The sequence below is a fragment of the Oenanthe melanoleuca genome, chromosome 28 (assembly GCF_029582105.1).
Source record: "Oenanthe melanoleuca isolate GR-GAL-2019-014 chromosome 28, OMel1.0, whole genome shotgun sequence".
Lineage (NCBI taxonomy): Eukaryota > Metazoa > Chordata > Aves > Passeriformes > Muscicapidae > Oenanthe > Oenanthe melanoleuca.
The window spans coordinates 4,038,385-4,145,939 of NC_079361.1; the positions used below are offsets into that span (position 1 = coordinate 4,038,385).

Below are 107,555 nucleotides of genomic sequence, written 5' to 3' on the forward strand. Positions count from 1 at the left end.
CGCCTCCGTGCCCGAAACTTTCTCCGTGTTTCCGGAGCGCGGCCGCGGGCCCGTCGCTCACCGGGGGGACGCCGCTGTCCCCGGGGCCGCCCGGGGCTCCCTCAGCGCTGCCGGCCGGCCCCGAGCCGTGGCCTGGTGGCCCCGGTGGCCCTGGTGGTGGCCCAGTCCCCTCCCCCACTCCCCTCCCCCGCCTTCCCAAGGCTCTGGCACCAATAATCCGCCTTTGCTGACATGCTCTGGTGGCTGTGCCTATCGGGCAACTCCCAGGATGCACTCCCGCTCCTCCCTGGCACCCCCTCACCCGTGCCCACCCTCCCCTCGGACTTCCCAACCTTTTCTTTTTTTCGCTTTCTTTTTTTTTTTTTCCGTTTTTTTTTTTTTTTTTTATTATCTCCACCCCCCTCTCTTCTCCTCCCCCGTCCCTTCACACACACCCGGCCGCACTTTCATCCCCCCCCCTGAACCCCCCCGGCGCTTTCGCGCTCTCCTCACCCCAATTCCCCGCGTCCCTCACGGGGTTCCCGCTCGCCATGATCGGGTTTTCCCCGCTCCCTTCTCCCCTCACAAACCTCCCACCCCGGATCTCCCCCCCACCTCGCCCCTCCATTGCCCCAAACCCGGAGCCCCCTCAGGGAGAAGGGGGTGTGTGTGTGGGGGTGTCCCCTTGTCCCCGTCCCACCCCGGGGGGGGTTTGTGAGGCGCGGGTGTCACTCACTGTCCGGAGCCCCCTCAGAGCCGCCTCCTCCTCCTCCTCAGCGGGGCCCGGCCCGGACTGGGGCCGTGGGGGGAGGGGAGGCGGCTCCCTCAGGTGGCCACTGACAGGAGGGGGGGGCGGGGGGGGCTGCGCGCGCAGGGGGACCCGCCCCCCCCTCACTCTCCGTCCCCCCCCATCCTCCCGCCCCTCTCCCCCCCCTCCGCCTCCCTGCCCTGCCCTCTCCCCCCTTTCCCCTCCGCTGTGCCCCCCCCTCCCCAAGCGCCCCCCCCAGGGACCCCCCCCGTTGCCAGGCAGATTTGGGACACCCTCGCGCCCGGCCACGCCCCCTGCCCAGGCCTGGGGCGCTGCGTTGGGTGGGTTTTTTTTAATCTTTAAACTAATGATTGACAGCGGCGCCGCCCAATAAAAGGTGGGTTGCCTGCACAGCAGCCAATCAGCGCGAAGACTCAATAGTAGCACCGCCCACGTAGTAAGCTGTGAGGGGAAGGCGCGGTTTGTTTTTTGATTGACGGGTATATTGACCAATCAGCGGCGCGACCCCGTGGTGCGCGCCTCGCCTCTGCCGTGTGGGAGGAAAGAGGCGTGGTTTAAACTTGATTGACGGGTAAAACACCCAATAGGAGACAGCGGGTGCCCACCAGCAGCCAATGAGAGCGCGGCCCGCGAGGAGAGGCGGGGCGTGGGCGGGGCCAGGGCCGGCTCCTCCCGCCGGATCCCCCGGGGCTGGGCCGCGCTGGCTCCTCCCGGGGCCGGCTGAGGTGATGGCGGCCCGGGGAGGGGCCCGGCCCCGCCGCCCTTATCCGCCCGCGCAGGCCGCGCTGGGGCCGCAGATAGGGAGGGAGGGCCGGCGGGAGGAAGCGGGGGGAGGCACCGGGGGCCTGGCGGAGCCGGTTCTGCGGGCGGGGTTGCGGCCGGGCCGGGTGAGGGCCGGAAGTCGCGGCTGAGCCAGACGGGACCGGGGTCAGGGGGAAACGGGCTCAGGAGGGGCCGGGATCGAGAGCAGGGCAGGGCCCGGTGCCGGAGCAGCTCCAGCCGGTACCGGAGCAGTGCCAGGGCCCGGTGCCGGAGCAGTGCCAGGGCCCGGTGCCGGAGCAGTGCCAGGGCCCGGTGCCGGAGCAGCTCCAGCCGGTGCCGGAGCAGTGCCAGGGCCCGGTGCCGGAGCAGCTCCAGCCGGTGCCGGAGCAGCTCCAGCCGGTACCGGGGATGAGGTGCCGGTAGCAGGAGCAGGTCCCGGAGCCGCAGATCCAGGCTATGCCGGGCACGGAGATGGGTCCCGGTCCGGTCCCTCGGCAGCTCCCGGTGCCGGTCCCGGGGCAGGTCCCGGGGCAGGTCCCGGTCCCGGCTCGGTGACTCAGGGCCGATCTGGGTCAGAGCTGCCCGGTCCTGTCCGGCTGCTCCTGCTGGAATCGTTCCCGGTGGCGTCACTGCTGTTGGGATTTAACCCTTGGGACAATTCCTGGTGGGATCTGGGATCATTCCTGCATGGATTTAACCCCTGGGATCATTTCCTTTGGGATTTGGGATCATTCCTGCATGGATTTAACCCCTGGGATCATTCCTGTTGGGATTTGGGATCATTCCTGCATGGATTTAACCCTTGGGATGATCCCTGTTGGGATTTGGGATCATTCCCAGTGGGATTTGGGATCATTTCTGCATGGATTTAATCTTTGGAATTTAATTCCTGTTGGGATTTGGGGTAATTCCTGCATGGATTTAACCCTTAGGATCGTTCCTGTTGGGATTTGGGATCATTCCTGATGGGATTTAACCCTCAGTATCATTCCTGCAGGAATTTAACCCTCAGGATCGTTCCTGTTGGGATTTGGGGTAATTCCTGCATGGATTTAACCCCTGGGATCATTCCCTTTGGGATCTGGGATCATTCCTGCATGGATTTAATCTTTGGGATAATTCCTGATGGGATTTGGGATAATTTCTGCATGGATTTAATCCTTGGGGTCATTCCTGTTGGGATTTGGGATCATTCCTGTTGGGATCTGGGATCATTCCTGCATGGATTTAACCCCTGGGATGATCCCTGTTGGGATTTGGGATCATTCCTGATGGGGTTTAACCCTCAGTATCATTCCTGCAGGAATTTAACCCTCAGGATTGTTCCTGTTGGGATTTGGGATAATTTCTGCATGGATTTAATCCTTGGGGTCATTCCTGTTGGGATCTGGGATCATTCCCAGTGGGATTTGGGATAATTTCTGCATGGATTTAATCCTTGGGATCATTCCTGTTGGGATTTGGGATCATTCCCAGTGAGATTTGGGATTATTCCTGATGGGATTTAACCCTCAGTATCATTCCTGCATGAATTTAATTCCTGTTGGGATTTGGGGTAATTCCTGATGGGATTTAACCCTTGGGATCATTCCCATTGGGATTTGGGATCATTCCTGTTAGGATTTAACTCTGGGATCATTCCCACTGGGATTTGGGATAATTTCTGCAGGAATTTAATCCTCAGAATCATTCCCAGTGGGATTTGGGATCATTCCTGTTAGGATTTAACTCTAGGATCATTCCCAGTGGGATTTGGGATCATTCCCACAGGGATTTAATCCCACAGATTTGGATTTCCTTTTTTCCAAAGTTTTCCGTGTGAATTCATTAATTCAATTTTCTTGGAATTTTAAAGGCAAGCTGCTGGAAAATCTGGGAATAAAAGACACAAGGAAGAATTTTCCATGGAAATGAAACTGAGTCAAATCCATGAAAAAGAATTCTGTCCTGGGAATAAAAAAATCAATTGTATCCCTAAAATCCAGAATTATCCCAGATTTCCAGAGCAGCCATTCCAAGCAGGAAATCCAGGAAAAACTGAAGGAATTCTGGGGTAGAAGAAATAAAATTCCACTTTATTTCAAAATCCTTCTAATATAGAAAATCCAGAGGGGCCTGGGGATAATCCCAGAAATTCCTGGAATTCCAGCAGGGCCCACAAACAGCAGGAAAAAGTTGGGAATTTTTGGGATAATGGGAATTCGTCCTGGATTTCTGCACAATTCCTGCTGGGAATGGGGGGCAGGAATTCCTGGAATTCCTTCTGGGATCAAAACAAGAATTTCTGGGAATGGGGGGCAGGAATTCCTGGAATTCCTTCCAGGATCAAAACAGGAATTCCCAGTTTTTCCTCAGCTGAGTTTTGCTGAGAAAGCAGAAAATTTGGATTTTTAGGGAATTTTTTTGAATTTTTCTGGAATTTTTCAGGGATTTTTGGGGGGGATCTTTGGGGATTTTTTGTGGAAATTTTTGGGATTTTTGGGGGGGGATTTTGAGGGATTTCTTTTTTTAGATCTTGGAATTTTAGGGGGGATTTTTGGTGGATTTTTTGGAAGTTCTTGAGGGACTTTTTTGAAATTTTGGGGGGGATTTTTTGGGAATTTATGGGGGACTTTGGGTTTTTGTCAGGAATTTTGGGGGAAACTTTTGAGGATTTTTTGTGGAAATTTTTTATATTTTTGGAGGGATTTTTTTTTTTAATATTTGGGGAGTTTTTGGAATTTTTGGGGATATTTTGGGGGGAGTTTTTAGGAACTTTGGGGTGATTTTTTCGGGAATTTTGGGTAATAGTTTGAGGGACTTTGGGGAAATTTTGGGAATTTTAGGAGGAAATTTTAGGAATTTTGGGGGATTTGGGGATTTATTTGGAATTTTGTAGGATTTTTTTTTTTATTAATTTTGGGGGATTTTTTGGGAAGTTTTGGGGAATATTTTGAGGAATTTGGGGCAGGATTTTTTGGAATTTTGGGGAATATTTTCAGAAATTTTAGGGGGATTTTTTGGGAATTTCCAATTCCTGTTGTGCCTGAGAGATTCCTGCTGTCAGGAATGGGATCCAGAGGAAAAAAAAATTTATTTTTTACACTATCTACACCAGGGATGGGATTTTTAAGGAGAAATCCTGGATGAAACTTTACAATTCCCTAAATAATTTCTATTTTTAAGGATTTTGTGGTCATTTCTCCAGAGAATTCCATGATTTTAGGAGAAAAATCCTCAAAGAACAACATCTGAGAAAATCTTGGATTTTCTTCCAAAATCCCAAAGAATTTCAGCTCTGCTCCATGATGATAAAAATAAAATAAAATAAAAAAAGAAGGAAAAGCTCCCAAAAAAAGCTATTAAATAATTTAATATACAATGGTAAAAAGCTCTGTACATTGGCCTGGGAATTCCCACTGGGAATTTGGGAATTCCAAGGAGCCCCAACCCCCACCCTGGGAATTCCAAAGGGATTTCATGGATTTTTCTGGCAGATTGAAGGTGGAAAAATGGGAATTTTTTTGGGAATTCTGCTCCTTCCTTGGCTCTTTTCCCACAGGAGAATTCCCTGGAAAAAAATCCCTGGAATTCCCAAAATTCAGCTCCAACCACAGCTCTCCAGAATTGGGATTTTTCCCAATTTTTTCCAGGTTTTTCCCCCAAATTTTCTGGATTTGGTTGCCCTAAAAGTGGCCAAATCCAGGTGGGGGCAACCTGGGATAGTGGAAGTGTCCCTGCCCTGGGATTGGGATCATCCCAAGGCTTCTCCAGCCCAAAATTTGGGAATTTGATCCCAAAATTTGGGAATTTGAACCCAAAATTTCAAGCCAGAGTTGAGTTTGTCCTGAAATTCCAGATTATTCTGGAATAGTTCAGAAAAGTTTGAAGGGAAAATTTTGAATTTCCTGGATGGGATTTGGGAATTTCAACTTTTCCCAAGCCAGGAAAATTCCAAGGAAAAAGATTCCAAGGAATTGTTGGATCCCAAAGGATTCCAGAGTGAAGAAAAAACTGGGAATGTGCTTCCCAAAAATCTCCAAAATTTGGAAAACTCCCCCAGTTCTCCATGGGGATCAACATTCCTGATCAAAATCCTGGGATCCCAAAATTCCTGGGATGGTTCTGTCCCAGTGGGATCCCAAATATCCCCAAAAAAGAAAAAAAAAAAAGAAAAAAAAGAAAAAAAAAAAATTTTTTTTTTTTGGGATTTAGGATTTTTTGGGATTTAGAATTTTTTTTCCCCCAACAGCTCCAAAGGTTTTCCTTAATCCCAAAAAAAAAAAAAAAAAAAAAAAAAATCCAAAAAAAAAAAACTCCCAATCTTCAATCCCCAAAAATTCAAGGGATTTCTAAATCCTTTGGAGTTTTCCAGGAGATTTTGGACCAGGATTTCCATGGGGAAATAAACCTGGAAAATCCAAATTTTTAGGAATGGGACAAAAAAAACCCCAAAACTCTGGAATTAATTCCAGGGGGAAAATTTGGGTGGAAAATTCCTTGCTCCAGAAAAAAAATGGGATTTGAGAAAAAAAATTATGAAAATGAGGAAATTTTAAAGGAATTTTAAAGGAATTCCTTCCCATCCAGGTGGGATTAAAAATTCCCAAAAAACTTTGGAAGTTTCAGGGATTTGGAAATTTGGAATTTTTCTCTCTCCAAGAATTTCAGGGTTTTTTTTTCCCCCTCCCCTTTTCCCAAAAATCTGGAGTAATTCCAACCAGGAAAAAGAATTCAATTCCATCCCAGGCAATGCTGGAATCTTGGAAAAATTTCCAGCTTTTTTTTTTTCTGGGATTCAGCATTCCCAGATTTCTGGGAGAACTCAGGTGAAAAATCCAAAAATATTTTTTAAAAAGGGTTAAAAACAGGGAATTTAACCTGGGAAAAAACTGGGAAAAAAAACTGGGGAAAAAAACTGGGAAAAAAAAACTGGGAAAGGGAATTTTGTGCTGAGGGCAAGGCTGGAATTTCATCCCAAACCTTTGGAATTGGAATTTCATCCCAAAAACTCTGGGATTGGAATTTCATCCTGGAATTTGGGAATCCTTAAGGCACAGGTGCCTTCAGGCTGGAAAAAATTTGGGATCAACAGGAAAAAAATTCCTGATTTTTTCCCAATCCTAAAAAGGTGTGAGGAGAGCTGTGGTTATGGGAGGGATATCCCAGGAAATCCTGGAATTCCTCCTTCCCAAAAAATGGGAATTTCCTCTCAGCTGGGAATCCCAATCCATGATTCCTGATTTCCTGGGAATTCTCAAACCTTGGCATTCCACCTGGATATTCCCACCTGGAAAAGCAGCTCCAGAGGCTCTGGAAATTCCTGGGAAATTCCTGAAAAATTCCTGGGAAATTTCTGGGAAATTCCTGGAAAATTCATTTTTTTTTTCTCACTACCAGAGGGAATTCAGAAGCTTTTCCATGGAGGTTTTTTTGTTTCTTTTCCCAAGTTTTTGGTGTGGTTTTTTTTTCCCCATGTTATTGGTGGATATCCTGGAGTTTTCCTGGAATTTTCTGGGAATTTTCGTGGAGTTTTTCTGGAATTCTCCTGGAATTTTCTGGGAGTTTTCCTGGAATTTTCTGGGAATTCTCCTGGCGTTTTCCTGGAATTCTCCTGGAATTTTCTGGGAATTTTCCTGGAGTTTTCCTGGAATTTTCTGGGAGTTTTCCTGGCGTTTTCCTGGAATTCTCCTGGAATTTTCTGGGAATTTTTGTGGCGTTTTCCCAGAATTCTCCTGGAATTTTCTGGGTATTTTCCTGGAGTTTTCCTGGAATTTTCCTGGAGTTTCCCTGGAATTCACAGCAGACTGGCCAGGCTGGTGGTGGGGCCGTTCTGGGCCTGGAACTGGACTGGGGGGGGTCCATCCGTCCACTGCAAGGGAAAAAACGGGATCAGAATCCCAGGAAAAATTCCCAGAAAATTTTGAAATCTCCCAAATCCACCCCAAATTCCTAAAATCCTTTCAAAATTCACCCCAAATTTTTGAAATCCACCCCAAGTTCCACAAATCCCCCCAACTCAACCAAGGCCACGTTACACAAAGGAACCCAGGGCTCCTTTTTCCCTCTGGAATTCCAGAAATTCCTCATTTTTCCCTCTGGAATTCCGTGATTTCAAATTTTTGCCTCTGGAATTCTGTGATTTCCAATTTTTCCCTCTGGAATTCCATTATTTTCCCCATTTCCCCTCTGGAATTCCATGATTTCCCATTTTCCCCTCTGGAATTCCATGATTTCCCATTTTCCCCTCTAGAATTCCATGATTTCCCATTTCCCCCTCTGGAATTCCACGATTTCCCCCTCTGTCATTCCATTATTTCCCCCTCTGTAATTCCATGATTTCCCCGTCTGTAATTCCATTAATTCCCATTTCCCCCTCTGGAATTCCACGATTTTCCCCTCTGGAATTCCACGATTTCCCCCTCTGGAATTCCACGATTTCCCCCTCTGGAATTCCACGATTTCCCCCTCTGGAATTCCATTATTTCCCCTCTGGAATTCCATTATTTCCCCTCTGGAATTCCATTATTTCCCCTCTGTAATTCCACGATTTCCCCTCTGTAATTCCACGATTTCCCCCTCTGGAATTCCACGATTTCCCCCTCTGGAATTCCACGATTTCCCCCTCTGGAATTCCATTATTTCCCCTCTGTAATTCCATTATTTCCCCTCTGTAATTCCACGATTTCCCCCTCTGGAATTCCACGATTTCCCCCTCTGGAATTCCACGATTTCCCCCTCTGGAATTCCACGATTTCCCCCTCTGGAATTCCACGATTTCCCCCTCTGGAATTCCATTATTCCCCCTCTGGAATTCCACGATTTCCCCCTCTGGAATTCCACGATTTCCCCCTCTGGAATTCCACGATTTCCCCCTCTGGAATTCCACGATTTCCCCCTCTGGAATTCCATGATTTCCCCCTCTGGAATTCCATGATTTCCCCCTCTGGAATTCCATGATTTCCCATTTCCCCTCAGTAATTCCATGATTTCCCCATTTTTCCCTCTAGAATTCCGTGATTTCCCATTTCCCCCTCTGGAATTCCATTATTTCCCATTTCCCCTCTGGAATTCCATGATTCTTCATTTTCCCCTCTGGAATGCCAGGATTTTCCCTCTAGAATTCTGTGATTTCCCATTTCCCCCTCTGGAATTCCAGGAATTCCGTGATTTCTCATTTTTCCCTCTGGAATTCCAGGATTTTCCCATTTTCCCCTGTGGAATTACATTATTTCCTATTTTTCCCTCTAGATTTCCACGATTTCCCATTTCCCCCTCTGGAATTCCATGATTATCCCATTTTTCCCCTCTAGAATTCCATGATTTCCCATTCTCCCCCTCTGGAATTCCATTATCTCCCATTTCCCCCTCTGTAATTCCATTATTTCCCCCTCTGTAATTCCATTATTTCCCCTCTGTAATTCCATTATTTCCCCTCTGTAATTCCACGATTTCCCCCTCTGGAATTCCACGATTTCCCCCTCCGGAATTCCACGATTTCCCCTCTGTAATTCCACGATTTCCCCCTCTGGAATTCCACGATTTCCCCCTCTGGAATTCCACGATTTCCCCCTCTAGAATTCCATGATTTCCCATTTCCCCTCTGTAATTCCATGATTTCCCCATTTTTCCCTCTAGAATTCCGTGATTTCCCATTTCCCCCTCTAGAACTCCATGATTTCCCAGTCCCCCTCTGGAATTCCATGATTTCCTCCTCTGGAATTCCATGATTTCCCATTTCCCCTCTGTAATTCCATGATTTCCCCATTTTTCCCTCTGGAATTCCATGATTTCCCATTTCCCCCTCTGGAATTCCATTATTTCCCATTTCCCCTCTGGAATTCCATGATTTCCCATTTCCCCCTCTGGAATTCCACAATTTTCCATTTCCCCTCTAGAATTCCATGATTTTCCCATTTGCCCTCTGGAATTCCATGCTTTCCCATTTCCCCCTCTAGAATTCCACAATTTCCCATTTCCCCCTCTAGAATTCCACAATTTCCCATTTCCCCCTCTAGAACTCCATGCTTTCCCATTTCCCCCTCTGGAATTCCACGATTCCCCCTCTGGAATTCCATAATTCCCCATTTTCCCCCGGAGTTCCCCCTCTCACCGTGATCAGGTTGTGCTCGGGGAGGCTGCAGGCCTCGATGTGATCCTGCAGCAGCTGCTGCGAGAAGTTCTGGTGCATCTGCGCGGCCTCGTGGGCGTCCATGGCGTTGCCACACGCCTTGTTCAGGTCTGAAACGGCCAAAAAACATCCTGCAATCCCTCCCATTCCCATTCTCAGCTCCCCTCATCCCAAAAAAATCCCCTGGGCTTGGTTTCTGCACCAAATTCCCAAAGATTCCTTAGGATTGCAGGGAATAAAATCCCAAAATCGCCTCAATCCGAGGCAAAATCTGCCCCAAAATCTCCACAGAGATCCTGGACTTTGCTCTGAATTCCTGGTAAAATCCCAGGAATTATTTAGGCTGGGATTTTTTTGGTTTTTCAGTTTCATGTGGTGAAGGTGAAGCAGGAAAAATCCTGGGATTTGTTCCATGCCAACCTCTGAGCTTCTCTCATCCCAAAAAAACATCCCTGGGTTTGGTTTCTGCACCAAATTCCCAAAGATTCCCTGGGATTGCAGGGAATAAAATCCCCAAATTCCCAAAGATTCCTTAGGATTGCAGGGAATAAAATCACCAAGTTCCCAAGGATTCCTTAGGATTGCAAGGAATAAAATCCCCAAATTCCCAAAGATTCCTTAGGATTGCAAGGAATAAAATCCCCAAATTCCCAAAGATTCCCTGGGATTGCAGGCAATGAAATCCCAAAATTGCCTCAATCGGAGGCAAAATCTGCCCCAAAATCTCCACAGAGAGCCTGGACTTTGCTCTGAATTCCTGGTAAAATCCCAGGAATTATTTAGGTTGGGAATTTTTTTGGTTTTTCAGTTTCATGTGGTGAAGGTGAAGCAGGAAAAATCCTGGGATTTGTTCCATTCCAACCTCTGAGCTTCTCTCATCCCAAAAAAATCCCCTGGGTTTGGTTTCTGCACCAGATTCCCAAAGATTCCCTGGGATTGCAGGGAATAAAATCCCCAAATTCCCAAAGATTCCCTGGGATTGCAGGGAATGAAATCCCAAAATCGCCTCAATCGGAGGCAAAATCTGCCCCAAAATCTCCACAGAGATCCTGGACTTTGCTCTGAATTCCTGGTAAAATCCCAGGAATTATTTAGGTTGGGAATTTTTTTGGTTTTTCAGTTTCATGTGGTGAAGGTGAAGCAGGAAAAATCCTGGGATTTGTTCCATGCCAACCTCTGAGCTTCTCTCATCCCAAAAAAAAAATATCCCTGGGTTTGGTTTCTGCACCAAATTCCCAAAGATTCCTTAGGATTGCAAGGAATAAAATCCCCAAATTCCCAAAGATTCCTTAGGATTGCAAGGAATAAAATCCCCAAATTCCCAAAGATTCCTTAGGATTGCAGGGAATAAAATCCCCAAATTCCCAAAGATTCCCTGGGATTGCAGGGAATAAAATCCCCAAATTCCCAAAGATTCCCTGGGATTGCAGGCAATGAAATCCCCAAATTCCCAAAGATTCCCTGGGATTGCAGGGAATAAAATCCCCAAATTCCCAAAGATTCCCTGGGATTGCAGGCAATGAAATCCCAAAATCGCCTCAATCGGAGGCAAAATCTGCCCCCAAATCTCCACAGAGATCCTGGATTTTGCTCTGAATTCCTGGTAAAATCCCAGGAATTATTTAGGTTGGGAATTTTTTTGGTTTTTCAGTTTCATGTGGTGAAGGTGAAGCAGGAAAAATCCTGGGATTTGTTCCATTCCAACCTCTGAGCTCCTCTCATCCCAAAAAAATCCCCTGGGTTTGGTTTCTGCACCAAATTCCCAAAGATTCCTTAGGATTGCAAGGAATAAAATCCCCAAATTCCCAAAGATTCCTTGGGATTGCAGGGAATAAAATCCCCAAATTCCCAAAGATTCCCTGGGATTGCAGGCAATGAAATCCCAAAATCGCCTCAATCGGAGGCAAAATCTGCCCCAAAATCTCCACAGAGATCCTGGATTTTGCTCTGAATTCCTGGTAAAATCCCAGGAATTATTTAGGTTGGGAATTTTTTTGGTTTTTCAGTTTCATGTGGTGAAGGTGAAGCAGGAAAAATCCTGGGATTTGTTCCATTCCAACCTCTGAGCTCCTCTCATCCCAAAAAAAAAATATCCCTGGGTTTGGTTTCTGCACCAAATTTCCAAAGATTCCCTGGGATTGCAGGGAATAAAATCCCCAAATTCCCAAAGATTCCTTAGGATTGCAAGGAATAAAATCCCAAAATCGCCTCAATTTGAGGCAAAATCTGCCCCAAAATCTCCACAGAGATCCCAGATTTTCCCCTGAATTCCTGGTAAAATTCCCACCCCCCACATTTCCCCTCTCATTCCCATTTTCCCAGAACAATTCCAAATTTTCCCTGGATCTACACGTTCCCACCCCCCACACCCTCAGGATAATCTCCACATTTTCCCTGTAATTCCCAATTTTTTTTTTTATAATCCCAGATCCCAATTCCTCCTAGAGCTGCACATCCCCACTCCCACATTTTCCCAGTAATTCCCATTTTTCCAGGACCATTCCAGATCCCTGGAGCTGCACATTCCCACCCCCCACACTCTCAGGGATAATTTCCCTATTTTCCCTGTAATTCCCATTTTTTCCAGGCTGATCCCAGATCCCAAATTCCCCCTGGAGCTGCACATTTCCCACCCCCCACATTTCCCCTCTCATTCCCATTTTTCCAGGACAATCCCTGATCCCTGGAGCTGCCCACTCCCACCCCCCACCCCTTGGGATAATCTCCATATTTTCCCTAAAATTCCCAATTTTTATGGGTAATCCCTGATCCCAATTCCCCCTGGAGCTGCACATTCCCACTCCCACATTCTCCCAGTAATTCCCAATTTTTATGGATAATCCCTGATCCCAATTCCCCCTGGAGCTGCACATCCTCACTCCCCCCATTTTCCCAGTAATTCCCATTTTTCCAGGACAATCCCAGACCCCAAATTCTTCCTGGAGCTGCACATCCCCACTCCCACATTCTCCCAGTAATTCCCAAATTTTTTTGACCATCCCAGACCCCAAATTACCCCGGAGCAGGGCAGAGGACCAGAGCTGCACAGACATGTCTGGGATCTTGCTGGCCAGCTGCATGGCTGGCACCACCATGTTGTTGCTTTCCTAAAAAAATAAAATTGGGAAAAAGAAAAATTAGGATTTTAGGGAATTTTTGATGCCTTTCCAATATGGATGGATGGGGAATTGCAGGTGGGAAATTGGGATTTTGTTGTTCTGTTTGAGACTTGGGGTTGAAGGGATTAAAATTCCAAAATCCCAGTGATTCCCTGGGAGTGAAAGGAACAAAATCCCAAAATTCCCAAGAATTCCTCAGGATTGCAGGGAATAAAATCCCAAAATGCCCAAGGAATCCTTGGTGTGGAAGGGAATAAAATCTCAAAATCCCAAAGGTTCACTGGGATGGAAAGGAAACAGCCCAAGGATTCCCTGGGATTGAAAGGAATAAAATCCTAAAATTCCTAAAAATTCCTTGGGATGGAAGGGAATAACAGTCCCAAGAATTCCTTAAGATTGCAGGGAATAAAATCTCAAAATTCCCAAGAGTTCCTTGGGATGAAAAGGAATGAAATCCCAAAATTCCCAAGGAATTCCCTGGGACTGTAGGGAATGAGATTCCCAAGAAAAAACACTTCAAAAATCCCATTATTCCCACCCTTATCCTGATTTTCTTTGGGATTTTTCCTGAAAATGCCAATCCCAGGATCCCAGGGATTGGGAAGGATTTGGATGATCCAGAGAGAAGAAAATCCAAATTTCTCATGCGACAGCACTAAAAAAACCAACTTAAAATCCCATTATTCCCGTCCTTATCCTGATTTTCTTTGGGATTTTTTTGGGATTTTTTTTCTGGGAATGCCAATTCCAGTATCCCAGGGATTGGGAAGGATTTGGATCATCCAGAGAGAAGAAAATCCAAATTTCTGATGCAACAGCACTAAAAAACCACTTAAAAATCCCATTATTCCTGCCCTTATCCCGATTTTCTTTGGGAATTTTTTTGGATTTTTTTTCTGGGAATGCCAATTCCAGGATCTCAAGAATTGGGAGAGATTTGGATGATCCAGAGAGAAGAAAATCCCAAATTTTGATGCGACAGCACTAAAAAACCACTTTAAAATCCGATTATTTTTGCTCGTATCTCCATTTTCTTTGGGATTTTTTTGGGATTTTTCTTCTGGGAATGCCAATCCCAGGATCCCAGGGATTGGGGGGGATTTGGATCATCCAAAGAGAAGAAAATCTAAATTTCTGATGCGACAGCACTGAAAATACACTAAAAAATCCCAAAATTCCCACCCTTATGCCGATTGTCTTTGGGATTTTTTGGGATATTTTTTCTAGAAATGCCAATTCCAGGATCTCAAGGACTGGGAGGGATTTGGATGATCCAAAGAGAAGAAAATCCCAAATTTTGATGCGACAGCACTAAAAAAACACTTAAAAACCACTTAAAAAATCCGATTATTTCCGCTCGTATCTCAATTTTCTTCGGGGTTTTTTTGGGATTTTTTTTCTGGGAATGCCAATCCCAGGATCCCAGGGATTGGGAGGGATTTGGACCATCCAAAGAGAAAAAAATCACAAATTTTGGTGCGACAGCACTAAAAAAACACTTAAAAATCCCATTATTCCTGCCCTTATGCCGATTTTCTTTGGGACTTTTTTGGGATTTTTTTTCTGGGAATGCCAATTCCAGGATCCCAGGGATTGGGAAGGATTTGGATGATCCAGAGAGAAGAAAATCCAAATTTCTGATGCAACAGCACTGAAAAACCACTTTAAAATCCGATTATTTCCGCTCGTATCTCCATTTTCTTTGGGATTTTTTTGGGATTTTTTTTCTGGGAATGCCAATCCCAGGATCCCAGGGATTGGGAGGGATTTGGACCATCCAAAGAGAAAAAAATCACAAATTTTGATGCGACAGCACTAAAAAAACACTTAAAAACCACTTAAAAAATCCGATTATTTCCGCTCGTATCCCGATTTTCTTCGGGATTTTTTGGGGATTTTTTTTCTGGGAATGCCAATGCCAGGATCCCAGGGATTGGGGGGGATTTGGGAATTACCCTGTGGTTGCCCAGCACGTAGAAGATGTGGCCCAGCAGCACCAGGGAACAGGCGGTCAGCCGGTTCAGGTCCTCGGCGTTCGACATCTTCAGCGTCTCCCGCAAAAAACGCCTGGAAAAAACAAAATAAAATGGGAAAAATTTGGGATTTGAACACGATGGAATGTCCTGGGAGAATTCCTGCCTGGATGAAATGGCAGGAGGTGGGAGAAATGGATTTAAATTAAAATTATTTTTGAGTTTTGTCTGGGAGTTGGGGTGGAGTTGATTTCTCTGGGAAGGTGAAAAGAATGAGAGGGAGGAGATTTCCCAAAGATTCCTTGGGATTGAAGGGAATAAAATCCCAAAATTCCCAAGGATTCCCTGGGGTTGAAGGGAATAAAATCCCAAAATTCCCAAAGATTCCTTGGGATTGAAGGGAATAAAATCCCAAAATTCCCAAGGAATCCAAGGAATGACAGGCCTGAGATTTCCAAGGATTCCTGGGAATAAAATCCCAGTGTTCTCAAGGATTCCTTGGGATTTCTGGGAATAGAATCCCAAAATTCCCAAGGATTCCAGGGAATGATAGGCCTGAGATTCCCAAAGATTTTCCCTGGAATTGAAGGGAATAAAATGTCCAAGAGTCCCAAATTTCCTAAGGAGTCCTTGGGGTTCCAGGGAATAAAATTCCAAGAATCCAAATGATTCCTTGGGATTGCAAGGAATAAAATCCTAAAATTCCCAATAACTCTTTGGGATTGAAGGGAATAACATCCTTAAAATTCCCAAGGATTTTGCAGGGACTAAGACTTCAAAATTTCCAAGGATTTCCAAGGATTGAAGGGAATAAAATCCCAAGGATTCCCTGGGATTGAAGGGAATAAAATCCCAAAATTCCCAAGGATTTCTTGGGATTGAGGGAATAAGATCCTAAAATTCCCAAGGATGATAGAGAATCACATTCCCAATGATTCCTTGGGATTACAGGGAATAAGATCCCAAGATCCCCAAGGATTTCCAAGGACTGCAGGAAATAAAATCCCAAGGATTCCCTGGGATTGAAGGAAAAAAAATCCCAAAATTCAGGGGAAAAGATCTCAAAATTGCAGGGAATAACATTCCCAAAATTCCTTGGGATTACAGGGAATGATTCCCTGGGATTCCCAAGGAAAAAACTCAACCCCCACCCCTCCCCTGCCCTTTTTCCCTGGCAAATCCAGGAGAAATCCACAGGAATTGAGTGAAAACTGAGCCTTGAATTCCCATCCTGATCCCAAAAAAAAAGCTGGATTGAGTTTTCCTGCAGTTTTCCCACTTTTTTTCCTGCTTTTCCAAGGGGTTTGGACTCACTTGGCCTCGTTGTATCTTCCCTGGAAAAAGGAGAAGAGCCCTCGGATGTAAAACGCTGCAGCCCGGAGACAGTGGGAACTATGGAATAAAAAAATAAAAAAATTAAAAAATAAAAACATGGATACATCAAAATCCCACCCAAATTCCAGCAATTCCACCCCAAAATCCAAAATATTTCATTTAAACCCCATCCTGAGTTTTTCCCTTGGAATTAAATTGGATTTTTTCCCTTTTAATTTGTTGAAAATCCTGCTGTAAATTTGTCATTCCCATCCCATAATTTTGGGATTTGTTGGAATTCTCACCTCACTGGGAAGTTGTGGTCGGGATTTATCCTTTCCAATAAACTGTAGAGCTGGAAAATGGGAGAGGAAAAAAGGAATTATCATGGATTAAAATGGATTTTCCAAGGAAAAATCAACACCAAAGCAATGAAATTCCACCTGAACCAACCCAAATTTATCCAAATATTGGGAATTTTAGGCTCGTTTTGATCCCCAAAAATTAAGTTTTATCCCAAATCTCCTCCAATTCCACAAAATTTCCTGGATTATAATAATATTCCCACTGAAAACTTGAAGCTGATGGATCTGATAATGAATTTAATATTGGATTTGATTAATCAGAACCAGAATTTAATTAAAGAATTTACAATTTTTTTAATTTTTTTTTTTTTTTTTTTTTTTTATCCCAAGGGTTTTTCCCAAATTTTGTGTGCAGGGAGCAAAATTTCTGTGGAGAATCTTCCCAAGTTAAATCCCTAAAAGTAAAAATGGGGAATTTTGGGAATAAAACAAGAAAACTCAGGAGCAGATCCCTATTTTTGGTTATTTTTGTGATTTCCTGAAATTCCTGGAAAATTATGGAAAATTATGGAAAATGGATGGAAAATGAAGCCAAGGGATTGAATGAGAGATGAGAAATTTAAACCCCATTCCCACGGGAAGAATTCTGGGAATAATTCTGAATATTTGGAGTTTTCCAGCTGATTTTTTAAAATTCTGAAGTTTCTGAAATTTCTGAAATTCTGAAATGAAGGAGCTGCTGCCAGCAAGGCCCTGATGGCAAAAATTCCCAGGAAAAGCCAAATTTCAGGAATTTTCTCCACAGAAAATTGGAATTTCTCATTCCCCTGGTGAATAAGATGATGGCAGCAAGGCCCTGATGGCAAAAATGCCCAGAAAAAAACAAATTTCAGAAATTTTCTCCACAGAAAAAAAGGATTTTTCACTCCCTTGATGAAGGAGCTGCTGGCAACAAAGCCTGGATGGCAAAAATTCCCACGAAAAGCCAAATTTTAGGAAATTTCTCCACAGAAAAAAGGATTTTTCACTCCCTTGATGAAGGATATGCTATCAGCAAAGCCCTGATGGCAAAAATTCCCAGGAAAAGCAAAATTTCAGGAATTTTCTCCACAGAAAATTGGAATTTTTCATTCCCCTGGTGAATAAGATGATGGCAGCAAGATTGATGACAGAAATACCCAGGAAAAGCCAAATTTCAGGAAATTTCTCCACAGAAAAAAAGGATTTTTCACTCCCTTGATGAAGGATCTGCTGACAAGAAAGTCTGGATGGCAAAAATTCCCAGGAAAAGCCAAATTTCAGGAATTTTCTCCACAGAAAATTGGGATTTCTCACTCCCCTGATGAAGGAGCTGCTGGCAACAAAGTCTGGATGGCAAAAATTCCCAAGAAAAGCCAAATTTCAGGAATTTTCTCCACAGAAAATTGGAATTTCTCATTCCCCTGGTGAATAAGATGATGGCAGCAAGATTGATGACAGAAATACCCAGGAAAAGCCAAATTTCAGGAATTTTCTCCACAGAAAAAAAGAATTTCTCATTCCCCTGATGAAGGAGCTGCTTGCAAGAAAGTCTGGATGGCAAAAATTCCCAGGAAAAGCCAAATTTCAGGAATTTTCTCCACAGAAAATTGGAATTTTTCATTCCCCTGGTGAATAAGATGGTGGCAGCAAGATTGATGACAGAAATACCCAGGAAAAGCCAAATTTCAGGAATTTTTTCCACAGAAAAAAAGAATTTCTCATTCCCCTGATGAAGGAGCTGCTGGCAACAAAGTCTGGATGGCAAAAATACCCAGGAAAAGCAAAATTTCAGGAATTTTTTCCACAGAAAATTGGAATTTCTCATTCCCCTGGTGAATAAGATGATGGCAGCAAGATTGATGACAGAAATACCCAGGAAAAGCCAAATTTCAGGAAATTTCTCCACAGAAAAAAAGGATTTTTCACTCCCTTGATGAAGGATCTGCTGACAAGAAAGTCTGGATGGCAAAAATTCCCAGGAAAAGCCAAATTTCAGGAATTTTCTCCACAGAAAATTGGGATTTCTCACTCCCCTGATGAAGGAGCTGCTGGCAACAAAGTCTGGATGGCAAAAATACCCAAGAAAAGCCAAATTTCAGGAATTTTCTCCACAGAAAATTGGGATTTCTCATTCCCCTGGTGAATAAGATGGTGGCAGCAAGATTGATGACAGAAATACCCAGGAAAAGCCAAATTTCAGGAATTTTCTCCACAGAAAAAAAGGATTTTTCACTCCCTTGATGAAGGATATGCTATCAGCAAAGCCCTGATGGCAAAAATTCCAAGGAAAAGCAAAATTTCAGGAATTTTCTCCACAGAAAATTGGAATTTTTCATTCCCTTGGTGAATAAGATGATGGCAGCAAGACTGATGACAAAAATACCCAAGAAAAGCCAAATTTCAGGAAGTTTTCTCCACAGAAAAAAATGATTTTTCACTCCCTTGATGAAGGATGTGCTATCAGCAAGGCCCTGAGGGCAAAAATGCCCAAGAAATGCAAAATTTCTGGGAATTTCTCCACAGAAAGTTTGGATTTCTCACTCCCCTGATGACTAGGATGGTGGCAGCAAGGCCCTGGTGGCAAAAATACCCAGGAAATACCAAATTCAGGAGTTTTCTCCACAGAAAATTGGGATTTATCACTGCCCTGATGAAGGATCTGGTGCCAACAAGGCTTTTGTGACAAAAATTCCCAGGAAAAGCAGAATTTCAGGAATTTTCTCCACAGAAAATTGGAATTTCTCATTCCCCTGGTGAATAAGCTGATGGCAGCAAGATTGATGACAAAAATACCCAGGAAAAGCCAAATTTCAGGAAATTTCTCCACAGAAAATTGGAATTTCTCATTCCCCTGATGAAGAAGCTGCTGGCAACAAAGCCTGGATGGCAAAAATACCCAAGAAAAGCCAAATTTCAGGAATTTTCTCCACAGAAAATTGGAATTTTTCATTCCCCTGGTGAATAAGATGGTGGCAGCAAGATTGATGACAGAAATACCCAGGAAAAGCCAAATTTCAGGAATCTTCTCCACAGAAAATTGGAATTTCTCATTCCCCTGATGAATAAGATGATGGCAGCAAGGCCCTGATGGCAAAAATGCCCAGAAAAAAACAAATTTCAGGAATTTTTTCCACAGAAAATTGGAATTTCTCATTCCCCTGATGAAGGAGCTGCTGGCAACAAAGCCTGGATGACAGAAATACCCAAGAAAAGCCAAATTTCAGGAAATCTCCCCACAGAAAAAAAGGATTTTTCACTCCCTTGATGAAGGATCTGCTGACAACAAAGTCTGGATGGCAAAAATTCCCAGGAAAAGCCAAATTTCAGGAATTTTCTCCCCAAAAATGAGGATTTGAGGCCCCTGCTCACCTCCTGGTGCCGATTCCCTTCCCGGATGTAGACACTGGCCAGGTTGGTGACAATAAATGCCCACAGCTCCTGGTGGGTTGTGAGCTGGAAAAAAAAAAAAAGAAAATTCCCAAATATTTCAGTCTCAGGATTTGTTCATTCCCACCATAAAAAATATCTTGGTTAAAAAAAGCAGATATTGATATTTTAATGTTATAAATCCCTCCCCGATCCAAGGGAAATCATTAATAAATAATGGAATTAATTGTTAATAAATAATGGAATTAATTATTAATAAATAATGAAATTATTAATAAATAACAGAATTAATTAAGGTGTTCATTCCAAATTTTCATTGTCATTCCCAAGGTTCATTCTCATGTTTCCAGGAGAAAATTTGGGAATAAAATCTCACCCTCAGTGCTGTAGTGAATTGTGCTTCTGCATTGTCCATGCAGTTGACAGAGATGCAGTACAGGCCCTGGAAAAGAAAGGATATTTTTGGGAATGTAGCCCAAAATATTCCCAAATCCATGGAAATATTTGGATTCCAGCAGGAAAAAAGGACCAGTGAGTCTCAGGTGTGGGGAAAATAAAGAATTTTTACAAAATGTCCTTTAAAATAAATTATTAATGGGGAAAACAACTTTATTTAGCTAAAATATCTTCCTTAAAATTATGAAAAACTGAAATCCCCTACAAAAACTCTTTCTATTCCACAATATCCACAAAAAAAAAAAAAAAAACCAAAAAAAAAAATACTATCTGTAGTGGACAGATCCTTGGATTTCCCCTTTTTCCAGCTGATTCCTCCCAAATTCCCACTCCCCTCATCAAGGAGCTGTTGCCAGACAAGAACTTGGTGGCAAAAATACCCAGGAAAAGCCAAATTTCAGGAATTTTCTCCACAGAAAAGTGGAATTTTTCTCTCCAGGAAAGCAAAATTTGCTGGAACAACTTGGGATAGTGGGAAATCCCTCTGTCCACTCACCCAAACCATCCTGGAATTCTTTTTCTAAAAAGTTTCAAGCCAGGGATGAGCACCCCCAGCAGTGGATGATGCAAATCTTGGAATTCCCAGGGAATCTCCTCTCTGGAATTCCCAAATTTTATCCCAAAAACTCACCAGGAGTGTGTGCAGCTGGGCAGCATGGTTGGAAAAGAGCCTGGGAGACTGCTGGCACAGCTGGCAGACCTGGGAAATCTGGGGAGAAAAAGAACAAAATTCACAATTTTTGACACTTTTCCCATTTTATTTATGCTCTAAATCCCATTCCTTGCACCCCTCATGGATTCAGGGATCGGCTCCAGGATTTATAGAAACACAGGAAAAGGGATTTCCTCACATTCCTCCCACATTCCAGCTGGTTTGGAATGGTTTCCTCCACCCCTGGCACAGATCCCTCCTGAAATACTCCAGATTTTCCAGGAAAAATGGGATAAAACCTTCCAAAATCTGGGATTATGGTGAGTTTCAGGAGATAGAAACAGGAGGTTGAATCCCCAGAAGGGATTGGATGATCCAGCCCCAGGATGGATTCTCAGGATTTTTAAATTATTGGAAAAACAAGAAAAAAAAAGTTCAGTTCCCTCTGGAATAACACAAATCAAGCAGGAAAGAGGAGGAAAAGCAGGAATGTTAAAAACTGGGAAAAACCTGAATAAGAAAGAGCTCTGGAATGGATGGAATGGGAAAAATCCACCTGGAATTCCCACCAGGGAGGTGTCAATGGAATCAATTATTGATTATTCCATAAACAATTCCAAAGTGTTCTTAAAGAAATATTTAAGAGGAGCCAATCCCACATTTTCCAAGCCCTGACACCACCAAGCCTGGCTGTATCCATGAATAATCCAGGAGGAATTCCCACCTGAGCCCAAACTGCAATTCCCACCTTTTAAAGGCTGTTTTTACAGAATATTCCCATTTCTTGGGAGCCATTCCCAGCCAGGAAATGCTGGAATTCCCACATTACCTCCTGCAGGGCTGTGGCTTTGTGTCCTGTCACCAGCCTGCACATGATGATGTGTTCCAACAAAATCACTTGGAATGAGGACAGGATGGGGCTGCAGTCCAGCACTGGGAAAGAACAGCAGGAATTCCATCAGGGATTTAAGGAATACTTCAAATCTCATTTAAAAAAAAACAACAAAAAAGTTGATTTTTGTACTCCAAAGCCACCACCCAGCCTTAAAATCAGGGTTTTGATCTTAGTTTTATTCTCAGGCTGATCCAGCAGCTCAACAGGGCTGTGGGATGGGTTGAAGAGGAATAAATAAAGGGATTTTCCTGGAATCCAGCTGAATTCCAAACCCTTTTTTCCTTACTTTTGAGCTTCTCCAGCTGCATGAGGGCTTTGTCTGTGTATTTCTGAGCCTTCTCCAGGTATCCTGCCTGCATGGAATGCATCACTGTCACCTGCAGGGAAGCACAGCGAGGATTATCCAGCTGGGAATTCCCTGGGGATGGAATTCCCAGCCCAGCCTCATCCCCAGAAAGTTCTGGAGGTGTGATTGAGAGCATGGATTGATGGTTTTTAAGCTCCTTCCCACCCCAATCGTTCCATAATTCCCAAAATTTATCTGTGCAGAGAGGGAATTCACAGAATTTCTCAAATCCCAGATTTTTAACATCATTAAGGATTGGAATAATCTTCAAGAAATGGAATAAAATTCTTCAGCAGTTCCAATTCCAGCTCTCTTCATGTTGATAAAATTAAAGCAAAGTGGCTCTGTTATTAGTTATTTTTTTATTAATTAGTTATTCATTAATTAACTCCCATTTCCAGCCTGGAATCTCCTCACACACTGAGCAGCTCCCTCAGCATCACCCCATGCATGCTGATGACAAAACAGCACTGAACAGGTGACAAAAATAAGCTAAAGTGGCTTTTATTTGTAGAAATAACTTCATTTCCATTTGAGTCAGGTACTAACCAATAAATTAATTAGTTATTTCTTGATTAATCCCTATTTCCAGCCTGGAATCTCCTCACACACTGAGCAGCTCCCTCAGCATCACCCTACAGACACTGAGGGAAAAACAGCACAAAGCAGCTGATAAAATCAAGCCAAAGTGGCTCTGATTTGTACAAGTAACTCCATTCCCATTTGAGTCAGGTACTAATTAATCAATCAATTACTTATTTATTAATTAACTCCCATTTCCAGCCTGGAATCTCCTCACACACTGAGCAGCTCCCTCAGCATCACCCCATGCATGCTGATGGCAAAACAGCACTGAACAGGTGACAAAAATAAGCCAAAGTGGCTCAGATTTGTACAAATAACTTCATTTCCATTTGAGTCAGTACTAATTAATAAATTATTTATTTATTGCCATTTCCAGCCTGGAATCTCCTCACACACTGAGCAGCTCCCTCAGCATCACCCCACAGACACTGAGGGAAAAACAGCACAAAGCAGCTGATAAAATGAAGCTGAAGTGGCTCTGATTTGTACAAATAACTCCATTCCCATTTGAGTCAGGTACTAATTAATCAATCAATTACTTATTTATTAATTAACTCCCATTTCCAGCCTGGAATCTCCTCACACACTGAGCAGCTCCCTCAGCATCACCCCATGCATGCTGATGGCAAAACAGCACTGAACAGGTGACAAAAATAAGCCAAAGTGGCTCAGATTTGTACAAATAATTTCATTCCCATTTGAGTCAGTACTAATTAATAAATTATTTATTTATTGCCATTTCCAGCCTGGAATCCCCTCACACACTGAGCAGCTCCCTCAGCATCACCCTACAGACACTGAGGGAAAAACAGCACAAAGCAACTGATAAAATGAAGCGTAAGTGGATCTGATTTGTACAAATAACTCCATTCCCATTTGAGTCAGGCACTAATTAATCAACCAATTATTTATTTATTAATTAACTCCCATTTCCAGCCTGGAATCCCCTCACATACCGAGCAGCTCCCTCAGATGCTGAGGTAAAAACAGCAGCGAGCATCTACAAACCCCATCCCTGTGACTCCAAACCACTCCCACCCCTCACTAATTAACAGCCAGCCCTAATTAGGAGCTCTCACCAGGTAGACCAGCACACACATGTGCTCCTTGGGCAGCCAGTGGAAGAGGTCTGCAGGGTTGCTGGGCAGGATCTCGTCGTCGTGCAGGGTGGAGATGGTTTGGATGCACTGCTGCAGCTGCTTCAGGCACGGCTTCACGCTCTTCACCTGCCCAGCAAAACATTCCCCCTCCTTTTAATATTGTTTTTTTTATTCCATCAGAGTCAGGACTCAAAGCTCCAGATGGTTATTTCTTGTTGAGACTCATTTATTAATTTTTGTCTATGTTACAGTGAGTTCTGCAGCACTTCAAGCTAACAAGCTAAAAATGGTGACATATCTTGATGCCTTAAGTTTTTTTTGTTCTGCTTGGGTGTGCAATTTTTATTTTTATATAAAGGGTTACTAGGATTGTTTCACAGGGTGGTAAGAACAAAACAATTCTATTCTAGCTGGGGACTCAGGACAATTTCTTCAAATTTCAGGCCCTGAGCATAAACAATGTGAAAAGAGGAGGGTGGGCAAGCAAGGAGGATGAAAGTTTATTATTTGAGACTATTAATGGGATAATTGTATGCAAAAGGGCTAAAATCTCTAAATAAGGATGAAACTTCAAGATTTGAGGCTATTAATTACATAGGAATTTGCTTCCATTATAAAAAAAAAAAACCAAAAAAATCCCCTCAGGGCTGATTATTTTAGGAATTATCCCCGTCCCAAATTCCCATTTGGAATGTGGCCAGCATCCAGGTAATGTGGGATTGGTAATTCCCATATTTAGGGGGTTGGGTTGATTTAGGACTGATGACACTCAGCTCTTCACAGTGTGATCAGCAGCAAGAGATGCTCCAAACATTCCCAAAATCTCCCCAAAAAATTCCTGTCATCCCCTCCACCACAAATTGAAAGCAGTAAAGCCCACCTTGGATATACAAATATCATGGACAACATCCCCAAATTAAATTAAATTTCCACACTCTTTGGGATGAAAATTTCCTTCAGTTATAAAAAAAAAATCCCCAAAAATCCCCTCAGAGATGATTATTTTTAGGAATTATCCCCATCCCAAATTCCCATTTGGAATGTGGCACCTACCTGGCCAGCATCCAGGTAATGTGGGATTGGTAATTCCCACATTTAGGGGCTTGGCTCAGAGTTTTGGGTTGATTTAGGATTGATGATACTCAGTGCTTCATTGTATTGATCAGCAGCAAGAGATGCTCCAAATATTCCCAAAATCTCCCCAAAAAACTCCTGTTATCCCCTCCACCACAAATTAAAAGCAATAAAGCCCACCTTGGATATACAAATATCATGGACAACATCCTCAAATTAAATGAAATTTCCACACTCTTTGGGATGAAAATTTCCTTCAGTTATTAAAAAAAATCCCAAAAAAATCCTCTCAGGGATGATTATTTTAGGAATTATCCCCATCCCAAATTCCCATTTGGAATGTGGCACCTACCTGGCCAGCATCCAGGTAATGTGGGATTGGTAATTCCCACATTTAGGGGCTTGGCTCAGAGTTTTGGGTTGATTTAGGACTGATGACACTCAGTGCTTCATTGTATTGATCAGCAGCAAGAGATGCTCCAAACATTCCCAAAATCTCCCCAAAAAACTCCTGTTATCCCCTCCACCACAAATTAAAAGCAATAAAGCCCACCTTGGATATACAAATATCATGGACAACATCCCCAAATTAAATGAAATTTCCACACTCTTTGGGATGAAAATTTCCTTCAGTTATAAAAAAAAAATCCCCTCAGAGATGATTATTTTTAGGAATTATCCCCATCCCAAATTCCCATTTGGAATGTGGCACATACCTGGCCAGCATCCAGGTAATGTGGGATTGGTAATTCCCACATTTAGGGGGTTGGCTCAGAGTTTTGGGTTGATTTAGGATTGATGACACTCAGTGCTTCATTGTATTGATCAGCAGCAAGAGATGCTCCAAACATTCCCAAAATCTCCCCAAAAAACTCCTGTTATCCCCTCCACCACAAATTAAAAGCAATAAAGCCCACCTTGGATATACAAATATCATGGACAACATCCCCAAATTAAATGAAATTTCCACACTCTTTGGGATGAAAATTTCCTTCAGTTATAAAAAAAAATCCCCAAAAATCCCCTCAGAGATGATTATTTTTAGGAATTATCCCCATCCCAAATTCCCATTTGGAATGTGGCACCTACCTGGCCAGCATCCAGGTAATGTGTGACCTGCAGGACCAGGAAGAAGACCCTGAGGGATTCCTTCTGGATGGGATTTCCCTGCCAGTTCTCCACAATCTGCCCACACAGAGTCAGCAGAGGATGAACCTCCTGCAGCTTCCTCTCCATCAGCAGCAGCTGCAATGAACAAGGAAAATCCAGGTTTTTTTCAGGATAAACATTAATTTCTCCCATGGAAAATCTGGTTGGTTCATCCCTGGGGTTGCTCAAAGTATAGTGGAAGGTGTCACTGGTTTTTCCACCCCAAATAATTCCATGGATTCTCCATTTCCAGGAATTCTCCAATTCCATGGATTCTCTAATTCCAGGAATTCTGGAATATTCACTTGATTCCCACAGCCTTTTCACCCCACCAGCTTTTCCATCCCTCATTACAAAACCTCCAGTGAAAATTTGCAATGATTCTTCTATTTTTCCAGAAAAAAATAAAGAATAAAGCAGAATTAATCCGTAAAAATCCTCCTTATACCCTCAAAATAACAAATCCTCTGGAATTTATAAATAAAAAGGAAATAATTTATTTTAAAACTACTTCCAACTTACCATCCCCTTGCTGAGCAGGAAGAGAGCTCTGGAATGAAAGAGAATAAAGTGAAATTCTAAAAGAAATTACTTGATCCACCAAAAAAAGGAAGGGAAAAAAAATCAGGGAAAAAAGAGGATTAAGGGAGGAATTCCCAGGGAATTCAAGGAGGAAATCCCAGGGAATCTGGGGAGGAAATTCCATTAATTCTGGAGAAAATCCCAGGGAATTAAGACAGGAAATCCCAGGGAATGTGGGGAGGAAATCCCAGAGAATTCAGACAGGAAATCCCAGGAATTCTGGCAGAAAATCCCAGGGAATTTGGGGAGGAAATCCCAATGAACTTGGGGATGAAACCCCAGGAATTCCCTCAGGAAATCCCAGGAAATTTGGGGAGGAAATCTCAGGGAATTTGGGGATGAAATCTCAGGAATTCAGGCAGGAAATCCCAGGGAATTTGGGGATGAAATCTCAGGAATTTAGGCAGGAAATCCCAGGGAATTTGGGGATGAAATCTCAGGAATTCAGGCAGGAAATTCCAAGGAATTTGGGGATGAAATCTCAGGAATTCAGGCAGGAAATCCCAGGGAATTTGGGGATGAAATCTCAGGAATTCAGGCAGGAAGTCCCAGGGAATTTGGGGATGAAATCCCAGGAATTGTCACCTGGTGTACTCGGAGCCCACCACGCGGGCGTACTCGGCCCCCACTCCCAGCAGGTCACAGGCTGACACCAAATCCTTTTCCAGGGTGTGCAGTTGCTGAAATAGGGAAAAAAAAAAAGCCATAAAAAGTCAGAACTTGCTCCCTGAATCCCAAGAAAATCCCATTATCCCTGGATTTACAAATTCCTGCTCCTTAAAGGGGTTTTTGATCCGTTTTCCAAATAAATCTTTGGCATTTCCAAGGATTTGTCTGAGCCCAGGAGGACTTTTTTTTCCTTAAAATTCCTAATTAATGAGGAATTAATTAAAAATTGGAGGTAGATCCTGCAAAGGGTGAAAATCCCAGATCCCAACAGTTCCAAAAAATCCATGGATTGTCACACTGGAGCAAGAGTTTTCCCAGCAAGAGGAGCCTCCAAGGTGTGTTCCCAAATTTTCTGCCTTTCCCAAACCCAGATGGGAATTCAGGAAGAGAAAAATGGACTGCAAGGAAATGGGAAATCAGGTAAAAGTGTGAAGCTCCAAGGAGAGGAAAAATTTCTGAGGATGAACTCGTGGAAAAGTAGATATTCCTCAATTGCTGGGAAAGTAAATATTCCTAAACTTCTTTTTCCATAAATACAGCTAAATGTGTCTCTGTTCTTACAAATATTTTTAATTTATAAATATTTTGGAGCACATTCCAGACCAAGAAAAAAAATTTCCTTGGGATTCCTTTCCCTTGCTCCTTTTTCTGGATAGTTTTCCTACTCTTTCTCCCATCCCACATCCCTAATTAAACACAAAACAATCCAATCAACACTTCTGGCTGGAAAACTTCAGGATTTCTCTCCCTGCAAGCCCCAAAATGGATTTTTTTTTACTCCATCTTTGAAATTCCAAGTCCCTAATTCCCAGAGAGTGCTCCTGGCTGATTCCTTAATCCAATCCAGAAGCTCCTAAAACCAATTCCCAACCTGGATTTGCCTTCTCCCTCTTCATTAACAGCAAATTTTTAGGGGATAAAGAGATAAAAAAATATCGATTAACAGCGATTTTTAGGGGATAACAGAATGAAAGCTTCCATGCTGTTTTTAATGGGAAGAGAAGATTTTTCCAGGATTTTTTCCCAAGGAATTGCTGCTGCAAGGACTCACAGCCAGCTGGAAGAGCAGCCTGCAGTGCCAGTAGGGAGTTTGCTGGGAGATCTGGATGGCTTTGCGCAGCAGGGGCTTGGCCGTGTCCACGGAATTCTGCAACACAAACACCCCCAAATCAACACAAATCCTGCATCCTGGAATCCCACAGCCTTGGAATTCCTTGGATGATCTGAGGAGGGTTGGGAGTGAGGGATGAAAGTGTTGGAATAAAATGGGAGAAGTTTGGGGCTGCTCCGTCCCTGGGATGTGCAAGGTAGGGGTGGATGGGGTCGGAGAAATTTGGGATTTTGGGAAGTGTCACTGCACATGGCAGGGTGGGATTGGATGGGATTGAAGGTTTTTCCAATCCAATCCATTCCAGGATATTTGGATTCAAAATCCCAGGGGATGATTTTGGAGGAAAGCTGCACGACTTCTTAACTACACAAAATTTGGGATGATCCAACCAAGGAAGGAGCCAAAAACATGGAAAGGAAAATTGTGGGAAAGAAGTGGAGGGACAGAACACAGGGAATGGCTTCCCAGTTTCCTCTCAGGTGAGATTTTGGGATGGAATTCCTCCCTGGGAAGGTGGGATGGGGATGGGATAAAATTCCCAGAGCTGCTGGGGCTGGAATTCTCCAGGTTGGAATGACCTGGGGTAGGGGGGAGGTGTCTTTCCAATGGAACTGGGTGATCCTTCAGGTCCTTTCCAAGCCAAAATCCTGAGGAAAATCCTGGATTTCCCTCCCTTAAAACCAGCATTTGTTTAACAAGAACTAGAAAATGTCTTTGGCCAAGCAAAATCTGTTCACAGTAGGAAACCCTTGTTGCAATTCCAGCAAAAACTTCCCCAAAAAGGAAGGGGAAAAGTTTCTCACTCCAGAAATCTGATTTTGCAGGGGAATATCCCATTCCAAACCCAAATTCAAAGGGCACAGAGGGGTTTTGGGGGGTTTCTCTCACCTCCTGGCAGTAGAGCTCTGACAGCAAACTGGCTGCCTCGAACTTCACATCTTCAAACTGGGGGATCTGGCACCAGGGTTAAGGAAACAACAAAATCCAGGTGGGAAACAGCAGCAAAACCTCCAAAAACCCTCAGGAAAATTGGGTCAGATGGGATTTAAGGCCATGTCAAACCCAAACTCCATGAAAGCAGTGATGAAGTAGATGAAAACCCCCATTCCATGCCCCCACCCCCAGCCCTTGAAGGTGTTTTGGGGTTTCCTTGGAGTTGTTCTGAGCTCAGAGCCCTTCCTGGATCCCGGGAAAAGGATACTTGCTGGGATATCAGCCACTGCAAGAGAACACAGCGGGTTAGGCTGGCACTAACACCCACAGAACCTCCCTGACACCCTCCCTCTCTGTGCCAGGAGCCTCCCACTGCCCCTTTCCCTGCTCCTCACCCTTTCCAGCTGCCTCAGCCGCCCCTTCCCCTACCCTTCACCTTCTCCTCACCACCCCGACGATTCCTCCATGCACTGGCATCCCCCATTTCCCCTTCCCCAAGCCCATCCTGCCCTCCCTGCCCCGCTCACCGCCTTCTCCAGGTGCCCGCGGGCCTGGTCGCCGTTGCGGGTGTGGTGGTAGAGGACGGAGCCGAGCTGGAGGTGCGTGCGGGCCTCCATGCGGGGCGGGGGCTTGCGGGGCAGCACGGCCTGCAGGCAGTGCACGCACAGCCGCACCTTGGGCGGGCTGGACGTGCGGAAATGCTCGGCCAGGCCCAGCAGCGCCAGGTACCACGACTCGCCCGCGGCCGCGCCGCCGCCCGACGCCGAGCCCGGAGCAGGCCCCGCTGCGCCGCCGCCGCCTCCGGCACCTCCGCCACCGCCTCCGGCCCCACCCGCGGCTCCCGCCGCCTCCCCAGAGCCGCTCCCGCCGCCTCCCGCCGGCTGCGGCGGCTGCTGAGGCGGCGGCGGCTGCTGAGGGGCCGCCGCGCCCGCCGCCACCGCCGCCATCTTGGGGCCGCCGACAACACCGCCGCGAGGCGCGGGGCACGACGGGAGTTGTAGTCCTATCGCCTCAGGCGCGGAGGGGAGATGGGAGTTGTAGTCCGCTCTTTCGCACCGGTAAAATGCAAGGCAAACCGGGGAACGACTGTAGCGGTGGATGCACCAGAGCGGGGTGGCTCGGCCGCCTCCCGAGCGGGGCTCGGTGCTGCAGGAGGAGCGGGAAGAGAGGCGGGATGGCCCCCGTGAAGGACTACATCACCCAGGGGCGCTTGCGGCGGCGCGGCCCCGGCGCGGCGCGCCCGGCGCGGGGCAGGCTGGGACGGGGGCTCCAAAATGGACAACCACAGGGATGCGCCAGGTACGGCCCGGCCAGGGCGGCTCCTGCCGGTCCCGGCTCTGCCCCGGCCCTCCCGGGGCTCTGCTCCGTTCCTCCTGCCTCGCTGCCATCCCCCGGCTCGGCCCTACCGCCTCCGGGGCTCCGGGAGCCGGGGGTGGGGGTGTGCCAGCAGAGTCGGGGGCTGGGGGAGGCCCCCACCGTTAAAATCCCCCGTTTATTCCCGCAGCGGAGCCGAGCCGGGAGTTCGGGATGGATCCCCGCCTTCCTTCCCGGCTCCCTTTCCCGCAGAAAAGCCGGGTTACTGGTTCGGGACGCTTCCTCTGTTTAATTTCCCCCCTTTTCCCATAGGAAAGCTGAGCCTTGGGTCCGGGGTGGTCTCCCCGTTATTCTTCCTCTTCTTTTCCCACAGGGAAGCGGAACCGGTAGTTCTAGGAGGCTCCACTGTTGATTTTTCCTTTCCTTTTCCCACAGGAAACTCGACTGTTCATTCCCTCTCTCTTTTCCCATAGGAAAGCTGAGCTGATGGTTCTTGGAGACCCCACTTGGTTTTTTTTTGTCTTCTTCTTTCTATAAGGAGGTTGACTTTGGGGTGATCCCACAGTTATTTCTTCCCTTCTCCCACAGGAGGAGCGAGCCTTGATTCAGGATGATCCCTGTGTTAATCTCCCTTCTTATCCCGCAGGAAATATGAGCTGTGATGTGGGATGGTTTCCCCACTGATTTTCCTTCTTTTCCAACAGGGAAGCTGAATTCGGGAAGGTCCCTACTCTAATCCCACCTTTTTCCCTCAGGGAATGTGAGCCTTGATTTGGGATGATTCCTATTAAATCCCACCCTTTTCCCTCAGGGGGTGAGCCTCTGGATTCAGTCTGATCCCTTTTTATTCCTGCTATTTTCCCTCAGGGAATGAACCCCTGGATTCCAGACGATCCCTGTTAATTCCCGCCTTTTTCCCTCATGAAATGTGCCCCTGATTCCAGACAATTCCCGTGCTACTTCCCACCCTTTTCCCTCAGGGAATGAGCCCCTGGATTCCTGACAATTCCCATGCTAATTCCCGCCTTTTTTCATCAGGGAATGAGCCCCTGGATTTGGAATGATCCCAGTTAATTCCCACCTTTTCCCCTCATGGAATGTGCCCTTGTTTCCAGACAATTCCCCTGCTAAAATTCGCCTTTTTTCTTCAGGGAATGCGCCCCTTGATTTGGGACAATCCCTGTTCATTCCCGCTTTTTTTCCTCAGGGAATGTGCACGTGGATTCCAGATGCTCCCAGTTAATTCCCGCCTTTTTCCTTTGGGGCGTGCACTCCTTGATTTGGGCTAATCCTCTTGTTAACCCCATCCTTTTCCCTCAGGGAATGAGCCCCTGGATTCAGGCTGATCCCTGTTAATTCCCACCTTTTTCCCTCAGAGAACAAGCCCCTGGATTCCAGCTCATTTCTGTCAGTTCCCGCTTTTTTCCCTCAGGGAATGAGCCCCTGGATTCCTGACAATTCCTATGCTAATTCTCGCCTTTTTTCATCAGGGAATGAGCCCCTGGATTTGGAATGATCCCAGTTAATTCCCACCTTTTTCCCTCATGGAATGTGCCCTTGTTTCCAGACAATTCCTGTGCTAAATCCCGCCCTTTTCCCTCAGGGAATGCGCCCCTTTATTTGGGGTGATCCCTGTTCATTCCCGCTTTTTCCCTCAGGGAATGCTTGCATGGTTTCCAGATGCTCCCAGTTAATTCCCACCTTTTTCCTCAGGGAAGGCGACCCTCGTTTTGGTCTGATCCACTTGTTAACTCCTTCCTTTTCCCTCAGGGAATAAGCCCCTGGATTTGGGATGATCCCTGTTAATTCCCACTTTTTTCCTCAGAGAATGAGCCCCTGGATTCCGGCTCATTTCTGTCAGTTCCCACTTTTTTCCCTCAGGGAATGCGCCCCTGGATTCCAGATGATCCCAGTTAATTCCCACCTTTTTCTCCTCAGGGAATGAGCCCCTCAATTGAGGATGATCCCTGTTTATTCCCACCTTTTGATTTGGGATGATCTGGTGTTAAATCCTGCCCTTTTCCTCAAGGAATGTGCCCCAGATTCCTGGCGATTCCCATGCTAATTCCTGCCTTTTTCTCTCCGGGAATGCATCCGTTGATTTGGGATGACCCTCTTGTTAACCCCATCCTTTTATCTCAGAGAATGAGCCCCTGGATTCCCACTCATTTCTGTCAATTCCTGCTTTTTCCCTCATGGAATCCGCCCTTGGATTCCAGATGATCCCTGTTAATTCCCGCCTTTTTTTCCTCAGGGGATGAGCCCCTGGATTCGGGCTGATCTCTGTTGGTTTCTGCCTTTTTCCATCAGGGGATGCACCCTTGGATTTTGAATGTTCCCTGTTAATTCCCACCTTTTTCCCTCAGGGAATGCGCCCCTGGATTCCAGATTGATCCCAGTTAATTCCCGCCTTTTTTCCTCAGGGCATGAGCCCCTTGATTTGGGATGATCCGGTGTTAAATCCTGCCCTTTTGCCTCAGGGAATCCACTCCTGATTCCGGACATTTCCCATGCTAATTCCCGCCTTTTTCCCTCAGGGAGGGCGACCCTTGATTTGGGCTGATCCCCATGTTAACCCCATCCTTTTCTCTCAGAGAATGAGGCCCTGGATTTGGGATGATCCCTGTTAGTTCCCACCCTTTTCCCTGAGGGGACGAACCCATGCTAATTCCTGCCTTTTTCCCTCAGGGAATGCATCTCTTGATTTGGGATGATCCCTGTTAATTCCTGCCTTTTTCCCTCAGGGAATGCATCCCTTGATTTGGGATGATCCCTGTTAATTCCCGCCTTTTTCCCTCAGGGAATGCGCCCTCCAATCCTGACAATTCCCGTCCTAATTCCCTCCTTTTCGGTGAGGAAATCAGCCCCAGATTCCTGGCAATTCCCATGCTAATTCCCACCTTTTTCCCTCAGGGAAGGCGAGCCGGTGGTTCGGAGTGTCCCAATCCAAATCGGCCAAGACGAGCGTGAACATCCTGCAGCAGGAGGAGCTGATCGCGCAGAAAAAACGGGAAATCGAGGCTCGGCTGGAGCAGCAGGCGCGGCAGAACTCCCTCAGCATCCCGCAGCTCCCGCTGCTCGGAGAGTACGAGGGAATCCCGGGATTCTGGCTGCCAGCAGATGGGCTGGGAAGTGGAGCTGGGGGGGGGAAATTGCAGTTTTGGTGGTGCAGAGGGAGGAGAATCCCGATTTTGGTGGGGCAGAGGGAGGAAAATCCCAGTTTTGGTGGAGCACAGGAAAGGAAATCCCGATTTTAGTGGAGCGGAAGGAGGAAAATCTCAGTTTTGGTGGAGCAGAAGGAGGAAAATCTCAGTTTTGGTGGAGCAGAAGGAGGAAAATCTCAGTTTTGGTGGAGCAGAGGGAGAAAAATCACAGTTTTGGTGGAGCAGAGGGAGGAGAATCCCGATTTTGGTGGGGCAGAGGGAGGAAAATCCCAATTTTGGTGGGGCAGAGGGAGGAAAATCCCAATTTTGGTGGAGCAGAGGGAGGAAAATCCCGGTTTTGGTGGAGCAGAGGAAGGAAAATCCCGATTTTGGTGGGACAGAGCAAGGAAAATCCTGATTTTGATAGAGAAGAAGAAGAAAATCCTGATTTTGGTGGAGCAGAAGGAGGAAGATCCCAGTTTTGGTGGAGCACAGTGAGGAAAATCCCGATTTTGGTGGAGCAGAGGAAGGAAAATCCTGATTTTGATGGAGCATAGGGAGGAAAATCCCAATTTTGGTGGAGCAGAGCGAGGAAAATCCTGATTGTGATGGAGGAGAAGAAGAAAATCCCGATTTTGGTGGAGCAGAGGAAGGAAAATCCCGATTTTGGTGGAGCAGAGGGAGGAGAATCCCGATTTTGGTGGGGCAGAGGGATGAAAATCACAGTTTTGGTGGAGAGAGGGAGGGAAATTCCAATTTTGGTGGAGCAGAGGGAGGAAAATTCTGATTTTGGTGGAGCAGAGGGAGGAAAATTCTGATTTTGGTGGAGTAGAGGGAGGAAAATTCTGATTTTGGTCGAGTAGAGGGAGGAAAATCACAGTTTTGGTGGAGCAGAGGGAGGAAAATCACAGTTTTGGTGGAGAGAGGGAGGAAAATCTCAGTTTTGGTGGAGCACAGGAAAGGAAATCCCAATTTTGGTGGAGCAGAGGGAGGAAAATCCCAATTTTGGTGGAGCAGAGGGAGGAAAATCCCGGTTTTGGTGGAGCAGAGGAAGGAAAATCCCGATTTTGGTGGGACAGAGCAAGGAAAATCCTGATTTTGATAGAGAAGAAGAAGAAAATCCTGATTTTGGTGGAGCAGAAGGAGGAAGATCCCAGTTTTGGTGGAGCACAGTGAGGAAAATCCCGATTTTGGTGGAGCAGAGGGAGCAAAATGCCAATTTTAATGGAGCAGAAGGAAAATTACAGTGTTGGTAAAGCAGAAGGAGAAAAATCCCAATTTTAATGAAGCAAGGAAGGAAAACCCCAGTTTTGGTGAATTAGGAATCAAAAATCTCAATTTTAATGGAGCAGGGAAGGAAAATCCCAGTTTTAATGAAGCAGGAAGGAGAATTGGGGGTTCTTTTGGGAATTCAGTGGTAGGTGAGGAAAATGACCAATTCCAGGAGTTTTTCCTGTGCCAAATCCCACATGGGAAGGGCTGGGAAGCTCCCAAATTCCAGCTGCTGTTTTCCTGTCCCCACTCAGTGATGATGGCTCCGAGAACGAGGCCTCTGTGTCCAACAAGTTTGTGAATGATGGAAGTTTCCTGCAGCAATTCCTGAAGCTCCAGAGGGAAAAATCCAATGCTGGTAGGTCCTTCCTTTCCCAATATAAATCTGGGATACCCAGGAACTCTGTTTCCTTCGTTCTTCACTCAGAAACTGCCTCAAATCCCTCAGACAACTCAGGGAATGCCCCATCTCCAAACCTTGGAAACAAGCAGCTAGGGCATGCCTGGAGCATTTCCCACATCAAACTTGGGATTGCCAAGAATAATTTCTTCTTAATTTTCTCCACAGAAACTGCCCCAAATCCCTCAGACAACTCAGGGAATGCCCCAGCTCCAAACCTTGGGAAGAAGAAGCCAGGCTAGGCCCAGAGCCTTTCCCACACCAAACTTGGGATTGCCAAGAATAATTTCTCTTCATTTTTCTCCACAGAAACTGCCCCAAATGCCCCCAACAATTCCAGGAATGCCCCATCCCAAGGCCAGGATTCCCAAAAATATTTTCCCTTTATTTTCTCCACAGAAACTGCCCCAAATCCCTCAGACAACTCAGGGAATGCCCCAGCTCCAAACCTTGGGAAGAAGCTGCCGGGGACAGGCCTGGAGCCTCTCTCAACCCAAACCCAAGATTTCCAAGAATAATTTATCTTCATTTTTCTCCACAGAAACTGCCCCAAATACCCAGGAATGCCCCATCCCAAATTCAGAATTCCCAGGAACTCTTTTTTTCTTCCCTCATTCTCCCCTAAGAAACTGCCTCAAATCCCCCCCAACAATTCCAGGAATGCCCCAGCTCCAAACCTTGGAAGAAGCAGCTGGAGCAGGTCCAGAGCCTCTCCCACCCAAAACCCAAGATTTTAAGAATAATTTCTCTTCATTTTCTCCTCAGAAACTGCCCCAAATCCCTCAGACAACTCAGGGAATGCCCCAGCTCCAAACCTTGGGAAGAAGAAGCCAGGCCAGGCCCAGAGCCATTCCCACACCAAACTTGGGATTGCCAAGAATAATTTCCCTTCATATTCTTCACAGAAACTGCCCCAAATGTCCCCAACAACTCCAGGAATGCCCCATCCCAAGGCCAGGATTCCCAAAAATCTTTTCCCTTTATTTTCTCCACAGAAATTGCCCCAAATCCCTCATATAATTCTGGGAATGCCCCAGCTCCAAACCTTGTGAAGAAGCTGCCGGGGACAGGCCTGGAGCCTCTCTCAACCCAAACCCAAGATTTTAAGAATAATTTCTCTTCATTTTCTCCTCAGAAACTGCCCTAAATCCCTCAGACAACTCAGGGAATGCCCCAGCTCCAAACCTTGAGAAGAAGAAGCCAGGCCAGGCCCAGAGCCTTTCCCACACCAAACTTGGGATTGCCAAGAATAATTTCTCTTCATTTTCCTCCACAGAAACTGCCCCAAATCCCTCCAGCAATTCTGGGAACACCCCAGCCCCAAACCCCGGGAAGAAGCTGCTGGGGAAGCGGCCGGGCCAGGCCCTGAGCCGGATGCTGCAGGCCCGGAGCCTCTCCCATCCCAAACCCAGCCCTGTCCTCAGCCGCCTCAGCGTCTTCCAGGCCCCTGATGAGGATGAGGAGGAGGATTACGAGCAGTGGTTGGAAATCAAAGGTCAGTGGCAGCTCCTGCTCTGGAGTTGGAGCTGGGAATGCACATCCTGGGGTAGGGGATCAGTGGGGGCAGGATTCCCTCAGGAGCAGTTGGGAATGGAATTGGGGTACAGGTCCTGGGATTGGGGTTCAGGTCCTGGGACAGGGTCAGTTTGGGATGGGATTCCCTCAGGCCTAGTAAGGAATGGGATTGGGGTTCAGGTCCTGGGATTGGGGTTCAGTGTGGGCAGGATTCCCTCAGGCCCAGTAGGGAATGGGCTTGGGGTTCAGGTCCTGGGACAGGGTCAGTTTGGGATGGGATTCCCTCAGGCCTAGTAAGGAATGGGATTGGGGTTCAGTGGGGGCAGGATTCCCTCAGGCCCAGTAGGGAATGGGGTGAGGTTCAGGTCCTGGGGCAGGGTCAGTTTGGGAAAGGATTCCCTTAGGCCTAGTAAGGAATGGGATTGGGGTTCAGTAGGGGCAGGATTCCCTCAGGACCAGTAGGCAATGGGATTGGGGTTCAGGTCATGGGATCAGGGGTCAGTTTGGGAAAGGATTCCCTCAGGCCTAGTAAGGAATGGGATTGGGGTTCAGTGGGGGCAGGATTCCCTCAGGCCTAGTAAGGAATGGGATTGGGGTTCAGGTCATGGGATGGGTCAGTTTGGGATAGAATTCCCTCAGGCCCAGTGGGAAGTTGGGTGGATTTATCCTGGGATAGGAATCAGTTTGAGATAGGATTCCCTCAGGCTCAGCAGGGAATGGGATTAGGGTCAAGGCCCTTGGATAAAAGATCAATAGGAGCAGGATTCCCTCAGGACCAGTGGGGAATGGGGTGGGATTCAGGTCCTGGGATAGAGGGTCAGATCCTGGAATAGGTGATCAGTGGGGCAGGATTCCCTCAGGCTCAGTAGAGAGTGGGATTGTGGTTCAGGTCCTGGGACAGGGGTCAGTTTGGGATAGGATTTTCTCAGTCCCAGTAGGAAGTTGGGTGGATTTATCCTTGGACAAAGATCAGTTTGGGGTAGGGGATCAGCTGGGCATAGGATTCCCTCAAGCCTAGTAGGAAATGGAACATAGGTTCAGATCCTGGAATAGGGGATCAGTGAGGGCAGGATTCCCTCAGACCCAGCAAGGAATGGGATCAAGGTTCAGATCCTGGGACAGGGGTTCAGGGAAATTCCAGGGAAACCTTGGAGCTGCTTCCAGAGCCTAGGGGCTCCAGGAGAGCTGGAGAGGGAATTTGGGATTAGGGGTGGAGGGACAGGGCACAAGGAATGGCTTCAAGCTGAAGAAAGGTGGATTTAAGTGAGATTTTGGGAAGGAATTCCTGGCCAGGAGGATGAGGAGGAGCTGGGCTGAAATTCCCATTGTAGCTCTGGCCACTGGAAATGTTTAAGGAGAGAAGGGAGAAGGGAAATTCCAGGAAAACCTTGGAGCTGCTTCCAGAGCCTGAAGGGCTTCCAGGAGAGGGATTTTGGGTAAGGGCTGGAATTCCAGGACAGGGAATGGATTTAAACTAGAAAAGGGGAATTTGGATGGGATTTTGAGAACGAATTCCTGGCTGGGAGGGTGAGAAGAGGCTGTGCTGGAATTCCCACAGCAGCTGTGCCCACCCCTGGATCCCTGGAAGTGTCCAAGCAAAAGTCAGGACAGCAGAAAATGTAGCAATGGGATGATCTTTAACCCCACCCCAAATTCAGGTTTCCCCTGTAGGAACCCTATGGGGGGAAAAAAAGCTCAGAACCCACCCCATGAAAAAATCAAAAATGATGATATGAACACCTTTCTACAACTGCCTGCCCCATTTCATCCTTTCTCTTCCCATATTCCCATGTGTCTGCTCCGTGCTTTTCGGCAGTAATTCCCTGTTTCCCGTTTGTGGGGGAAGTTGAACCCCAAGTACTGACAGCCTCCTTAAAGTTTTGCCCCCAGAGGACGTGGAGACGCGGCAGGTGGTGGAAAAGCTGGCCAGGTTCGTGGCTGAGGGCGGCCCCGAGCTCGAGAAGGTCGCCATGGAGGACTACAAGGATAATCCTGCTTTTGGGTGAGTTAGGGGTGGGTTTGTTCCCCAGGAAAGGGCAGCAGCGGGGTTTGGGGGTGTTGATTGTGAAAATTGGGGTTGTTGTTGTTGTTCTCTGAGGAGAAAAAGTTTGGGTTTGAGGCGGGGGAAAATTTGGATTTGAGGGGGAAACGTTTGGGTTTGAGGAGGGGAAAGTTTGGGGTCGTTGTTCTTTCCTGAGGGATGAAAAGTTTGGGTTTGAGGGGAGGGAAATTTGGATTTGAGGGGGAAACGTTTGGGTTTGAGGAGGGGAAAGTTTGGGGTCACTGTTCTTTCCTGAGGAATGAAAAGTTTGGGTTTGAGGGGAGGGAAATTTGGATTTGAGGGGGAAACGTTTGGGTTTGAGAAGGAAAAGTTTGGGTTCATTGTTCCTTCTGTGAGGGGGAAACGTTTGGGTTTGAGGGGGAAAAGTTTGGGGTCATTGTTTTTCCCAGAGGAGGAAAAGTTTGGGTTCATTGTTTTTTCCCAGAAGAGGAGAAGTTTGGGTTCATTGTTCCTCCTGTGAGGGGGAAACATTTGGGTTTGAGGAGGGGAAAGTTTGGGGTCATTGTTCTTTCCTGAGGGATGAAAAGTTTAGGTTTGAGGTGGGGGAAATTTGGATTTGAAGGGGGAAAAGTTTGGGTTCATTGTTTTTCCCAGAGGAGGAAAAGTTTGGGTTCATTGTTCCTCCTGTGAGGGGGAAGAGTTTGGGTTTGAGGGGTGGGGAAAGTTTGGGCTCGTTGTTCTTCCTCTGAGGGGGAAAATTTGGAATTTGAGAAGGGGAAAATTTGGGTTCATTGTTTTTTCCCTGAGAGGAAAAAGTTTGGATTTGAGGTGGGAGAAATTTGGATTTGAGGGATGGAAAAAGTTTGGATTCATTGTTCTTTCCTGAGGGATGAAAAGTTTGGGTTTGAGGAGGGGAAAGTTTGGGTTCATGTTTTTTTTCCTGAGGAGGAAAAGTTTGGATTCATTGTTCTTCCTCTGAGGAGGAAAATTTGGAATTTGAGAAGGGGAAAAATTGGGTCCATTGTTCTTCCTAGGAGGGGGAATATCTGGATTTGAGGAAGGAAAAGTTTGGATTTGAGGTGGGGGAAATTTGGATTTGAGGGGAAAAGTTTGGATTCATTGTTTGTGCTCCCTTGTGAGGATGGAAAAATTTGGATTTGAGAGGTGGAAAAAGTTTGGGTTCCTTGTTTTTCCCACAGGAGGAGAAGTTTGGGTTCATTGTTCCTCCTGTGAGGGGAAAAATTTGGAATTTGAGGAGGGGAAAATTTGGGTTCATTGTTCTTTTCCTGAGGATGGAAAAGTTTGGGTTTGAGGGGGAAAAATTTGGGTTCATTGTGAGAAGCAAAATCTGGAATTTGAGGTGGGGGGAAGTTTGGATTTGAGGAAGGGGAAAAGTTTGGAATTGAGGGGTGAAAAGTTTTTTAATCCCAACACTGGTGGGCACAGGATTCCTCCTTAATTTCCCTTCAAGCAACAAAAATTTGGGTGCAAATCCTTGGATTGAAATTCCAAATATTAATTCCATATTTTAGGTGCATTCTGAGTAATTTCTCCACTTTTCCATGTGAGAGTTGGAGCAGTTCCTACTCCAGAATATCAATATTTGGATAATTATTCCTCCTTTTTTCCCTTTTTTTCCAGGTTTTTGCATGATAAGAACAGCAGAGAATTCCTTTACTACAGGAAGAAAGTGGCAGAAATAAGGAAAGAAAATCAAAATTCCCAGGCAGCCTCTTCCCAAAAAGGTAATTCCCACTAAAATCTGGGAAATTTGAGATTTAATTGGGGTGGAAATTTTGTCTGCCTGAAAAGAAAATTCCTGACTGGAAAGAGAATCAAATCCTTGGAGTTTTCCAAAGGATTTCCTCTTGTAATTCAGGGGCAAATTCCTTCAATGTGGATAATTCCAGGAGGTTTAATTCTATGGAAAAGTGTCTGAGACAGGGGAAAAAAATGCAAAATTTTTAATTATGGATACTTCCAGGTTCTGTAATCCTATGGAAAAATGCCTGAGACAGGGGAAAAAATACAAAATTCTTAATTGTGGATAATTCCAGGTGCAGTAATCCTATGGAAAAATGCTTGGCACATGGAAAAAAATCCAGAATTTTTAATAATGGATAATTCCAGGTGGTTTAATCCTATGGAAATTGCCTGGGACAGGAAAAAAAAAATACAAAATTTGTAATTATGGTAATTCCAGGTTGTTTAAGTCTATGGAAAAATGCTTGGCACAGGGGAAAAATCCAAAGTTTTTAATTAGGGATAATTCCAGGTGCTGTAATCCTATGGAAAAGTGCCTGAGACAGGGAAAAAAAATCTAAAATTCTTAATTGTGGATAATTCCAGGTGCTGTAATCCTATGGAAAAGTGCCTGGCATGTTGAAAATTTGGGATTTGGGGACCCAAAGCTGTTTTATCTCTCATCTCTTCAATCCCTGATTCCCAAACTTGGGTTTAAAAAAAACTGAAGTTTTTATGCTATTTAATTGTTTTTGTACAATTTCTCCCCCTTTAAACCCAACTTTAGACCTCACTGGGGTCCTTAGGCTGGGTTAAGCCCCATCCCAACTCCCCAAACTCAGATTTAAACTGAAGTTTTTGTGTTATTTAACTGTTTTTATACCAATTCTCCCCCTTTAAACCCAACTTTAGTCCTCACTGGGGTCCTTAGGCCCCATCCCTGCTCCCCAAACTCAGGTTTAACCTGATTATTTATGTTATTTAACTCTTTTTAAACCAATAAAACCCTTAAAACCTGACTTTAGTCCTCACTGTGGTCTTTAGGCTGGGTTAAGCCCCATCCCTACACCCCAAACTGAAGTTTTTATGTTATTTAACTGTTTTTGTGCTAATTCTTCCCCTTTAAACCCAACTTTAGTCCTCACTGGTGTCCTTAGGCCTCATCCCTGCTCCCAAACTTGGGTCTAAACTAGAGTTTTTTTGCTATTAAAATGTTTTTATACCAACACTCCCCCTTTAAACCCGACTTTAGTCCTCACTGGTGTCCTTAGACTGGGTTAGGCCCCATCCCTACTCCCCAAACTCAAGTTTAACCTGAAATTTTTATGTTATTTAACAGTTTTTGTGCCAATTCTCCTCCTTTAAACCCAACTTTAGACTTCACTGGGGTCATTAGGCCCCATCCTTGCTCCCAAACTCGGGTCTAAACTAAAGTTTTTATGCTATTAAAATGTTTTTATACCAACACTCCCCCTTTAAACCCGACTTTAGTCCTCACTGGTGTCCTTAGACTGGGTTAGGCCCCATCCCTACACCCCAAACCTGGGTTTAACATGCTGCTTTGATTCTATTTAACTATTTTTGTACCACTTCTCCCCCTTTAAACCCGACTTTAGTCCTCACTGGTGTCCTTAGACTGGGTTAGTCCCCATCCCTACTCCCCAAACTCAAATTTAACCTGAAGTTTTTATGTTATTTAACTGTTTTTGTACCACTTCTCCTCCTTTAACCCCAGCTTTAGGCCTCACTGGTGTCCTTAGGCCGGGTTAGGCTGGGCTGGGGTGAGCTGGGCCCAGGACTAATCCCTGCCTAAAGTTTCCCCCCCAGCCGACCCGGAGACGCGGCACTCGGCCGAGACGCTGGCGCAGTTCGTGGCTGCTGGGGGGCCCGAGGTGGAGGCCATCGCCCTGCAGAACAACAGGGAGAACCCTGCCTTCAGGTACTGGGAATTCCTGGATCTGGGACTGGGTTTACTGGGAATTCACAGGGGAATTCCAGGGAAATTCACAGGGAATCTCCAGGGAATGCTCAGGGAAATCGCAGGGTATTTGCAGGGAATTCGCGGAGTATTTCCAGGGAAATTTCCAGGGGAATCTCCAGGGAATTCACAGGAAACTCCAGGAAATCTCCAGGGGAATCTCCAGGGAATTCACAGGAATCTGCAGGAAATTTCCAGGGAAATCTCCAGGGAATTCACAGGAATCTGCAGGAAATTTCCAGGGAAATCTCCAGGGGAATCTCCAGGGAATTCACGGGAATCTCCAGGAAATTTCCAGGGCAATCTCCAGAAAATTCGCAGAGTATTTGCAGGGAATTCACAGGGATTTCCAGGGAATTTCCAGGGAAATTCACAAGGAATCTCCAGGAAATTTGCAGGGTATTCACAGGGATTTCCAGGAAATTTCCAGGGGAATTTCCAGGAATTTTCCAGGGAAATTCACAGGGATTTCCAGGAAATTTCCAGGGCAATCTCCAGGAAAATTCTAGGGAAATTTCCAGGGAAATTCACAGGGGAATTCGCAGGGAATTTCCAGGAAATTTCCAGGGGAATCTCCAGAGAATTCACAGGAATCTGCAGGAAATTTCCAGGGAAATCTCCAGGGAATTCACAGGAATCTCCAGGAAATTTCCAGGGCAATCTCCAGAAAATTCGCAGAGTATTTGCAGGGAATTCGCAGGGAATTTCCAGGGAATTTCCAGGGAAATTCACAAGGAATCTCCAGGAAATTTGCAGGGTATTCACAGGGATTTCCAGGAAATTTCCAGGAATTTTCCAGGGAAATTCACAGGAATTTCCAGGACATCTCCAGGGAAATCTCCAGGGAATCTCCAGGAAATTTCCAGGGCAATCTACTGGAAATTCACTGGGGTATTCGCAGGGTATTTGCAGGGAATTCACAGGGATCTCCAGGGGAATTTCCAGAGGAATTTCCAGGGGAATTTCCAGGAATTTTCCAGGGAAATTCACAGGAATCTCTAGGAAATCTCCAGGGTAATCTCCAGGGAATTTCCAGGGACTTCACAAGGAATCTCCAGGGAATTTGCAGGGAATCTCTAGGAAATTCGCTGGGAAAGTCATGGGAATTCTGAGGTTGAGGTTTTGGAGTGGTGAGGATTGAGGGGCTCAGATTTGGGGTGCAGAGGTGGTTGAGTTGGGAGCTTTGCCCTACAGAGCAGCAGGGACATCCAGGTCCAGGGAATTCCTGAGGTTTTGGGGTTTATTTCCAGGGAATTCACAGGGACAGTCATGGGAATTCTGGGTTTATTGGGAAATGGTGCCAAGAGTTGAGGGGCTCAAGTTTGGGGTGCAGAGGAATCAGCACATTCCTGATTTTTGGAGCTGTTTTTCCTTCATGGAATTGTGTTTGTGTGGCACCAAAACCATTCCCTGATCCCAGTGGAGGCTGCACTGACTGCAGGGACACACGGGATGGTGCTGGAGAGCTGGGAATGCCCTGGGAACGGTCTAAATATTCCAGGAAGGGAAAAAGCCTCGCTGGGTCCCAGCCCTGCAGAGCTGGGAATGTTCTGGGAATTGCAGGAAGGAAAATTCCTGAGGAAACTGCTGGATCCCAGTTCTGAGTGGAGCTGGGAATACTCTGGGCATTCCAGGCTGGAATTCCTGGCTGAGGATCCCAGCTCTGAGTAGGATTGCAGAGCTGGAAATGCTCTGGGAATTACAGAAAGGAAAATTCCTGAGGAAACTGTGCTGGATCCCAGCCCTGGAGAGCTGGGAGTTCTCTGGGAATATTCTGGGGATTCCAGACAGGAATTCCACAGCTGGATCCCAGCTCTGAGTGGAGCTGGGAACGTTCTGGGAATTGCAGGAAGGAAAATTCCTGAGGAAACTGTGCTGGATCCCAGCTCTGGAGAGCTGGGAGTGCTCTGGGAATACTCTGGGGATTCCAGACAGGAATTCCACAGCTGGATCCCAGCTCTGAATGGAGCTAGAAAGCTGGGAATTTTCTGGGAATTTCAGAAAGGAAAATTCCCTAGGAAACTGTGCTGGATCCCAGCCCTGGAGAGCTGGGAATGTTCTGGGAATTGCAGGAAGGAAAATTCCTGAGGAAACTGTGCTGGATCCCAGCCCTGGAGAGCTGGGAATTGCAGGCAGGGAATTGTCTTCTGGGAATTGCAGGCAGGGAATTGTTCTGGGAATTACAGGCAGGAATTCCACAACAGAATCCCAGCTCTGAGTGGAGCTGGAAAGCCAGGAATGCTCTGGGAATTTTACAGGAAGAAAAATTCCCTAGGAAACTGTGCTGGATCACAGGAGTGCTCTGGGAATGCTCTGGGGATTCCAGGCAGGAATTCCACAGCTGGATCCCAGCTCTGAGTGGAGCTGGGAATGCTCTGGGAATGCTCTGAGCATTCCAGGGGGGAATTCCATGCTGTGGATCCCAGCTCTGAGTGGAGCTGGAGATCTGGGAATGCTCTGGGAATGCTCTGAGCATTCCAGGCCGGAATTCCACAGCTGGATCCCAGCTGTGAGTGGAGCTGGAGATCTGGGAATGCTCTGGGAGTGCTCTGTGCATTCCAGGCCGGAATTCCGGGCTGAGGGTCGCGTTGTTCGCAGGTTCCTGTACGAGCCCCACAGCAAAGGGCACCGCTATTACCGCCAGAAACTCGAGGAGTTCCGCCGGGCGCGGGGCGCCGCCCCTTTTCCCGGGAATCCCCCTTTTCCCGGGAATCCCGCTTTTCCCGGGAATCCTCCTTTTCCCGGCAATTCTTTTCCCGGAGAATCCGGCCTCAAGAGGAAAAGCAGTCCCGAGGCCTCTCCTTCCCCCCTGTGCTTCCCCCCTCTCCCCGTCCCCTCCCCTCTCCCTCTCCCCGTTCCCCTCCCGCCTCCTCCGGCCATTCCCGTTCCCTCTCCCGTTATTCCCGCTGCTCTTCCCATCCCCTCGGCCTCTCCCTCCCCTTCCTCATCCTCCACCTCCCCTCTGGATCAACCAGCCGCGATCCCCAATCCCACCCCGATCCCAAACCCAAACCCTGCCACGGCCCCGAGCCCCTCGCTGACCCCAAACCCCGCCCCGACCCCAAACCCCGCCCCGGGCAGCACCAAAAAGAAGAGGAAGAGTCGCTGGGGGCCGGAGGAGGAGAAGGTGGAGCTGCCCCTGCCACAGCTGGTGCAACAGCTGGATTCTCCCTCTCCCCTCTCAGGTGAGTGGGGTAGAGTTTTCCTGGGAATTTTGGGTGGGTTTGGATTTCCTGAGTTGGGCATGGATCCATTTTCTTTAGGAATCTCTGCTGTCAATCCCAGGGTTTTTTTACCTTTTGGTGTTATTTTCCCTTGATGGTTTATTTTCCCTTCTCATATTTTTATTTTATATTCCCTTCACTCCACAGGAATTACAAACAGAATTCTTTTTTTTTTTTTTTTTTTTTTTTTCCTTCTTTTCCCACGCTTTTATTTCACTTTAATCCCTCTTTGAACCCAGGATCACCTTTTCCATCCTGGGAATATGTAATTCCAGGTTTTATCTCCTCTAACAGCCACCAGAATTCCAAGGGAGGAGCTTCCTGAAACTGGAATTTCCCTCAGGAACTGCAGCTTTATTCTGCCTCTGGATTTATTTTCCTGGCTTTTTTGGGGGTTAGAACTGCTGTGGAGACTCCTGGGAATTCAGTAATTTCTCCTGGATAATTAATTCCCACTTTTTGGGCTGGTTTGGCTTTACCTTAGCAGAGAATTCCTAAGGAAAAAAATATTTTGTGAGTCCTGGGAGTCTCCACAAAAAATCTGGGATCAAGATTAATTCCCATTTTTTTGGGATGGTTTGGCCTCACCTGAGGAGGGAATTCCTATGGAAAAAAAAAGGATTTTTAAAGCAGATTTTGGGAATTCTCAGAGCTGGCAAGGAAGGACCTGCTTCCTGCTACTTTTCCCACCCCTGTGATTCCCAAATCCCTCCAGATGAATCCTAAAGTTCTGAAATCCCTTAAATTTCCTGGGAATAGCAACACCCCATCCCTGGAATCCCCCACAGGAGTAAGGGAAGGAGGAATGGGATGATCCTTAAGCTGGGATTTGTGAGGTTTTTCTGTGTGGATTTGTGGGTTTTTTCTTGATCTCCCAGATTTTTCCAAAGGTTTTTCCCTTTTTTTTTTCCTGCAGTTCAGGACCTGAAGGGTCTGGGGTACGAGAAGGGCAAACCTGTGGGGTTGGTGGGAGTCACTGAGCTCTCTGAGGCCCAGAAGAAGCAGCTGAAGGAACAGCAGGAGGTGATTCCCAAAAAATCCTCCCATCCAAAATTCCCTCCTGTGGAAATGACAAAGATTTTCCATCATGGAATCCTTGGGAACAGTGGGAATAGCAGGGGGTTTGGGGGATAAGGAGCTTTCCAGCCCTAAAATCCCAGATCCCAAAGGACTTTTCCAGCCATAAAATCCCAAATCCCAAAGGAGCTTTCTAGCCTTAAAATCCCAGATCCCAAAGGACTTTTCCAGCCTTAAAATCCCAGATCCCAAAGGACTTTTCCAGCCTTAAAATCCCAGATCCCAAAGGAGCTTTCTAGCCCTAAAATCCCAAATCCCAAAGGACTTTTCCAGCCCTAAAATCCCAGATCCCAAAGGACTTTTCCAGCCCCAAAATCCCAAATCCCAAAGGAGCTTTCTAGCCTTAAAATCCCAGATCCCAAAGGACTTTTCCAGCCCTAAAATCCCAAATCCCAAAGGACTTTTCCAGCCCTAAAATCCCAGATCCCAAAGGACTTTTCCAGCCTTAAAATCCCAGATCCCAAAGGAGCTTTCTAGCCCTAAAATCCCAAATCCCAAAGGACTTTTCAAGCCCTAAACTCCCAAATCCCAAAGGAGCTTTCTAGCCCTAAAATCCCAAATCTCAAAGGACTTTTCCAGCCTTAAAATCCCAGATCCCGAAGGACTTTTCCAGCCCTAAAATCCATTTTCCCCCATCCTGACCCCCATTTCCCCCATCCTGACCCCCATTTCCCCCATCCTGACCCCCATTTCCCGCATCCTAACCCCCATTTCCCCCATTCTAACCCTGTTTCCCCTATCTTGACCCCCATTTCCCCCATCCCGACCCCCATTTCCCCCATCCCGACCCCCATTTCCCCCATCCCGACCCCCATTTCCCCCATCCCGACCCCCATTTCCCCCATCCCGACCCCCATTTCCCCCATCCCGACCCCCATTTCCCCCATCCCGACCCCCATTTCCCCCATCCTGACCCTCATTTCCCCCATCCCGACCCCCATTTCCCCCATCCCGACCCCCATTTCCCCCATCCCGACCCCCATTTCCCCCATCCCGACCCCCATTTCCCCCATCCTGACCCCCATTTCCCCCATCCTGACCCCCATTTCCCCCATCCCGACCCCCATTTCCCCCATCCCGACCCCCATTTCCCCCATCCTGACCCCATTTCCCCCATCCTGACCCCATTTCCCCCATCCTGACCCCCATTTCCCCCATTCTGACCCCATTTCCCCCATCCTGACCCCCATTTCCCCCATCCTGACCCCCATTTCCCCCATTCTAACCCCCATTTCCCCCATCCTGACCCCATTCTCCCCGTTTCCCCCCAGATGCAGCAGATGTACGACATGATCATGAAGCACAAGCGGGCGATGCAGGAGATGCAGCTGCTGTGGGAGCGCGCGCTGCAGCAGCACCAGCACGGCTACGACAGCGACGAGGAGGTGGACAGCGAGCTGGGCACCTGGGAGCACCGCCTGCGGCGCATGGAGATGGACAAAACCCGGGGTGAGGGGGTTAGGGAATTCCAGAGGGGAAATTCCATCCATATCCCGTGAGCTGGGCACATGGGAGCACCAGGGATCAATTCCAGAGGGGAAATTCCATCCATATCCTGTGAGCTGGGCACCTGGGAGCACCAGGGATCAATTCCAGAGAGGGAATTCCATCCATATCCCGTGAGCTGGGCACCTGGGAGCACCAGGGATCAATTCCAGAGTGGGAATTCCATCCCTGTTCTTTGGGCTTGGTACCTGCACCGCCTGCGGCGCATGGAGATGGACAAAACCTGGGGTGAGGGGGTTTAGGGAATTCCAGAGGGGAAATTCCATCCATATCCTGTGAGCTGGGCACCTGGGAGCACCAGGGATCAATTCCAGAGAGGGAATTCCATCCATATCCCGTGAGCTGGGCACCTGGGAGCACCAGGGATCAATTCCAGAGTGGGAATTCCATCCTTATTTTATGGGCTGGGCACCTGGGAGCACCAGGGATCAATTCCAGAGTGGGAATTCCATCCTTATTTTATGGGCTGGGCACCTGGGAGCACCACCTGCGGCGCATGGAGATGGACAAAACCCGGGGTGAGGGGGGTTAGGGAATTCCAGAGGGGGAATTCCATCCATATCCTGTGAGCTGGGCACCTGGGAGCACCACGGATCAATTCCAGAGGGGGAATTCCATCCATATCCTGTGAGCTGGGCACGTGGGAGCACCAGGGATCAATTCCAGAGGGGGAATTCCATCCATATCCCATGGGCTGGGCACCTGGGAGCACCAGGGATCAATTGCAGAGAGGGAATTCCATCCATATCCCATGGGCTGGGCACCTGGGAGCACTGCCTGTAGTACATGGAGATGGACAAAACCCGGGGTGAGGGGGGTTAGGGAATTCCAGAGGGGAAATTCCATCCATATCCTGTGAGCTGGGCACCTGGGAGCATCAGGGATCAATTCCAGAGTGGGAATTCCATCCTTATTTTATGGGCTGGGCAGCTGGGAGCACCGCCTGCGGCGCATGGAGATGGACAAAACCCGGGGTGGGTTGGGATTAGGGAATTCCAGAGGGGGAATTCTATCACAGAGAGGGAATTGCATCCCTGGGAGCACCGCCTGCGGCGCATGGAGATGGACAAAACCCGGGGTGAGGGGGTTAGGGAATTCCAGAGGGGAAATTCCATCCATATCCCATGGGCTGGGCACATGGGAGCACCAGGGATCAATTCCAGAGGGGGAATTCCATCCATATCCTGTGAGCTGGGCACCTGGGATCACCAGGGATCAATTCCAGAGGGGGAATTCCATCCCTGTTCTTTGGGCTTGGCACCTGCCCCGCCTGCGGCGCATGGAGATGGACAAAACCTGGGGTGGGTTGGGATTAGGGAATTCCAGAGAGGAATTCCATCCTTATTCTATGGGCTTGGCACCTGGGAGCACCAGGGATCAATTGCAGAGAGGGAATTCCATCCATATCCCATGGGCTGGGCACCTGGGAGCACCAGGGATCAATTCCAGAGAGGAATTCCATCCATATCCCATGGGCTGGGCACCTGGGAGCACCAGGGATCAATTCCAGAGAGGGAATTCCATCCATATCCCATGGGCTGGGCACCTGGGAGCACCAGGGATCAATTCCAGAGGGTAAATTCCATCCCTATCCTATGGGCTGGCCATTCCTGGGAATTTTCATGCTCTAGAACTCACCTGGAATCCAAATCCCACTGAAAGCCCAAGGAATTCTCTAAGGTTTTCCAGAGATCTCACTGGGCTTTCCTGGAAGGTTTTATGCTCCAGAAATCCCTGGAATGCTGCACAAATCCCCAGGATTCTCCATGGTTTACTCCATGATTTTCCAAAGTGGAGATCTCACTGGGAATTCCTCAGAGTTTTTATGCTCCAGAATTCCCCTGGAATCCAAATCCCCCTGAAATCCCAAGAGGTTCTCCATGAGTGTTGTTCTCTCCATGGTTCTCTGGAGTGGAGATCTCCCTGGAAATTCCTCAGAATTTTTATGCTCCACAAATCCCAAGGATTCTCCATGAGCGTTTTTTTTCTCCATAGTTTTCCATGAGGATCCCACTGGGAATTCCTGTGAATTTTCATTTTCCACAAATCCCAGAAGGATTCTCCATGACTTTGGTGTTGTTCCTGCTTTTGCAGAGTGGGCAGAGCAGCTGACCCAGATGGGCAGAGGGAAACATTTCATCGGGGATTTCCTCCCACCCGACGAGCTGGAAAAATTCATGGAGACCTTCAAGGCACTCAAGGTGAGGAATTCTGGGATTCTGGGAGTTCCTCCAGGCATTCCTGCAGGGGAAAAAAGGGATTGGATTCCCCACTCTTTGCACAGAAATGGGGAAATATTTGGGGAAAATTCCTTCCCTGTGAGGGAATGGGGTGGAATTCCCAAAGGTTCCGTGGCTGCCCCATCCCTGAAAGTGTCCAAGGAAAATTTGGAGCATCCTGGGATTTTGGGAAGTGTCCCTGCCCATGGGACTGGATGGGTTTTAAGGTCCTTTTCCACTCTGGAATTCCACAATTTGGGATTTTTCTGGAATTACAGACAAACCTCCCACTTGATTCCTCAGTAGGTACCAAGCTGGGAAAAAACAGGAATTTTTCTCCAGCTGATTTTAAGGAAGTGCAAACCCCAAAAACAACTCCAGCACCTTCCCTGGAATTCCTGGAAGATGCCTCATGCCTGTTTTTCAGCACTGGATTGGAGGAAAAAAAAAAAAAAAAAAAAAAAAAAAAGAGAGAGATCTGAGGCTGGATCCAGGAAAAAAACTGGAATTCCAGAGCTGTTGTTGGAGTATCATTCCTTCCTCAGGGCTGGAATCCTGCAGTTCTTTCCCAAAATCCCAATTTGGGGAGGGGTGGAGCAGCTTTTCCCTTTTCTCCTGTGATCCATCAATAAAAAATTCCCATTTTTCCTCTGCAGGAGGGCCGGGAGCCGGATTATTCCGAGTACAAGGAATTCAAGCTGACGGTGGAAAACATCGGATACCAAATGCTGATGAAAATGGGATGGAAGGAAGGAGAGGGACTGGGATCCGAGGGACAGGGAATTAAAAATCCTGTCAGCAAGTGAGTGCTCCTGGGGATTATTCCTTCTTTTTTTTTTTTTCCAGGAATTCCTGCTGAAATCACAGCCCAGCTGAGATTCCTTACCTGAGCATTGAAAACTCAGCCTGGGAAAAAAAATTCCTGATTTTTATGGGGGAATTTTCTCTTGGATTTGTGCTGGTGCAGGAATTGTCTGAGCCCCTAAGTCCTGAATTTCCAATCCCAAATTTCCATAGGGAAGTGCAACTCCAAGGGGAATTCCTGCTCACCTGAGCATGGAAAACTCAGCCTGGGAAAAAATTCCTGATTTTTTCAGGGAATTTTCTCCTGGATTTGTGACTGTAGCTAGTGCAGGAACTGTCTGAGCCCCTAAATCCTGAATTTCCAACCAAAATTTCCATAGGGAAGTGCAGCTCCAAGAATTCCTGTCTGCACCTCGCCTCTCCCAGGATTAAATTGTTAAAATCAGAAATTCTTGGGAATATTCATTCTCCTTGGAGTCATAAAATCATGGAAATCTTTAAAAACCACATCCAGGGGAGGATATTCCAGCTTTGTGAGATCCTACAAGAAATGTTGGGATTTGATCCCACTTTGGGTATTCCAAAGCTTTTTTTTTTAGGTTCTCAGGAATTTGGGAAGGAGATCAGGGAATGTTTTGAAGAGAATTCCCAGATTTTGGAAGGAGATCTGGGAATGTTTCAGGGAGACAATTCCCACAGGAATTCCAGATTTGGGAAGAAGATCAGGAATGTTTCAGAGAGACAATTCCCAGATTTGGGAAGGAGATCTGGGAATGTTTCAGGGGGGGACAATTCCCACAGGAATTCCCAGATTTGGGGAGGAGATCAGGGATGTTTCAGGGGAACAATTCCCAGATTTGGGAAGGAGATCTGGGAATGTTTCAGGGAGGGACAATTCCCTCGGGAATTCCCAGATTTGGGAAGGAGATCAGAAATGTTTCAGGAGGACAATTCCCAAATTTGGGAAGGAGATCTGGGAATGTTTCAGGGGGGGACAATTCCCACTGGAATTCCCAAATTTGGGAAGGAGATCTGGGAATGTTTCAGGGGGGACAATTCCCACTGGAATTCCCAGATTTGGGAAGGAGATCTGGGAATGTTTCAGGGGGACAAATTCCCACAGGAATTCTCAGATTTGGGAAGGAGATCTGGGAATGTTTCAGGGGGACAATTCCCAGATTTGGGAAGGAGATCTGGGAATGTTTCAGGGGGGACAATTCCCAGATTTGGGAAGGAGATCTGGGAATGTTTCAGGGGGGACAATTCCCACAGGAATTCCCAGATTTGGGAAGGAGATCTGGGAATGTTTCAGGGGGGACAATTCCCACAGGAATTCCCAGATTTGGGAAGGAGATCCAGGAACGTTTTGAGGGCAGTTCCCGTGGGAATTCCCAGATTTGGGAAGGAGATCCTGGAATGTTTTGAGGACAGTTCCTGCAGGAATTCCCAGATTTGGGAAGGAGATTCAGGAACGTTTCAGGGGGACAATTCCCAGATTTGGGGAGGAGATCAGAAATGTTTCAGGGGGACCATTCCCAGATTTGGGAAGAAGATCAGGAATGTTTCGGGAGGACAATTCCCAGATGTGGGAAGGAGATCTGGGAATGTTTTGAGGACAGTTCCTGCAGGAATTCCCAGATTTGGGAAGGAGATCCAGGAACGTTTTGAGGGCAGTTCCTGTGGGAATTCCCAGGGCGTCTGAGCCGCCCCGTTCCCGGTTTCCGCAGGGGCACCACGGCCATGGACGGGGCGGGGTTTGGGATCGAGCGCCCGGCGGAGCTGACCAAGGAGGACGACGAGTACGAGGCCTTCCGCAAGCGCATGATGCTGGCGTACCGCTTCCGGCCCAACCCCCTGGTACGGGATTGGGATTGGGGTAACGGGACTGGGGTTGGGGTCAGGGTAATGGGATTGGGGTCAGGGTAACAGGATTGGGATCATGGGGTCAGTGAGTGCGAGCCCTTCCGCAAGCGCATGATGCTGGCGTACCGCTTCCGGCCCAACCCCCTGGTACGGGGTAACGGGATTGGGGTCAGGGTAATGGGATTGGGGTCAGGGTAACGGGATTGGGGTCATGGGGTCAGTGAGTGCGAGCCCTTCCGCAAGCGCATGATGCTGGCGTACCGCTTCCGGCCCAACCCCCTGGTATGGGATTGGGATTGGGATAACGGGAATAGGGTCAGGGTAATGGGATTGGGATTGGGATTGGGATAATGGGAATGGGGTCAGGATAACGGGAATGGGAATGGGATCATGGGGTCAGTGAGTTCAAGGCTTTCCACAAGCATATGATGCTGGCGTACCGCTTCCGGCCCAACCTGCTGGTATGGGATAATGGGATTGGGATCATGGGAGTGGAATGGATGGGATCAATGCTGGTGTACCCATTCCAGCCTAACACACTGGTATGGGATTGAGATAATGGGATAATGGGATTGGGATCATGGGAATGGAATGGATGGGATCAATGCTGGTGTACCCATTCCAGCCTAACACACTGGTATGGGATTGAGATAACAGGATAATGGGATTGGGATAACAGGAATGAGAATGGGATGGGATCAATGCTGGTGTACCCATTCCAGCCTAACACACTGGTATGGGATAACAGGAATGGGAATGGGATGGGATCAGTGCTGGTGTACCCATTCCAGCCTAACACACTGGTATGGGACTGGGATAACAGGATAATGGGATTGGGATAACAGGAATGAGAATGGGATGGGATCAATGCTGGTGTACCCATTCCAGCCCAGCCCACTGGTACGGGATAACGAGAATGGGGTGAGGATCAGGATCATAGGAATGGGGTCAGGATCATGGGAATGGAATCGTGGGATAATGGGAATGGGATTAGGATAATGAGGTTGGGATAATGAGGATGGAATGGGATGGGATCAATGCTGGTGTACCCCTTCCAGCCCAACCCACTGGTACAGGAGTGGGATAACGGGAATGGGATCATGGGATTGGTATTGGGATAACAGGAAAGGGATGGGATAATGGGAATGGGATAATGGGGCTGGAATGGGGTGGGATGAATGCTGGCACGTGGCTTCCAGCCAAATCTGATCTGGGATGGAATTGAGATCATGGGACTGGGGATGGGAATATGGGAATATGGGAATATGGGATGGGATAGGGCCAGGAGTGAGGGAATGGGGCTGGGATGGATCCAATGGGAATGGGAATGAGATGGAGCCAGTGATGAGGGACATATCCCAAGGAATGGGGCAGGGATGGATCCATTGGAATGGGAATATCCCAAACCCAGGCAGGCTCAGGGACAAATCCCTGGAATCTCCAGTGTGCTCTGGGAATGCCAGGAATGTTGGCAGTTGGAAAATTCCTCTTGGATTTTCTCCTCACCCTGAGTCATCCTCCCAGAATTCCCTGGCTGCAGAACTCTCCTTCCCATTTTTTTTTTTTCATTCAAATCCTAATTTTTCTTCCCAATTTTATCCCAATTAAACCCCTGCCATGGGCAGCTTCTCCATGAATCCCATTATTCCTTTGGAATCACCATTTTCCAGGAGGCAAAACCAAGCTTGGATTTCCCCTTTCCAGCCAAAATTTTGGCAAAAAAAAAGTGGAAAAAATTGTCACATTCCAGTGGCTTTCCCAGAGAATCCAGATGCTGATTTTTGGGATGAAATCTCCAATCTTGATGATTTTTCTTTTTTTTTTTTTTTTTTTTCTCCCTACAGAACAACCCACGACGACCTTACTACTGAGGAGACTTTTTCCCACCAGATTTCCTGGGAATTCTTATCCCAAACTTCATTATCCATCTCTTTTTTTCCTGATGTTATCTGGCATTTTTTGGAATCACAGCTCCTCCTTCCCCCATGGAAAAACTTCCCCAGTTTTTTTGTTTTATTTTTTGGGACACACGGGGAGGGTTTGGAGCAGCCCCAAAAATCCTCCCCAAGGGGATTCCAAGGAATTTGGGATTTTTGGGAATGGCAGATCTTGGAGTGTGGGGAGGGTGGGGGATTTTATTCCTTGATTTTATCTTGGAATCCCAAATCCTAGAGATTTTAAGGAATTTTGGGGAAACCAGTGCCTCCAGTTTTGCCTCTGGATCCGTTGGGAATTCCAGGATTTGAGGGATCCAGGGGGGGATTTATTCCCTTCCCAGGGATTTTTGCCAACACCTCCTGTGCTTTGGGATGATGAAGACCCAAAAATTCCAAAGCCACACTTTGGAAAAAATCCAACAAAAAAAAAAAAAAAAAAATTCCAGCACCGTGCTTTGGAAAAAATCCAGTTGGATTTTATTGTCCTAAAAAGGAAAAAAAAACCTCTGGAAATACAAATTTTCTTCACAGAGTTCTGTAAATAAAATCAAGTTTGTTTGTTCCTTAGGTTTAATATTTGGGATTTTTTGGGAAAAGAGGGATTTTTTTTTATTTTTTTTTTTTTAGAGTGGGTGGGTTTGGGTTTTTTTGGGGGATTCTTGTTTGGTTGTTTTTTTTTTTGATACTTGATGTGATTCTCCATTAATTTTTTTAATTACAGAGTCGAGGGTTTGGCTTTTAATTAAAACCATTCCAAAGTGGGGGATGGGGGGTTGATTTATCCAGGAATTTTGGGAAAATTGGGAAATGCTGATAAAAAACCTGGCAGCTCTCCAGGGATTGAGGTCACTCTTAGATCCTGCTTTTCCTGGGAATTCTGAGCCTGAAGCTCCCCAGGATTTAAGGAAGGGGGGGTTTGGAAAATCATTTTTATTCCAGGGGATTCTAGAGTAAAGGATTCCCTTGGTTTTCCCTTTTTTCCCCTCTTTTTTTTCCTTTTTTTTTTTTCTCATTTTTTTTCCTTTTTTTTTCTCATTTTTTTTCCTTTTTTTTTTTCTCCTTTTTTTTCTCCCCTTTTTTTTTCTCCTTTTTTTTCCCCCTTTTTTTTTCTCCTTTTTTTTTTCCCCCTTTTTTTTTCTCCCCTTTTTTTTTCTCCCCTTTTTTTTTCTCCCCTTTTTTTCTCCCCTTTTTTTTTTTCTCCTTTTTTTTCTCCCCTTTTTTTTCCTCCCCTTTTTTTTTCTCCTTTTTTTTTCTCCCCCTTTTTTCCCCCTTCCCCCCCCCCCCCCCATCCTTGATTTCCTGCTCCTCCCAAGTGCAAGATTCCTGGGAAAAGCTGTAAGTTTTCTTATGGAATCATCCCAAAATCCCAATTTTTTTCCCCTTCCCGTCGCCATTTTTTTCACTTCTGTGGGCTGAGTTTATTCCCAAACTTTATTCCCAAATTTTTTCCCGGCTGGAACATTCCTGGGCGTGTCCCGGCTACTCCCGGGCCAATCCCAGGGCAAAATCCAGCCGGGAAAATTCCTCAGGAACGGGAAAAGGCCAAAGGTGCCCGGGGCCGCATTCCCGGGGAATTCGGGATTCCGGGAAAAGGCGCAGCCTGAGGAGCCGCGGGAACTTTTGAATTCCTCTGGAATTTTTTTCAACCCATTCCCAATCCTGGGAATGCTTCAATCCCCCCGAAAATCCGGGATAAAGGCTCGGGAATCCCGAGTTTCCTTCAATCCCCACTAAAATTCGGGATAAAGTTTCGGGAATACCGAGTTTCCTTCAATCCTCACTGAAATCCGGGATAAAATTCGGGAATTCCCAGATTTCCAGTGGGATGCGCGGGCTGCTCCCGATCCCTTCAATCCCCACTAAAATTCGGGATAAATATTCGGGAATTCCGGGTTTCCAGTGGCCGCTCCCGATCCTTTCAATCCTCACTAAAATTCGGGATAAATATTCGGGAATTCCGAGTTTCCAGTGATCATTCCCGATCCCTTCAATCCCCACAAAATTCGGGATAAATATTCGGGAATTCCGAGTTTCCAGTGATCATTCCCGATCCCTTCAATCCCCACAAAATTCGGGATAAATATTCGGGAATTCTTCATTTCCAGTGGCCGCTCCCGATCCCTTCAATCCCCACAAAATTCGGGATAAATATTCGGGAATTCCGGGTTTCCAGTGGCCGCTCCCGATCCTTTCAATCCTCACTAAAATTCGGGATAAATATTCGGGAATTCCGAGTTTCCAGTGATCATTCCCGATCCCCTCAATCCCCACAAAATTCGGGATAAATATTCGGGAATTCCGGGTTTCCAGTGATCATTCCCGATCCCTTCAATCCTCACTGAAATCCGGGATTAAGAGTTCCCGATAAAAATTCGGGAATTCCGGGTTTCCAGCGGGATGCGCGGGGCGCTTGGAGTGGCCGCTCCCGATCCCTCTGTCCGTGTCCCCCTGTCCTTCCTCTATCCCCCGGTCCCTCCGTGTCCGTCTGTCCCCCGGTCCCCGCCAGTGTCCCCCTGTCTGTCCCCGCCAGTGTCCCCTGTCTGTCCCGCCGGAGTCCCCCGTCTGTCCCCGCCCGTATCCCCCCCGTCCCCGCCCCTGTCCCCTGTCTGTCCCGCCGCTCTCCCGGTCTGTCCCTGTCCATGTCCCCTGTCTGTCCCCTCCCGGTGACCCTGCCCGTGTCCCCCTCTGTCCCCGCCGGTATCCCCTGTTCCCGCCCGTATCGCCCCGTCCCCGCCCGTGTCCCCTGTCTGTCCCTGTCAGTGTCCCCTGTCTGTCCCCGCCCGTATCGCCCCGTCCCCGCCCGTGTCCCCGGTCTGTCCCTGTCAGTGTCCCCTCTCTATCCCCGCTCGTGTCTCCTGTCTGTCCCCGCCCGTATCGCCCCGTCCCCGCCCGTGTCTCGGTCTGTCCCCGCCCGTGTCCCCTGTCTGTCCCTGCTCATGTCCCCTTTCTATCCCCGCCGGCGTCCCCGGTCTGTCCCTGTCAGTGTCCTCTGTCTGTCCCCGCCCGTGTCTCAGTCTGTCCCCGCCCGTGTCTCTCTCTGTCCCCGCCCGTGTCCCCTGTCTGTCCCTGCTCATGTCCCCTTTCTATCCCCGCCGGTGTCCCCGGTCTGTCCCTGTCAGTGTCCCCTCTCTGTCCCCGCCCGTATCGCCCCGTCCCCGCCCGTGTCTCAGTCTGTCCCCGCCCGTGTCCCCTGCCTGTCCCGCCGCTGTCCCGGTGTCCCGGGCGCTCTGTGGCTTTAAGGCGCTGCCCGGGGCCGTCCCGGGGCCGAAGTCCGCGGGCCCGGTGCTGGCGGGGATGCAGCTCCGGGAGGGCCCGGCCGCCCTGGCCGCCCCCCTGCTCGCCCTCCCGGTGGCCTTCGGGGTCAGCGGTGTCGCCTCCCTGGAGTGAGTGGGGACCGGGAGGGACCCCCGGGACCGGGGAATGGGGAGTGGGGACTGGGAACGGGGAACGAGGAATGGCAAACGGGGAATGGGGACAGGAAGGGGCTCCCGAGACCGGGAGAGACCCCCGGGAATGGGGAACGTGGACTGGGGAAACGGGGAGAGAGCCCCGGGAATGGAGAATGGGGAGTGGGGACTGGGAAATGGGGAACGGGGAGTAGAGAATGCAGAATGGAGAATGGGGAATGGAGAATGGGGACAGGAAGGGGCTCCCGGGACCGGGAGAGACCCCCGGGAATGGGGAGTGGGGAACGGGGACTGGGAAATGGGGAACGGGGAAAGGGGAATGGGAACAGGAGAGGGGCTTCAGGGACCGGGAGAAGCCCCGGGGAATGGGGAGTGGGGGAACGGGGAGAGACCCCCCACCGGGAACGGTGAATAGGGAAGGGAAAAGAGGAGCGGGGAGTGGGGTCCTGCCCGGGGGAAGGGTTTGGGAGCGGCCCCGCAGCTCCGGGAGTGGGATCGGGCTGGGACGGGAGCGATCCCACCTGGAATCGGTGTCACATCCTCAGGGACCCGCCCGGACCTGGCAGCTGCGTCCCAGCCAGGGGACAGGGCTTGTCCTGGATCCGGGAATCCATCCCGGGACAGGGACTGGGGCTGTCCTGGATCCAGGAATCCATCCCGGGACAGGGACTGGGGCTATCCTGGATCCAGGAATCCATCCTGGGACAGGGGCTGGGGCTATCCCGGATCCAGGAATCCATCCCGGGACAGGGGCTGGGGCTGTCCCGGATCCGGGAATCCATCCCGGGACAGGGGCTGGGGCTGTCCTGGACCAGGGAATCCATCCCGGGACAGGGGCTCGGGCTATCCCGAAACCGGGAATCCATCCCGGGACAGGGGCTGGGGCTGTCCCGATACCGGGAATCCATCCCGGGACAGGGGCTGGGGCTGTCCTGGACCAGGGAATCCATCCCGGGACAGGGGCTGGGGCTGTCCCGAAACCGGGAATCCATCCCGGGACAGGGGCTGGGGCTATCCTGGACCAGGGAATCCATCCCGGGACAGGGGCTGGGGCTATCCCGGATCCGGGAATCCATCCCGGGACAGGGATGTCAATCCAGGTGTTCCCATGGGAAGGCGGCTGCAGGTGGGGTTTTGCCGCTGGATTTAAATCCCCTCTGGAAGTTCAGATCCCACAGAACCTCTCCCAGAGAGCCCAAATCCCGGGAATTCGGGTGATCCCGACCTGGGGAAATCCCGGGAATTCGGGTGATCCCGGCCTGAGGAGAGCCCAAATCCCGGGAATTCGGGTGAGCCCGGCCCATGGGCGGCAATTAGGGTTTTCTGGGAATGCGGGATCGGGGCCGTGCCGGTGCTGGAGCGTCCCCGACCCCACAGCGGCTCCCCCGGCCTGGCCCTGGCAGCGATCCTGGTGCTCATCGGCCTCGTGTCCCTCCTCATCCTCACCGGCGGCGCCGGCCTCGTCCAGGACCCGCTGTTCTGCGGTGAGACCCCGGGCGGGATCTGAGATTTGGGGTTTGGAATCTGGGGATTGGGATCTTGGATCTCTGGTCCGGAGTTTGGAATCTGGGGATTGGGATTTGAAGGGAGCTGTGGGATCCACATGGAGCAGGGATCTGGGATTAGGGATCTTGGATCTGGGATTTGGGGGTTGCGATCTGGGGTTTGAGATCTGGGATTTGGGGGAAGCTGCAGGACCGGCATGGAGCAGGGATTTGGGATTTGGGATTTTGAAGGAGATGTGGTACCTGCACAGAGCAGGGGTTTGGGATTCGGGACTTTGGGGATGTGCAGACCCAGGGATTTGGGATTTGGGATTTTGGGGGACCCTGCACGGAGCAGGGATTTGGGGTTTGGGATTTTGGGGGACCCCGCACGGAGCCCCCCGGCTCCCCGCAGTGTTCGTGGTGTTCTCCTTCGTGTCGGCCGTGGATTTGATCATCGCGCTGGAGGAGGACGGGATCATCTCGGGCTTCATGGAGCTCTACGTGCGGGAGGTGCCAGCCCTGCCCCGCACCCCGGGCCCCCGGTGTCACCCGGTGTGACCCCCCGGTGTCCCCTCCTGCCGTGACCCGGTGTCCCCTCTCCCGGTGTCCCCCTGCTGTCCCCACTCCCTGTGTCCCCTCCCGATGTCCCCATTCCCGGTGTCCTCATCCCCAGTGTCCCTTGTCGGTGTGACCAGCTGTCCCCTCCCAGTGTCCCCACCCCCGATGTCCCCACTCGCGGTGTCCCAACCCCCGGTGTCCCCTCTCGGTGCCCCCATTCCCGGTATCCCCCCGGTGTCCCCACCCTCGGTATCCTCTCCCGGTGTGACCGGCTGTCCTCTCCCGGTGTCCCCATTCCCGGTGTCCCCACTCCCGCTGTACCCCGCGGTATCCCCCCGCTGTCCCCTCCCAGTGTCCCCACCCCCGGTGTCCCCACTCGCGGTGTCCCCACCCCCGGTGTCCCCTCCCAGTGTCCCCACTCCCGGTGTGACCGGCTGTCTCCCCCCCCGGTGTCCCCTCCCTGTGTCCCCACCCCCGCTGTCCCCTCCTCGTGTCCCGTCCAGGTGTCCCCACTCCTGTGTCCCCTTCCGGTGCCCCCATTCCCGGTATTCCCCCAGCGTCCCCCCGGTGTCCTCCCGGTGTCCCTCCGGTGTGACCGGTTGTCCCCACTCCCGGTGTCCTGTCCCTGTGTCCCCACTCCTAGTTTCTCCACTCCCAGTGTCCCCTTCCCGGTGCCCCCCATTCCCGGTATCCTCCCGCTGTCCCCCCCCCGGTGTCCCCTCGCGGTGTCCCCACCCGCGCTGTCCCCCGTGTCCCCACCCGCTGTCCCCACCCCGTGTCCCCTCGCGGTGTCCCCACCCGCGCTGTCCCCCGTGTCCCCACCCGCTGTCCCCACCCCGTGTCCCCTCGCGGTGTCCCCACCCGCGCTGTGCCCCCTCCGCTGTCCCCTCGCGGTGTCCCCACCCGCGCTGTGCCCCCTCCGCTGTCCCCTCGCGGTGTCCCCACCCGCGCTGTCCCCCCTCCGCTGTCCCCTCGCGGTGCCCCCACCCGCGCTGTCCCCCGTGTCCCCTCGCGGTGCCCCCACCCGCGCTGTCCCCCGTGTCCCCACCCGCTGTCCCCACGCGCGCTGTCCCCGTGTCCCCGCAGGGTGACCCCCACCTGCGCACGGCTCACGGGCTCCTCACCTGCTACTGGGACGGCTCCGTGCACTACGGGCTGTGCCTGGGCATGGCCGGCGCCGTGGGGCGCAGGTGGGCGGGGGGACCCCAACTCCTGAGGAGGGGGCGAGGGGGGCGGGGGGATCCCGAATTTCCTGAGGAGGGGGCTCGAAAATCCCGAATTTCCTGAGGAGAGAGCTCAAGGGGTGGAGAATCCAAATTTCCTGAGGAGGGGGTTGGAAAATCCCGAATTTCTTGAGGAGGGGGCTTGGAAATCCCGAATTTCCTGAGGAGGGGGCTTGAAAATCCCGAATTTCCTGAGGAGGGAGCTCAAGGGGTGGAGAATCCAAATTTCCTGAGGAGGGGGCTCGAAAATCCCGAATTTCCTGAGGAGAGGGCTCGAGGGGACGGGGGATCCCGAATTTCCTGAGGAGGGGGCGAGGGGGGCGGGGGATCCCGAATTTCCTGAGGAGGGAGCTCGAGAATCCCGAATTTCCTGAGGAGGGGGTTGGAAAACCCCAAATTTCCTGAGGAGAGAACTCGAGGGGATGGGGGATCCCGAATTTCTTGAGGAGGGGGCTTAGGGGTGGGAGAATCCCGAATTTCCTGAGAAGGGGGCTCGGGGAGTGGAGAATCCGAATTTCCTGAGGAGGGGGTTGGAAAATCCCGAATTTCCTGAGGAGAGGGCTCTCGGTGGGTGAAAAATCCCGAACTTTGAGGAGGGGCTCCCATTGGGTGGCAAATCCCGAATTTTGACGAGGGGACTCCCCGTGGGGATGAAAAATTCCGAATTTTGAGGAGGGGGCTCAGGAGTGATCCCGGGAGAGCTCAGGGGGCTCCTGATGGGCGAAAAATCCCGAATTTTGTGGAGGGGGCTCCCCGTAAGTGGCAAAAAAACCCAAATTTTGAGTCGGGGTCTCCCGGGGTGGGGGGGGTGACAAACCCCAATTTTTGAGGAGGGGTCTCCCGGGATAAGGGGGTGACAAACCCCAAATTTTGAGGAGGGGTCTCCCGGGGTGAGGGGGGTGACAAATCCCAAATATTGAGGAGGGGTCTCCCGGGGTGGGGCTGACAAATCCCAAATTTTGAGGAGGGGTTTCCCGGGATAAGGGGGTGACAAACCCCAAATTTTGAGGAGGGGTCTCCCGGGGTGAGGGGGGTGACAAACCCCAAATATTGAGGAGAGGTCTCCCGGGGTGGGGCTGACAAACCCCAAATTTTGAGGAGGGGTCTCCCGGGGTGGGGGTTGACAAACCCCAAATATTGAGGAGGGGTCTCCCGGGGTGAGGGGGGTGACAAACCCCAAATTTTGAGGAGGGGTCTCCCGGGATGAGGGGGCTGACAAACCCCAAATTTTGAGGAGGGGTCTCCCGGGGTGGGGGTGGGGTGACAAACCCCAAATTTTGAGGAGGGGTCTCCCGGGGTGAGGGGGGTGACAAATCCCAAATTTTGAGGAGAGGTCTCCCGGGATGAGGGGGCTGACAAACCCCAAATATTGAGGAGGGGTCTCCCGGCGTGGGGCTGACAAACCCCAAATTTTGAGGAGAGGTCTCCCGGGATGAGGGGGCTGACAAACCCCAAATATTGAGGAGGGGTCTCCCGGCGTGGGGCTGACAAACCCCAAATTTTGAGGAGGGGTCTCCCGGGATGAAGGGGGTGACAAATCCCAAATATTGAGGAGGGGTCTCCCGGCGTGGGGCTGACAAACCCCAAATTTTGAGGAGGGGTCTCCCGGGATGAGGGGGCTGACAAACCCCAAATATTGAGGAGGGGTCTCCCGGGGTGGGGGGGTGGACAAACCCCAAATTTTGAGGAGGGGTCTCCCGGGGTGGGGGGGTGGACAAACCCCAAATTTTGAGGAGGGGTCTCCGGGATGAAGGGGGTGACAAACCCCAAATTTTGAGTCGGGGTCTCCCGCTGTCCCCGCAGGAAGAATTACCGCGGGCTGGGTCTGTTCTGGCTGGGCTCGCTGCTGATGAGCGCCGTGGTTTTCCTGCTGGGCAATCTGATCGGTACGGAGTGGGGAGGGGGCTGCGACCCCCGAGGAGGAGGAGGGGGAGGAGGGGGAGGAAGGCTCCGTGCCCACCCCGCTCTCTCCCGCAGGGAAATACAGCTCCGAGCTGAGCCCGGCCTTCCTCCTCAACCTGCCCTACCTCCTCCTCCTCACCTGGACCGGCCTCCGGCTCTTCCGGCAGCCGCGGCCGCTGCCGAGCCTCAGCCCCGAGAAGGTGAGGCCGGGAATGGGTTTATTTTATTTATTTTTTTTTCACTCTCTGATCCAACCTCTCCCCAAAAAAATCCCGATTTTCCTGTGGCAGATCGCAGAGGAGCAGCGCAAACCTCTGTACCAGCGGCCGCGGGACCTGCTCCTCATCCTCATCCTCATCCTCACCGCTGCCTTCACCTTCTTCAGGGGGATGGTGAGAGACGGGGGGTCTGGAGGGGTTTGGGGGTGTCCTGGAGGGGCTCGAGGGGGAATTTGGGGGGTCTCGAAGGGTCCTGGAGGGTCTCGGGGGTGTCCTGGGATGGCTCGGGGACTTTTAGAGGGGTCTGGGGGGAGTCCTGGAGGGTCTCGGGGTGTCCTGGAGGGGTTCAGGGGGATCCTGGAGGGGCTCGAGGGGGAATTTGGGGGGTCTCGAAGGGTCCTGGAGGGTCTCAGGGGTGTCCTGGGATGGCTCGGGGGGACTTTTAGAGGGGCTTGGGAGGAGTCCTGGAGGGTCTCGGGGTGTCCTGGAGGGGTTCAGGGGGATCCTGGAGGGGCTCAGGGGTAAATCTGGGGGGTCTCAAAGGGTCCTGGAGGGTCTCGGGGGTGTCCTGGGATGGCTCGGGGACTTTTAGAGGGGTCTGGGGGGAGTCCTGGAGGGTCTCGGGGTGTCCTGGAGGGGTTCAGGGGGATCCTGGAGGGGCTCGAGGGGGAATTTGGAGGGTCTCGAAGGGTCCTGGAGGGTCTCAGGGGTGTCCTGGGATGGCTCGGGGGGACTTTTAGAGGGGCTTGGGAGGAGTCCTGGAGGGTCTCGGGGTGTCCTGGAGGGGTTTGGGGGCGTCCTGTAGGGGCTCGGGAAGTCCTGGAAGGGTTCGGGGTGGTCCTGGACGGGGTTCTGGGGGGGTCCTCGGGTATCTCGGGGGACTCTTGAAGAGGTTTTGGGGGCTCCTGAGTGTTCTCGGGGGGTCCTGGGGTGGGTCCGGATGGTGCTGGAGGGGCTTTGGGGGGATCCTTGAGGGGTTCGGGGTGTCCTGGAGGAGTTCTTGGGGGTCCTGGAGTGGGTCGGGGGACTCTTGGAGGGGTTCGGGGGGAGTCCTGAAGGGTTGGGGGGTCCTGGAGGGGTTCAGTGGGCTCTTGGAGGGGATTTGGGGGGATCTGGGAGGTCTCGGGGGGACTCTGGAAAGTTTTGGGGGTGTCTTGGAGGGGTTCGGGGGATCCTGGAGGGTCTTGGAGAGGCTTTGGGGTATCCTGGAGGGTCTCAGGATGGTCCTGGAGGGTCTCAGGATGGTCCTGGAGGGGCTCGGGTGATCCTGGCGCATCTTGGGGGGTTCCTGGAGGGTCCCGGTAGTCCCAGGCAGGATCCCAGGGGTCCTGGGGGGGATCTCGGTGGTCCCGGGCCGGGTCCCGGGAGTCCCGGGAAGGGACTCTGTGGTCCCAGGGAGGATCTCGGTGGTCCCAGGGAGGGTTCTGGTAGTCCCGGTGAGGGTCCCGGGGGTTCCTGGAGGGTCTCGGGGGTCTCGGGGAGTATCTCGGTTGTCCCGAGGAGGATCTCGGGGGTCCCAGGGAGGGTCCCAGGGGTCCTGGGGGGGATCTCGGTGGTCCCGGGAAAGGTCCCAGTGGTCCCGGAGAGGGTCCCGGGAATCCCGAGGAGGATCTCGGTGGTCCCGAGGAGGATCCCGGGGGTCCCGAGGAGGATCCCGGTGGTCCCAGGGAGGATCCCGGGGGTCCCGGGCAGGGTCCCCTCCCCTCGCCCACCTCTGCCCCCCTCCCCAGGTGGTGCTGGACTGCCCGGCCGACTCCTGCTTTGACTACACCTACCTGCACGAGCCGTACCTGCGCGACCCCGTGGGCTACCCCAAAGTGCAGGTGAGGGGGAGGGGGCCCGGACCCCCCCCCAGGAGCCACCAGGGCCACCAGGGGTGACAATCTGTCCCCTCAGATGCTGATCTACCTGTTCTACCTGCTGCCCTTCCTCCTGCTCGCCATCTACGCGCTGGCCGTGCCCGGCTGCTCCTGGTTGCCCGACTGGAGCTTGGTGGTCGCCGGAGCCGTGGCGCAGGTGGGGAAAAACCCTGGGATTTTTGGGGAAAAAAATCCCAACCGGGAGGCCTCAAAATCCTGGGATTTGGGGGGAAAAATACCGGGATTTGGGGGGAAAAATACCGGGATTTGGGAAAAAAAAAACCTCAAGAAGGCAGCCCCGAAATTCCGGGATTTGGGCAGGAAATCCCAACTGGGTGGCTCCGAAATTCTGGGATTTTTTTTGGGAAAAATCCTCAAGTGGGCAGCCCCGAAATTCCGGGATTTGGGGGGAAAAACCCAACCCGGCAGCCCCGAAATCCCGGGATTTGTGGGGGAAAACTCAACTGAGTGGCTCAGAAATCCTGGGATTGTGGGGTGAACAAATATACCGGGATTTGGGGGGAAAAAATCTCAAGCTGGGGGCAGATCCCGATTTGGGGGGATAAATCCCGGATTTGGGGGGCTAAATCCCAGTTTTGGGGGTTAAATCCCGGTTTAGGAGTGTAAATCCCGATTTTGGAGTGCAAATCCAAATTTTGGGGGGGTAAATCCCGTTTTTGGGGGCAGAGCCGCAGCCGCTCTGCAAGTGGAGCAGCTCGGCTGCAGATAATTGCTTTGGCCTCGGTGGATTTGGACAGAGCCCGGGATTAGTGGGACAGAAATTGCACCTTTTAGGGCCGGAATTCTGCACCTTATAGGGCCGGAATTCTGCACCTTATAGGGCCGGAATTCTGCTCCTTTTAGGACCGGAATTCTGCACCTTATAGGGCCGGAATTCTGCACCTTTTAGGGTCGGAATTCTCCACCTTTCAGGGTCGGAATTCTGCACCTTTAGGACCGGAATTCTGAACATTTTAGGGTCGGAATTCTGCACCTTTTAGGGCCGGAATTCTGCACCTTATAGGGCTGGAATTCTGCACCTTTAAGGACCGGGATTCTGCACCTTTTAGGGTCGGAATTCTGCACCTTTTAGGGTCGGAATTCTGCAAGTTTTAGGACCGGGGTTTTGCACCTTTAGGGTCGGAATTCTGCACATTTTAGGGTCGGAATTCTGCACGTTTTAGGACCGGGGTTTTGCACCTTTTAGGGCCGGGGTTTTGCACCTCTAGGGCCGGAATTCTGCACCTTTTAGGACCGGGGTTTTGCACCTTTTAGGGCCGGAATACTGCATTTTTTAGGGTCGGAATTCTGCACCTTTTAGGACCGGGATTCTGCACCTTTTAGGGTCGGAATTCTGCACCTTTTAGGACCGGAATTCTGCACCTTTCAGGGTCGGAATTCTGCACCTTTCAGGGTCGGAATTCTGCACCTTTTAGGGCCGGAATTCTGCACCTTTTAGGACCGGGGTTTTGCACCTTTTAGGACCAGAATTCTGCACATTTTAGGACCGGGGTTTTGCACCTTTTAGGACCAGAATTCTGCAGCTTTAGGGTCGGAATTCTGCACCTTTTAGGGCCGGGGTTTTGCACCTTTTAGGGCCGGAATTCTGCACATTTTAGGACCGGGGTTTTGCACCTTTTAGGACCAGAATTCTGCAGCTTTAGGGTCGGAATTCTGCACGTTTTAGGACCGGGGTTTTGCACCTTTTAGGACCAGAATTCTGCAGCTTTAGGGTCGGAATTCTGCACCTTTTAGGACCAGAATTCTGCACCTTTTAGGGCCGGAATTCTGCATCTTTTAGGGATGGGTGTTTCGCACCTTTTGGGGCCGCTCCCCTCTCACTCCCCCACCCCTTTTCCCAGGCTCAGTTCGCCCACCTGGGCTCCTCGCTGCACTCCCGCACCCCGTTCCCGTACCAGACCCCGGACGAGGTCCTGTGGAGTTTCCTCCTCTCCAACCTCCTGTACGCGCTGGGCCCGCAGCTGCTGGCGCTGCGCTGCCTGCGCTCCCCGGCCTTTTTCCTTCCCCCCGCCAACCCGCGCCTGGCCCGCGCCAAAAAGCACCAGTGACGTGTCCTGCTGTCCCCCCGGCATCGGTGTCACCACCCCTGGGGCTGCTGTCGCCACCCCTGGGCTGCTCTACTCATCCCGGTTCTCACCTCGGGGCTTTCTGTCCCCGTCCCTGGGTTGCTGTCCCCACCTCAGGGGTGTTGTCCCCATCCATGGGATTTCTGTCCCCAACCCTGGTGCTTCTCTCCCCTCTCTGAGCACTGGATGTCTCCAGAAATGTCCCCAGGGGTTTCCCAAAGGTGACCCCAGAGATGTCCCCATGAGGACAGAGATGTCCCCAGAAAAGTCCCCAGAGGTGTCCCCAAAAGTGACCCCAGGGGTGTCCTCAGAAGTGTCCCAGGGGTGACCCCAAAGGTGTCCCCAGGGATGCTCCGCTCCCCCAAAAGCCGTGGGGACCCCGGGAGTGTCCGCGGGGACATCGCTGCAGTCCCAGCCCTGCCCTCGTGTCGCTGCTGGGGGACGCGGGAGCCGCGGTCCCGCCCGGCGGGTCCCGGTGGGTCCCGGTGGATCCCGGGGGTCCCGGTGGGTCCCGGGGGTCCCGATCCCGTCCCGGGGGGCTCCGGGGTGGGCACAGCCACCAAATAAAGGAGCCGAGGTTCGCTCCGAGCACGAATCCAGCCGCCCTTTCGGGGGGCTGGGGGCGGCTGGGCCGGGGGTCCCTGCGGTGCCGGGGTGGCCGCGGGTGGGCAGGGGGTGGGCGGGAGTAAGATTTTGGGGGGTGGTCACACGGCAAGGAGTGGCACCGGGGTTATTGTGGGGTGGGCACAAGGCGGAAGGGTGGTACCGGGATTTTGGGGTGGCACCCGCCGGGTTGGTGTGAGATTTTGGGGGGTTTTACCGGGGTTTTGGGGTTTCATCCACCGGGCTGGTGTGAGATTTTGGGGGGTTGTACCGGGATTTTGGGGTTTCATCCACCGGGCTGGTGTGAGATTTTGGGGGGTTGTACCGGGATTTTGGGGTTTCATCCACCGGGCTGGTGTGAGATTTTGGGGGGTTGTACCGGGATTTTGGGGTTTCATCCACCGGGCTGGTGTGAGATTTTGGGGGGTTGTACCGGGATTTTGGGGTTTCATCCACTGGGCTGGTGTGAGATTTTGGGGGGTGGTACCGGGGTTTTGGGGTGGCACCCGCCGGGTGGGTGTGAGATTTTGGGGGGTTTTACCGGGATTTTGGGGTTTCATCCACCGGGCTGGTGTGAGATTTTGGGGGGTTGTACCGGGATTTTGGGGTTTCATCCACTGGGCTGGTGTGAGATTTTGGGGGGTGGTACCGGGGTTTTGGGGTGACACACACTGGGTCGGTGTGAGATTTTCGGGAGTGGGCACACGGCAGGAGGGTGGTACCGGGATTTTGGGGTTTCATCGGCCGGGCTGGTGTGACATTTTGGGGGGTGGTACCGGGATTTTGGGGTTTCATCCACCGGCCTGGTGTGAGATTTTGGGGGGTGGTACCGGGATTTTGGGGTGGCACCCGCCGGGTTGGATTGTGAGATTTTGGGGGGTGGTACCGGGGTTTTGGGGTGGGCACAGCCGCCCTTGCGGTGCCCGCGGCGGGGATTTACCGGACGCTGCTCCTCGTGCCCCGCCCGCAGCCCGGCCCGGGGGTCCCGGCAGTACCGGGGGGCTCCGGGGGACACCGGGCGCGCCCGTGACCTTGGCGAGCAGCGGGGCCGGGCCGAGCTCCCGGTGTCGCCCCCTGCGTGGAGCCGCACCGGCGGTACCGGGGGCGGTACCGGGGGCGGTACCGGGGGAGGTACCGGGGGAGGCACCGGCGGCACCATCGCGCTCCCGCGGGCCGGCACCGGGCACACGGTGAGTGCGGGGCTGCGGCCGCCGCTCCTTCGCACGGGACCCCCGGTACCGGGAGGGACGCGGCTGGCGGGGGTCGCTCCCTGCGGGGCGGTGACGGGAACGGGGCTCCCCCCTCGCTGCGCTGTCCCCGCCCGGACACCGGAGTCCCGCAGCCCCGGGGCTGCCGCCGCAGTGTCCCGCACTGCAACACCGCACCGGGCCCGCGGCCGCCGAGCGCCGCCACCGGCACCGGGACCCCGCGGGGCTCCCGCTCCTTCTGCCCCCGCAGCCGACACCGGGATGCCCCGGGGGGGCTTTTCCCCCACCGGGCACCGGGACCCCCGTGCGGGGGGTGTCCCGCTCCTTCTGCCCGCGGACCGGGCACCGGGGCTGCCCCGCTCGCTCTCAGCCCGGGTTTGGCACCGGGACCACCGGGGGGGTTGCCCACCGCCCCCTGCCCCCGGGTTTGGCACCGGGAGGGTCTGACCCGCTCCTCCCGTGCTGAGCGGGTACCGGGACCCCCGGGGGGGGGGTTTGCCCACCTCCCCCTGCCCGCGGATCGGACACCGGGACCCCCGGGAGGGGCTGCCCCGCTTTTTGTGCCCCTCGAGCGGACCCCGAGCCCCCGGACTCGGCACCGGGAGCACCGAGAGGGGCTGTCCCTGCCCCTGTCCCCCCATCCCGCTCCCCAGAGCCAGGCTCGCATTTGGGGCACCCCAAGAGCTCGGGGCTCCCCCCGAGGAGGGGGAGTCTCCTCCACGCGCTGTCCTTGGGGAGGGGGCGAGGCCGAGGGGGGGGTCTCGGGGGTCTCCTCTGCCCGCTCCGTGCCCATCGGTTCAGTTTCCAGAGGTGCCATAAATAACTCCGGAGATCCGAAGCGGCGCTGCTGCCATGAAATATTCATCCCTCCTGGGAGCCAGCGGGGCTGGCCGGGTTCAGAGCCGGGGTTGGGGGTCCCTGTGGGGCCGAGGGGTCCCTGTGGGGCCGGGGGGTCCCTGTGGGGTCAGGGGGGTCCCTGTGGGTCAGGGGAGCGAGCAGTGACCGCCCCAGCCCTGCCCGACCCCATCGGGCTGGGCACCAGCGTCACTCCTGGGGGTTCCCCTCAGCCGTGGGGGGGTTTTTGGGGGTGCTGAGGGCGCTGCTGTCCCACCCCCCTTCAGATGCGTCCCCAAATCCCCCGGGCCGGCGGCCCCGCGGCGCCGCTGCTGCTCGCCACCCTGCTCGCCACCCTGCTCGCCACCGCGCTCGCCGGTGAGGTGCTGCCCAGCGCCCGCGGCAGGAAGAAGGTGGTTCATGTGATGGGTGAGTGGGGTCGGGGTCCAGCGGCGGGTTTGGGGTTGGGGGAGCCGCCTGCAGCCGTTTTGGGGTTTAGTGGCCGTCACAGCACGGGCCAGGGCTCTGATGTTGTCCCCGTGTCCCCCCTGTCCTATGGGAAACGTCCTGGGATTATCCCAAACTCTCCTTTTAGGGTTTGTGAAGTCCTGCAAAAAAAGGGGAATTTCCCCCAAAGTGTGTTCTCACATCTTTATCCTGCCTTGTCCCTAAAAGAGAGGAATTCCCCCCGAAAGTGTCCCCACATCGCCATCCTGCTTTGTTCCTAAAAGAGGGGAATTCCTCCCATATCCCCACCCTGCCTTGTCCCCAAAATAGGAGAATTGTCCCCAAAGTGTGACCCCACATCCCCATCCTCCTTTACCCCCAAAAGGGGGAACTCAACCCAAACATGTTCCCACATTCCCATCCTAATTTGCTCCTAAAAGAGAACTCAACCCAAAGGATGCTCCCACATCCCCATCCTGCTTCGCCCCTAAAAGAAGGAAAATCCTTCTATATCCCCATCATACCTTGCCCCCAAAAGAGGAGAATTCCCTCCAAAAGCGTGACCCCACATCCCCATCCTTCTTTACCCCTAAAAGAGGAGAACTCAACCCAAAGGATGCTCCCATATCCCCATCCTGCCTTGCCCCCAAAATAGGAGAATTGTCCCCAAAGTGTGACCCCACATCCCCATCCTTCTTTACCCCTAAAAGAAGGAAATTCCTTCCATATCCCCATCCTGCCTTGCCCCCCAAAAGAGGAGAATTCCCTCCAAAAGCGTGACCCCACATCCCCATCCTTCTTTACCCCTAAAAGAGGAGAACTCAACCCAAAGGATGCTCCCACATCCCCATCCTGCTTCGCCCCTAAAAGAAGGAAAATCCTTCCATATCCCCATCCTGCCTTGCCCCCAAAAGAGAAGAATTCCCCCCAAGGCGTGACCCCACATCCCCATCCTCCTTCACCCCTAAAAGAGGAGAACTCAACCCAAAGGATGCTCCCACATCCCCATCCTGCCTTGCCCCCAAAATAGGAGAATTGTCCCCAAAGTGTGACCCCACATCCCCATCCTTCTTTACCCCTAAAAGAAGGAAATTCCTTCCATATCCGCATCCTACCTTGCCCCCAAAAGAGGAGAATTCCCCCCAAGGCGTGACCCCACATCCCCATCCTCCTTTACCCCTAAAAGAGGAGAACTCAACCCACAGGATTCTCCCACATCCCGCTTTACCACTTCGGCCTGTGCCATCCCCGGGGCGGTGGCAGTCCCTGACTGTCCCCGTGTCCCCTCAGAGGGTGACAGCGGTGCCGTGGTGGTGCAGACCGCTCCGGGCAAGGTGGTGACCCACCGCGGCGGCACCATCATCCTGCCCTGCCGCTACCACTACGACATCTCCGCGCACGACCCGGCCGAGATCCGCCTCAAGTGGACCAAAGTGACCGAGCCCATGGATTTCGTGGACGTGTTCGTGGCGCTGGGCAAAGCCCGGCGGGCGTTCGGCTCCTACCGGGGCCGCACGGCGCTGCAGGAGGACGGCGCGGGCGACGCCTCCCTCATCATCCGCAACGTCACCCTGCAGGACTACGGGCGCTACGAGTGCGAGGTGACCAACGAGCTCGAGGATGACACCGGAGTGGTCAAACTGGACCTGGAAGGTGGCTCGGGGTGTTCCCCGGGTGGCGTTCCTGGGGTTTTTTCAGGGGGTTTGTGGGGGCGGTTATGGGGTTTTGTTGGTGGGGAGGGTTTATGGTGGTGGCTGGTAGAAGTGGTGGGGTAAGAGAGTTTTGGGCGTGGGAAAGGGGGGAATGGTTTTTTTTAGGGGTTCCGGGGGTGGCAAAGGGGGAAAACGCCTTTTTAGGGGTTTGAGGAAGCGGTTTTGGAAGTTCCAGGTGGTTTTTCCAGCCAGAACTTCCATTTTCCCAAATCCCAGAGCAGAATCTCCTGGAGTTTGGGGTTCCCAAAACCTTGCTCTCCTCACAAAACCAAAGAGATTTTCCAAGAGATTATCCCAACCAGATTTTCCGTTTCCCCAAATCCCAGAGCAGAATCTCCTGGAGTTTGGGGTTCCCAAAACCTGGCACTCCTTACAAAGTGACAGAGATTTTCCAGGCGATTCTCCCAACTAGAACTCCCATTTCCCCAAATCCTAGATCAGAATATCCTGGAGTCTGGGGTTCCCAAAACCTCGGTCTCCTTTCAGAAGGACAGTGAGAGGGATTTTCCAGGCAATTCTCCCAAAGTCCAGAATTCCCATTTCCCCAAATCCCAGAGCAGAATCTCCTGGAGTTTGGGGTTCCCAAAACCTGTATCTCTTTACAAAGAGATTTTCCCAGGAGATTCTCCCAACCAGATTTTCCATTTCCCCAAATCCCAGAGCAGAATCTCCTGGAATTTGGGGCTCCCTTCAATCCCAAACCCCATCTCTCCCAAAATTTCTCGCAGAGGGATGATGAGTGGGATTTCCCAGACGATTTTCCCAACGTGCAGAATTCCTGTTTCCCCAAATCCTAGATTAGAACTTCCTGAACTTTGGGGTTCCCAAAACCTGTCTCTCCTTACAAAGTGACAGAGATTTTCCAGGAGATTCTCCCAACCAGATTTTCCATTTCCCCAAATCCTAGATTAGAACTTCCTGGAGTTTGGGGTTCCCAAAACCTCGCTCTCCTTTCAGAAGGACAATGAGTGGAATTTTCCAGGCGTTTCTCTCTACCAGAATTCCCATTTCCCCAAATCCCTGAGCAGAACCTCCTGGAATTTGGGGTTCCCAAAACCTCTTCTCCTTGAAAAGCCACAGAGATTTTCCAGGCGGTTCTCCCAAAGTCCAGAATTCCCATTTCCCCAAATCCCAGAGCAGAATCTCCTGGAATTTGGGGCTCCCTTCAATCCCAAACCCCATCTCTCCCAAAACTCCTTGCAGGGGGATGACGAGTGGGATTTCCCAGACGATTTTCCCAACGTGCAGAATTCCCGTTTCCCCAAATCCTAGATTATAACTTCCTGGAGTTTGGGGTTCCCAAAACCTCGCTGTCCTTTCAGAAGGACAATGAGTGGAATTTTCCAGGCGTTTCTCTCTACCAGAATTCCCATTTCCCCACATCCCAGAGCAGAATCTCCTGGAGTCTGGGATTCCCAAAACCTGTCTCTCCTTACAAAGAGATTTTCCCAGGAGATTCTCCCAACCAGATTTTCCATTTCCCCAAATCCTAGATTAGAACTTCCTGGAGTTTGGGGTTCCCAAAACCTCGCTCTCCTTACAAAGTGACAGAGATTTTCCAGGAGATTCTCCCAACTAGAATTCCCATTTCCCCAAATCCCAGAGCAGAATCTCCTGGAATTTGGGGCTCCCTTCAATCCCAAACCCCATCTCTCCCAAAACTTGCAGAGGGATGACGAGTGGGATTTCCCAGACGATTCTCCCCTCACACCTCCCACCCTCCAAACCAAAAACCCCCAACTCCTCCATCCCAGGGGTGATTTTCCCGTACCACCCGCGCTTGGGGCGCTACACCCTGAACTTCCACGAGGCTCAGCAGGCGTGCCTGGAGCAGGACGGGATCCTGGCGTCGCACGATCAGCTGCACCAGGCGTGGCTGGAGGGGCTGGACTGGTGCAACGCGGGCTGGCTGCAGGACGGCTCGGTGCAGTACCCGATCTCCCGGCCCCGCGAGCGCTGCGGCCGCAAGGACACGCCCGTGGGAGTCCGGAATTACGGCTTCAGGCACAAGGAGAGCGAGCATTATGATGCCTTCTGCTTCACCTCCAACCTCAACGGTGAGGGGGAGTCCCGGTTTGGAGGGCAGGTGTCTGCCGAGAAAGCCCTCCAGCCCTAAAAATGCGTTTATGGGGTCCTCGGGATTTTCATCCGTCACCTCCAGCCCTCCAAAATGTGTTCATGGGACCCACAGGGTTTTTATCCATCACCTCCAGCCCCCAATAATGTGTTCATGATCTCCACAGGGTATTCATCCATCACCTCCAGCTCCCCAAAATGTGTTCATGAGATCCACAGGATTTTCATCCATCACCTTCATCCCCCTAAAATGTGTTTGAGGTCTCCACAGAGCTTCCCTCCATGACCTCCAGCCCCAAAAAAGTGTTCATGGGGTCCTCAGGGTTTTCATCCATCACCTCCAGCTCCCCAAAATGTGTTCATGGGATCCACAGGGTTTTTATCCATCACCTCCATCCCCCCAAAAATGTGTTCATGATCTCCACAGAGCTTCCCTCCATCACCTCCAGCTCCCCAAAACATGTTCATGAGATCCACAGAATTTTCATCCATCACCTCCAGCCCCAGAATTATATTGGGGGGGCCTCCAGATCATTTGTACCCCTGCACTTCTCCAACCTCCTCAAAACGTTTTTGGGGCTCCGTTTTTATGCATCATCTCTGCCCCAAAAATGCATTCATGGGGTCCTCAGATTTTCATCCATCACCTCCAGCCCCCAAAATGTGTTCATGAGATCCACAGGATTTTCATCCATCACCTTCATCCCCCTAAAATGTGTTTGAGGTCTCCACAGAGCTTCCCTCCATGACCTCCAGCCCCAAAAAAGTGTTCATGGGGTCCTCAGGGTTTTCATCCATCACCTCCAGCTCCCCAAAATGTGTTCATGAGATCCACAGGATTTTCATCCATCACCTCCATTCCCCCAAAATGTGTTTGAGGTCTCCACAGAGCTTCCCTCCATCACCTCCAGTCCCAAAAATGCGTTCATGGGGTCCTCAGGGTTTTCATCCATCACCTCCATCCCCCAAAAAATGTGTTCATGATCTCCATGAGCTTCCCTCCATCACCTCCAGCTCCCCAAAATGTGTTCATGGGGTGCTCAGGGTTTTCATCCATCACCTCCAGCCCCCAATGATGTGTCTGGGGTCTCCACAGGGTTTTCATGCATCACCTCCAGCCCCTCAAAACGAGTCCAGATCCCTCATTCCCACCCCACCGCCTCCCAGACCCAGAGACGCTCCAGCACTCCCCTCACCCCTTTCACCCCCATATTTTTTTTTTCCCCCAGGCAAAGTCTATTTCCTGAAAACCTTCCGCAAGCTGAGCTACCCGGAGGCGGTGCAGGCGTGCAAGAACAACGGGGCCGCGGTGGCCAAGGTGGGGCAGCTGTACGCGGCCTGGAAGATCCAGCTGCTGGACCGCTGCGAGGCGGGCTGGCTGGAGGACGGCAGCATCCGCTACCCCATCGTCAACCCCCGCGCCCGCTGCGGCGGCCGCGAGCCCGGCGTGCGCAACCTCGGCTTCCCCGACAAGAAGTACAAGCTCTTCGGCGTTTATTGCTTTAAAAAAGCCGGAGGAGCCGCGCCCGTGGTGGGTGGGGGGCTCCCCAAGCGCGTGTGAGGGCGGCACCCCCGGGTTTGGTCGGGGGTTGGTTTTTTTTTTTCTCTCTCCTCCTGTGCTGTGCGGGGAGCTGCGGGCGGCTCCTGGCTGCGGAGTGTCGCCGGAGAGGGTTGGTGGCGCTCGGTGGCGCTTGGGGACACCGAGGCAGCGGGAGGGGAAGGGGTTGGTGAGGCCGGGCAGGAGCGGGGTTGGGTCCTGCCGCTACTCGCAGCTCTCGCTTCTCGACGCGGCTGTTTGCATGCGCTAAAAGGGGCCGCAGAGCCCCCGCCCTCCTCATCCTCATCCTCATCCTCATCCTCATCCTCATCCTCATCCTCACCTTCATCCTCAGCCTCATCCCCATCCTCATCTCCTGTTCCTCATCCCCATGCCCACCCTCATCCTCCTCCTCCTCATTTTCTTCCTCATCACCGTCCTCATCCCCGTCCTCTTCCTCATCCTCATCCTCAGTCATCCCAGTTCCATCCCCGCTCCCGGGAGGTGCCCCAGCCCCCCCCCGCCTCCCTCCCCAAAATCCCCTCGTGGCGCTGGGCAAGCTTTGGGGTACCGAGCTTTGGGGGTACCGGGCTTGGCTCCCGCGCGCTTGGCTTGGCCGGGGCCGGAGCGAGGGGGGCCCGGGGGGCGGCGGGCGCTGCGCCCCCCCGGCCGGGCCCCGGCCGCAGGCTTTGGCAGCCCTGGACGTAGATAAGATAAAATAAAATAAAAAAGCTTCGGCCGCTTTGGAGAGCTGAGCGCGGCTCCGCCGTGTCCTTGGGGCGTCTCGGGGGGTTCGGTGCCGATCCGGGCACCCCCGGAACGTCCCGGGTTGGGATTTGTAGGGATCAGATCCAAGGAGCAGCAGCAGCGGAGCCACCCCGGGGTGGGGATTCGAGGGGGCTCGGGACATCGGGGGTCGTAAATCACCTTTAATGACCCCTGAAAATAAATATCTGCTGGGGACAGGGGGACCGTGGGTGACAGAACCTCGCGGGTGGGGGATGGTTTAGGTAGAAATCACCCCAAAAAATCCATCGGTGTCTCCCCGTCTTGAGGGGGACGCCGCGACCACGGGGCTCGGGGCGAGCAGGTGGCGGATGTGGCACGGGGAGCCCTGGGAGGGAATTTGGGATTGCTGGAATTTGGAATTAATGGCAGCGGTGTCAGGCAGGGGACACGTCCCGGGGTCCCCAGGAAAAGGGAGCGGGGGTCGCTCAACTGTTAAAAAATTTTATTAAAATGTCCAGCAGTACAGAAAGGCAGAGTCAGAAATGGGGAGGGGGCGTCAGGAGGGGGTCGGGGAGGGGACACGGCGGTCACGTCGCAGACAGCAGAGATCGGAAAGCGCCGAACACACACACGCACACGCGCCAACTCCAACGGGGACCCGAAACGAACGGAAAGGGGACGAAACCAAACCGAGCACCCCCAAACCAGACAGAGACCCCGCAGCCACCGTGTCCCCCCCACCCCACCCCGTCCCGGCTGCGGGGACGCCCCGGGGGTGCTGGGGCAGGGAAATGGGGGGGGGCTGCTAAAAAAAACGGAGCCGCCCCAGGTGGGATATGGGGGGGGTGCTGCCTGATTCACCCCCGATTTTGGGGACAGGGACAGAGCCCAGCTTTGGGGGGGTCCCTGTGCGGGGCTGGGGGCTCCAGCCCGGGCCGGGGGGGCTGAGCGTGGGACATGCAGGGAGGGCTGGGGACGCACACGCAGCCGCCCCCTCCGGATCCTATTCCCTACGGGGCCGGGCATCCTAAGGAGCTAAAGCCAAAAAGGGGTTAAAAAAGAGGGGCGAGGAGAGGGGGAGGGATGAGAGGCGGGGGCCACAGCCCCGCTTTGTGCTCGCCCGGCTCTAGAAGTAGTGGCCCTCCTCCATCCAGTCCAGCCGGAGGTGCTGGCGGTGTTTTCGCCGCTCCTTGCGCGGTTTGTGGTGCTGGTGCTGGTGGTGCGGGTGGCTGTGCCGGTGCCGCCGGTGCCGCCGCGCTCGGTGAGACCGCCTGGCTAACGGGGGGCAAGGCAGGGCGAGCAACGGGGGTCGCGGGTGCTGAACCCCCCCCGAATCCCACCCTGAGCCCTTCCCAAATTCCCCACTCACGTTTTGTGCAGAGGATTTTGGGGCGGTCCCACTTGCCGGTGCTGTGGCACTTGATGGTGGGGACGTGGCGCTGGGTGAAGCCCTCGTGGCACTGGTAGCGCACGCTGGAGTGGATGTTGTATTTCTCCTTCTTCTTTCCCACCGGGAAAGCGTTCGGGACCTCCGGGGGGGGCCCGCAGAGCACTGGGAGGGGGGGACACAGAGGTGCGTCACCCTCCTGGTACTGGGAGTCACTGGGAGTCACTGGGAGTGACCGGGAGTTACTGGGAGTCACTGGGAGTCACTGGGAGTCACAGGGACGGGACAAGGGACCATCCAGAGCTCCCCCCACTCCATCCCCAGGGGCTTTTTTCGTCCTTCAGGGTGGCAGCGAGGTGTCCCCAGGGTTTAATTGGTTAATTAATGGCCTCGTTGGGGCGTCATTAGCGCGCGGGGAGGGGAGGAGCAGCTGGAGGTTAATGGGACTTCCCGAGGTAAGGAATGGGAATTTAATGGGAGCAAATCAAACAAACCCGAGCGCTGAGGGAAGGATCGATCGGGGGGGTAAAGAGAGGAAAAAATGGAGATTTAGGGAGAACAGCTGGAGTTCGACTGGGAGAGGGGTTGGGAAAGGTTTGCTGGGGATGAGGAGGGGACTGTGGGCTGCGGGGTGGGGACAGGGACACCGGGAAGGGGACAGGGACAGTGGGATGGGGACAGGGACACCGGGAAGAGGACAGGGACAGTGGGATGGGGACACCGACGATTGTGGGATGGGGACACCAGGGACTGAGGAATGAAGACAGGAATGCCAGGGATGCAGGATGAGGACGGGGACACCAGGGACTGCAGAATGGAGACACTGGGGACTCCCGGATGGGGACAGGGATGCGGGATGGAGACAGGGATGCGGGGATGGGGACAGGGATGTCGGGATGGTGACAGGGATGCCGGGATGGGGACAGGGGTGCCGGGATGGTGACAGGAATGCCGGGATGGGGACAGGGATGCGGGGATAGGGATGTGGGGATGGGGACAGGGGTGCCGGGATGAGGACAGGGATGCGGGGATGGGGACAGGGATGCCGGGATGGGGACAGGGATGCGGGGATGGTGACAGGGATGCGGGGATGGTGACAGGAATGCCGGGATGGGGACAGGGATGCCGGGATGGGGACAGGGATGTGGGGATGGGGACAGGAATGTCGGGATGGGGACAGGGATGCCGGGATGGGGACAGGAATGCCGGGATGGTGACAGGGATGTGGGGATGGGGACAGGGATGTGGGGATGGGGACAGGGGTGCCGGGATGGGGACAGGGATGTGGGGATGGGGACAGGGATGCGGGGATGGGGACAGGGATGCGGGGATGGGGACAGGGATGCGGGGGGCTGCGGGATGAGGCCGTGCCGGGCCGGGCCCGCCGGGCGGGCGCTACCTGTGCCTTTCTTGCAGATGTAGGGCAGGTTGTAGTTGCAGGGCACGTCGTTCCACTTGCCGATCTCGTGGGACACGAGCACCACGCAGTCCTCGCCGCCCGCGAAGAAGTTGTCGGGTTGGTTCTCCCGCCAGTTCTCGTATTGCTGCGGGGCCACCAGGGACAGTGACACCCTCCGCGCCCCCTCCCCGCGCCCTGAGCCCCCCCCTCGAGCCCCCCAAACCCTCACCAAGCCGCTGTTGTCGGTCCACTGGAAGTCCTGCTCCACGATGCGGTCATTGAGGCCGATCCACGTGTTCTCGTGGCCGAAACCTGCGGGGACAAGAGGACACCAGGGGACATAAGGGGGCGCAGGGGCTCGCACGGAGGAGGCGAGGAGCACCCGGGGAGGGGGGATCGGGGGCCCCCAGCCCACCGTTGATGAAGGCGTGCTCCTCCTGCGAGTGGATGCTGGTGAGGTGCCCGGCCCGGCGGCGGCAGTCGCGCTCCGCGTCCTCCCAGGAGCGGCGGCGAGCGAAGTAGCGATAGCAGTGGCCCTGGAACTTGTGCCAGTTGTGGTCACAGCCCTCCGTGTCTGCGGGGACACCGCGACAGTGGCGACAGAGCAAAGGGCAGGTCGCTCTCAGCCGCGCCGTGCTGGATTTGTGTCCCCTTGCAGCTCCCCAAAGCCACAGCGGCTGGGCAGTGTCCCCTAGGGGACATTGTGGGGACACTGGGGGGACACTGGGGACTGTCCCCACCTTTCTCGCAGCGGCTGCCGCCGTAGCTGGGCAGGCAGAGGCACACGAAGGAATTGATCTCGTCGATGCAGGTGCCGCCGTTCTGGCACGGGCTGGACAGGCAATCGTCGATGTCTGCGGGGACAGCGGGAGCTGCGGGCGCGGCGACACCTCCCGAGCCGTGGAGGGGACACTGCCACCCCCCGGGCCGGCCCGGTGCCCCCGGGCACGCACCGATCTCGCAGTTCTCGCCGGTGAATCCCGGGGCGCAGCTGCAGCCGCACACGGTGCCGTTGGCGCGGCTCGTCCCGCCGTGCAGGCACGGGTTGTTCTGGCACGGGTCCGGCGGCGCTGCGGGGCGGCAGCGGAGAGCTGAGAGCCGGGCTGGGGGTGCCGTGCGACCCGCGCCAGCCCCGCACCATCCCCGGTGCCATCCCCGGTGCCTTCCATTCATCATCCCCGCACCATCCCCGCACCATCCCCGCACCATCCCCGCACCATCCCCGCACCATCCCCGCACCATCCCAGCGCCCCCCAGACAGGAAATTTGGGTAAAAGGCTCCACCCCACCCAAACCCCCTCCTCAAACCCTCCCGCTCGCCCCGTGGCCACCATCCCCGCTCACCGTGCCCGCTGCCGTTGCCCACCCAGGCCAGCAGCTCGCCCAGCGCCGGCTCCTCCCCACTGCCGCTGTCCGCCTCCAGCACTGGGGACCCCCCCGAGTCCCCCAGCTCTGGCCCCGCGCTCGGGGACCCTGGGGGCTCTGTCCCCGCCGGGTGGGGGGCACTGGGGGGCGACCAGTCCAGGGGCGTGGGGGGCTCTTCCCTCCTGGCCTCCCCGGACGCGTCCTCCTCGCCGGGGGCTGGTGTCGCATCCTCGTGTCTGGGGACAGTTGGGGGCCCGGGGGTGGCGGGGGGCTGCTGGGGATTGGGGGGGGACAGGAGGAGCTGCTCGGCTGCCCCCGGCTCCGGCTCGGAGCTCTGGGTGGGTCGTGGGTCTGGGGGAGCGAAGCCTGTGGACCCCTCCTCAGCCACCGCCGCCTCCTCCGGCCGCTCGGTGCTGGCCCACAGCGCCACCTCGGTGGCCGTGGGGGAAGGGGACGCTGAGGGGACATCCCAGCCCGGGGGGGACGCGGCTGCTCCATTCCCAACACCCCCGGATCCCTCCGGCCGCTCCTGGCTGGGCTCGGCCGCCCCTTGCGGAGCCGCGGGGCTGGAGCGGGGCCCGGGTGGAGCCCCCCCGGTGGGGCCGGGGATGGCGGGGAGTCCCTCGGAGGGACCCTCGGGCTGCAGGAATGTCACCGCCTTCCTCTGCCTCTCCAGCGCGCCCTCCCCCGCGGCCCCGCTGCCATCGCCGAGGGGCTGCGGGGACAGCTCGGGACCCTCGGCCACCAGCGGGGCCGGGGGCAGCGGGGGCAGCGGGGGAGCGGAGCCACCCCCTTCCTGCGAGGGGGTGTCCCCGGAGAAGTCCTCGGTGCCATCCGCGGGTGGCCTCGGGGAGTCCCCGCGGGCGCCGGGAGCGCCACCCGCGGTGATGTCCCCGTGACCCGGAGTGTCGCCGGGAGTGGCGGGGGACGGGGATGGCACGGGGGGGGTCCCTGCGGGGGTCCCCGAATCCTTTGGAGCCGGCGAATGGGACACCGGGGCGGTGGCCCCGAGCTCTGCAAGAGATGGCACCGCCGTGGGGTCACCGGGGGGTGACAGCGCCGGGTCCCCGCGGCCGTGCCTGGTGTCACTTACCGGGGCCGATCTCCTCCTCCAGCGCCTCGGGGGACGCCAGGGGACCCTCGCGGGGGCTCTCGCTGCCGGCTCGGGGGAGGCTCCACAGCTCCACGGCGTTGGCTGCGGCTCCCTTCACCTCCTGCGCCAGCACGGGAGCCTGGGTGACAATCGGCGCTGCCACCGCGGTGTCCCCAGCTGCCACCGCGGGGTCGCGGCTGTGCCGCTGGAGCTGGAAGTAGCGCCCGTTCAGGCCGGGGTAGCTCCTCCTCGGGACGCTGGGGGTGTCCGGGGTGGCGCTGGGGGTGTCCTGGGGGGCGCTGGGGGTCTCCAGGGTGGCGCTGGGGACAGTCCCCAGCCCGGCCGGTGACAAGGACGAGCTGTGCTCCAGGGCTGAGCTCTGGGAATGTGACAGGAGGGTGGCCGGGGGTCCCTGGGGGTCTCCTCGTGCCGGGCTGGCGCTGGGAGGATCCCACCGGGAGCTCTCCGGAGCCTCATCCAGCACGTTGAGAACCTCCTCGTGGTGAGGCCACGCCAGCGAGGTGGCCGCGGTGGGTGGCAGCGATGTCACAGCGCCTGTCCCCAGCTCTGGAGCCGCCGGTGGCAGGGCAGTGCCCGGGAGGTCACCTCGCTGTGCCACCGGGCCACCGCCGGCCGGCCGCAGCTGCTCGTCCTCATCCTCGCCCAGCCCCGCGGGCCCCGGAGGTGGCAGGAGGTCGTAGCTGTCGCGGGGGATGTCGCGGGTGTCCCCCGACGTGCCCAGCTCCTCGCTGTGCTCCACCAGCACGTTGTCGCTGCTCGGCGGGTCGGGCGTGGGTGGCTCCTCCGTGTCGCTGTGTCCCGCGGCTGTGGGGACAGCACGGGTGGCACCCAGGGCACCCGGGGGGGGGCCTCCCGTAGCCCCCCTCGAGCGCCAGCCCCACTCGCGTCCCCCTCCCCGCACCGAGACCCCTCCCAGCGCCGCTCTCCTCATTTATCTCATTAATTCCCCATTAAATATTCATCCGCCGCAATTTTCCCGGCATTGCCCGCTGATCCCCGCGGGAAGGAGGGAGCGGGGGGAGGATCTGGGAGGGGAGCTCGGCGGGACCCCCTCACCTTTGTAGCAATAAGCGTCGAATTTGGAGGCGGCGGGGGGGAAACCGGTGCGGTTTGGGAACTGGTAGAGGGTCCGCACCCCCGAGGCGTCGCCCCCGCATTTCCTGCGGGGCTGGCGGATGGGGTAGCGCACGCTGCCGTCGGCCAGCCAGCCCGGGTCGCACTGGTCCAGCCCCTCTCGCCAGGCCAGGTAGAGCTGGCCCGTGGTGGCCAGCGCTGCCCCGCGGCTCCGGCAGTGCCGGCGGGCGCCCTGCCAGGTGAAGCGGCCCGGAGCCGTGGCGTAGAACACGGTCCCTGCGGGACAGGGGAGGTGTTGGCGGCACGGAGACGCGGAGTGGTGGCGCGGAGTGCAGAGGTGGCTTTTGGGGTGCTCTGGTGGCCGGAGCGCTGTGGCCACGGGCGGTGTTCGTGTGGCGCCCACCCTGCGGCCGGAACGTGGCTGGACAGGAGATGGGGCCAGGGAGGGACACACCTGGGCACCCAGACATGGCACGGCCAGGGAGGGACACACCTGGGCACCCAACCGTGCTCCTGGCCACACCATGGCCACAAAGGGACATCGTGGGCACCCAGCCATGCCATGGCCATGGAGAGACACACCTGGGCACCCATCTGTGCTCGTGACCATGCCATGGCCACAAAAGGACACCCCTGGGCACCCATCTGTGCTCCTGGCCACGCCATGGCCACAAAGGGACATCCCTGGGCACCCAGACATGCCACAGGCAGAGAGGGACATCGTGGGCACCCAGCCATGCCATGGCCACGGAGAGACACCCCTGGGCACTCATCTGTGCTCCTGGCCATGCCGTGGCCACAAAGGGACATCCCTGGGCACCCAGCCACATCGTGACTACGGAGGGACATCTTGGGCACTCAGCCACACCACGGCTGGCAGCCCTGGGCACCCAGACATGTCACAGCCATGGAGGGACATGCCTGGGCACCCAGCCACGCTCCTGGCAATGCCATGGCCACAAAGAGCCACCCCTGGGCACTCATCCGTGCTCCTGGCCATGCCACGGGCACAAAGGGACATCCCTGGGCACTCATCTGTGCTCCGCGCCCATGCCTTAGGGACAAAGGGACATCCCTGGGCACTCATCTGTTCTTCTGGCCACAAAGGGCCACTCGGGGCACCCATCTGTGCTCGGGCCACACCACGACCACAAAGGGACATGCCTGGGCACCCAGCCACACTGTGACCACGGAGGGACATCTCGGGCACCCAGCCACAGACATGGAGGGACATCCCTGGGCACCGAGCCACGCTGCTGGCCACACCGCGACCACGAGGAGCCACCCCTGGGCCCCCTCCCTGCCCGCAGCCCTTGCCTCGCAGCTCCCGGGAGTAGCAGTAGACGTCGTAGAGCTCGGCGGGCTCCCTGCGCCCGTAGCTGCGCACGCCGGGGAGGCTGTTGCGGTCTCCGTAGCAGCCGGGCCGGGACAGGGTGATGGGGTACCTGCCGGGGGGCACGGTGGGTGTCCGGGGGTGTCCGGGGGTGTCCGGGGGTGCCCGGGGTGGCCCGGGGGTTGCCACCCGCCCCGCGCACTCACCGCACGCTCTGGTCGCTCAGCCAGCCCGCGTCGCAGTTGTCGTAGCCGTCCTCGAAGGCGGCCTGGAGGTGCTGCGGGGAGGCGATGACGGCGGAGTTGTCGCGACAGGCGCGGCGAGCGGCGGGGAAGCTCAGGGCGTAGCGCTGGCCCGCGGGCCGGTAGTGGAACACAACGCCTGGGGGGGACGGGAGGGGGAGATGGCACCGCGGGCAGGAGGGCAGGGCTGGGCACGAATGGGGCGCACGGATCACAAATGGGGCGCACGGATCACAAATGGGACGCACAGCTCTCGTGGGGTGCAGGGAATAAACGGGGTACACGGCTCTCATGTGGGGTTCACGGCTTATATGGGGTGCAGAGAACAATTGGGGTGCAGAGAATAAATGGGGTACACAGCTCACATGTGGGGTGCACGGCTCTCGTTTGGGGTTCATGGCTCTCGTGGGGTGCACAGCTCACAAATGGGGAGCACAGCTGTCATGGGGTGCAGGGCTCATGTGGGGCACAGAGAATAAATGGGGTGCAGGGCACAAATGGGGTTCACAGCTCTCATGGGGCACAGAGCTCTCATGGGGTGCAGGGAATTTATGGGGTGCAGGGAATTTATGGGGTGCACAGTTCACAGATGGGGTGCACAGCTCTCATAGGGTGCAGGGAATTTATGGGTCACAGGGAATAAATGGGGCGCACAGCTCTCATGGGGTGCGGGTAATTTATGGGGTGCAGGGAATAAATGGGGTGCGCAGCTCACATTTGAGGCACACAGCTCTCATGGGGTGCAGGGCTCATATGGGGTGCAGAGAATAAATGGGGTGCAGGGCACAAATGGGGTGGGTGCACAGCTCACATTTGGGGAGTACAGTTCTCATGGGATGCAGAGAATAAATGGGGTGCAGGTAATAAATGGGGTGCAGGTAATAAATGGGGTGTACAGCTCGCATTTGGGGCGCACAGCTCTCATGGGGTGCAGGGAATTCATGGAGTGCAGGGAATAAATGGGGTGCGCGGCTCTCATGTGGGGTGCACAGCTCACATTTGGGGCGCACAGCTCACATTTGGGGCGCACGGCTCTCATGGGGTGCAGGGAATTCATGGGGTGTAGGGAATAAATGGGATGCAGGTAATAAATGGGGTGCACAGCTCACATTTGGGGCGCACAGCTCTCATGGGACGCAGGGAATAAATTGGGTGCACAGCTCACATTTGGGGCGCTCAGCTCTCATGGGGTGCAGGGAATTCATGGGGCGCACGGCTCACATTTGGGGCGCACAGCTGTCATGGGGTGCAGGGAATTTATGGGGCGCAGGGAATAAATGGAGTGCAGGGAATAAATGGGGTGCACAGCTCACATTTGGGGCGCACGGCTCTCATGGGTCACAGGGAATAAATGGGGTGCACAGCTCACATTTGGGGCGCACGGCTCTCATGGGGTGCAGGGAATTCATGGGGTGGTAGGGAATAAATGGGGTGCAGGGAATAAATGAAGCGCACAGCTTACAAATGGGACGTACAGCTCTCATGGGTCACAGGGAATAAATGGGGCGCACAGCTCTCATTTGGGGCGCACAGCTCTCATTTGGGGCGCACAGCTCACCTTGAACGCCCAACTCGCCCACTTTACCGCTTCCCCAGCGACCACACTCCGCCCCCAGCGCCCCCCTGGCCGCGCTCCCTCCCTGCCCCGCTCACCCGTCACCTCCAGCGGCAGCAGATCCTGCTCGTCATCGATGCCCGCCACCACCTCGCAGCGATAGAGCCCCGCGTCGCTGGCGCGGGCCGCCCGCAGCTGCAGCGTGGCGTTGGAGCGGTCCCGCGCGTAGCCCGGCAGCGACACTCGCCCCTCGTAGCCTTTCACCACCTTCACCGCCTTGTCCTTGGCCACCAGGATGGGCGAGTCCTCCCTCTGGCCGCCGGCCGAGCGCACCTTGCTCCATTTGACGCGCGGCGGCTCCGGGGGCTCGTTGGGCCCCAGGGATGCCGAGGGGTGCAGGAGGAAGAGGCAGGGCAGCGTCACGGGCTCGCCCAGCCCCACGCGCAGCGCCCGGTGCTGCACCCGCGTGATGTGGATCACCTTCCCCTCGTCCTGCGAGCCTGCGGGGGGAGCGGCTGGGCTGCCACGGGGCTGCTGGCCACGGCCGCGGGTGGGCTGGGGGCATGGCAGGGTGTGGGGGGCTCCGTTCCCCCCAGGAGGAGCAGGAGCCGGGGTGAGGGGTTGGGGTAATTGGAGGCTGCACCTTGACCTTGACACCCCCAACTCGGAGCCGGCCCAGCCCCCCCAGGGATGTCCCCAAGCTGTGGCCGCTGCTGTGCCACTCTGGGTGCCACACGGGCCGGCCCTTGCCCGCAGAGGGGGATCGCTCGCCAAAGATGCCACCGAACCCCGGGGGAAAAGCCACCCCCGTGCTGGGGCAAAGCGCGGCGGGACCGTGGCCACCATCCCTCCTCCTCCTCCTCCTCCTCCTCCCGCACTAATCCCGTCCCAGCCGCAAATCCCCCGCGTCTCGGACCCGCCGTGGACCCCCCAGTGGGGTCAGCGACCAGCTGGGGGCCACTAATCCCCCCCCGCGACCTTCCTCCCCCACCCTCACCTCACCCCGACCCCCCGGCTCACTGGGACACGCTCCGATGCCAAAACCCCCCGTGGCGTGGGGGACAGGGGGGACACGGCTCAGAGCCACGGCAAATCCCCCCGGGGGGGCTCAGCCGGGCCGTGGGGAGGGGTCGCCAGCGGGATTAAGGATTTAAGGTCTCGCCTGCAGCGATCCCAAGGGGGGATGGAGAGAGGGAGGGGGGCACGGTGGCCTGGGGGGGGGTTTCTCCCTCACTAATCCCTGCCCGGGTTTTTATCGCCCGTCACGATTTCTCGCGGCGCTCAGTTCATTATTTATTGCTGTTCGCCCTCTAATTAGCCCCGGGCGGGCAGCACTTACCCAGGACGGCGATGGGGAGGAGGGAGAGCCCGAGCAGGAGGCAGCAGGCGGCATCCCCCATCACATGGAGCATCCTTGACCTGCAGGGACAGCGCGGGCTGCCGGGGGTGGCCGCGGGGCGAGCGGAGCCAGCCCCGCTAGCCCAGGGAGGGCTGGAGGTCACTCCCGGCCCTCCCCCGGTGTGACATTCCCCGGGGATGGCGTGTCCCCCATCTCTCGTGGGTCCAAAGCGCCCGCCCCGCTCGCTCCTGCTCTGCTGCAGGGTCTCTAAAGCGCCCGGGATCAGCGGGGAGCGGGCAGGTCGCACAGCTGGGGTGGGCACAGCCACTGGCTGGCAGCTGCCATTGTCACCCGGCTCCCACTGCAGCCAAAATCTGGCACAGGTGTCACCCAGGGCCTGGCATCGTCACCTGGATCCCACCACAGCCATCACCCATCATGGCACAACCATGGCCTGGTGCCCAAAATCGTCACCCAGAACTGACACAGCCATCACCCAGTGCCCAAAATCATCACCCAGTGCCCAAAATTGTCACCCAGTGCCCACCACCATCACCCAGGGCCCACCATCATAACCCAGTTCCATCAAATGACTCCCAGCACAACCATCACTTGGCACAGGCATCACCCAGTGCCCAAAATCATCACCCAGTGCCCAAAATCATCACCCAGTGCTCACCACAACCATTACCCAGTGCCCAAAATCATCACCCAGAACTGACACAGCCATCACCCAGTGCCCAAAATCATCACCCAGAACTGACACAGCCATCACCCAGTGCCCAAAATTGTCACCCAGTGCCCACCATCATAACCCAGTTCCATCAAATGACTCCCAGCACAACCATCACCTGGCACAGGCATCACCCAGTGCCCAAAATCATCACCCAGTGCTCACCACAACCATCACTCAGTGCCCAAAATTGTCACCCAGTGCCCAAAATCATCACCCAGAACTGACCACAGCCATCACCCAGTGCCCAAAATCGTCACCCAGTGCCCACCATCATCACCCAGTGCCCACCATCACCCAGCCTTGGGTGCCAAACTGGCCGAGCAGAGGCAGCAGGGACCCCCCCAGCACCCCCAAACCCCAAAATGCCACCAGGAGCTTGCACCAAACCCCGACTCCCCCTCCGCGGATCCATCCTGGAATTCGCTGCTCAGGTTTTCCCCTGTCCCGGACAGGGATTTGGGGACCCCACTCGTATTTTTGGGGGACACCAGGAGCCCCAAACCGAGTCTCTGCCTCATCCCCCCGCTCCTGCTGCTCCATTTTCCAGCCCTTGCCGCCTCCTTCTGTCCCTCCTGTGCTTTTATGGGACGAAAATAGAAAGAAAGAGCGAAACGGCGAGAAAAAAAGGAGACCCCCCGTGTTCCGAGCTGGCAAAGGGCCTTTTTAGGGGACGCAAAACCGCTTTTTATCTGATTCCTTCTCAAGAAAAAAGCTTTGGCAGCTCCGCGGGGCGCTCTGTCCCCAAAGCCAGCTGCTGGGAGGGGACAGGGAGGGGACCTGGGAAATTCCCGGGGTCGGGAATGGGCAGCGGGATCTGCCCAAATTCATCCCCCAGGAGCTGGAAAATCCCAAAACAGCCCCGGGGCTGCTCCAAGGAGGCTCCTTCATTCCCGGGGATGCTCCGGGAAGGAAATTCCTCCCGGGCAGCCTCGCCAGCACCAAACTTTTCCCTTTTTTCCCGCTCCAGAGGGAAAAATAGAAATTCTTGGGCACTTTCGGGCTCGGCAGGTTCCGGCTGATCCCACTGAAATGTTAATTTTGATTTTGGGCGTCCAGGAGCTCTGCCAGGGCAAAATAAAAGCGTCGTGATCTTGGTGGGTGCGGGATGGGGACAGTGGGGATGGGGACAGTGGGGACGGGATGGGGACATTTGGGATGGGATGGGGACATTGGGGACGCGATGGGGACATTTGGGATGGGATGGGGACATTGGGGACGCGATGGGGACATTTGGGATGGGATGGGGACAGCGAGGACAGGATGGGGACAGCGAGGACAGGATGGGGACATTGGGGATTGGTTAGGGACAGTGGGGACGGGATGGGGACATTAGGGACAAGATGGGGACAATGGGGATGGGATGGGGACGATGGGGACAATGGGGACAGAGTGGGGACAATGGGGATGGGATGGGGACATTGGGGATCGGATGGGGACAGTGGGTATGGGGACAGTGGGGACGGGATGGGGACCTTGGGTGTGGGATGGGGACAGTGGGGACAGGGTGGGGACATTGAGGATGTAATGGGGACATTGAGGATGTAATGGGGACATTGAGGATGGGGACACTGGGGACAGGATGGGAACACTGGGTGCGGGACGGGGACATCCGGGACACCCAGCACCAGGGGACAGCGATGCCCCGGGCTGTGCTCACACCCCCCAGGCCTTCAGACCATCCTATTGCATTTTTCCACTTTTAAAAGATTTTTTGCCATCTCCACCCATCTTTTTGTCCCCGCTGCAGCTTCCAGGTGGTTTTTCCCATCCAAATGCAAACAAGGAGATTTGGGGGGGGGGGACAGCAGCGATGCGATCCCGCTCCCTGACACCTTCCCCTTCTCCATCCTCCTCCTCCCCGTCCCGCTGAGCGCCCAGCGCAGCATCCGGTGACAACTCAGGGGTCCCACCCGCGGTGCCACCCCGGGCTGGTGGCAGCGAGCCCGCGGGGAGCGGCGTGAGCAGGAGGAGCACAAATCCTCCCGGGAGGAGAAATCCTGCTCGGGGTGTTCACTCAGAGCCGGCTCCTCGCTGAGCAAACAGCCGCGATTTCCTTAAATGTTAAACACAAAAGTTGCTCCTTGGGTTTCTCTTCCCGGGGTTTGAGGGGTTCGGGTTTTGGGGTCACACTGCTGAGCTCTGGCCATCCCTGCCGGATTTGCTTCCGCAGCAGGAAAAGTGGGAAAGGCCGGGCCGGCCGCACCTGGGAAAGCTCAGCTGTCCCCAAACCCCCCCGCGGCAGGGACAGGACACAGCTCTGCTCCTCCGGGGCCACCCGGCTGTCGCCGCTGCCCTTGGCACACGCAGGGGACACGTCCCCAAGGCCCCGCTCCTGTCCCCGCCCCGGTCCGTGCCCCCGGGAAGATGCTGAGCCAGCAAAAAGTTTCTCCCGGGGTCAGGACAAGCGCCAGCCCCACAGGCGGTGTCACCTCGCAGGGTCCCCACGGCCGGGCCGTGTCCCCGGGTCCGAATCGTTCCCCCCTCCTCGCGATCCGTGAATCCACAACCCCGCCGGGATTGAGGCACCCGGAGCAGCGCGGGCATATCGCGACACCGCGGTGTCATCGCGATCGGCTCGGGAGGGATCCCGGATACCAGGCAGGACCGAACCAGGGTTGAGGCACCCGGGGTGGCGCCGGCATATCGCGATCCTGTGGTAGCACCAGGATTGGGTCGGGATGGATCCCGGATCGCCAGGGATGGCTGGTACAGGATCCAGCCGGGGCTGAGGCACCCGGGGCGGCGCGGGCATATCGCGACACCAGAGTGCCACCCAGATCCACCCGGAATGGATCCCGGGTCCCAGGCAGGGTCCAGCCGGGATTGAAGCAGTCTGGGCTGGCGTGGGCACATCGTGACACTGCGGTGGCACCGGGATCGGTTCGGGATGGATCCCGGATCGCCAGGGATGGCTGGGACAGGATCCAGCCGGGGCTGAGGCACTCGGGGTGGCGCGGGCACATCGCGACACTGCGGTGGCACCGGGATGGGCCCGGGATGGATCCCGGGTCCCAGGCAGGATCCAGCCGGGATTCCCAGGGAATGTGGTGTCACCACGCAGCGCCCGGTGGTGACAGCGAGGCCAAGGAGGTGGCACAGGGGTGGCACAGGGATGGTGAGGTGACAGAGGTGGCACAGGGGTGGCACAGCGGTGGTACAGAGCTGGTGAGGTGACAGAGATGGCACAGGGGTGGCGAGGTGACAGAGGTGGCACAGGGTGGCACAGGGGTGGCACAGGGGTGGTGAGGTGACAGAGATGGCACAGGGGTGGCACAGGGGTGGTACAAGGGTGGCACAGGGGTGGCACAGGGGTGGCGATGTGATAGAGGTGACACAGGGGTGACACAGGGTTGCAAAGGGGTGGCGAGGTGACAGAGGTGGCACAGGGGTGGCACAGGGTTGCAAAGGGGTGGCGAGGTGACAGAGGTGGCACAGGGGTGGCACAGGGGTGGCACAGGGGTGGCGATGTGACAGAGGTGGCACAGGGATGGCACAGGGGTGGCGAGGTGACAGAGGTGGCACAGGGGTGGCACAGGGGTGGCGCGGTGACAGAGGTGACAGAGGTGGCACAGGGGTGGCACAGGGATGGCACAGGGGTGGCGAGGTGACAGAGGTGGCCAGGCCACCAGGGCCACCAAGGCCCGCTTTCCACCGCGGGGGTCTCTCCCCGCAGCCAGGGCGGTGTCACCGTGACGTCCCCAAGGCCACGTGGCTCGGGGGACAAGGAGCGTGTCCCTGTCCCCTCGGTGTCCCAGCCCAACCGGGGGAACGGCAGACGAGAGAAATTTAAAATAACTCCGGTGCAAAACTCCCCCCACAACCCCCCCAGCAAAGCCGGGCGAACATTTTCACATCTGTCACTCGCTGTCACCTCATGAATAATTCATCCTGCTCATGAATATGCAAAGCCGGGGCTGGTGATTAGCCCGAGCTGAAACCGAGCTTAATTCCACACAGGCCGCCGGGACCACCCGGCCAGTTTGGGGGTCACCTGTCCCCCCCAGCCTGCCCCGAGCCAGGGATGGGGCTGGGGGGGTGATCCGGGGGTCCGCAAGGAGCAGAGGGGACATTTGGGACAGCGCTGGGGACACGGGATGGGTGGCAGCGCACAGCGGGCACTGCCCACCCACCCGGGCATCCCGGATACACGGGGACACCGGGGGTGCCACCCACGCTTTGGGGGTGCCACCGGCTGTCCCCACGCACACCCCAACCCCCCCGTGACCTCTGCTGTCCCTGCAGTGCCACCAACACACGCGCGACATCCCGCTGCCCACCCCCCCGGCGTGTCCCCCCCCCGCCTCTCCCGCCACCGCTGCCACCTCGGGGGCTGCTCCCGCACCCCCCAACCCCCCACCCCGAGCACCCCCTCCCCACACACAGCACCCACCTCCCTCCCAGGGGGAGCGGGGTGTCCTGGGGGGTGTCCCCGGGCCGGGGGTGTCCCCCGGGGCTGCGCGGCCGCGGCAGGAGCCCGGCGGCGGGGCCGGCTCGGCGTCCCCTCCTCTCTGCCCACAACAAAGGAATTCTGCAAACCTTCGCTGCCGTCACATCTCGCAGCCAACGTGATGCTCCCCGCTCCCCCCAGCCTGCCGGAATAAATTAGCACCTCGGCAAACTGTGATCCCGTCCAATATGGGCCCTTTGCCGGGTGCGATTTTTATTAGGCAGACAGTCTGCAGCCTTTATTTTAGAATTTGCTCCTCCTTTTTTTTTTTTTTTTTTCTTAAATTTAAAAAATATATATATATTTACTCTTTTTTGCCCCGCTTTCTGCCTCTCCCCGGCAATGCCCAAAGCGGGAGCCCCAGAGGCGGCTCAGCATCGCTCCACACGCTGGGAGTGACTCCCGACACCGCGCCCGGTGCCCAACACCGGGGGGAGACCCCCGGGCCGGTGGGCCTGGCACGGATCCGGGCCCCTGGCACCGCTGTCACACCGATTTTGGGGTGACCCTATGCGCACCCTCATCCATCCACCCATCCCGGCTTGTCCACGCTGTGTCCCCAAGCTGGGGACACCCTGGAGATGGCACTGAGTGCCCGGCGCTCTGCCAGCCCCCTGGCAGCCAGGGCCACCCCGGGACAGCGACATTCCCGGCTCCCGACCTGCCAGGGCGCCACCAGTGCCACCAGTAAGGAACCAGTAAGGCTGTGGCACCGCTGGTGACACCCTGGTGGCACCCACTGCTGTCCTGCCACCCCCCGCCACCTCTGCTCGCCCTCTGCCTCGCCGCCGCCTCCCGGGGGGCTCAGGCCACGGTGTCGCGCTGTCCCCACGCGTGTCTGTCCCACTGTCCCCAGCCCCGGTGATCCCCAGCCCCTCTCAGTGTCCCCAGCCCTGTCCTGCTGTCCCCACAACGCCAGTGGCCACGCCCCCATTGTCCGGCTGTCCCAGTGCCCCTGATCCCCGCAGTGTCCCCTCCAGCCCAGCACCGCCATCCCTGACAGCTCCCTGTCCCCTCAGTGTCCCCAGCATGTCCCCCACGCCAGCGCCGCCATCCCTCACCTGGGGGTGTCCCCCCACACCGAGTGTCCCCCTTCCCCACCGCGTCCCCAGCCCGGATCTGTCCCGCTCCGGTGTCACCGTCCCCATCCCCGGTGTCACCGTCCCCATCCCCGCTGTCACCGTCCCCATCCCCGCCACCGGGACCCGCATTCCCCAGCCTGGATCCCTCCCGCTGCTGCCGCCGGTGTCGCTGCCGGTGTCACCGCCCCCATCCCCGTCCCCGCAGCGGTGCCAGTGCCGGTGTCACCGTCCCCATCGCCACCACCGGGCCCCGCATTCCTGCAGCCCCCGCAGCCCCCGCCGCGTCCCCAGCCCGGATCCAGCTCTGTACCGGTACCGGTACCGGTGTCAGTGTCCCTCCATCCCCAGCCCGGATCCAGCCCGGTACCGGTACCGGTGTCAGTGTCCCTCCATCCCCAGCCCGGATCTAGCCCGGTACCGGTACCGGTGTCAGTGTCCCCCGCATTCCCAGCCCGGATCCAGCCCTCTCCCGGTACCGGTACCGGTGTCAGTGTCCCCCGCATTCCCAGCCCGGATCCAGCCCGGTACCGGTACCGGTGTCAGTGTCCCCCGCATTCCCAGCCCGGATCCAGCTCTGTATCGGTACCGGTGTCGGTGTCAGTGTCCCCGCATCCCCAGCCCAGATCCAGCCCGGTACCGGTACCGGTGTCAGTGCCCCTCTATTCTCAACCCGGATCCAGCCCTCTCCCGGTACCGGTACCGGTGTCAGTGTCCCCGCATCCCCAGCCCAGATCCAGCCCGGTACCGGTACCGGTGTCAGTGTTCCCCGCATCCCCAGCCCGGATCCAGCCCGGTACCGGTACCGGTGTCAGTGTCCCCATCCCCCCCATCCCCAGCCCGGATCCAGCTCTCTCCCTCCGTAGTGCTGCCGGTGCCGGTGCCGGTGCCGGTGCCGGTGCCGGTGCCGGTGCCGGTGCCGGTGCCGGTACCGGTGTCGGTGCCGCTGTCCCCATCCCCCCGCCCCCAGCACGGATCCGTCCCGCTCCCGTCGCAGCCGTGCCGGTGTCCCCATCCCCACGGCGGCCCCGCAGCGGGGGCGCTGCCGGTGCCGGTGCCGGTGTTGGTTCCGGTGCCGGTTCCGCACGTACCTGGTCGGTGCTCAGCGCTCGCCGGGACTCATCGCCGCCGGTAGATCCGATCACCCCCGCCGGCACCGGAGGCTTAAGAACGGGGCTCGGAGAGGGGGGCAGCGGGCCGGACCCCCCCCTCCTCCCTTCCCCCGGAGGGGGCCGAGCCGGGCCGGGCCGGGCCAATCGCGGCTGGCGGCGGGCGCGGCCCCCCCCGCGTTCCCCCCCCGCGCCGGTGCCGCCGGTGCCGCCCGCCCGCACCTGCCCGCAGCGGCGGAGAACCCGCGCCCGCTCCGCGCTGCCCGGCGCACGGCGAGGGGCGGCCGCGCATGCGCCGCCCCCCCCAAAATCTCCCCCCCCCCAAAAAAAATCCGGGCCGCCCCCTCCTCATCGATTCTTCCACCCCGCTCAGCGTGGAAGGGGTTGGGGGGGTCTCTATAATGAGGGGGGGCTGCGGAATAGGGGGGGCTGTGATGGGGGTGGGGTCGCTAAGAGGATGTGGGGGGGGTGGCTGTGGTGGAGGCAGGAAGGGAAGGGGAGCAAAGGGATTTTTTTGGGGTGTTTTAAAAAGGGGAGCGTCTCCCCAGCCCCTCCGCACCCCAAAATTCTCTTTAAGCCATACAGGGAACAACCCAAACATCCTCCAGCCCCCCCGCACCCCCGTATGGAGCCGGAATGGGTGCGGGGGGGGGGGCTGGAAGTTGCCGTGAGTGGATAAAGATTTCAAAAAGCCTCAAACCCCCCCAAAAATGGATGAGACTCCCCAAAGAGCTGCGCTACCAGACGCGACCCCCAAAAAGGGGGAAGAAAACCATCACTGAGCTATTACGGGGGTGTCGGGTTTTTTTTTTGGGGGGTGGGGGCCACCTTCCCGCGGGTGCCCGAAGAATGCCAGCCTGTCTCCCACGGCTTGGCACCGAAAAAAAAAAGCGACTCGCCCCCCTCCCCATTTCGCCCATAGGATGGATCCGTGGAAACCCGAGAGCAAAGTTCTCATTTCCGACTCCATTGTGCCCGACTTTTCGTGGCGTTTCCTGCCTTTTGTGAGCCCCCCCTGCTCCGCCACCATCCCGGCGTTGCCGGCGCACAGAGCTCCTCTGTTCCCCTCCTTTATGTGGCTGCAGCTGGCGGGCCCGGCCCCATGGAGGTGGGACACGCTCGGGGGTCCCTTTGCCAAGGGGAATTGGGGAGAGGGTCCCAGGGGATTTGATATTCCGGGTTCTTCCCGCTCGCAGAGGATGCGGACACCCCTCAGATCTCCCGTGGGGTGAACCCGGGCTGGGTTTTGGGGTTTTGGGAAGGAGGGTGCGGCTCCATGAGGTGTGGTCGGTTCTGAAATCCTCACCTGGGTTGTGGCACGGGAATAGCGCACCCCCAGCCCCAGATCCTTCCTCCCGCTCTTCACCTTCCTGAATTTCACCTGGAAACCCGGCATGGATCAGGGATCCATGTGGGAATTCCCAGTGGGAATGTCAGGTCGCCCCAGCACCTCGCAGGTGTCACCCATCCCAAAAAACTCCACCACAGCCGCTCGCAGCCTGACCCCGACCCTCGAAAGGGACCTGGCCTCAAAGATGGGGGAGTGGGGACCTGGGGCCACCCCCGAGGGGACACCGAGCTCCTCAGAGGCACCGGGGAGGTGTCACCGGCCGTTTTTGCGACAGGGGAAGCTGCTGGCAGTGACCGAGCCGAGCTCTCGTCTCAAGTGCAGATGGATGTCGCAGCAGCCACCCGCCAGCGCGGCTCGGGGACCGGGGTGCCACCGACACCTCTCCCCCCTCTCCGGCAGCTGCTCCGTGCTCGGGGACGCGCTGGGGACCAGCTCCTCCAACTGGCACCAGTTTGGCGTCCCAGTGTCCCCGCTGCAGCTGCGAGGTGACTTCAGCGGGTTTCACCGCGCTCGGAGCCCAACATCCTGCCAAGGCCGAGCTCGGGTGGCAGAGCCAGCGCTGGCACCGAGCGGTGTCCCAGTGTCGCCAGGGTGGGGTCCCCCGCGTGGCTGGGGTGACCCCGGGACGTCGTGGGGTGACCCCATCCCTCGGTCCCACTGCCCGGGCCCCAATCCCAGGATCCGCGGCGGGGTCTGCGCAGGGCAGAGCGGACACTGCGCGTCTTTTTGAGCCCGAACGCCGGGATTCTGGTGAAATCCTGCAGCAGTGTTGCCGTGACGACCCTCCCGCAGTTTCCATCCGGAGATGTTTTCCTTTGTTGTGACAGGGACGCGGGGAGCGGCCGCGGAGGGTTGGGGTGCGGTGACAACGCCGAGGGGCTCCCGCTGCGAGGGGCGGGGACGCGACACCGCCCTCGGGGACCTGTGGGGGTCCCCACTGCTGGTTTGTCCCCAAACAAGCACAGGGACAGCGGGACAGGTGACATGAGTTTGGCAGGTCTCAGCCAGGTCTTGCTGCCATCACAACAGAGGGTGACATGGGACAGGTGTGGGGACACCCATGGGGACACACGGGTTGGTTCTGTGGTGGCCCTCGCAGGACGGAGCCAAACTGGGCGGGTGGCGTGGCCGAGCTGCTCGTTTGGGGTGGTGGCACCGTGTCCGGGGAGCTGAGGGACACCGCGGTGTCGCGGAGCCTCGCTGGGCAGAGAGGGGACCCGGAGCACCCCGGTGTCCCCGCCCGGGCGCGGGGTGCTCGGGGGGACCCCATCCCGAGCCCCACGGAGCCGCTTGTTATTCCGCTCAGCTCCGCCGGCGGCTAATGAAGCCCGTTCCAGGAGAGCTGCCACATTCATCAGGATTGCGGCTCATTAACGAGGCCTCTGCCACCGCAGCTGGGGCCAGCGCTCGGGGCACTGGCACGGGGACGGGCGGACGGACGGACGGACGGACAGGAGGATGGGGAGATGCGGCTCTGCCCGTCCTGGCGGAGCTGCCGGGCTGGAGCTGGGCAGGACGGCTCAGGCAGGGATGTAGAAGGACGGAACATCTTTTGTGCTGTCGCTGTCGCCTCGCCGCGGCACGGAGGGCGCAGAAGGGGCTGCAGGGTCCCCTCGGGGACGCGGCCATGCTGGCCTGGCCAGGCCCAACTTCCCCCCGAAGCCACGGGCAGCGTGCATTGATTTTATTTGCGGTTTCCATGGAAACTGCCTCCTTCCCTTCCCCCTTCCGGCAGCCGGACCCGCTCCTTCCCCCTCGGGCAGCGGCCACCCCGCACCTGGGACACGGAGGGGACACGGGAGGGGACACGGGAGGGGACACGGGCTATCCCCGCGGTGGCCACGCCACCAGCGCACCCCTGTGCGTGATTTTGAGCTGGCACGGGACACGGGCGACACAATCAGCAGCAGGGCTGGCAGGACGCCGCGCTGGCTCATTAGCCAGGGTGCTAATTGTCCCGCGCGGGGACACCGAGCTGCATCTCCGGCCAGCAAAGCCAAGCTCATTACCGGCACATGCCATCCTCACACCTGCTCACACCGCTGTGACACGCGTCAGGCACTCACGGTGTGGTGACACCGCTGGGGACACTGCAGCAACCCCGGTGCCCTCACCCCTGGGGACTAAATGCCAGTTTGTGGCTTAAAGGCATCCTTATAATAAATTAATGACAATTATATCATTTACCCATCCCCTTCCAGGGGGATGCACCCACGGCCACCCTGCCCTGCTCCTTCCCAGCGTCGAGATGCCACCACTTTGTCACTTGGCGTGGATGACAAACGACATCTGGCTGCGCCAAACCCTTCCTCGACCCCCGCGGCACCCCCGTCCTGTGCGCTCGGGGGAATTCGGATAAATAATAAAGGCACGGAGAACAGGCAGAGCCCTGTGCGGGTGCGCCCTGAATTCCGCATCCCCCGGCGATCCCCGGGGGCTTTACACGGAAGTGGAAATCAATCGGCACAAGTAATTAATGGTGAAGGGCACAACACCCGCTCTTTCTTCGGAAGCGCCGGCCGGGGATGCTCGGCAGAGCCCACACGGCCGCCGCCCGCCGCACAAAAGGCAGCGAGGGCGATCGCTTCCTGCGCCGCCGGCATCGCGGGCCCCGGGGCGAGCCGGGGGTCTTGGAGCCGTGCCCGAGCTGGCCTTGGCACCAGCCTCGCCATCAGCTCCTGGATGAGATGGAAAAGCCTCCCCGGGGCGCGGCGGAGCGCCGGCCTGGACGGCGGCCGGGAATCACGGCCAGAGCCGGCACGGCACGGCACGGCACGGCACGGCACGGCACGGCACGGCACGGCACGGCAGCGCCGCGTTCCTCGACAGCGAGGAAGGTGCTGAGGCCGACGATCCCTGGGCTGGGGGGGATGCTTCTCGGTTCTGCAGCTCTGGAGGGTCTGGGGTTCACCGGGATCCTTCCGGCTCCCACTGAACAGAGGGGTCGGGGGTCACCGGGATCCCCGGTTCCCAGCACTGGAGGGTCGGGAGTCACCGGAATCCTCCCGGTTCTGCAGCGCTGGAAGGTCGGGGGGGTCACCGGGATCCTCCCTGTTCCCAGTGAGCAGAGTGGTCTGGGGTCACTGGGATCCCCCATTCCCAGCACTGATCGGTCGGGGGTCACTGGGATCCCCGGTTCCCAGCACCGGAGGGTTTGGGGTCACTGGGATCCCCGGTTCCCAGCACTGATCCGTCGGGGAGTCACTGGGATCCCCGGTTCCCAGCACTGGAGGGTTGGGGATCACTGGGATCCCCGTTCCCAGCACCGGAGGGTCTGGGGTCACTGGGATCCCCGGTTCCCAGCACCGGAGGGTTTGGGGTCACTGGGATCCCCGGTTCCCAACACCGGAGGGTCTGGGGTCACTGGGATCCCCGGTTCCCAGCACCGGAGGGTTTGGGGTCACTGGGATCCCCGGTTCCCAACACCGGAGGGTCTGGGGTCACTGGGATCCCCGGTTCCCAGCACCGGAGGGTTTGGGGTCACTGGGATCCCCGTTCCCAGTAAGCAGAGGTGTCGGGGTCACTGGGATCCCCTGTTTCAAGCACTGGAGGGTTGGGGGGGGGGTTACTGGGATCCCCGGCTCCCAGTACTGAAAGGTTGGGGGTTACTGGGATCCCCGGTTCCCAGCACCGGAGGGTCTGGGGTCACTGGGATCCCCGGTTCCCAGCACCGGAGGGTTTGGGGTCACTGGGATCCCCGTTCCCAGTAAGCAGAGGTGTCGGGGTCACTGGGATCCCCTGTTTCAAGCACTGGAGGGTCGGGGGGGTTACTGGGATCCCCGGCTCCCAGTACTGAAAGGCTGGGGGTTACTGGGATCCCCGTTCCCAGCACTGGAGGTTCAGGGGTCACCGGCATGAGGAGGGGGACGCTGCCCGCAGGCGCGCGCGGGAGGTGACGCGCACGGCGGTGGCAGAAGTGGCAGCTCTGTCCCCAGACGCGCAATTAGCCCAGGGGCAAATGAGGCTCCTGCGGTTTTTGACCCAATTTCTCAGGCGAAACTCGACGGGGGAAGGAGGGGAGGGAGGAGGAGGAGGAGGAAAGCAGAGCCGGTCACGCGTGTGCTGCTGTGTCGCGTGTCCCCGCGGGTGTGCGCACAGGCGTGTGACATGTGTGTGACATGTGTGTGCGGGCGGCAGCGCGTCCCCAGCCGGGACCGAGCCCCGGGGCGGGGATGGGGATGGGGACAGGGATGGGGACGAGGAGGGGGCGGTGGCTTCGCAGCTTTCTCCCGGTTTATTTTTGCCGGTGACTGAGCTGAGGCGGCCTCAGCGCGGCCGCCGTGACTCACCCGGCACCGGGAGCTCTGCGGGGCTGCGGTGGGCAGAGGTGTTGGGGTGAGCAGGAATTCAGGGATGAGCAGGGATTCGGGGATGAGCAGGGATTCAGGGATGAGCAGGGATTCGGGGATGAGCAGGGATTCGGGGATGAGCAGGGATTCGGGGATGAGCAGGGATGCTGGGGTGAGCAGGGATGAGCAGGGATTCAGGGATGAGCAGGGATGCTGGGGTGAGAAGGGGTGAGAATGGATGAGCAGGGATTCAGGGATGTCGGGGTGTTAGGATAGTCAGGGAGTCATGGATGTTGGGGTGAGCAGGGATGTTGGGGTGAGCAGGGATTCAGGGATGAGCAGAGATTCAGGGATGTTGGGGTGAGCAGGGATGTTGGGGTGAGCAGGGATTCAGGGATGAGCAGAGATTCAGGGATGTTGGGGTGAGCAGCGGTGCTGGGATGAGCAGGGATTCAGGGATTCAGGGATTCAGGGATGAGCTGGGATTTTGGGATGAGCAGGGATGTTGGGGTGAGAAGGGGTGAGAATGGATGAGCAGGGATTCAGGGATTCAGGGATGAGCTGGGATTTTGGGATGAGCAGGGATGTTGGGGTGAGCAGGGATGAGCAGGGATGTTGGGGTCAGCAGGGATTTTGGGGTGAGCAGGGATGTTGAGGTGAGCAGGGATTCGGGGATGAGCAGGGATTCAGGGATGAGCAGGGATTCGGGGATGATCAGGGATTCAGGGATGATCAGGGATTCAGGGATGCTGAGCCATACAGGGACGTTAGGATAAAGAGCGATGCCGGCATGGAAAAGGACGCAGGGCTGAGCAGGGAGGTGCGGGGATGGAGGGAATCGGGAATGCAGGGATGCAGGGACGAGCTGGGAGGAGCAGCAGTGCCGGGCTGTGGAAGGATCCTGGGATCTGCAGGGATTCGAGGATGCAGAGATGTGTAGGGATGTGTGGGGATCTGCAGAGATTTGCAGGGGATGTGTGGGGATGTGGGGATTCAGGGATTCAGGAATGCAGAGATATGAAGGGCTGCAGGAATGTGCTGGGATTCAGGGATTCAGGAATTCAGGAATTCAGGGATGCAGGGATTCACGGGTGCAGGGATTCAGGGATGTTGGGATGCAGGTATATGCAGGGATGCAGAAATTCAGGAACGCAGGGATATGAAGGGCTACAGGGATGTGCAGGGATGCAAGGATTCAGGGATTCAAGAATGCAGGGATGTGCAGGGCTGCAGGGCTGTGCTGAGATGCAGGGATTCAGAGATGCAGGGATTTAGGGATGCAGGGATTTAGGGATGCAGGGATGCAGGGATACAGGGATTCAACAATTCAGGGATTCAGGAATGCAGGAATGTGCAGGGCTGAGACACAGGGATTCAGAGATGCAGGGATTCAGAGATGCAGGGATACAGGGATTTAGGGATGCAGGGATACAGGGACTCAGGAATTCAGGGATTCAGGAATGCAGGGATGTGCAGGGCTGCAGGGACTCAGGAATTCAGGAATTCAGAGTTTTAGGGCTGCAGGGATATGCAGGGATACACAGAGATGCAGGGACATGCAGGGTTTCAGGGATGCAGGATTTCAAGGATTCATGAATGCGGGAATCCCTCTCCCCTCTCCCTCTCCCTCTCCCTCTCCCTCTCCCTCTCCCTCTCCCTCTCCCTCTCCCTCTCCCTCTCCCTCTCCCTCTCTCCCGCAGTGTCACCTGCAGACCTGCCCAGGAAAGGTCCCCACGCCCCCCGCGCCCCCCGCGCGGGTCCCCCCACCACCGGGAAACGAGGGGGGGAATCCCCCGTTCCCAAAGACACGTGGGCACCGGTACCGGGACCAGCACCGGCACCAGCACCGGCACCGGGACCGAGGCGTTTTTAGTGGGGCAAACACGGTGGGAGGGGGTTGGGGACACGCAGGGGTGGCGGGGGGCGCAGGGGGGGACACGGAGCCGCCGTCCCCGAGTCCCCGCGGTGCCGAGGGCGGTACCGGACACCGGGAACGGGGCGGCGGCTCCGCCTCTTCCTGCGGCGGGCGGTGAGTGCGGGGTGGCCCCGGTGGGACCGGGAGGGGGCTGGGGAGCACCGCCGGGGGTCCCCGTAGCTGGACAGGGGTCACCGGTGCTGTGCGAGGGTCCCCAAGGCTGCCCGGGTGTCACCGGTGCTGCTCGGGGGGGTCCCGGTGCTGTCCGATGGTGCCCAGGGGTGTCCGGGTGTCACCGGTGCTGCTCGGGGGTCCCCAGTATAATCCAAGGAACCCCATTCCTGCTTAGGTGTCCCCATTCCCACCCGGGTGTCCCCAGCACTGTTTTTGGGTGTCCCCAGCACTGTTTTGGGGGTCCCTATTCCCTCCCAAGAGTCCCCAGTACAATCCAAGGGTCCCCATTCCCACCCAGGTGTCCCCAGCACTGTTTGAGTGTCCCCAGCACTGTTTTTGGGTGTCCCCATCACTATTTTGGGGGTCCCTATTCCCTCCCAAGAGTCCCCAGTACAATCCAAGGGTCCTCATTCCCACCCACGTGTCCCCAGCACTGTTTTTGGGTGTCCCCATCACTGTTTTGGGTGTCCCCAGTCCTGTTTTCGGGTGTCCCCATCACTGTTTTGGGTGTCCCTATCACTATTTTAGGTGTCCCCAGCACTATTTTGGGTGTCCCCATTCCCTCCCAGGTGTCCCCATCACTGTTTTTGGGTGTCCCCAGCACTGTTTTTGGGTGTCCCCAGCCCTGTTTTGGGTGTCCCCATTCCCACCCACGTGTCCCCATCACTGTTTTGGGTGTCCCCATCACTGTTTTGGGTGTCCCCATTCTCTCTCAGGTGTCCCCAGCACTGTTTTTGGGTGTCCCCAGCCCTGTTTTGGGTGTCCCCAGCCCTGTTTTGGGTGTCCCCATCACTATTTTGGGTGTCCCCATTCTCTCTCAGGTGTCCCCAGCACTGTTTTTGGGTGTCCCCATCACTATTTTGGGTGTCCCCAGCCCTGTTTTTGGGTGTCCCCATCCTGCCACCCCCTGACCGGGTCTCTCCTCAGCAGCGATGCCCCTGGAGCCGCTGGTCTGTGCCCAAACAGCCACACGGTGAGTCCCGACCCCTCCCCTTGTCACACCTGTCACCTGCTGTCCCCTGGCCCTGCCATGCCCTGATGTCCCCAGGGGGTGGTGGCACTGTCCCCTGCCATGCCCTGATGTCCCTGGGTTGGTGGCACTGTCCCCTGCCATGCCCTGATGTCCCCAGGGGTTGGTGGCACTGTCCCCTGCCATTCCCTGATGTCCCCAGGGAGTGGTGGCACTGTCCCCTGCCATGCCCTGATGTCCCCAGGGGGTGGTGGCACTGTCCCCTGCCATGCCCTGATGTCCCTGGGTTGGTGGCACTGTCCCCTGCCATTCCCTGATGTCCCCAGGCATTGGTGGCACTGTCCCCTGCCATCCCTGATGTCCCCAGGCATTGGTGGCACTGTCCCCTGCCATCCCTGATGTCCCTGGGTTGGTGGCACTGTCCCCTGCCATTCCCTGATGTCCCCAGGGGTTGGTGGCACTGTCCCCTGCCATTCCCTGATGTCCCCAAGGAGTGGTGGCACTGTCCCCTGCCATGCCCTGATGTCCCAAGGCATTGGTGGCACTGTCCCCTGCCATTCCCTGATGTCCCTGGGTTGGTGGCACTGTCCCCTGCCATGCCCTGATGTCCCCAGGGGGTGGTGGCACTGTCCCCTGCCATTCCTGATGTCCCCAGGCATTGGTGGCACTGTCCCCTGCCATCCCTGATGTCCCTGGGTTGGTGGCACTGTCCCCTGCCATTCCTGATGTCCCCAGGGGTGGTGGCACTGTCCCCTGCCATCCCTAATGTCCCCAGGGGTTGGTGGCACTGTCCCCTGCCATGCCCTGATGTCCCCAGGCATTGGTGGCACTGTCCCCTGCCATTCCCTGATGTCCCTGGGGGTTGGTGGCACTGTCCCCTGCCATCCCTGATGTCCCTGGGTTGGTGGCACTGTCCCCTGCCATTCCCTGATGTCCCCAGGGGTGGTGGCACTGTCCCCTGCCATCCCTGATGTCCCCAGGGGTTGGTGGCACTGTCCCCTGCCATTCCTGATGTCCCCAGGGGTGGTGGCACTGTCCCCTGCCATGCCCTGATGTCCCCAGGCATTGGTGGCACTGTCCCCTGCCATCCCTGATGTCCCTGGGGGTTGGTGGCACTGTCCCCTGCCATTCCTGATGTCCCCAGGGGTGGTGGCACTGTCCCCTGCCATGCCCTGTTGTCCCCAGGGGTTGGTGGCACTGTCCCCTGCCATTCCCTGATGTCCCCAGGGGTTGGTGGCACTGTCCCCTGCCATCCCTGATGTCCCTGTGGTGGTGGCACTGTCCCCTGCCATCCCTGATGTCCCCAGGGGTTGGTGGCACTGTCCCCTGCCATTCCCTGATGTCCCTGGGGGTTGGTGGCACTGTCCCCTGCCATTCCCTGATGTCCCCAGGGAGTGGTGGCACTGTCCCCTGCCATGCCCTGATGTCCCTGTGTTGGTGGCACTGTCCCCTGCCATCCCTGATGTCCCCGGGGGGTGGTGGCACTGTCCCCTGCCATTCCCTGATGTCCCCGGGGGTTGGTGGCACTGTCCCCTGCCATTCCCTGATGTCCCCAGGGAGTGGTGGCACTGTCCCCTGCCATGCCCTGATGTCCCTGTGTTGGTGGCACTGTCCCCTGCCATCCCTGATGTCCCCAGGCATTGGTGGCACTGTCCCCTGCCATTCCCTGATGTCCCTGGGTTGGTGGCACTGTCCCCTGCCATTCCCTGATGTCCCAAGGGGGTGGTGGCACTGTCCCCTGCCATTCCCTGATGTCCCCAGGCATTGGTGGCACTGTCCCCTGCCATTCCCTGATGTCCCTGGGTTGGTGGCACTGTCCCCTGCCATTCCCTGATGTCCCAAGGGGGTGGTGGCACTGTCCCCTGCCATTCCCTGATGTCCCCCTGGGTTGGTGGCACTGTCCCCTGCCATGCTCTGATGTCCTGGGGTTGGTGGCACTGTCCCCTGCCATTCCCTGATGTCCCCAGGGGGTGGTGGCACTGTCCCCTGCCATCCCTGATGTCCCCAGGGAGTGGTGGCACTATCCCCTGCCATGCCCTGATGTCCCCAGGGAGTGGTGGCACTGTCCCCTGCCATTCCCTGATGTCCCCAGGGGGTGGTGGCACTGTCCCCTGCCATTCCCTGATGTCCCTGGGTTGGTGGCACTGTCCCCTGCCATCCCTGATGTCCCTGGGGGGTGGTGGCACTGTCCCCTGCCATCCCTGATGTCCCCAGGGAGTGGTGGCACTGTCCCTTGCCATGCCCTGATGTCCCCAGGGGTTGGTGGCACTGTCCCCTGCCATTCCCTGATGTCCCTGGGGGGTGGTGGCACTGTCCCCTGCAGGGTGAGCTCCGTGCTGAACAGGGATGTGAAGCAGTTTGGGAAGCAGCACCTGTTTGATGGCAGCGAGGAGACCTGCTGGAACTCAGACCAGGTGTGGGGACACGGACAGGGGCACAGCTGTGCCACCTGTGCCACCCCCTGTGTGGCCCCTGTGACACTCCTGTCCCCACCCAGGGCACATCCCAGTGGGTCACCCTGGATTTCCCTCGTCCTGTCAAGGTCTCACAGCTCCACATCCAATTCCAGGGGGGATTTTCCAGCCAGCTGTGCACGCTGGAGGGTGAGGATTGCTGGATTTTGGGGTTTTACCTCAATTTACCCACAGCTGGATCCTGCAGGGTGGGAGGGTGAGGATTGCTGAATTTTGGGGTCCTGTCTCAGTTTACCCACACCTGGATCCTGCAGGGTGGCAGAGGTGATTTATCAGCTGTTCCCAAATATCCAGGAGGGCTTCAGGAGCACCTGGAGCGAATAAAGAGGAGCTGGGTGCTGGGGGGAACCAGAGATTTTGGGAGAGGAGCTGGAGCAGCTCTGTGGGTGAATAAAAAGGAGCTGGAATCCTCTGGGTGCTGGGGGAAGCCAGAGAAGATTTTGGGAGAGGAGCTGGGAGCACCTGGAGCAGCTCTGTGGGTGAATAAAGTGGAGCTGGGTGCTGATAAGAACCAGGGAAGATTTTGGGAGAGGAGCTGAGAGTCTCTGGGTGCTGGTCCCCATCAGGGAAGACTTTGGGACAGCACCTGGGAGCACCTGAGCCTCCCCTCTTCCCTCCCCAGGCTGCAGGACAGGTGAGGAACTGGTGAAAATATCCGAGCTGTACCCCCAGGACAACCACACCATGCAAATATCCTTTCCCAGGATGATGGTTTGGGGGGATGGGGGGTGGAATTCGGGGATTTTTTTTGGGAATTCTGCTGCTCAGGGTGGGTGTGGGCATCCCAATACCAGTGTTATTCCTTCACTGGGAACTGAACAAATTCCAGGTGGAGGAGACAGTGCTGGATAAACTGAAGATCACCTTTGGGAGCAGCACGGATTTTTTTGGGAGGATTGTGGTTTATCACCTGGGGGTGCTGGGGGAGAGGCTCTAGGGGGGCTGTCCCAAATTTTGGGGACTCTGAAAAACACCCTGAGGGGGATCCTTGTCCCCTGAGGTGACACTGGAGGCTGGGATGGCACACA

At 54.7% G+C, this 107,555-nt stretch overlaps 6 protein-coding genes across 7 annotated transcripts; 4 read left to right on the forward strand and 2 right to left on the reverse strand.

Annotated features, from left to right (window-relative positions):
• Nucleotides 1-6,948: 6,948 nt before the first annotated feature.
• MAU2 (MAU2 sister chromatid cohesion factor) lies at nucleotides 6,949-30,238 on the reverse strand. The gene is made up of 19 exons (XM_056512853.1): nucleotides 29,819-30,238; nucleotides 29,560-29,577; nucleotides 29,247-29,312; nucleotides 28,299-28,394; nucleotides 27,164-27,258; nucleotides 26,519-26,546; nucleotides 25,937-26,092; nucleotides 23,753-23,899; nucleotides 22,029-22,119; nucleotides 21,677-21,780; nucleotides 20,827-20,904; nucleotides 20,116-20,181; nucleotides 19,722-19,805; nucleotides 16,332-16,381; nucleotides 16,027-16,104; nucleotides 14,695-14,806; nucleotides 12,637-12,727; nucleotides 9,603-9,730; nucleotides 6,949-7,361 (listed from the first exon to the last, which is right to left on the reverse strand). Exons 1-19 carry the CDS (start codon nucleotides 30,236-30,238, stop codon nucleotides 7,287-7,289), a joined length of 1,983 nt encoding a protein of 660 aa, XP_056368828.1. The 3' UTR covers nucleotides 6,949-7,286.
• A 303-nt stretch (nucleotides 30,239-30,541) lies between these two features.
• Nucleotides 30,542-55,851, forward strand: SUGP1 (SURP and G-patch domain containing 1). 2 transcript variants are annotated; one of them, XM_056512895.1, is made up of 14 exons: nucleotides 30,542-30,590; nucleotides 33,519-33,690; nucleotides 35,275-35,378; nucleotides 36,697-36,915; nucleotides 38,814-38,937; nucleotides 40,579-40,682; nucleotides 42,496-42,619; nucleotides 45,257-45,843; nucleotides 46,799-46,905; nucleotides 48,231-48,408; nucleotides 50,560-50,666; nucleotides 51,341-51,486; nucleotides 53,216-53,345; nucleotides 55,196-55,851. In XM_056512895.1, exons 1-14 carry the CDS (start codon nucleotides 30,566-30,568, stop codon nucleotides 55,220-55,222), a joined length of 2,154 nt encoding a protein of 717 aa, XP_056368870.1. In that variant the 5' UTR covers nucleotides 30,542-30,565; the 3' UTR covers nucleotides 55,223-55,851. The 2 variants fall into 2 exon arrangements, with proteins under 2 accessions (XP_056368870.1, XP_056368871.1); XM_056512896.1 differs by having other exon boundaries at nucleotides 42,508-42,619.
• A 2,640-nt stretch (nucleotides 55,852-58,491) lies between these two features.
• On the forward strand, nucleotides 58,492-68,617 carry TM6SF2 (transmembrane 6 superfamily member 2). Its single transcript, XM_056512938.1, has 10 exons — nucleotides 58,492-58,671; nucleotides 60,073-60,179; nucleotides 60,595-60,692; nucleotides 61,827-61,930; nucleotides 63,767-63,849; nucleotides 63,941-64,065; nucleotides 64,156-64,257; nucleotides 65,814-65,906; nucleotides 65,980-66,099; nucleotides 67,805-68,617. Exons 1-10 carry the CDS (start codon nucleotides 58,583-58,585, stop codon nucleotides 68,009-68,011), a joined length of 1,128 nt encoding a protein of 375 aa, XP_056368913.1. The 5' UTR covers nucleotides 58,492-58,582; the 3' UTR covers nucleotides 68,012-68,617.
• A 1,107-nt stretch (nucleotides 68,618-69,724) lies between these two features.
• On the forward strand, nucleotides 69,725-76,565 carry HAPLN4 (hyaluronan and proteoglycan link protein 4). Its single transcript, XM_056512647.1, has 5 exons — nucleotides 69,725-69,822; nucleotides 70,962-71,103; nucleotides 72,412-72,774; nucleotides 74,588-74,890; nucleotides 76,139-76,565. Exons 2-5 carry the CDS (start codon nucleotides 70,962-70,964, stop codon nucleotides 76,468-76,470), a joined length of 1,140 nt encoding a protein of 379 aa, XP_056368622.1. The 5' UTR covers nucleotides 69,725-69,822; the 3' UTR covers nucleotides 76,471-76,565.
• A 1,092-nt stretch (nucleotides 76,566-77,657) lies between these two features.
• Nucleotides 77,658-88,056, reverse strand: NCAN (neurocan). The gene is made up of 14 exons (XM_056512721.1): nucleotides 87,984-88,056; nucleotides 86,743-87,144; nucleotides 85,054-85,228; nucleotides 84,832-84,959; nucleotides 83,497-83,790; nucleotides 82,420-83,244; nucleotides 81,306-82,340; nucleotides 80,915-81,031; nucleotides 80,702-80,815; nucleotides 80,377-80,535; nucleotides 80,191-80,273; nucleotides 79,962-80,106; nucleotides 78,545-78,727; nucleotides 77,658-78,450 (listed from the first exon to the last, which is right to left on the reverse strand). The coding sequence occupies exons 1-14, from the start codon at nucleotides 88,054-88,056 to the stop codon at nucleotides 78,302-78,304; spliced, it is 3,882 nt and encodes a 1,293-aa protein (XP_056368696.1). The 3' UTR covers nucleotides 77,658-78,301.
• Nucleotides 88,057-102,989: 14,933 nt separating this feature from the next.
• On the forward strand, nucleotides 102,990-107,555 carry NR2C2AP (nuclear receptor 2C2 associated protein). Its single transcript, XM_056512659.1, has 6 exons — nucleotides 102,990-103,023; nucleotides 104,014-104,056; nucleotides 106,377-106,467; nucleotides 106,551-106,656; nucleotides 107,150-107,217; nucleotides 107,348-107,555. The coding sequence occupies exons 2-6, from the start codon at nucleotides 104,016-104,018 to the stop codon at nucleotides 107,462-107,464; spliced, it is 423 nt and encodes a 140-aa protein (XP_056368634.1). The 5' UTR covers nucleotides 102,990-103,023; nucleotides 104,014-104,015; the 3' UTR covers nucleotides 107,465-107,555.

What these genes read in the sequence shown, in the direction of transcription:
- MAU2 (XM_056512853.1), bottom strand. Translation starts at nt 30,238, where the DNA reads ATGGCGGCGGTGGCGGCGGGCGCGGCGGCCCCTCAGCAGCCGCCGCCG. An exon ending in GTGGGCTCCGAGTACACCAG is followed by an intron (nt 26,547 to 27,163) that starts GTGACAATTCCT and finishes CTTTCATTCCAG; the next exon opens with AGCTCTCTTCCTGCTCAGCA. An exon ending in ACGTGCTGGGCAACCACAGG is followed by an intron (nt 12,728 to 14,694) that starts GTAATTCCCAAA and finishes TTATTTTTTTAG; the next exon opens with GAAAGCAACAACATGGTGGT.
- SUGP1 (XM_056512895.1), top strand. Translation starts at nt 30,566, where the DNA reads ATGGACAACCACAGGGATGCGCCAG. An exon ending in GAGGGAAAAATCCAATGCTG is followed by an intron (nt 35,379 to 36,696) that starts GTAGGTCCTTCC and finishes TTTCCTCCACAG; the next exon opens with AAACTGCCCCAAATCCCTCC. An exon ending in AAGGATAATCCTGCTTTTGG is followed by an intron (nt 38,938 to 40,578) that starts GTGAGTTAGGGG and finishes CTTTTTTTCCAG; the next exon opens with GTTTTTGCATGATAAGAACA.
- TM6SF2 (XM_056512938.1), top strand. Translation starts at nt 58,583, where the DNA reads ATGCAGCTCCGGGAGGGCCCGGCCGCCCTGGCCGCCCCCCTGCTCGCC. An exon ending in CCAGGACCCGCTGTTCTGCG is followed by an intron (nt 60,180 to 60,594) that starts GTGAGACCCCGG and finishes GGCTCCCCGCAG; the next exon opens with TGTTCGTGGTGTTCTCCTTC. An exon ending in CCTGCTGGGCAATCTGATCG is followed by an intron (nt 63,850 to 63,940) that starts GTACGGAGTGGG and finishes TCTCTCCCGCAG; the next exon opens with GGAAATACAGCTCCGAGCTG.
- HAPLN4 (XM_056512647.1), top strand. Translation starts at nt 70,962, where the DNA reads ATGCGTCCCCAAATCCCCCGGGCCGGCGGCCCCGCGGCGCCGCTGCTG. An exon ending in GGTCAAACTGGACCTGGAAG is followed by an intron (nt 72,775 to 74,587) that starts GTGGCTCGGGGT and finishes CCTCCATCCCAG; the next exon opens with GGGTGATTTTCCCGTACCAC. An exon ending in CTTCACCTCCAACCTCAACG is followed by an intron (nt 74,891 to 76,138) that starts GTGAGGGGGAGT and finishes TTTTTCCCCCAG; the next exon opens with GCAAAGTCTATTTCCTGAAA.
- NCAN (XM_056512721.1), bottom strand. Translation starts at nt 88,056, where the DNA reads ATGCTCCATGTGATGGGGGATGCCGCCTGCTGCCTCCTGCTCGGGCTC. An exon ending in GGGCAACGGCAGCGGGCACG is followed by an intron (nt 81,032 to 81,305) that starts GTGAGCGGGGAT and finishes GCCGCCCCGCAG; the next exon opens with CGCCGCCGGACCCGTGCCAG. An exon ending in CGGCAGCCGCTGCGAGAAAG is followed by an intron (nt 80,536 to 80,701) that starts GTGGGGACAGTC and finishes GTGTCCCCGCAG; the next exon opens with ACACGGAGGGCTGTGACCAC.
- NR2C2AP (XM_056512659.1), top strand. Translation starts at nt 104,016, where the DNA reads ATGCCCCTGGAGCCGCTGGTCTGTGCCCAAACAGCCACACG. An exon ending in TGTGCCCAAACAGCCACACG is followed by an intron (nt 104,057 to 106,376) that starts GTGAGTCCCGAC and finishes TGTCCCCTGCAG; the next exon opens with GGTGAGCTCCGTGCTGAACA. An exon ending in CCTGCTGGAACTCAGACCAG is followed by an intron (nt 106,468 to 106,550) that starts GTGTGGGGACAC and finishes GTCCCCACCCAG; the next exon opens with GGCACATCCCAGTGGGTCAC.